At 34.3% G+C, this 107,505-nt stretch overlaps 13 protein-coding genes, 3 long non-coding RNA genes and 1 other non-coding gene across 26 annotated transcripts; 7 read left to right on the top strand and 10 right to left on the bottom strand.

Annotated features, from left to right (window-relative positions):
* Window positions 1-4,228: 4,228 nt before the first annotated feature.
* Window positions 4,229-6,827, top strand: LOC107405130 (ras-related protein RHN1). 3 transcript variants are annotated; one of them, XM_016012151.4, is made up of 7 exons: window positions 4,229-4,499; window positions 4,876-4,953; window positions 5,122-5,289; window positions 5,552-5,663; window positions 5,747-5,820; window positions 6,081-6,174; window positions 6,424-6,827. In XM_016012151.4, exons 2-7 carry the CDS (start codon window positions 4,891-4,893, stop codon window positions 6,519-6,521), a joined length of 609 nt encoding a protein of 202 aa, XP_015867637.1. In that variant the 5' UTR covers window positions 4,229-4,499; window positions 4,876-4,890; the 3' UTR covers window positions 6,522-6,827. The 3 variants fall into 3 exon arrangements, with proteins under 3 accessions (XP_015867637.1, XP_015867629.1, XP_015867643.1); XM_016012143.4 differs by having other exon boundaries at window positions 4,232-4,495; XM_016012157.4 differs by having other exon boundaries at window positions 4,247-4,495; window positions 5,552-5,600.
* A 468-nt stretch (window positions 6,828-7,295) lies between these two features.
* On the bottom strand, window positions 7,296-11,786 carry LOC107405119 (protein ROLLING AND ERECT LEAF 2). Its single transcript, XM_016012134.4, has 4 exons — window positions 10,528-11,786; window positions 9,840-10,018; window positions 9,167-9,390; window positions 7,296-8,365 (listed from the first exon to the last, which is right to left on the bottom strand). Exons 1-4 carry the CDS (start codon window positions 11,579-11,581, stop codon window positions 7,564-7,566), a joined length of 2,259 nt encoding a protein of 752 aa, XP_015867620.2. The 5' UTR covers window positions 11,582-11,786; the 3' UTR covers window positions 7,296-7,563.
* Window positions 11,787-42,104: 30,318 nt separating this feature from the next.
* On the top strand, window positions 42,105-45,009 carry LOC107404686 (F-box/LRR-repeat protein At3g03360). Of its 4 annotated transcripts, none has more exons than XM_048464797.2 (6): window positions 42,105-42,400; window positions 42,500-42,592; window positions 43,100-43,930; window positions 44,032-44,190; window positions 44,431-44,475; window positions 44,607-45,009. In XM_048464797.2, the coding sequence occupies exons 2-6, from the start codon at window positions 42,512-42,514 to the stop codon at window positions 44,919-44,921; spliced, it is 1,431 nt and encodes a 476-aa protein (XP_048320754.2). In that variant the 5' UTR covers window positions 42,105-42,400; window positions 42,500-42,511; the 3' UTR covers window positions 44,922-45,009. The 4 variants fall into 4 exon arrangements, with proteins under 4 accessions (XP_048320754.2, XP_048320759.2, XP_048320749.2 ...); XM_048464802.2 differs by having other exon boundaries at window positions 42,106-42,400; window positions 43,103-43,930; XM_048464792.2 differs by lacking the exon at window positions 42,105-42,400 and having other exon boundaries at window positions 42,407-42,592.
* Window positions 45,010-46,333: 1,324 nt separating this feature from the next.
* LOC107404900 (uncharacterized) lies at window positions 46,334-49,343 on the bottom strand. 2 transcript variants are annotated; one of them, XM_016011903.4, is made up of 9 exons: window positions 49,013-49,343; window positions 48,739-48,837; window positions 48,565-48,653; window positions 48,375-48,477; window positions 48,050-48,100; window positions 47,430-47,583; window positions 47,076-47,250; window positions 46,718-46,823; window positions 46,334-46,630 (listed from the first exon to the last, which is right to left on the bottom strand). In XM_016011903.4, exons 1-9 carry the CDS (start codon window positions 49,152-49,154, stop codon window positions 46,473-46,475), a joined length of 1,077 nt encoding a protein of 358 aa, XP_015867389.3. In that variant the 5' UTR covers window positions 49,155-49,343; the 3' UTR covers window positions 46,334-46,472. The 2 variants fall into 2 exon arrangements, with proteins under 2 accessions (XP_015867389.3, XP_015867394.3); XM_016011908.4 differs by having other exon boundaries at window positions 47,076-47,214; window positions 49,013-49,332.
* A 501-nt stretch (window positions 49,344-49,844) lies between these two features.
* LOC107404676 (uncharacterized) lies at window positions 49,845-52,997 on the bottom strand. Its single transcript, XR_009634637.1, has 5 exons — window positions 52,210-52,997; window positions 51,950-52,082; window positions 51,520-51,623; window positions 51,073-51,217; window positions 49,845-50,959 (listed from the first exon to the last, which is right to left on the bottom strand). It is a non-coding gene; the product is annotated as an uncharacterized LOC107404676 (transcript).
* An 839-nt stretch (window positions 52,998-53,836) lies between these two features.
* On the bottom strand, window positions 53,837-57,383 carry LOC107404861 (uncharacterized). Its single transcript, XM_016011859.4, has 6 exons — window positions 56,630-57,383; window positions 56,369-56,501; window positions 55,515-55,618; window positions 55,236-55,380; window positions 54,970-55,107; window positions 53,837-54,863 (listed from the first exon to the last, which is right to left on the bottom strand). The coding sequence occupies exons 1-6, from the start codon at window positions 56,668-56,670 to the stop codon at window positions 54,039-54,041; spliced, it is 1,386 nt and encodes a 461-aa protein (XP_015867345.2). The 5' UTR covers window positions 56,671-57,383; the 3' UTR covers window positions 53,837-54,038.
* Window positions 57,384-61,517: 4,134 nt separating this feature from the next.
* On the bottom strand, window positions 61,518-62,697 carry LOC107405015 (uncharacterized). The gene is made up of 3 exons (XR_001580483.4): window positions 62,394-62,697; window positions 62,051-62,253; window positions 61,518-61,783 (listed from the first exon to the last, which is right to left on the bottom strand). It is a non-coding gene; the product is annotated as an uncharacterized LOC107405015 (long non-coding RNA).
* A 1,071-nt stretch (window positions 62,698-63,768) lies between these two features.
* Window positions 63,769-67,341, top strand: LOC107404756 (G-type lectin S-receptor-like serine/threonine-protein kinase CES101). 2 transcript variants are annotated; one of them, XM_016011752.4, is made up of 6 exons: window positions 63,769-65,116; window positions 65,615-65,907; window positions 65,961-66,177; window positions 66,285-66,522; window positions 66,642-66,792; window positions 66,898-67,341. In XM_016011752.4, the coding sequence occupies exons 1-6, from the start codon at window positions 63,967-63,969 to the stop codon at window positions 67,204-67,206; spliced, it is 2,358 nt and encodes a 785-aa protein (XP_015867238.3). In that variant the 5' UTR covers window positions 63,769-63,966; the 3' UTR covers window positions 67,207-67,341. The 2 variants fall into 2 exon arrangements, with proteins under 2 accessions (XP_015867238.3, XP_015867246.3); XM_016011760.4 differs by having other exon boundaries at window positions 63,770-65,116; window positions 65,967-66,177.
* Window positions 67,342-68,209: 868 nt separating this feature from the next.
* On the top strand, window positions 68,210-69,779 carry LOC107404778 (uncharacterized). The gene is made up of 4 exons (XR_001580470.4): window positions 68,210-68,349; window positions 68,516-68,571; window positions 69,388-69,429; window positions 69,520-69,779. It is a non-coding gene; the product is annotated as an uncharacterized LOC107404778 (long non-coding RNA).
* On the bottom strand, window positions 69,675-71,345 carry LOC107404782 (uncharacterized). The gene is made up of 2 exons (XR_001580471.4): window positions 70,350-71,345; window positions 69,675-70,226 (listed from the first exon to the last, which is right to left on the bottom strand). It is a non-coding gene; the product is annotated as an uncharacterized LOC107404782 (long non-coding RNA).
* A 374-nt stretch (window positions 71,346-71,719) lies between these two features.
* Window positions 71,720-74,082, top strand: LOC107404833 (mitochondrial arginine transporter BAC2). The gene is made up of 2 exons (XM_016011837.4): window positions 71,720-72,590; window positions 73,321-74,082. Exons 1-2 carry the CDS (start codon window positions 72,357-72,359, stop codon window positions 74,011-74,013), a joined length of 927 nt encoding a protein of 308 aa, XP_015867323.2. The 5' UTR covers window positions 71,720-72,356; the 3' UTR covers window positions 74,014-74,082.
* A 192-nt stretch (window positions 74,083-74,274) lies between these two features.
* On the bottom strand, window positions 74,275-75,723 carry LOC107404983 (pyridoxal 5'-phosphate synthase-like subunit PDX1.2). The gene has a single exon (XM_016011999.4). The coding sequence runs from the start codon at window positions 75,456-75,458 to the stop codon at window positions 74,601-74,603; it is 858 nt and encodes a 285-aa protein (XP_015867485.2). The 5' UTR covers window positions 75,459-75,723; the 3' UTR covers window positions 74,275-74,600.
* Window positions 75,724-77,157: 1,434 nt separating this feature from the next.
* On the top strand, window positions 77,158-83,054 carry LOC107404717 (kinesin-like protein KIN-13B). The gene is made up of 12 exons (XM_016011712.4): window positions 77,158-77,698; window positions 78,011-78,211; window positions 78,753-78,947; window positions 79,175-79,276; window positions 79,544-79,621; window positions 79,721-79,802; window positions 80,296-80,455; window positions 80,534-80,836; window positions 81,395-81,613; window positions 81,714-82,074; window positions 82,332-82,397; window positions 82,647-83,054. Exons 1-12 carry the CDS (start codon window positions 77,522-77,524, stop codon window positions 82,824-82,826), a joined length of 2,124 nt encoding a protein of 707 aa, XP_015867198.3. The 5' UTR covers window positions 77,158-77,521; the 3' UTR covers window positions 82,827-83,054.
* Window positions 82,808-87,155, bottom strand: LOC132805136 (uncharacterized). The gene has a single exon (XM_060820000.1). It carries the CDS (start codon window positions 86,694-86,696, stop codon window positions 86,055-86,057), a length of 642 nt encoding a protein of 213 aa, XP_060675983.1. The 5' UTR covers window positions 86,697-87,155; the 3' UTR covers window positions 82,808-86,054.
* A 1,098-nt stretch (window positions 87,156-88,253) lies between these two features.
* Window positions 88,254-92,984, bottom strand: LOC107404869 (uncharacterized). Its single transcript, XM_060819997.1, has 9 exons — window positions 92,682-92,984; window positions 91,764-92,357; window positions 91,600-91,685; window positions 91,131-91,484; window positions 90,618-90,920; window positions 90,277-90,522; window positions 89,973-90,194; window positions 89,171-89,729; window positions 88,254-88,713 (listed from the first exon to the last, which is right to left on the bottom strand). Exons 1-9 carry the CDS (start codon window positions 92,806-92,808, stop codon window positions 88,493-88,495), a joined length of 2,712 nt encoding a protein of 903 aa, XP_060675980.1. The 5' UTR covers window positions 92,809-92,984; the 3' UTR covers window positions 88,254-88,492.
* Window positions 92,985-93,122: 138 nt separating this feature from the next.
* LOC107405090 (large ribosomal subunit protein eL37x) lies at window positions 93,123-94,160 on the top strand. Its single transcript, XM_016012101.4, has 4 exons — window positions 93,123-93,274; window positions 93,364-93,499; window positions 93,686-93,787; window positions 93,892-94,160. The coding sequence occupies exons 1-4, from the start codon at window positions 93,272-93,274 to the stop codon at window positions 93,936-93,938; spliced, it is 288 nt and encodes a 95-aa protein (XP_015867587.1). The 5' UTR covers window positions 93,123-93,271; the 3' UTR covers window positions 93,939-94,160.
* A 1,298-nt stretch (window positions 94,161-95,458) lies between these two features.
* LOC107405068 (uncharacterized) lies at window positions 95,459-103,092 on the bottom strand. 3 transcript variants are annotated; one of them, XM_060819979.1, is made up of 16 exons: window positions 102,723-103,089; window positions 102,479-102,627; window positions 101,399-101,792; window positions 101,126-101,303; window positions 100,848-100,987; window positions 99,531-100,764; window positions 99,338-99,438; window positions 99,052-99,196; window positions 98,550-98,618; window positions 98,413-98,458; window positions 97,920-98,293; window positions 97,580-97,659; window positions 97,338-97,473; window positions 96,505-96,691; window positions 96,307-96,389; window positions 95,459-95,911 (listed from the first exon to the last, which is right to left on the bottom strand). In XM_060819979.1, the coding sequence occupies exons 2-16, from the start codon at window positions 102,585-102,587 to the stop codon at window positions 95,777-95,779; spliced, it is 3,411 nt and encodes a 1,136-aa protein (XP_060675962.1). In that variant the 5' UTR covers window positions 102,588-102,627; window positions 102,723-103,089; the 3' UTR covers window positions 95,459-95,776. The 3 variants fall into 3 exon arrangements, with proteins under 3 accessions (XP_060675962.1, XP_048323627.2, XP_015867578.3); XM_048467670.2 differs by having other exon boundaries at window positions 102,479-102,618; XM_016012092.4 differs by lacking the exons at window positions 95,459-95,911; window positions 96,307-96,389; window positions 96,505-96,691; window positions 97,338-97,473; window positions 97,580-97,659 and having other exon boundaries at window positions 98,153-98,293; window positions 98,400-98,458; window positions 102,479-103,092.
* Window positions 103,093-107,505: the final 4,413 nt, after the last annotated feature.

The raw sequence follows: 107,505 nt of genomic DNA, 5'->3' as shown, positions 1-107,505 counted from the left end.
CCATTATGCACAAACATCTTACAAGCTCAATTGAAAATTCTAAAAACTTTTCCACTTGTCGAAAAATATTTCCTCTAGGCGGAAAACTTTTCTTCTTGGAGGAAAAATTGTCCTCTAGTCGGAAATTCCATATGGAGATCAATTGAAGCCTCTGGATAAATTTCCGCCAGGCGAAAATTTTTTCCTCCAAGCGGAAATAGTTTTCCTCCTGTTGGAAAAAATTTTCTCTAAGTGGAAATTGTTGAATAATTTTTACTCCTATCAGAAACTAATTTCCTTCACTTGGAAAATCAATTTCTAATAGATTATTTAAGTTAATAGTGGGGTAAAAAAATTGAGAGTGGAGACAAATATTATATAAGATGAAGATGGAATTAACAAAAAATGTATTGACATTTAAAATCAATAACCATTTTAAATAAAAGAAAAAATGATATATGTTTGTTTTTCTTTTCAAAATCATTTGGATATTTCATAAAATGATATGTAAACTAAGGATTTAAAATCAACTCCAGAAAGCCTCTTTTCATTTGGGATTAAATTCAAAAAAAAAAAATTGCTAATAAATATTCCACCGTGGAGTAGAAAATATTATATCCAATATATGAAATAATTATCAAAACATATTGAACCATAACACTAAATTAAAACTTTCTAATTCGAAACATAAGACAATGGATTCGTACATCTATGCCTATAATGTCCAACACTACCGCATCGGCTACATCTACGTCCAATAACATCTTCACCTTCGGATGGTATGCGTTGCATCCTCGGCTTACTGGCTCGCCTATGTGTCCATCTTTGTGGAAGAACAATACGACTTGCCATGTCATCCGGGGCATGCCATTATTTTTCATCTAACAAAGGGTAAATGGACTTAGCATAAGCTGCATGATATGCATCCGAGGTGTAGTAATGAGAACACATGCCATAAGGAGCAATTTTGGGGTCTCTGCGAACGGCAATACAATGATCACAAGGATACTGATCAAGATCGAAGACTTTGCATGAGCATGTTTTTGATTGGAGATTAACTGTACCCCTCAAACTCCCACCTTCCATAAGAAATTCATGCATATTAATGACTTTCACACGTAGTCCGATGGACTCCAAATTTCGTAGTTTGAGTTGCTCTTCCATATGGTCAGTCACAGGCTTCGTCAATTTTGCATCTACAGTATGTCGCTCATAAAACCACTTTTGCAGAAAATACCGTATATGCTCTATTAATACTACTATTGACATCTCTCTAGCATCTAGCAAAATGCCATTCAAGCTTTCTACAATATTGGTGGTCATGATAGTGTACCTTTTACATGGACAAAGAGAATGTGCTCACCTTGTAGGGTCACATGATCTAATATACTCGACAGTCCTATTGTTTTTTGCCTCAATTTGCCCCATATAAAACTCAAAATCTTCAACCAAATATGCATTAGCTGCAAGCATGAAACATTGTATTATTATTTCATCTTTCGCATGTCCATTTGCTTTAATATTTCTGTTTATATGGTACATGCACAACGCATGGTATGCATTGGGAAAAACTTTGCGTAATGCCTTTTCAATAGCGGGGTGTCTATCACTCACAAACACCAAATCCGAAAAATCTCTGATGGCATCCTTGAGGTTTTGGAAAAACCATATATATGCTTGCTCGTTCTCTCCATCTCCAATGCCGAAAGCCAAAGGATATATTTGCTTATTGCCATCCATGCCCGATGCAATATACATGTACCCTTTGTATTTCACTTTCAATGTAGTTGCATCAACAGCCAATACGGGTCTTATGTGGGATTTAAATCCCCTAATACTTGCTCCAATCGCCATAAAGAAATATACAAAATTGTTATTATCGTCTGTTTTAATACGTGTAACAGTCTCAGGATTCTTCGACAATAACTCATAACAGTAGGCAGGTAACTTAGCAAAATTCTCCTCTAGAGATCCCCTAAAAGTGTTAAGTGCATACTCTTTACCTCTCCATGCTTTGTTGTAGCTTATATTCACCCCATATTTCTGCAAAAAATCATGTTGAATTTCTTTGGGTTTGTAAACACGTGCAATACCTTCATATTTAGATTTGATACATTGCCCGATAACCCGGCTACTGGCCTGCTTATGTTCTCGATGCACGATATCTAACGAGCAACTGTGTACATTATCAAAAATTCTCACAACAAATATTTCTCCATTTTTAAATGTGGTTGCACGTAATCACCATTTACAAGTATTTTCCAAGCATACAACCTCATACTGTTGTGTAGTTGACCGTGTCACCTTGAACTTCTTATTTTCTCGTATGCAATAGATACTCAGTTTATTCTGTAAGTCACGTTTGTTGCGAAATAATTGTCCAACTACTATGCTCTCACAGCCAGTGAACTTTAACGAAAATATGGCCATAGAACCACTTCTGTTGCTCAATGATATGTGGTCACTTGTAGCACGATGAACCCTAACATCATCAACTCTTTCATTGTTCATTTCAGGATGCATATCATTATCATTGTCCGGAAACTCATGATCAAAATCTACATCATTATGATCAACATCATCCCCTGCTGCATTGTAATTCTCATCATGATCAATATTATGCAACTGCTCATACTCCTCATCGTTAGGAAACCGTTCAGCATAGTCACCTCCAACATCAACTCCTTCGTGGATGTTAAATGATGTTCAGGCCCCACAAACATCAACTTGATCTCTAAACTGAGTTTCTTGAACCATAATTTCCTGAGATGTAGCCTGAATAGGTTCAGTATTGGAAACTTGTAGTAGACGAACGCCAATTGGAGGACAAGAAAAAGAATGAAGATTACTCCCACTATTCGAAGCAAAGGCTGTTTGATGAACATCTCTACATACATGTTCAACTTTCAAAATCACCTCAACATATAATGGAGGTCGCATCATTGTCATCCCTCCATTTCTCACTTCTTGAAGAAAGCATTTCACATCTCTATCAAAGCGTATTTCTGTAGGATCCAACTTTTTTGCACATCGTCCATATATCTATTTTAGCTTTAGCAAATATTCATTTCGATCTATCTCAATAGAATTGAAAATCTCATCCTCTAACTTTGATTTTGTGCATCTCTTGCCGACGGAAATCATTATATTTTTACCATTTCGATATTTCGAATTACCACCATCATTTTGTACCAATGTTCCATTGTATAAAGCCGCAATTACAATATCATCATCTTCCATTTTACTACAAAATTAAATGAATAACGTTAAACGAAATCAATAAATATATAAAATTTTGAATAATACTAAACAAACATATTAATTGTATTAAAAAAGTTGATTCTATTTTTTTTTTCCACCAAATATAGTTTTTTCATACTGGCGGAAAATTAGCGGAAAACATGCGCAAATTGACAAACTGGACTAAAATGGCGGAAGTTCATCTTTTTCGCCAATTTTTTTCCGTTTTTACTGTTTTTCGCAATTTTTCAGTTTTACACAAATTTTCCCCCATTTTCAAACCATATGCCACTTAAGTATCTTTAAAATCACATATAACACCTCATAAATTAATTTCTTGCATACCCATATTAAATAAAAAGCTTAAAAATTCCAAAACTAACAAAAAATACAAGAAAAAAGAGAAAGAGAAAAAAGAAAAAAAACACATATTTCTTTACTTTCATCTAATAAGAAAAAAGATAAAATTTTTACCTGAGTTTAGTTTCAGATATGAGAAAATACAAAAAAATGAGAGTGAGAGGAGATGAGATACAAAGAGTGGCCTGTTAGAGAAACCCTTACATGAACGGCTGTGTAGACGAAGAAGGAAAGGGTAAAAAAAAAATCTTTTGCGTAATTTTCAATTTTATCAAGGGTATTTTTATCCCAAGTGGCTAGTTTTTAAAAACAAAAAAAATTTACTATTCTTAAAAAATCATGTCACAGGCTATTTTTCAAAATAAACCTAATTATTTCCCCTTGTTAGCAATAAAATTTGGGTGTTTTTCAATCGGGTTGTTAAATGAAGCTAGTATCGGTGAAACTCGTACTACTATTGCAAAGAGCAATAGCCCAATAAAGCACAGTACTAAACGCAGTAGCCCAATAAAACTCACTGTAGATGTTAGGTAGCATTAGATATTCATGCCTGTTAAAGGGAATCTAAATGCCCCACTGAACATAACGATCATATTGGCCTACGACTTTGAGAAAATGGGTCGCTAAAACAATATATTATAGGGGGAGAAGAAAAGAAGCTACCAGATTTTAGTGTCACAGTGTATATGATACATTCGTAACAACCAGTCAACGCAACTACCAGTCTTTGTTGGATCGAGTCGTTTTTCCTCTCGTTTCATCCACTTTTCTATGGAAAATTACACCATAGATTTTCATCGAAGCACATTAACATTTCCTCTCTTCCTCTTTGAAGCTCTTTCCTTCATTGACTTCACCATTTTCATCTTCTAATCTTATGGCGAAGCCTGGAAACAAGATCATACAAGCCAAACTGGTGGGTATGTCTTAACTTTTTTTGATGATCTTGTTTTCCATTTTTCCTTTTACTTCATGTCATATTACCTTCTGTTCCTTCATCTTAAAGATCATAATATTGATTTTTGTGATTAGAAAACTTGCATAACTCCAGCTTTGCAACACTATTATTATTATATCCTTTTTTATCGCTATTGTTATTGTTATCATCAGGTAATTGGTAGATTAGAAGAGTAATCTTTGATGCATATATATATATATATATATATATGTGTGTGTGTGTAAGTTAATTATCTTGGATATATATGTGTGTGTGTAAGTTAATTATCTTGGATTTGAATAAGCAGCATATTTATCAGAAATACAAACAATTTAGGTTTATTATATTATATTGTGCAGGTCCTCGTGGGGGACATGGGAACTGGGAAAACCAGTTTGGTTCTAAGATTTGTCAAAGGCCAGTTCTTTGATCACCAGGTACATACTTATCTCTCTCTGTTTTTTTTTTCTTTTTTTTTTATTTCTTTTATACATATATGTGTGTGTGTGTGTGTGTGTGTGTGTGTGTGTGTTTCCTTATCTATATATGCATTTAAATATGATGCTTCAGGATTAGGAACCTGATATTAATGTATAAATAAATAGGAACCAACAATAGGAGCAGCATTTTTCACTCAGATATTGTCATTAACAGAAGCAACAGTGAAGTTTGATATATGGGACACAGCAGGACAAGAAAGATATCATAGTTTGGCTCCTATGTATTATCGTGGTGCTGCAGCAGCTGTCGTTGTCTATGACATTTCAAGCACGGTATTTATCTATTTAATTACCATGCTTCTTAATTCCTATGCTTATTTTTCATTGTCAATGACACTAAAGATGGATTATTCCACTGAAATTCGTGAATGTACAATTAGACTTTGGATCAACAGAGTATATGACAGTCACTCCCTCAATTATTATTATTATTATTATTATTATTATTATTATTGTTGTTATTTTTTGCCCATCATTTGAAAAGAATAACCATTGTTAGTAGTAGTTTTATAAGTATTTGGTGATTTGGCCTCAGGACACATTTACTCGAGCCAAAAAATGGGTTCAGGAACTGCAAAGACAAGGTGAGGCTGTTGAATTGAAATATTATCATGTATTGGCTACTATCATTGGGCAGAAACATCTTGGTATGAATATTATGTTTTCCTGTTTGGAGATTGATTGCTTATTAGATATTATCCTTGCACTTTATTCGCATTATACTTTTTAGGGAATTCAAATTTGGTGATGGCATTGGTTGCAAACAAGTCTGACTTGGAACCAAAAAGAGAGGTTGAAACAGAGGTATTTGCGACATCTTTCTTTTTCCTTTCCAAGACTAGGAAAAGCAATTGTCTTTTGTTTCTCAAGATTTGAAATTGCTATCATCTAGAAGGTGTTATGCAACAAGTATTAACAGTTTTTTAAAGTCCCATTTTCTCAGTTCCATCTGTGGTTGCATGTGTTCAACAAATTTAAAAGCACGTTCGATTTAGGTCGTTTTTAGAGTTACACCTTATTGCTTGTCTTTCTTTTTTTTTTTAACTTATTGTAAATGATTGCAGGAGGGGGAGCAATATGCTCAAGAGAATGGAATGTTCTTCATTGAAACATCAGCAAAGACAGCAGAAAATATTAACGAGCTCTTCTACGAAATAGGTGAATTTTTAATACTTCATCATAAAGAAACATATTGTTCCACTGTGCAGCAAGACAGATGAGAGATACACCATGACCATTTGAATTTCAAAAACAGGATATTTTGTTCATAAAAATGCACAACACAAGTGCCATAGAGATAAATATACATCATACATTTAGAAATAATTGCAAGCATTTTGGCAAATTCTGCTGTGATTTGGAAACTAATATCTGCAATGTGTGGTTTGTTGTTACTGCCCCGTGCAGCAAAGAGACTCGCAAGAGCTTCTCCACTAAAGCGTACAGGAATAAATCTAAACAACGAAACACAGAGCAGAAGAAAACTATTTTGCTGTTCATCCTGATCTGTGTAGCCTTACCATTTTCAAGTCCTATCAGTAACAATGCTTAACACAGTCCTCTGAGATTTCATGTGTAAATATATGCTTTCTTTCTCATTTTCTTTTTTGCCCAAACCAGCCAGTTCAAGCAGCCTTTCTGTAAACGAATCGGATAATCAATTCCAACGATTCTATTTGAGGTCCTGAGTTTACATTTGGATATTTGTAAAGAAATTGGTCACACAAAATCAAAGATATTCTTGTCAAAGTTCAGAACTGAAGAAGTTGTACAGCTTAATTTGGATATATGATTGTGGAAGTTTATTGCCATGTGTATCATTCATTATATCAATTTCCTCCGTGCTTTAACATTTCCTCCGAATCTGTAATGCCGAAGAGTGCAAATAATAATAATAATAAAAGGAAAACAGCTTTGAGGAATGCTAGTTCCTACTTCCTAATTCATTGATCATGATCATCCATGTACTAAATGTGCCATAATAGTAGAGAATTTTGACCTTTCTATAATATCCTTACAAGTTTACACTAAAACTTGTATCGCAAAATAATCCACTTTCAATTAAATTTTCAGTGTCCTATAGATCCATCAATCCCAGATCATTTCAATGGAAAGGTGATAGCTTTAAGCACTAGGCATCTCCTAAGGGTCTATTGTTAGCCACTAATTATTATACACGTCACATCTATTGGAATGGACGAATTGAATATTTGTTTTCCTCAACCGGCAAGTTTGATCAAATTTGGTGCAATATATGCTAAACGACCAACAAGAAAATCTCGAACAAAAATCTACTAATGACTTATATATAGATCACATTCGAGAATGAAATATGCACAGCGAAGAACTGGAGACAATGTGCCAACTCTGTCAATTGAACATCAATTTTTTTTTTTTTTTTCCCGCTTGATTTAAAGAACACAACTTATATACGATTTTCATGGACTGTCACATTTGATAAATTACATGAGCAAATGGATTTATTATCGGGTAAAAAGAAAAAAACAAAAAAAATTGACAACCAAATTATACATACAAACTCAATTCTCATGCTGAGCCTTCACTTCGATTCTGATGATGTAACCTGGACCGCATGTCCCTATACATTTCTGAACAAGAAGATGCAAAATCGGACAATGCCCTGAAGAGCTCAGGCAGGTGAGTTTTAAGACTAGTTAAAGATTTCTCCCTCACCTGACGGCAATGCTTCTTGTAGGCTTCCTCATCCTCTTCCAACCTCTTCTTTACCATATCCACCAAAAACTGCTTTTCTGCAACGATATCCTTGCTAATGTTGTCTTCTGCCCTATCAGGATCCAATTCATCTGGTATCCTCCGTTGCAGGTATTTGTTATGCCAGTCTCTGAATTGCCTGTCCTTGCGATCAAGCTCCTTCTTTGTGTCCTCACATTTATCCTTCAACCTCATCTCTTCTAGTTGGTGGTGCATTATAGCATCTATTACAGCAGCAAAGTTGTGTATAGCCGTTCTTGCAAGCTCATCTGGAAGTTTCTCCAGATGATCCTGCCATACTTGGAGGAGCATCTTAATAGGAGGAGATTGAGACCTTGCTGGGGAAGAGACTCTCTCCTTCAAGCTGTTCTCGACTGGGATAAGATTAAGTTTTAACCAACTGTTAAGGCTTTTTATATACTCTTTCTGTTTACTAACAAGCTTCTCATACTGTTGATGCCACCCTTGCACAACACTCAATAGCTGAATAGTGCGCTCATGGTGGTGCTCGCTTGTTTCCTTGGGGGATTGAGAGATGTCAATAGATCTAAGGGCTTGCACAATCTTTGATTGACTCTCATGGTGAAATTGCATAGTTTCCCACATAGTGGCCATCCTGCAGTTGAACAATAACAAATGGTTCAACTCTATATAGATCGTGGTTACAGTGTTTTTTTTTTCCTTTCACTTTTCTTTAAATACAATCAGTAAGTACAACATAACTCATTTCAGAATTCCAATACATTAGAAGTCTTCCAACAAGCCAATTAAAAATTCGGGGTCAGAACTACTGTATATGTAGGTTTACTTGAAGGTGTGATTATGCAGGGAACTTCTAATGATCATTGAATGAAAACTATCATTAGAAGTACAACTAAGGAACTAAATTTAGATTAGTGGAATAGCATTATTGGCAATAGAATTGACCAGATAAAATGATGGTTTAACAGACTGAATTGAAAACAAAATGTTCATAAAATGAGAATATGTAGATGTTCATATAGATATATATGAGTACCACCCACCATTTAGTAATGCAGCACTTATATTGTGCATAGACTTGTCCAACATGATGTTGATCAACAATAACAGTAAATCCTTTCCCTTTTAAACTTAATACTATAAATAAAATTTTATGCGGAATTTATGCAACAAAGTTATTATAACTTTCATAAAGAAACATCTTCTCACCATATCAATCTATCTCATCATCAACAGACAAACCACCCACTAAACAATCTGCAGAAACCATAGACTTAATTTTCTTTCTTTTGCTAACAATCCATCATATTTGCAATAGAAAAACACTCATGTTGAATGATAAAAAGAACAATGTAAGTACCATCAATAAAATATGCTGTCATGCAGAAATGTATTACATTTCCCCAAAAAAGAATTTTAACTCTTGCAAACTCACCCATCAACAAGCTGAACTAGTTTTGGGTATAACTGTTCATCTCGTAAACGACTTATCTCTGAAACCGTTGAATCCATGGATTGCATGTCAACAATGTATCTAGTATGCAGATGACTTACAGCTGCTTTTGCTTTCTCCAATGCACCAGAGTTAGGGTCTCGATTCTGTAGCTTCTTCAGCGAGGCAACCTTCCTTTGGTACTCAAATTTCATTAGCTCACCTGCCTATCCAGCAATAGTCAGCCCCAAATGAGTTTTTGTAAATAACAAGTGATATAATAGGCTGCTTTATAGCATAAAAAGAAGTTAACTTTAAGCTGCCTTCATAGTAAAGGAAGCAGAAGGATTAAAGACAAAAAGATTCTACATAACTACTATAAAACATTGAACATGATATCTCCCTTGAGACAAAGTGCAGATTTCAAGACCTCAAGTGGTATAAAAAGCAGAGCCTTGTATGCGGTTTCTCTGCCAAAAACATTCAAGGAAATAGCAAAGCCAGATTTTTGCACCTAGTTTTACAAAAGTATAAATTGTAGATATTTTAATACATAAACCTTTGTTTGTTTTGCGTTATGAATGGAATAGCAATCAGCTTATGAAAAAGGAAGCAAAAAGATGGTAACAAGGATAGATGATGGAAAAAGTAAGCCAAAGAAATCACAGAGCTATACCTTTACTTCATCGTATAACTTCTTTTCCCATGCTAACAATTTATCCAATACCGTAGCATGAGTTTCATGCTCCTCTGAATCAAAGTCATCCTTCCCATCATCATTATTAGTATTCAATCCTCTAAACGACCTATTCCATGTAATAACACGCATCACTCTAGCAGAGTGATCAATATGCCCTGGCGAAGAAGTACAATGATAATTCAGATGCCAGCATCAAGAACAGAAGCACAAGCAAAAGATAACCAGCAATCAAAACAAAACTTTCAGATAAAATTCACAGGTTAATCACCAATAACTTATCCATCTACTTGGCACATAGCTTATGACAATATTTCAAGAGAAACACCACCCGCATCAAAGCTAAGCCCCAAGTTAAGACCCAACTAATTCATACCCACATTTAAAACTCGGACCTTTTTCCATTTTCATACAAGAAATTCTATAGCTTTTTTCAAATGTGTAAGGTTAACCAGCAATAATATATCCATCTACTTGGCACATAGCTTATGACAATACTTCAAGAGAAACGCCACCCAGATCCAAGCCAAGCCCCTAGTTAAGACTCAACTAAATCACACCAATATTTAACCTCTTTTCCAATTTCATACAAGAAAATCCATAGCCATTTACAATTTACCAATGTGTGTGTATATATATATATATATATATATAGCAGGGTAATTACCACGATTATCAGCAAAATTGGAGTGATAGTGCAGCCTCGTGGCCTCAAGCATCTTGGAAACCTCATGGGCACTCTCAGAAGCTTTGAGAAAATGATCATCAAGCTCGACAAAAATTTGCAACAGATTAACATTGGATTTAACCATTCTTTTCCCATCCACCGAACTCCCAGTCCCAACTTGCTTCACCTTCTTCATACTCTTCCCTGCCACAGCAGCCGCCACAGCTTCAGGAGGCGGCGGGGGCTCCATCACCGCTTTCTCCGACATCATTGGCACCGCCTCAGCCTTGGCACTCCTCCGTCCATCGTCTTCATAATCAACACCACCCACTGCTCTCTTAGTCGGAGGCCCATCATCGAAATCCTTGCGGTGAATCTCATCCTTGTTAATGTTAACCTCTTCGACGTCGTCACTCAGAGTGGGACGCGGCACGTTCTCCATCGAGAATATAAAATCGTAGGGAGTATCTCCCTGCCGGGGCGGCGACGGCGGCTGAGTCCTCCTCGGCGACGGCGGCATCGGCGGTGGGCCGTCATCATCGACCACAAGATGATGATGATCCACAACAGCCTCCTTCCTATGCCCACCTCTGCTGCTGCCACCGCTACGTCTTCTTCTTACCAACGATTCTTCATCCTCAATTTCATTCTCGTCCTCTTCTCCTTCTTCAATTATTGGATTAGGCTTTGGCTTCGGATCGCTTGGGGCCACTATCATCTCCGGCATGGTGGCGGCCCGCTGGAGAGGAGCGAGAGTAGGTAAGCTGCCCGGCGGAGGAGGTGGCGGAGGGAAACTCTCGTAACTGGATTGGGCGGCGGCGATGGTGGCGGGTGGGATGTTGGATTGGGGATGATGGGACAGTAAGGGGTTCTCAACTTCGCCTTGGGCATAGTCGCTTAGTGCGGCGCCGGTGTTCTTGAGGTACGTGGCGTAAGCCGAGTGAGCCGCCGCGAAGGCGTTCCGAGCCGATACGGCCTCTTTCATGAATTGCTTGCGCTCTTTGCAGCGAGATACGGCTTCCTCGTTCTCGATTTTGGATTGGGTGCAACCCATCTTGTGGTTCTGCCTCCGACGAACACGACGATGGTGGAGATGGGTCCGGAGGGCAACTGGGCATGTAAGCTGTGATGCGTTTTTTTTGGGAAAGTTGGAAACTTAAAGTCTTTTGATGCTGTCAGAGAGAGAGAGAGAGAGGGAGAGAGGAGAGGGAGAGAGGGGTCTGGTCTGCTCTGTTACTTTCCTTTTACAGTCTAGGGGCGAGAAAATACAGAAAGGAAAAACGGTGAGAAGGAAGTTTTAAGACATCTGAAACGCTGTCGTTTAAAGTTTATTCTTGCTGGACACGGTAAAGGGACAAGAAAATTAAATTGATTATTGGGATTTTTTTTTAAGTTTTTAATATTTTCTGGATAGAAGATTATTGGGATTGAAGATCTGATTTTTTTGGGATGGGCATTGGAAATTATAAAGTAAATCCAAGGTCAAACCTCAATAATAATTTTATTAGATTAACAAATAATTCATTTGTCGTACTTTAATTTTTAATTTCTAAACATTGTTTGGCAGAAAGAACGGTAAAACAGTATGGCCCAGTGTCCTAATCCCATGTAAACCCGTAGCAATCTATTACTTGGAGGCTCTTATTTATTTTATTTTTTTTAAACCAAGAAAAAGAAATATATATATATATATATATATATATTAAAATACAACATGAAAATAGCTAAAATAGTAGGTGGGAAGTGACAATAAAGTTTGATTATTATTATTATTATTTTTATAAAAAAAAAAAGAAAAAGAAACTTTCACTATGTAGATTGTCAAAACTCAAAATGTCCACAATTTTATGATATTAAAACCAAGGAGAAATGCAATTTAAAATATAATAAAATATATTTTAAATTTGTCATTTTTCTTACCTATTAAGGCAGTTTTATTAAAATCTTAAAAAGGTCGTTCAGATGTTGGAGAGGTTGTGTGGGTAATCAAACAGAAAAAGCAAATCCAATGAACCAGTGAGAGCAGTGGTTTAGATTGAATGCATTAAATGATACATCAGATGTTTGAGTCGAGCTACCTAAATTTTTAATTGGCAGAAGAATAAAGCAGTATGAGAATAACGTGTCTCTCTCTTTTTTTCTTTTTTCTTTTTTCTTTTTTTTTTTTTTTGTTTTTTTTTGGCCTTTTTTGGCAGTGTGTATGGGATGTGAATAAAGTGGCTCTGTCACCGACCTTGCCATGCCAACGCCAGTCGTGCCACCTAAGATTCCTTCGTGAATTTTTCCATGGGCTGTTTCTTTGTCACATGTTCTTTACTCTTTAAAAGATGCCTAAAAAAAAAAATAGGCCCATAATTTTGGAGAGTCCTAAGCCCAAAATTACCCTGATATCCACAAAAAATTGTAACCAAGTTAATCCGCTAGCATATGGAAAACTAAGCACTACGTTTGCTACCAACAATTCTGAACATAAATATCATATACTATTGTTCCATCTTTTTCAATTAAGATTTGATTCAGAAGATCAAAATGCAAAGGCCGCGTTGCCAATAATCAGTTGTAATGACAAAGAAATTGCCAAAAGAAATAGGACAACTAACTGGTCTAAAATTGTTTAGATTTGAGTTGTTGTTCATAACATGAAGTGATTTAATGCAATGTCATATCAGATTTAATACATTTAAAGAGTTGTATTTGATCAAGAGCTTTACAAAGTGGGAAATTGAAGGATTAGGAAATTGTCGATGAAGAAATGCTAGGCTTTGTCGAATTAAGGAATTTGTCTCGACTGACCACTTTACGTATACAAATGCCAAATGTCAACGCTCTATCAAGAAAATTGTTCTGTACGGAGAAAAAGGAGATATTAAAATATTAAGAGGAAGATTTCCAAAATTCTCATATGCTACACTTCTTATGTCAAGTTCAAGATCAAGTTCACGGATATTGGGAAGCAGATTACTGGGCATGAAAGAGGCCTAGTGTTTATGGAATATGAAGCAAATTATTACCCTTCCATACGCATTGATATGAAGGCCACTCTTAAGAAGATCTGCAATGTCACTTCTCAAATATGAGATTTTCACTTTATAATGAAAGCTTTAGAAATTGAATAATTAGACAGAGATTTTCTATATTTAGGCAGCAACTCAAACAAAAGCAACAGGCAGAGGCGTAGAGCAGCCAAACTGAACAATCTTTAAAAAAAAAAAAAACAAAAAGAAGAGCATTGATACCAAGAGAATCAGAAAAAAAAAAAATATATATATATATATAGTACTTTTTTCTCAACTAAATAAAAATATAATTATTTAATTATGGATTTAGTTAGGATCACATAATTTAGGGCCTTTCAACTTGTTCGAAGTTTTTATCTGGTCTCTTCATATAAACCATTAGAAAGGCCTTAATCTAGATAATGTGGGATTTTTCATCAAACATCTACATTATAATGTATTTAAGACATTTTCTTGAACAATTGGCTAGAAGATAAACTAGAATTTGCAATATCAAAATATAAACCATATAGGTGTGTACCTTAGCTTCAGTGGAAGGGCAGTACTTACATATGATCTACCCTCAGATGTCCACAACATGTTTACTAGATTATGGAACCTATTTTTCACTAGAACATTCTAAGTATCAATTTATTTATTTATTTATTTATTTTGGTCCCAGAAAATTTCAAGTGTCCTAAAATCATCATACGTTATCTGATAAACTTTACATTTTATAATAGACAATAGGATATGCATTTTCTTTTCGCAATTTAGATATTTCTTTGAGGGAGCTCTCCCCTGCCCTCTAAAGTCTCATCGTCTCTGATGCATTAGCTTCGGCTGCTGCTCAAGGTTGTTTGTCTCATGAAGGTGCATGCTTTTAAGTCAATTCATATTTTTTATTTATTTTTATTGAAGATGTTGGGTTTCCAAATAAATTGTTTTAACACATATTTTATATGGTTGTCAGGGCACTAATTGAATTCCTATTGGCTCTACTTTAGAAATTGGTTAAGAAAATGGATAAGCAAGAACATGAATAGGGCTATCTGGTCAAACCAGAGAAGTCAAATTACTCAATAATCATATGAAGGCTTAGTTCTCCTAAGCTTGAAAGATAAATTTTATTATGGAGTATTATTTTAATTTTTTAATTAGTTACTATTTGAACATTAGTTGGTATTTGATATTGCAGGAGTTGTTCTATTTTTATTTGGACAAGCTTGCACCAGTTTGAATTGTTGTTGAATCTTCCTAGGATCCCATATGAAGTTCATCTACAAAGGTAATTGTGTTGTGAGGACGAGCTTATTAATTCAAGTTCTTTTACTTTGTCTAAAGCTACAATGATGGAGGAAAAAATAAACTCAGAAAATCTGGTTCAGCAAAAAAAATAATAATATATATATATATATATATATATATATATATATATATATATATATATATATATATATATGTATAAATATATATAACTTGAGATCTTAAGCTTATTTAAAATTGATGGTATTCAACTTATGCAAAATTAGATGGAAATTTGAAAGCTTTGTGGAAGTATTGGCAAAAATTCCCCTTTTCTTTTCATTGAGACAATGTCTTTTTCTTCTTTTTATTTTTATTTATTTTTATTTATTTTTTTTTATTTTTTTTTTTATTGTTGAGTGGTACGTGAGACCCTTAAGAAAAAGATGCTTACGGTTGATTCAAGGAAAAACAAAAGAAAAAGAGAGATGATAAAAAAAAAAAAATAGTTTTACATATGAATTGTTTTGATGTATTGCAGATAATAATAATAATAATAATAATAATAAATTGAAGTCATGAATATATGAATAAATTACAATCATTTATTGCCAAACAAACCTTAGTTCGAAGTAAATGAATACTAAAATAAGAAGAAAAGTTAATGAAAACTAAAATAAGAATAATTCAATCTTAACCACAAAATTATTAAAATGACACATGTCATTCAAATAAATATACATAGTATTTACCAGAAAAAGAAAATTCAATATATATACATATATGGTACATAATACAAATTATATACAATTCGATTATTTTGATTTTTCTCGTCTATACAAACTGACCCACGTAGCCCAATCAAGTTGCCAGGCCTGCAGCCCTGGTACACTCTGATTTGGGAATGCCACGCCTATATTTACTTTTCGCCATCATTGCAAGCTTTACTTTTTGACGTTTTACCATCAATTGGAAATTTTGATATTGTGGGGTCATCTATTTTTAAACTAATTTTTTATTTTGTAAAATATATTATTTTTAAAATAAAAAATTATTTGTTTGGTCGTAATTTTTAAAAATAATTTTTTTAAAAAAATAATAATAAAATAATATTTTTATATATTTAAAAATAATAAAATATATATTATATTATTTTATTTTTTTTAATCTGTATTTTTTTATTTTATAAAAAAAATTATAGACAAAAAATATTATTTTAATTTTTTAAAATATTTAAAATATATATATATATATTATGGTTTGATAAATATATACAATTAAAATTATTTATTTTATTTTTTTTATTAATAGAATAATTTAAAAAAATAATAATAATTATTTTTTTTAATTCTCTATAAGTTATATCAATTTTTTTTTCTTTTCCTTTGTTATAAGTCTATTAGTTTTTTTATTTTTTTATTTTATTTCTTCTATTAGTTTTTTTGGTAATATTTCTTATAATAATTATTTATTTTACTATTTTGTTTTTTTTTTATTTTTTTTTCCTTATCAAATATTCTCTCTCTCTTTCTCTCTTCTATTTTGTTTTTTTTCCTAATTTTTTATTTTTCTTTTATTCCATTATTTTATTTTTCTTATTTTCCATTTCTATTAGATATTTTTTAATTTTTTAATTTTTTACTTTTTCTTTTCCATTGTTTTTCTGTTTTTCTATAAGTTATTTTTTTTTCTTTATCTCCATTTTTTATTTTTCCTTATCTCCTATTGTATTTAGAGTAGTTCTAGTTGCACTACCATTTGGACTTTATACAATTTCATTATTGATTTACATTTGTATCTCCATTTAAAATTACTATTAAGGATATTTATTAACTAAATGTATTTAAATAATTTTTTTATAAAGTCTCATTTTTCCTCTTAAACAATACGTTAAATTTATCCATCTAATTTATACTCCAATAAAAATTAGAATTACAGATACAACAATTATTCATAAATTATGGAAGCTCAAAAATATAAAACAGTAAGATGAATTTAGTTTTTTTTTTTGTTTTTTTTTAATATTGTGATGAATGCTTTAGTACGGATTTTTTTTTTCTATGGCTTAACAATGATCAGGTTGGAACAACACTCTTATATTTGGTCCTGATATATTAAAATTTATCTTTTATTTGAAAGTTTAAAATTGAACATTTTTTAATTATTCAAAAGCATGTATCCGAACATTGTTAAGATATTTAGAATTCGTTTTTTACCAAAATTTAAAACTGAACATTTTTTAATTGTTTAGAAGCGTCCATCCAAACATTATTAAGATGTTTAGAATTCGTCTTTTACCTAAGTTTAAAACTAAACATTTTTTAATTGTTCAAGCGTCTATCCGAGCATTATTAAGATGTTTAGAATTCGTTTTTTACCAAAGTTTAAAACTGAATATTTTTTAATTGTTTAGAAGCGTCCATCCAAACATTATTAAGATGTTTAGAATTCATCTTTTACCTAAGTTTAAAACTAAACATTTTTTAATTGTTTAAGCGTCTATCCGAACATTATTAAGATGTTTATAATTCATCTTTTTCGCAAAGTTTAAAATTGAATATTTTTTAATTGTTCAGAAGCATCCATCCGAACATTATTAAGATGTTTAGAATTCATCTTTTACCGAAGTTTAAAAATGAACATTTTTTAATTGTTCAAAAGCGTCCATATGAACATTCTTAAGATATTTAGCTTTTATCTATCGAATATTGTATATATTTACAGATATTAAATATCGTACATTATAAAATATGTCCCTTTTTTTTTAATCATTGATAATTTATATATAATTGAATAGAAAATATGTAGGATGAAAGAAATATAGATACTGGAATTGTCTTGAAAAATGGGATGGAAAATTAATAATAAAACTTTTTGGTCTTGAAAAGAGCAATTATCTTGAAAAATGAGATTGTCATGTCAATCTCAATCTCCAGTATCCTCCGATGTTCATTGGTTTTTTGCTTTCAAATAAATAATTTTTTATGTCATTAAAAAAATAAGAAAAAAATAAATAAAAATCAACCCTAATTCAAAACGAGAAAGAAGGAAGAAGAGAATAAGAATATTTTAGTGAAATTAATTTTTATGGGACTGTATATAGTTATTTTAGAATTGTAAAAATAATTTTTACTTGTAAAAAATATGTAATTTTGAGATGATATGAATTAGGGATATTTCAGCAATAAATAATATTGTATTAAATAGTTTTATATATATATTTTTTTATATTTAAGTAATAGTGTATAAAGAATAAAACTTTAAAGAATCATTTTGGAATTATAAAAAGAATCACTCTTGTATTTATTTTTTTCCTTTTTATTGTTTATTTTTGTTTTTGCCTTTCCAAACATGTTTTCTGTTTTTTAATTTTGAAAATTGTTTTCAAATATTAACAGCCAAACGATCCTTATTCTCATTAACCAGTAAAAAATAGTTTTTTATTCTCTATTTTGAAAACAATATTTCGAAAACAGAAAACAGAAAATATGGTCAAACAGATCCTTTACTTTCTACTTTTGACCTTTTGCTTCGTCCTTTATTGTCTTTAGTCTGTGATCCAATCCAAGCTTCAGCTAGTGAACCAGATTCTTCTCTCTATATCACAACCAGATTTTGGTTATAAGGCAATTGTCCCTGATAATCATGCGATTATATATTGTTTTTGGCCGAATAATGGGAAAGCAAAGGGGTGGTGAAAATATGTCTGCTACACATTTAGTTGGGCACGAGAAAATGCTAAGTCAAAGACTCCCATGGAAAACATGATTTTCATCAATTCTACTTTAGCTTTTAGCCATGAGACTTTATTGAGAATACCCAATTTAGTGGTGTGAACTGTAATGTCCAATGAAACCTGAATTGGGAAATCTAGATTCTTTTGTTTGTAGCCATGTCTTCGAATTATCATCCTAGGAGTTGAGACTTGAGAGTTAATACATATTTGTGCATCAACCTGTGTCAATATTGTTTTTCATCCCAAAAGCTAAATGGATAGAAGTGGACCTAACTATGTATATATATCAAGCCAACACTCATTTAATATTATAAAAATAGTAAAAGGCAATTTGTTGGAAGTTTGTTTCTTATTCAGGTTATTTTCGATGCGTTGCATACTAGGGATATTCGAAAGCTAGCAGGAACGTCTCTACAGGGGCTGCTTAACAATCGACTTGTAGCCAAGGGTTCGAATAGTGTTAGTCGCACAGAATTGAAGGCTCTAAATGCTAAAGAAGGACAGCAGCTCACCAGTTTTCAACAACAGGTAAATATTTGAATAATTATACATCACATGAAGAAACCTTCCCCATACTGTCCCAATACCAAGGCTTCAATGGGACAAACTTGTTTAATCGGAAAAATGCAGTTTTTTAAGTACATGTCATGAATGCCTATCTCATAGAACATATTTACTTCATACTTAATTGGAACATATTCTTTATGGCGTTGAAATTAAATACATAAGTTAATTATCTTATTTTTGTGTGGAACAATTTTTTTGAGAGTGAAATAGAAATATAAGACATGAGAAAAGAAAGCACATATAACTAAGTGTCTATATATATTTTTTTATATGAGAGATTCTCACTTTATAATGCAAGCCTTAGAAATTGAATAATTAGACAGATTTTTTATATTTACTGTGATTTCTAGAGGAGCTAAAGTTTCTAACTTTGAAACTCTTATGCAACATGCAGCTTCAATCAGAGGCATAATTGCTGTGCGCAATGAGATGGGCCTTTCCTTGGCTGATCTGGAGACTGTTACTTCTCTTGATCAGCGCATGCTGCAGATCAAGCTGGACCAGATGATTCGAGAGGGAACAATCCAGAAGACCCAACTGGATCGCTACAAGGTAACTTTTTTCTTTTTTGATTTTGTTTTTGCTGTTTTTTGTTAGAGTTTGGGCCCATGCATATGTGAATGATTTGGACCTCAAAAGGTTTTGGGCTTTTGTTTGTTTCTATTTTGGAAAAACATTATTTTTGAATAAAATAAAAAGATTTTTGAACGTGGAAAGTTGAGAGTTTGAAAGCTTTACAACTCTTTATTGTTTAGAGTTGGTTACTTACATGTTCTTTGATAATGTTTCTACAGTTTTTTTTACAGAAAATAAGAAAAAAAAGGGTTTTTTTTTGGAGTTGAACGAGAGAGAACAAAAAAACCGTGGTAAAGGGAAGGTACTCAGATATTTCAAAGAGAAAAGCTTCAGAGGTGCTGAATCTGAAAGCTTTTGCAGTCGTTGTATCCTGGGAGACGTTCACTACAAAACTCCTGCACCGGTGGGCGTAAAACGTCTTAAGGACACTGTGGTATCACACAAGCCTCGGCCAACCTTTCTAGAAAGTAGATCAATTTCAAGGACCTACAGGTTTTATAATGTTTTAATTATTTTGTATTTAATTTTATTTATTTTGTATTAAATTGTCCACATGTATTTATATATATTCACATATTATGTTTGCAACAATCTTAAGACGTTTTATAAATTTTATATATGTAAATATATATGTCGCAATGAGGTGCAGAAAAATGGCATACCGAGGCGAGGCCACGTGTCAAAAAAGTAATGAGCCACGTGTTGACCAACGGGTGGAACACGTGTCGACCTGATACAGGTGACACATGTCTCCTTCTCGGACGGCCACGTGTCACGCTCTAGACAGTCCACGTGTTGACTTGCTACAGGTGATACGTGTTTGTCTCTAGTAGTGACACGTGTCGGAAATAATGCCAACAGGATCGCCACGTGGCATATCCACGTCAAGAGAGTGATGACGTGGTATGATGCCACATCAGCCCTAACTGCCATGTGGCGTTGCCACGTCAGCCTATGATGCCACGTGGCTAACCTGCCATGTCAGCATAGTGACACGTGGTATGAATAGTATCGATGAACAGTGACTATAAATAGTAATTTTGGGTGTATACAGTAGTTTTGTGGTGTATTCAAAAACCCTAAAAATCACTTTTTAGTGTGTTTTCCTTATGAAAATTGCTTATAATTAGTTTGTTAATATAGAAAATAACAACTAATTGATTTCTGTTGTGTGATGTTACAGAAATGGCAAGTGGAGCCAACAGGATTGTGCCCATTCAGACTTCTGGAATTCAGATGCCTCCTTCTGCTAGTCATGCAGAAAAACCTGAGAAGTTTAATGAAGCAAACTTCAAAAGGTGGCAGCAGAAGATGCTATTTTACTTGACCACCCTGGGACTTGCGCGGTACTTGACTAAAGATGTGCCACCTACTAATGAAGAGAGTGATAAGGAGACTCTCATGACGATGGATGCATGGAATAATTCCGATTACTTATGTCGGAATTATGTCCTGAATGGCCTGTCTGATGCCCTGTATGGTGTATATTGTGGCACGAAATCAACTAAGGAGCTGTGGGAAACACTGGACCGAAAGTACAAAACCGAGAATGTGAGTTCAGGAAAGTTCATTACAGGCCGATTCTTGGACTACATGATGGTGGATGCGAAGCCAATAATGAATCAAGTACATGAGTTGCAAATACTGATTCAGGAAATGCTTGCTGAAGGGATGATAATGAATAAAGCATTACAAGTGGCTTGTATGATTGAGAAGCTACCTCCGAGTTGGAGTGACTTCAGGAATTATATGAAGCACAAGAGAAAGGAGATGGATATGGAAGCTCTTATTAGCAAGCTTCACATAGAAGATGACAACAGGAAGTCTGATAAGAGAACTTCAAAGGCCGTGTTGAAGGCTAATGTTGTGGAGCATGGTCAGGGCTCCAAGAATAAGAAGCAAATTGGAAAAGCTTCTAAGCTGGGGCCACAAGGAGGAATCTCCAAGAAGGCCAAATTTCAAGGCAAGTGCTTCAACTGTGACAAGATGGCTCACAGAGCTACTAAATGTACGCTGCCAAAGAGAAAGAGGAACCAGGCACAGGTGATGGAGGATATCACTAAAGAGGTTGACGATATTGACCTAAGTGCTGTGATATCTAAGGTGAACTTGGTGGGATCTAATCCTAGAGAGTGGTGGATAGATACAATTGCGACCCGCCACGTGTGTTCGAATAGGAGTGTGTTCACTTCCTTCAAACCAAAAAAGAATGGGGAGAAGCTGTTTATGGGTAACTCCGCTATCTCAAAAATCCAAGGTGAGGGCAAAGTAATCCTGAAGATGACCTCGGGAAAAGAGCTGACTCTGAATAATGTATTGTATGTTCCAGACATTCGCAAGAATCTGGTATCTAGATCGCTGTTGAGCAAACATGGTTTTCGCTTAGTGTTTGAGTCAGATAAGGTTATTTTGTCCAAATTTGGGATGTTTGTGGGAAATGGCTATGTAGTCAATGGTTTATTTAAACTGAATGTAATGACTGTAAAGCCTAAAGAAATGAATAAAGCTAGTAGTTCTTCTGTTTACTTGCTTGAGTCTTCCATTTTGTGGCATGGTAGACTAGGACATGTTAATTTTAATTCTCTGCGGAGATTAATTAACTTAAATCATATTCCTACATTTGAAATTGATTCCAATCATAAGTGTGAAACTTATGTGGAAGCAAAATTAACGAGGTCATCATATCAAACAATTGATAAAAATAACGAACCTTTGGATTTAATACATAGTGATATATGTGATTTAAAATTCGCACCGACTAGAGGTGGTAATAAGTATTTTATCATCTTTATTGATGATAGCACGAAATATTGCTATGTATACTTGCTTAAAAGCAAGGATGATGCTATAGAGAAATTTATTCTCTATAAAACGGAAGTTGAGAATCAACTCAACAGGAAAGTTAAAATGATCAGAAGTGATCGGGGTGGAGAGTATGTAACTCCTTTCGGAGAGTATTGTGCTCAACATGGCATAATACATGAAGTTACTCCACCATATTCGCCACAATCAAATGGTGTGGCTGAACGGAAATAGAACCTTGAAAGAAATGATGAATGCAATGTTGATAAGTTCTGGAGTACCTCAGAACTTATGGGGGGAAGTCATTTTGTCGGCAAATGACCTTTTAAATAAGGTACCCCGGTAAGATAAGGTAAAGACATCTTATGAGGTATGGAAGGGAAGATAACCCTCCTACAAATATTTACGAGTGTGGGGGTGTCTAGTTAAAGTAGTAGTACCTACACCTAAGAAGGTGAAGATAGGTCCCAAAACTGTTGATTGCATCTTCATAGGATATGCACAGAATAGTAGTGCATATCGGTTTCTCGTGTATACGTAAGAAATTTCTGATATATACAAGAACACAATAATGGAATCGAGAAATGCATCATTTTTCGAACATATTTTTCCATATAAAGTGGAAGAAGGACCGAGTACGTCTAAACGAACTTATGATACTATTTATGATGATAATCATGATAGTGATCAAGAATAAGAAACTGAAGTTGAGCTTAGACAGAATTGAAAATTCCTACGGTCTGGATTTTCTTACTTATATGCTAGAAAGTGAACCTCAAAGTTTCCAAGAGGCCATAAATTCTCCTGAAGGGAATTTATGAAAAGAAACGGTTAAAAGTGAAATTGATTCCATCCTGCAGAATCACACTTAGGAGTTGGTAGATCTTCTTCCAGGTTGTAAACCTTTGGGTTACAAATGAATTTTTAAAAGGAAGATGAAAGCAGATGGAACAATAGATAAATACAAGGCAAGACTTGTAATTAAGGGATACAAGCAAAAAGAAGGCCTTGATTGTTTTGACACTTACTCTCCAATAACGAGGATAAATTCCATAAGGATGGTACTGGCAATCGCAGTATTGCGGGATCTTGCAGTACGTCAAATGGATGTGAAAACAGCTTTTGTTAATGGAGATCTAGAGGAAGAGATCTACATGTAGCAACCTGAGGGTTTCAGTGCTCCAGGACAAGAAAAGAAAGTCTGTAGATTGGTAAAGTCCTTATATGGACTTAAACAAGCTCCAAAGCAATGGCATCAAAAATTTGATAATGCTATACTAAAAGATGGGTTCAAAATAAATGAATGTGACAAGTGTATATATGTAAAAGATACAGAGAAGGGATATGTTATTCTATGTTTGTATGTAGATGACATACTCATAGTAGGTAGTGACGACAATATGGTCCGAACTACAAAAGCCATGTTAAATTCTAAATTTGACATGAAAGATATGGGGCTTGCAGATGTGATTTTAGGTATGAAAATCACGAGAACTTCGAATTGAATCATTCTTAGTCAAACTCATTATGTAGATAAAATACTGGCTAAGTTTAGTAATGATGATACTAGTATAGCCAGAACACCCATAGATATGAGTATACACTTATCCAAAAATAAAGGAGAAGGTGTATCTCAAGTGGAATATGCTAGGGTGATTGGAAGTTTGATGTACTTGATGAGTTGTACTAGACCAGACTTAATCTACGCAATAAGTAGACTAAGTAGATACACGAGTAATCCAAATGAAGATCATTGGAAATGGATCGTTAGAGTACTAAGATATCTACGATACATCGCGAATACGGAATGCACTATACATGATATCCTGCTGTATTAGAAGGATAAAGTGATGTAAATTGGATATCAGATATAAAGGATTCAAAATCCACTAGTGGCTATGTGTTCACATTAGCAGGTGCAGCTGTGACATGGAAGTCCTCAAAACAAACTGTGATAGCTCGATCCACTATGGAATCCGAGTTTATTGCTTTGGATAAATGTGGTGAAGAGGCAGAATGGCTATGCCAATTTTTAGAGGACATTCCAAGGTGGCCTAAACCTTTGCCAGCAATAAGTTTACATTGTGATAGTCAATTTGCGATTGGCAAGGCACAGAATATTATGTATAATGGAAAGTTTGAATACATTCGTCGTAGACACAATTCCATTAGACAATTAATCTCAACTGGAGTTATCTCAATAGACTATGTGAAGTCAAAAGATAACATTGCGGATCCGTTAACCAACGGGTTAAATAGAGAACTAGTTGAGAAGTCATCAAGGGGAATGGGATTGAAGCCCGTGAATAAAGTCAATACGATGGAAACCCAACCTAGTTGACTGGAGATCCCAAGATCTAGGTTCAATGGGACAACTCAATTATAAAGACTAGTATGGATCACTGTGGAGGGTTAATCCTCTGCCCATTCCTATGATGAAACAATAATAGAAAGAGGTTAAGCATAAAAGTATGTTTTTAATGATTCCTATAAGTGTGTGTTTAGTAATCTATGCATAGGTATGCTGATTATATAAGAAATAGGAATCACCTATGTGAGAGAGAAGAGTGGCCGCTTCAAATGAGAATTGTTTAGGGCACAATTCTTTAGAAACTATCGCAGAACCAGAGAGGTGTTCAGGGCCAAAATGAACACAACAGTGAGAACTGAAGTGTACTAGGAAGGAATCATGTGTGGGCTATGTTGTCATTTACACAAAAGACGAAATGGTTCAAAGATATCACTTCTACCATAAGTCAGTAAAGAAAATGTAGTCTCACAAGGGAAGGTTCAAAGAGTAACATTTACCTATCCTATGCAGGTTCTGACTGTAGAGCTTTACCACCAGAATCATGGTTGTTTTAGAAGTCAAATCATTCATGTGGAGGATTGTTAGAGTTTGGGCCCATGTATATGTGAATGATTTGGGCCTCAAAAGGTTTTGGACTTTTGTTTGTTTCTGTTTTGGAAAAACATTATTTTTGAATAAAATAAAAAGATTTTTGAGCGTGGGAAGTTGAGAGTTTGAAGGCTTTACAACTCTTTGTTGTTTAGAGTTGGTTACTTACACATTTTTTGATAACGTTTCTACAGTTTTTTACAGAAAATAAGAAAAAAAAAAGGTTTTTTTTTGGAGTTGAACGAGAGAAAACAAAAAAACAGTGGTAAAGGGAAGGTACTCAGATAGTTCGAAGAGAAAAGCTTCAGAAATGCTGAATCTGAAAGCTTTTGCAGCCGTTGTATCCTGGGAGACGTTCGCTACAAAACTCCTGCACTGGTGGGCGTAAAACGTCTTAAGGATATTGTGGTATCACACAGGCCTCGGTCAACTTTTCTAGAAAGCAGATCAATTTTAAGGACCTACAGGTTCTATAATGTTTTAATTATTTTGTATTTAATTTTATTTATTTTGTATTAAATTGGCCACATGTATTTACATTTATTCACATATTATGTTTGCAACATTTTTTTCCTTCAAAAATAAATTATTATTATTATTTTATTTATTTTATCCTTTCTTTTGTTCAACGTCACATTTAGGTGGTGGTTGGGAAGATGACAGTTCTTTGGAGAACAAATATCATCAGCACATTGGTCATCTTCTTCACTTAGAGCTTGAAAATACCAGTCATAGATAATAACTTGTTTTTACAACACAACACACTGCACGTGACCATTGATTTGTTAAAATATGTCAAAATTATCAGACTTAAAACAAGGCTATCTAACTTTGATGACGGCTTCAAATTTGACTCTTTTGTCACTGTGCTTAATCAAATCAAAAGACTCACTACTGAGGTAGGTAGCTTACTTTTCTTTTTCTTTTTTCTCTGTTTTTTTGTTTGAATATTATAAAGTTTTTGTTTATGTATGGTGGTCGATACATTCAACATGCATACTGCCCATAACTTTATTAAAGTAAAAACTTAAGATGATACCTTGGCCTGATGAATTCCACCTCCTTCTGCAGTTGAATTTCCATATATTATGCATACATCGTTGTAGTTTGATCCAGCTTTGGTTCTGTATGGTTCTGCATCTGGGTGTCCCTATAGGAACCATATATTAGTCACCATGGATTTTGACATTTTAAGACACAAAAAGAAAAGTAATGCACCTCAATGTAAGCATCCCAAACATCCTCATATGCTGTGACCAAATTGCTGTGTTTCATCCCACCAAAACCCTCTCCAATCAAGAAGACCTTTCATTTCAAGGAATTGCTTCTCTAAACTTTTATAGCAACTCCTCGAAACATCTTTGTCATGTTGTAATCCAAATATTTCCTCAACCAATGCAACCATATCCATCAAGACTTGATTTACAATAGTGTAATCCATCTTGTTCAGTTTATGCACTTGCTCCAGTATGAGGTCAATGAGGCAACAGTCCATTGAAGGAGACCATTCTGTCCTTGAACAATTACCACTGACAAGGCTTTGTACCGATTCACCTTCTAATTATCAGAGAAAATGACAATTAATGCATTGGAACTTATATAGAGGAAACCATTCCAAACCAGTTTACCCAACAAAACTCAAACTTTAATTGATTTGCTCATTTGTTATTAATCATATTTTCTAGCTTGACATGATATATCAGCAATTTGTAGCCTGGTGCACATTTTCTGAAAATTATGATAATGAATTTGCAATTAGAATGATTTAGAGACCAAAATATGAAGAACGATTGTGAACCAATAGTAGCGTGAAACAAAGAGGAGCAGTGAGTAAATTTCTATGATAAATTTCTTACATATTTTTGACACGCTGCAAGTATAAATTTCTTTAATATTTTAGACACTCTGCAAGTTACGCAAAATTTATCCATATCATTATTCACTTAGATAAGAATCATAAGTGACTCAGTTACAAACTTAAACCTAAAAAGAAATTGACATAACAAAACGAAAAATCATTTGAACATTAGATTCGAAAATATTATGAGAAGTTTCCAAAGAGCGGAATTATTGTATAGCAGTCATAAATGAAATAGGATGTAGTAAAACTTGTGCAGTTAGCTAAAGACAAATTTAACCATAATCTTCCTAATCCAAGTTTGGTTAGGTGCCTGCTGATTTTTTATCTTGTCAGTGTCAGAAGTAGTGATTAGACTCTAGGGAGAATCCATCACAAATTACATATATCTTAATCTTCATGGATGGAAGAAGAAATGTACCAGTCACCAAATCTGGGGCTTCGCTGTCAGCATCCTCACTGTGAGCCAGATGACCATTACCTGCAGTAGAATGGCCTTCCCTTTCTTTACCTACAAGAATACCAGTTAATTTTTCAAATAAGTAACATACCAACATGAATAATGGAAATACATTTACAGGCATAATCATCAAACACTTATTAAAGAGTAGCAATGTTGAAACACATAAAATACTAGAAGCACATTAATTACAGTTCTTTGCATTAAAATCATAGGAATTTAGTTTTAGTGTGGAAGTAGGTAGCATATTCCAGCTGGCACCCAGTGTTATTTTAACCCTAGTTTGTCCATCTCCGTGAATATTAATGTTTTACCAAAACTATACCTATACAAATACATATATGTGAAAAACTATGCATACAATTATGCATACAACTTTAGGCCTCAATCAATAAATTTGACAGCATAAAGCTCACTGCTCCATTTATCTCTAACAAGTTTAGGAACACCAAAGTTTCCACGTGTAGATCAATCTAAGAAGTAGCTCATGTTCTAAAAGCTGATAATTTGCACTTAGATGCAGAGAGAGAGACAGACAGAGGGAGAGAGCATTAGCTTATGTTCCTTTAATAACCAGATTAACGAACTGATAGACATGGTTGTGTAAAACTTAAATTAAATTAATGCGCAAACACTCAGCGCAAAATGGGAGAAAAACGTGTAGCATTGCTTCCTTAAAAAATAGAAATGAATAAATGAAGCTCCTCTTCTTTCACATATAGCTGTAAATAAGTAATTGGACGAAAGACCTGTTATTCTATAGTTGAAGAATAAGAACTTAAAAGCATTGTCTACGACAAGAAAGACACTTGTTCATATATTCATTTAGGATATCAAACTACATATTCATCAAAATGAAGACAGGTAAAATGCCTAATGGACAGATGATAAGGGTTTAGAAATAGAGTAAAAAAAAGAAAAGAGTTATTACAGCTTTCTGGGGGAGGAAAGGTCATAAAAATAATAGACAAACTGTTATAACACACTCTTATCGTGTTGAAAGAGATAATTTGGTTTCAGTTCAACTGCTTTGTTGCCATCTTCCTGCAATGCAATGTTTCATCAGTATCTACTAAAAGAAAAGATTGAGACAGGCATTTAAACCACATTGGATGAGTCAAAAACATTTTGCCACAACCATTATTGTCATAAAATATAAATATGCAAAAGAAATGAAAAGATCCCAGTAACAATTAACTAAAAACTATGGAAAAGATAATAATAATAATAATAATAATGATAACAATAATAATAATAGCTAAAAATACGACAAACAGCAATAAAAACCTTCCACATTGAAAATGTAATGACATTTAAAGGCTGCAGAGGGCGTATATGTAGGATGCTATAATGTATAAACTCAAAAACATAATTGGAAAGAAGAAATAATGATATGAACTTACAGGGTGACCAAGACCTTTGAATCCAGCAAGAGCTCCTCTAATATGCTTTCCTTACCTTTTACATAAACCTGCAGATATATATATATACACACATAGAGAGAGAGAGAGAGAGAGAGGAAAAAGTAAGATAAGTCTACAAAATTGGATTAAGTTACATTAAAAATTAAAATGTAGGAACATTGCTTATACAAGATGCTTCAATTTTTTTGTTAATTTTCAAAGCCATTGCTTATTTTCTAATAAAAAAGTAAAAACAGTAAGAAAACGATAACCAACCTTCTTATCCTGGGGAAAAGTTATTGACCTTTAAGTACAGAGGGGCCACAAATGAGGAGGAGAATATCTCATCCTACGAAAATAACCACAGCAACACTGTAAAGTTGGAACTTTTTTGGATTCTGAAAACACAGAAATGAATATGGAAATAAAGAATTTAAAAAAAAAATGCATGAAATGAAAACTCAGTGACAGAAATGCCAGGGGAACGGAACTTTTTGGCGTATTGCCTTCTTGATTCTGCAGAATTGTTTCACTACGCGAAAATTGATATCTAGTGACACTTATTTGGCGACGCTACGAAACAAACACGTCTGAAAAAACAAAACCGCGACTCTAAGGTTAATGCGTCAGTAAAAATTCAATAAATATACAACGTACTATATAGATTGTGCGTCGCCTGTTCTCTCCTCCACTTTTTTTTTTAGTTCTTTTAATTAATCTAATTTTAATTTAACAACAAATAACCCATAAAGATATTAGAGCAACATAACTGAGGTTGGTTTTTTTTTTTTTCTTTTTTGTTATACGTGTAACAGGCGACCCACTAGTAAGATTGTGCGTCGCCTGTTCTCTTTTCACTTAATTTTTTTTAGATCTTTTAATCACTTTAATTTTATTTTAATAATAACAATCAATAAAAATATTAGTGCACCAAAACTGAGGTTTTTATATATATATATAGTTAACAGGCGACGCACAATTGTGCGTCGCCTGTTCTCTCTTCACTATTTTTTTTTTTTGATTTTTTAATAAAATCAAAATAAGACCATAACAAGAATTGAACCCAGACCCTCTTACACTCTCAAGAAATCACCACACCATCAAGTCAAATAACTTGTATGTACAAATGCAACAAAAACTGCTTAATATAATGTTAGGCGACCAATTACATAAAGAATGCGTCGCCAAATAGGTGAACAGGCGACGCATTCTTCAACAAATGCGTCGTCTATTCTTTTTTTTTCAATTTTTTTATTCAAACATTTAAAAATAAATAAAATCAAAATAGGACCATAACAAGAATTGAACCCAGAACCTCCTACATTCTAAAAAAATCACCACACCACTAGGCCAAATGACTTATATGTACTGATACAGCAAAAATTGGTTAATATAGTATTAGCCGACGCATTATTGAAACAATGCGTCGCCAAATACAAGAACAGGTGACCCATTCTTCAAAAAATGCGTCGCCTGTTCTTTTTTTTTTTTTCAATTTTTTTGTTTAAACGTTTAAAAAAAAATATCAAAATAGGACCATAAAAATAATTGAACCCAGGACCTCCTACACTCTCAAGAAATCACCACACCACTAGGCCAAATCACTTATATGTACTAATACAGCAACAATTGGTTAATATAGTGTTAGGCGACGCATTATTGAAATGGACCATAACAAAAATTGAACCCAGAACCTCCTACACTCTCAAGAAATCACCACACCACTAGGCCAAATCACTTATATGTACTAATACAGCAAAAATTGGCTAATATAGTGTTAGACGACGCATTATTGAAACAATGCGTCGCCAAATACAAGAACAGGCGACGCATTCCTCAACAAATGCGTCGCCTGTTCTTTTTTTTTTTTAATTTTTTTGTTTAAACATTTAAAAAAAATAAAATCAAAATAGGACCATAACAAGAATTGAACCCAGGACCTCCTACACTCTCAAGAAATCACCACACCACTAGGCCAAATCACTTATATGTACTAATACAGCAAAAATTGGCTAATATAGTGTTAGGCAACGCATTATTGAAACAATGCGTCGCCAAATACAAGAACAGGCGACCCATTCTTCAAAAAATGCGTCGCCTGTTCTTTTTTTTTTTTTTTTTCAATTTTTTTTGTTTAAACATTTAAAAAAAAATCAAAATAGGACCATAACAAGAATTGAACCCAGGACCTCCTACACTCTCAAGAAATCACCACACCACTAGGCCAAATCACTTATATGTACTAATACAACAAAAATTGGTTAATATAGTGTTAGGCGACGCATTATTGAAACAATGCGTCGCCAAATACAAGAACAGGCGACAAATTCCTCAACAAATGCGTCGCCTGTTCTTTTTTTTTCAATTTGTTTATTTAAACATTTTAAAAAAAAAATCAAAATAGGACCATAACAAGAATTGAACCTAGGACCTCCTACACTCTTAAAAAATCACCACACCACTAGGCCAAATCACTTATATGTACTAATACAGCAAAAATTGGTTAATATAGTGTTAGGCGACGCATTATTGAAACAATGCGTCGCCAAATACAAGAACAGGCGACCCATTCTTCAAAAAATGCGTCGCCTGTTCCTTTTTTTTTTTTCAATTTTTTTGTTTAAACATTTAAAAAAAAATCAAAATAGGACCATAACAATAATTGAACCGAGGACCTCATACACTCTCAAGAAATCACCACACCATTAGGCCAAATCACTTATATGTACTAATACAGCAAAAATTGGCTAATATAGTGTTAGGCGACGCATTATTGAAACAATGCGTCGCCAAATACAAGAATAGGCGATGCATTCCTCAACAAATGCATCGCCTGTTCTTTTTTTTTTTTCAATTTTTTTGTTTAAACATTTAAAAAAAAAATCAAAATAGGACCATAACAAGAATTGAACCTAGGACCTCCTACATTCTAAAAAAATCACCACACCACTAGGCCAAATGACTTATATATACTGATACAGCAAAAATTGGTTAATATAGTAGTAGGCGACGCATTATTGAAACAATGCGTCGCCAAATACAAGAACAGGCGACGTATTCCTCAACAAATGTGTCGCCTGTTCTTTTTTTTTTTTCAATTTTTTTGTTTAAACATTTAAAAAAAAATCAAAATAGGACCATAACAAGAATTGAACCCAGAACCTCTTACACTCTCAAGAAATCACCACACCACTAGGCCAAATCACTTATATGTACTAATACAGCAAAAATTGGTTAATATAGTGTTAGACGACACATTATTGAAACAATGCGTCGCCAAATACAAGAACAAGATCGCCGGAAAATCATTAGAAATTCTTCTACAGGATTTTTCATTTTTCCATAGAAATATATTCGCGACGCATTCCTCAACAAATGCATCGCCTGTTCTTTTTTTTTTTCAATTTTTTTGTTTAAACATTTAAAAAAAATAAAATCAAAATAGGACCATAACAAGAATTGAAACTAGGACCTCCTACACTCTCAAGAAATCACCACACCACTAGGCCAAATCACTTATATGTACTAATATAGCAAAAATTGGCTAATATAGTGTTAGGCGACGCATTATTGAAACAATGCGTCGCCAAATACAAGAACAGGCGACAAATTCCTCAACAAATGCGTCGCCTGTTCTTTTTTTTTTCAATTTTTTTGTTTAAACATTTTATAAAAAAAAATCAAAATAGGACCATAACAAGAATTGAACCTAGGACCTCCTACATTCTAAAAAAATCACCACACCACTAGGCCAAATGACTTATATGTATTGATACAGCAAAAATTGGCTACTATAGTGTTAGGCGACGCATTATTGAAACAATGCGTCGCCAAATACAAGAATAGGCGACGCATTCCTCAACAAATGGGTCGCCTGTTCTTTTTTTTTTTTCAATTTTTTTGTTTAAACATTTAAAAAAAAAATCAAAATAGGACCATAACAAGAATTGAACCTAAGACCTCCTACACTCTTAAGAAATCACCACACCACTAGGCCAAATCACTTATATGTACTAATACAGCAAAAATTGGCTAATATAGTGTTAGGCGACGCATTATTGAAACAATTTGTCGCCAAATACACGACCCATTCTTCAAAAAATGCGTCGCCTGTTCCTTTTTTTTTTTTTTCAATTTTTTTGTTTAAACATTTAAAAAAAAAATCAAAATAAGACCATAACAAGAATTGAACCCAGGACCTCCTATACTCTTAAGAAATCACCACACCATTAAGCCAAATCACTTATATGTACTAATACAGCAAAAATTGGCTAATATAGTGTTAGGCGACGCATTATTGAAACAATGCGTCGCCAAATACAAGAATAGGCGACGCATTCCTCAACAAATGCGTCACCTGTTCTTTTTTTTTTTTCAATTTTTTTGTTTAAACATTTAAAAAAAATAAAATCAAAATAGGACCATAACAAGAATTGAACCCAGGACCTCATACACTCTCTGGAAATCACCACACCACTGGGCCAAATCACTTATATGTCCTAATACAGCAAAAATTGGCTAATATAGTGTTAGGCGACGCATTATTGAAACAATGCGTCGCCAAATTCAAGAACAGGCGTATTCCTCAACAAATGCGTCGCCTGTTCTTTTTTTTTTCAATTTTTTTGTTTAAACATTTAAAAAAAAAAATCAAAATAGGACCATAACAAGAATTGAACCCAGGACCTCATACACTCTCAGGAAATCACCACACCACTAGGCCAAATCACTTATATATGCTAATATAGCAAAAATTGGATAATATAGTGTTAGGCGACGCATTATTGAAATAATGCGTCGCCAAATACAAGAACAGGCGACGCATTCCTCAACAAATGCGTCGCCTGTTCCTTTTTTTTTTCAATTTTTTTGTTTAAACATTTTAAAAAAAAAATCAAAATAGGACCATAACAAGAATTGAACCCAAGACCTCCTACACTCTCAAGAAATCACCACATCACAGGCGATCCTTCTTAAAGAGAATACGTCGCCTATTCTCTCAATTAACAAGAACAAAAATTTTGAAAGACATGCAAATTTTATAAAGAATAAAGGTGTACTTGAAAAACAGAAAAATAAATAGCAATCTTCGATATTTTGCTTCGCATTTTTAAGAAATATTTTCAGTTTTTATTTGTAGTTGAAAAATAAAAATATTAATCAAAGAAAAAAAATGCAATTGGGAGAAAAGGCGCGTTCTTGCCATTTTTTGAAAATTTTTGGCGCGTTTTTAAATTTTTACGCGCTCCTTTAAATCCATTTTTTCTTTTTTAAAACTACATCAAGTACACCACCTAATCGATATTAGATTTGGAAGCAATCTAAGAGAGACTTGAAGAGTGAGATATTCCAGGTTTCATTTTTCATTTGCCTACATTGTCGTCGGCCGAGAAGCTAGATTTCTCTTTGTCGCCCTCGTGATTTTTTGGTTTTCTTCTTTCTTTATCTCCATCGTTTAGGTGAGTTTCTTTTTTCTTGACATGAGGTGCGTTGTTTTTTTTTTTTTCATTTTAACTGCATCTTAGGTTCATTGGGTTTTATTAATCTTGCTTTTTTAGAAATTATGTTTGTGATATTGCTTGACATTATTTTGCTAAGTTCAACAAGTATTTTGTGTTGAAGATTAACTTGAATCAAGATGGTCTATTGTTTTAACTTCACCACAACATCGTACGGTTGTTGAAGAAGATGTTCTTGGAGATACAAAGATGGCTCACAATCCATTTGTCATATAGTTGCCAAGTGTCGATGAAAATGATAATGAGGATGAATGTGAGAGTGACTATGTTTGTAATGACTGTGAGGGGAGAAATGTGATTCGTCAAATCTTAAGAACAATGGTAATATTTTTTAAATTTTCATTTATACTAAATTACAAATTTAATAATATGATTAATATTTTATTTATTTTGCATAAGTGCTAATAACTTTTTTAATGTTTCCATATGCAGTATGAGGATGTAATATCGTCAACAAGAGGTCAACTTCCATCTCAATGAATATGCATTCATGGAAGTTTAATTAATATTAAATTTGTTATGAAAAATACAATAGCTTACAAATTATGTAAAAATATATCAATGAGATGATATTTAATTTATTTGATAATTAATTTGTTATGACAAAATATTTATTTAAAATTTTTGTATTCTATTTATTTTGGATGAAGCTAGTTTTCATTTTTTGTATTTTAATTATTTTTATATTTTTACTATTTTAATCACTTTTCACAAAATTTAAAAAAATTTTAAAAAAAAAGAATGGGCGACGCATTAAGAAATAATGCGTCGCTAAAAGTGTCGATTCGTCGTTAAATAGGCGACTCTATTAATGCGTCTCTAAATAGGCAATTCTACTAATGCTTCGCTAAATAGTCAACTCTATTAATGCGTTGCTAAATAGGCGACTCTATTAATGCGTCGCTAAATAGACGACTCTACGAATGCGTCGCTAAATAGTAAACTCTTTTAATGCGTCGCTAAATAGGCGACACTAATAATGCATCGCTAAATAGTCAACTCTATTAATGCGTCGCTAAATAGTCAACTCTATTAATGCATCGCTAAAAGTAAATATGAGTCGCTAAAAACTCAAAGATAGGCGACTCTTATAATGCGTCGCTTGTTGTCTTATAGATTTAGCAACAAGACGTTAGGCGACACCGTGCGATACGTCGTTATTTATTTTGTGCGACGCATTTATTGCGTCAGTTATCAACGCGATTCTAGTAGTGTTTGTAACGAACACCAGCTTCTGTCCCTCATTGGATTAAGGTGAGCATAACTTTCCAAGCTTGTTTCTTAAACGCATTGTTGATCTTTATTGCCTTTTTTCAGTTGATCCGGCATAATTTTCACAAAATAATTGGTCCATGGCCAGTGTCCAATAAATAGGTTTAAAAATGTCATTATTGAAAACAGAAAATGGTTACAATATTAGTAGCTAAGCAACTAAACAGTACTTAAAACCCAAAGTTACAAACTTAAGACAATTAGTTGATAATTAGTTGGGTTACTTTCGGTTTGTGGAATACATGACAATCAAAAGCTAATGAATAAAAAGTAAGTCCTACTCACAGTTCCAGCATCTTCAGCTTGTGTTTTATCTCATGAAGAAAATTTTTGCAAAAGAAAACACCGGACTTCTTAATAATATAAATTTTCAGTTATCATTGGCTTTATCCAGTAAAACAACTGCTAGCAAACTACTTTTACTTGCCTAGAGAATATACCTGGCAATTCGGGTTGGTGGGTCGTGTTCGTGTCAACCCGTTTAATAATCGTGTCAAAAATGTCTAACCCGAACACGACCCATTTATTAATCGTGTCAGGTACCTAAAACACTAACCCGACCTGTTTATAAACAGGTCAACACAACACGACCCGTTTAACACGATTATTTTAACGGGTCGTGTTGACCTATTAACCCGTTAACCTGAAATTGACCTATTAACCCGAAAACTAACTTATTAACCCATTAACCCGAAAATTAACCTGTTAACCCGAATTTTTTTTTAATTTTTTTTATTTTTATGTTTTTGTTTTATTAAAGATGTATTTTTTGTTTTTAAAAAATTAGTAATAGAAAATTATTTTTATAAAATTTTTAATTTATAATATTTTTTAGTTATTAAATATTATATTAGTGATAAAATATTAATTTTAAATTAAATTTAAATGGGTTGTAATAGGTATATAATCATGTCGGGTTGAAACTGACACGTTTAATAAATGAGTCGTAACGGGTCAATTTCGAGTTAAACAGGTCAACCCGAAAATGACACGATTAATAATCGTGTTAAACGGGTTGACCCGATTATGACCTGAACCCATTTATAATAAACCCAAACCCATTTATTCCGTGTCGTTTTCGAGTCGTGTCGCCGTATCATGATCTAAATTGCCAGATCTACTAGAGAAGCCGAAAATTAACACCTAAAGACGGGTCAAAGTTGACACAAAAAACATTGCAACAATCTAAAAAGGGGCAGTATGACTATTTTCAAAAGCAAATATAAGCACTTGAAAAGCCCAAAAAGGCTGGGAAAAAACAAGGATTTTTTCGATAACTAGCCACTTTACAATTGCATTTTAGAAAAATAGCAAATTTTTTTATTTTTTTAAAAACTAACCAATATTTTACCGTTTGGACTAAAGTACCCTTATCTACAAAAGCTTTCCTTTCTTCTACACAGCCGTTCGTTCGTGGGGGTGGGGTTTATACAAAACTGTTCGTGGGGTTTCTCTAAACTCTTTGCATCTCATCGCCTCTCACTCTCATTTTCCTGTATTTTCTCAGATCTCAAACTAAAATCAGGTAAAAATTTTATCTTTTTTCTTATTAGATGAAAGTAAGGAAATATGTATTTTTTTGTTTTTTCTCTTTCTATTTTTTCTTGTAAGTTTTATTAGTTTAGGGTTTTTTAAGCTTTTTATTTGATATGGGTATGCAAGAAATTGATTTATGAGATGTTCTATGTGATTTTAAAGATACTTTAGGTGGCATATGGTTTGAAAATGGGAGAAATTTTGTGTAAAACTGAAAAATCACGAAAAACAGTAAAAACGGAGGAAATTTGGCGAAAAAGATGAATTTCCGCCAATTTCCTCCAGTTTGTCAGTTTTCGCAAATTTCCGCCAATTTTCCGCCAATTTTCCGCCAGTTTTCCGCCATTTTTCCGCCAGTTTTCCATCAGTTTTCCGCCACTTTTCCGCCAGTTTTCCGCCAGTAGGAAAAAGCTATATTTGGCCCGAAAAAAAAAACAGAATCAACTTTTTTAATACAGTTAATATGTTTGTTTAATATTATTCAAAATTTTATATATTTATTGATTTAGTTTAACGTTATTCATTTAATTTTGTAGTCAAATGGAAGATGATGACATTGTAATTGCGGTTTTATACAATGGAACATTGGTACAAAATGATAGTGGTGATTGGAAATATCGAAATGGTAAAAATGTAATGGTTTCCGTCGGCAAGAGATGCACAAAATCAGAGTTAGAGGACTGTGGCATATTTACACTCAAGACCATCGAATTCTTACATGCTAGATTACCATTGACATTCACACAAGATAACATGGAGTTCTTTAGGAAGAAGTATGCATATGAGGTTTACAACAAAGAACTTAGCATATGAGCTGCGTGGTGATGCTTTTTTCTTTCCTTTTTTCATGTTTATAGATGCATATTATTTATTATATTTGACTTTTAATTGTAAATATAATGGTGGCTTATAATGTTCATTTAACAAAGATAACAATGTGGTATTGATGTAATGATAAGTAATTGACCTTATAGGAAATGTGCCATGTTTATTTATTAGAATTCTGTTATGCACAAACGCCTTAAGAGCTCAATTGCAAATTTTAAAAAATTTTCCGCTTGTCGGAAATATTTCCTATAGGCCGAAAAATTTTCCTACTGGAGGAAAAATGGAGGAAAAACGTTCCTCCAATCGGAAATCCCATATGAAGAAAAATTGAAGCCTCTTGATAAATTTCCGCCAGGTGGAAAAATTTTCCTCCAAGCGGAAATAGTTTTCCTCCTGTTGGAAAACATTTCCTCCAAGCGGAAATCGTTGAATAATTTTTACTCCTATTAGAAACTAATTTCCTCCACTTGGAAAATCAATTTCTAATAGATTATATAAGTTAATAGTAGGGTAAAAAAAATTGGGAGTGGAGACAAATATTATATAAGATGAAGATGGAATTAACAAAAAATGTAGTGACATTTAAAATCAATAACCATTTTAAATAAAAATAAAATTGATATATGTTTGTTTTTATTTTCAAAATCATTTGGACATTTCATAAAATGATATGTAAACTAAAGATTGAAAATCAATTCCAGAAAGCATCTTTTCATTTAGGATTAAATTCAAAAAAAAAAAAAGATATGAAATAATTATCAAAACATATTAAACCATAACACTAAATTAAAACTTTCTAATTCGAAGCATAAGACAATGGATTCGTACATCTCTGCCTATAATGTCCAAGACCACTGCATCGGCTACATCTACGTCCAATAACATCTTCACCTTCGGATGGTATGCGTTGTATCCTTGGTCTACCGGCTCGCCTACGTGTCCATCTTGGTGGAAGAACAATGCGACTTGCCACGTCATCCGGGACATGCCACTGTTTTTCATCTAACAAAGGATAAATGGACTCAGCATAAGCTGCACGATATGCATCCGCGGTGTAGTAATGAGAACACATGCCATAAGGAGCAATTTTTCGGTCTCTGCAAGCGGCAATACAATGATCACAAGGATATTGATCAAGATCGAAGACTTTGCATGAGCATGTTTTTGATTGGAGATTAACTGTACCCCTCAAACTCCCACCTTCCACAAGAAATTCATGCATATTAATGGCTTTCACACGTAGTCCGATGGACTCCAAATTTCGTAGTTTGAGTTGCTCTTCCATATGGTCAGTCACAGGTTTTGTCAATTTTGCACCTGCAGTACGTCGCTCATAAAACCACCTTTGCAGTAAATCCCGTATGTGCTCTATTAATGCTACTATTGGCATCTCTCTAGCATCTAGCAGAATGCCATTCAAGCTTTCTGCAATATTGGTGGTCATGATAGTGTACCTTTTACATGGACAAAGAGAACGTGCCCACCTTGTAGGGTCACATGATCGAATGTACTGGGCAGCTCTACTGTTTTTTGCCTCAATTTGCCCCATATAAAACTCAAAATCTTCAACCAAATATGCACTAGCTGCGAGCATGAAACATTGTATTATTGATTCATCTTTCGCATGTCCATTTGCTTTAATATTTCTGCTTATATGGTACGTGCACAACGCATGGTATGCATTGGGAAAAACTTTGCGTAATGCCCTTTCAATAGCGGGGTGTCTATCACTCACAAACACCAAATCTGGAAAATCTCCGATGGCATCCTTCAGGTTTTGGAAAAACCATGTATATGCTTGCTCGTTCTCTCCATCTCCAATGCCGAAAGCCAAAGGATATATTCTGTAGGTCACGTTTGTTGCGAAATAATTGTCCAACTACTATGTTCTCACAGCCAGTGAACTTTGATGAAAATATGGCCATAGAACCATTTCTGTTGCTCGATGATATGTGGTCACTTGTAGCACGATGAACCCTAACATCATCAACTCCTTCATTGTTCATTTCAGGATGCATATCATTATCATTATCTGGCAACTCATGATCAAAATCTACATCATTATGACCAACATCATCCCCTGCTGCATTGTAATTCTCATCATGAACAATATGATGCAACTGCTCATACTCCTCGTCGTTAGGAAACCGTTCAGCATAGTCACCTCCAACATCAACTCCTTCGTGAATGTTAAATGATGTCCAGGCCCCCCCACAAACATCAAATTGATCTCTAAACTGAGTTTCTTAAACCATAATTTCCTGAGATGTAGCCTGAATTGGTTCAGTACCGGAAGCTTGTGGTAGACGACCGCCAATTGGAGGACAAGAAAAAGAATGAAGATTACTCCCACTATCCGAAGCAAATGCTGTTTGATGAACATTTCTACATACATGTTCAACTTTTGAAATCACCTCAACATACAATGGAGGCCGCATCATTGTCATCCCTCCATTCCTCACTTCTTGAAGAAAGCATTTCACATCCCTATCACATCGTATTTCTGTAGGATCCAACTTTTCTGCACATCGTCCATATATCCATTTTAGCTTTAGCAAATATTCATTTCGATCTATCTCAATAGAATTGAAAATCTCATCCTCTAACTCTGATTTTGTGCATCTCTTGCCGACGGAAACCATTACATTTTTACCATTTCGATATTCCCAATCACCACTATCATTTTGTACCAATGTTCCATTATATAAAACCGCAATTACAATGTCATCATCTTCCATTTGACTACAAAATTAAATGAATAACGTTAAACTAAATCAATAAATATATAAAATTTTGAATAATATTAAACAAACATATTAACTGTATTAAAAAAGTTGATTCTGTTTTTTTTTTCGGGCCAAATATAGCTTTTTCCTACTGGCGGAAAACTGGCGGAAATTTGGCGGAAAACTGGCGGAAAACTGACGGAAAACTGGCGGAAAAATGGCGGAAAACTGGCGGAAAATTGGCGGAAAATTGGCGGAAATTTGCGAAAACTGACAAACTGGAGGAAATTGGCGGAAATTCATCTTTTTCGCCAAATTTCCTCCGTTTTTACTGTTTTTCGCGATTTTTCAGTTTTACACAAAATTTCTCCCATTTTCAAACCATATGCCACCTAAAGTATCTTTAAAATCACATAGAACATCTCATAAATCAATTTCTTGCATACCCATATCAAATAAAAAGCTTAAAAAACCCTAAACTAATAAAACTTACAAGAAAAAATAGAAAGAGAAAAAACAAAAAAAATACATATTTCCTTACTTTCATCTAATAAGAAAAAAGATAAAATTTTTACCTGATTTTAGTTTGAGATCTGAGAAAATACAAAAAAATGAAAGTGAGAGGCGATGAGATGCAAAGAGTTTAGAGAAACCCCACGAACAGTTTTGTATAAACTCCACCCCCACGAACGAACGGCTGTGTAGAAGAAAGGAAAGCTTTTGTGTAATTTTCAATTTTATCAAGGGTATTTTTGTCCCAAGGTGGCTAGTTTTTTAAAAAAAAAAAAAATTTGCTATTTTTTTAAAATGGAGTTGTAAGGTGGTTATTTATGGGAAAAACCCAAAAAACAATGTCGAAGAAAATCCAATAAAGGCCCATTTGAGTTCAATTTGTTAGGCTTGGCCCGGACTGGGCAGACCTGAGCGTGGAGGTTAAGTTTTTTTTTCTTTTATTTATTTATTTTTTGTTTTGGGGAAATAAATAGCGTGGAGGTTTAGTTGAATTAGGAGAATACGGTTTTTTTTTTTTTAAACAAATTACTTAATTATAAACTATCCAAAATATTTCCGCTTCTTCATATCCCATATAATTCGAATCTGTATTTTTAAAAACACACATAAAAATACTTAACCATTCAAACTAACCCATTCCATCAAAATACGGTTTAGTTGAATTAGGAGAATATGTGTCGATCATGAGGGTCATTCCCAACTATATCTCTGGTCTATCTAACACATGTATGACCTATGTCAACTAAACTAGATCGGACCAAATCCTACTGTTCAGAACTGTCAGAAGCAGAGGAGGAGAGTAGTTAAGCATCCCTACCTATACATGCTTCGAGTAATGGATAATAATTTGTAATTTTCAAAAAAAATAAAAAATAAAAAATAAAAAGGTGCAGCCGGAAGCGCAAAAGAGTTGCGAAAAGGAAAGAGAAGAGGAGAGGTAATAACCAAAAAAATAAATAAATAAATAAATAAAGAAAAAGAAAAACAAAAGAAAGGAGAGGTGTATAAAATAACTTCTCTCTATTTCTGTCTCCAGCCAAGTAAGTACATGGCGTTGAAGATCCACCCAAATAAACACATATTGTTGAAAAGGCTGATGCTGAAGAAAGGGAAGACGATGCAGAATAAGGTAACCAACCGTTTAATATATATATATATATATATATTTTTAAATATGTTCATAGTTTAATTTTCTATTTGAAGGGACAAATTTTATCTGTGTTATGTTTTATTTGAATTTTTTCTTTCTTTTTTTATAAAAAAGAACTTTCTTTAAAGGGACGAATTTTCTCCGTACAGCCAGGTCTGACTTGTTATGTTGTTTTTTTTATTATTATTATTTTTTTTTTTTTGTTCATAATTTTCTCCTGGAAGAGGCTAGAAAAAGATGGCTGCTTTGTTTTGAAAGTTTAGGTTTTTTTTTTTTTTAATTGCTTTGTGATGACAGTTTAACCGTTCATAAGGGTGAAAAAAAAAAAAAATTGAATTGAAACGTGAATTAAAAGGAACATGTTTTAGATGAATCTGTACAAAAAAGAGGATGAAGGCTGTTTTATTTTTGCTTTCAAAGTATGTGTTTTTTTTTTTTCTTTTTTTAAATCTTCTTTGTAATGGTAGTTTAACTGAAAAAATTTAGCAGGAGGAGATAGACAAGGAAGATATAATAAGTAAATTACCGGCTGAAATTCTGGTATCAATTATGTGTATGTTGAGGACAGAAGAAGCAGCAAAGATGAGTGTGGTTTCTCGGCTATGGCGTAGGATTTGGATTACTACCATTCGGGTTACACCTAGGTTGACAATTTTTTTGGAAAGAGAGTCTGTTGCGGATATAGCGCCATGTGATTTAAGCAAAAAGATACGTGATATAAATAAGAAGATGAGCAGGAAGATAATTGAGGTGTACAGAGTATTGAAGTTGCATAAGGCACCTACTCTGTATGAGTTTTCATTAATGGCTGACTTGACATATAAAGACTGTCATCATATCGACGCATGGTTGGATTTCGCTGCAAAAAAACATGTCCAAAAGCTCGTGCTGGATATTCCTTCTGTTATGGTTTACGATGCTATGTTTGTAGCTAATAATTTCCATTCCCTCAGGGATTTGACTATGGAGGGAATAAGTGTCACTGAAAACTTTATTGACCGTTTGTTCTCCAACTCTCCCTTTCTTGAACGTTTTGTTCTTCTAGCTTCTAATAAACTTGACAGGTTGAGCATTGCTTTTGCTCCCAATCTTAAGTACTTGCAAATAGAAAGTTCCGAACGCCTGCAACACCTCCAAATCTCCTCCGCTGAAAATCTTAATACAATAATAATTAAATTCATCGATGAGGTTAATTTCGAAAGCGTCAACATATCTGCCCCAAATCTCTCCCACATAAGTTTTGCCATCTTTGATGACGGCTTCAAATTTGACTCTTTTGTCACTGTGCTTAATCAAATAAAAAGACTTGCTATTGAGGTAGGTAGCTTACTCTTTTTTTTTTTTTTTTTCCTCTGTTTTTCTGTTTGAATATTATAAAGTTTATGTTTGTGTGTTTTTGTTTTAATTTGGTTAATTAGGTCTACACGGATGCTATTTCGGCTCAGTTACCTCAAATTCTTAAGTTGAGCAAGCTTGAGCATTTGGAATTAACGTTGGGTCATTGCTCCATAATACCATTTCACTGTTTGCTGGATATTCTAAAGGCGGCTCCTTTCTCGATTACTTTCTCATCCCAGGTGCACACCAATGCCCTGCCAATCTACAAATATTTATTTATTTTTTTATTTAATCTAAAATCCCAGAATACAGGCCTGCTAAACCACCAAGTAGTATTTATTTATAAGTTTAAAATCTTTGAAGCCTTTTTAGCAAGATATATTGCAACATTCCTCATTTTTGTTTTTTGTTCAGGTGAATTTAAATTGTACTATATGATGAGAAAAATTATGACTGAATTTGTTATGTTCATATGGCAGGACCAAGCAGTCTTAGCACATCCTGCTAAAGACAATGCCTTAAAGGTATTAATTATGTATTTTTAAATAATGATATATATATATATATATATATATTTATAGGAAAATGTGTAAGTGATATTTATTTGAATATTTTTTATGAACGATATTTATTTGAATATGGTGGTTTTTGACAGTGGTTGGATATGCATATACCTAAGGAAGTAGAGGTGAATCAGAACCATTCATGTCAATGCCTTAAGGTGGTGAAGTGGGGTGTCTTTGCTGGGTGCCAATCTGAAGTTGAGTTTTTGTTGCATTTACTCGAGTATGCTGTGTCAGTGGAGAAAATATTTATTGAGCTTATGGATTTAAGTTATTGGAGAGACAGAGAACATTGGCGGGGGTGTAACTATGATGATCAATATGAAGAACTCTGTGTCGAGTGTGCCCGGTTACTGAGAACGAAGATACTGCAAATGCATCCTCGTGCAGAGGTCATCATAACTTAATTTAATTGTAAGAATTTGATTATGGACAAATTATGTTTTATAATTATTATTTATGACTAACATTGATATAGATGCACCTTCTCTTTTCGTAATCGTATTAAGAAACATAAGTATTTTCTAAGAAGCATAAGTTAAAGCATAAGTCATACTTTTAACTGACTTACGAAATGAAACACAGTTTATATGCTTTTTGTTGTTATTAATACATAACTTGTGTATGAAAACGCATATATATATATATATATATAATGCTGATATTCCCGTCGTGCTAGAATGTAGAAATAATTTAATGATGTATGTTCATGCCCATTAGTAATCTTACAAATAGATTTTACATACGGTGGACTCTCATGGAACATATGTACCATGTCATATGTACTATGTCATATGCAAATTTTAGGATTTTTTTTTTTTTTAATTGCCTTCTTTTGTCCTTGACAATTGTAGAAATGATAATTTGGCCTAATACATTGTACCCTAAAAAAAAAAAAAAAAAAAAGGCAAAAAGCTAAAAAACAAAACAAAAAAAAAAAAATTTCTTTCTAAGCTAGAATCAGGGAGTCACAACAGCTGCTGCAAGATGAAAATACTTGCTATACGGCAATTAATTTATTTGAGTTGTAGTTGAAATCGAGGAGCGATATTTAAATCTGCTACAATATGTTATTATAAATTATAATTATATTACAATGCTTTCTCCCTTTCAAATTAATTATATGGTGGTCGACAAGCTTAAACATCACATTTTGTCTACTAACTGATTAATTAGTTCCAAAATCTTAGTTCCAAAATCTTCTCCAAGATGTTTTATCTATTTCCCTCATTGATTAATGATGTTTATATTTTCATTTAAATTAAAGTTATAATAAAGAACGAGGCTCTATTTTATTTTATTTTTTTCAAGGAAAGGAAATATATACTTAACATGAAAATAACTAAAATAGTTGGCAGCTGAGTGAATAAAGTTTGATCCAAAAAAACATTTCACTAGTATAGCTACCATTGTCAAAACTCAAAATTTCCACAATTTCAAGAGACCAAAACCAAGTAGAAATGCAATTTAAGTATTAAAATATATTTTAAATTGGTCTCTTTTTTGTTTTTTTTTTGTTTTTACCTGTTAGTTCAATGTTATTAGAATCTGAAAAAGATAGTTCAGAAATTGTAAAAGTTATGCCGTTAATTGAACAGCAAAGCAAATGCATTGACCCAGTAAGAGCAACGGTTTCCTAATACCGATATTTAGAACTTGCATTTGCTACCAACAATTTTGAACATAAATATCATATACTATTGTTTGATATTTTCAATTGAGATTTGATTCATTTTATCGAAAAAAATTGAGATTTGATTCAGAAAATAAAAAATGCAAAGGTTGTGATGCCAATAATAAGTTTTGATGACAGAGGGTTGCCTTTGTGAAAACCAAACTTACCCACCCACAATCAGTCTACTATTTGAAAAAGCTATATTTGTGGGCAAAATCATAAACTTTATAAAAGCTGAACATCTAAATAACTTCACAGCTTCGTTGCACAATAGGATTACAAATTAGAAATTTCTTTTCTGGCACTTTATCTGCCAAATCTCTACATCAGTTCCTCTGTCATATTCTTTAATGTATTGTGGAATTTGCGTAATGTCAATGCACTTGCCCACAAACCTTGCCGTTGAACGAAACTCCAGATCTTCACGCTGTGCAACACCATCTATCCAAAGTCGAATTAAAGCCAAAGGGTAAATAATAAAATGTAAAATGAAAGCCAATGGATGCAACAGGTGATGTATATGCTTACCTCCTTCAACCTGCAGATAACTTTTGAAATGTGAGTAACCATTTGCGACAACGTCAAGATCATCAAGGCTGAAGTTGTACCGCTTTTCCAGTGCCAGGTATAAAACCTAAGAAACAAAGTGATTGCCATTAAAATGGTTCTTTATAAATGGACTAGAGGCTGTCAGCAACAACATGAGAAGGTGTATTTCAGTTGTGATACATCCTTGATCAATCTCTTTTAGAAACACCAATTTTATGATTGATCAGTCTTAACATTTCTGAGTTTCTAGCCAGTAAAACACAAAATCTCAAAATGCTTTCAAGACATAAAATACTTGCCATTCCCATCGCTTTCCATTTTAACGTGTCATTTGTACCTTTTCTGGACATGTGCACATTAGTCTCTCTAAAATACTGAAAAATGCATCTGTGAGTTCATCGCTGTAAATTACGTCTGCAGCTACAAGCATAGAAGCTTTTTGGGCTTCTTCAACATCTGAGGATGTCCAGAGATACCTATGCGACACCATTACATGTATCAAATTGTGTTTCCTAAATATTATGATGTATAAGCTGCATTAGAACAACATTTTCCATAGTTCCAAAATAACAGGGATATATTAGCATAATAAAAGACATTATTAGAAAAAGGTTTCATTCTAATTATAAGAAATCATACAAAAAATATAACTCCTACTTGGTACATACTATTCACTGAGTCTGAATGTCACCTATTACACTGGGGGGATTCTTCAAGACTTATTTCAGGAGGCCAGGAATGCATCCAATTAAGTTCACGTACATGAATGGCAGCTTGAGGATTGAATAGTTCAGAATTAAGCTTAATATTCTTGGCACAGTTTTCCAGGATCTCATTACCATGGTCTGTCAACAATGCAGAAGGTTGCATTGCGTAATAAAAAACCTAAATTAGGTAAAGTCAGAGACAAAGATGAAGCAAAGAACTTCCAACATAAAATATTATTTATGGTCTCAATTATAAAAAGCCACAAATTCAGAACCTAATAATCTATATTGTCTTCTCAGTTCTACGATTGTACAAACTCTTCTAGGAAATTTTTGGTGTAATTATATAATAAGCACCAAAAATAAATAAATTACTTAATTAATAAGAAGAGGATAACAAATTATATCCTAATTATCTGGGCTTCACTACTTTTTACATCACTTATCACTACAACTAGTTCAAATCTTGTAAATTCTTGAATTAGTTAGTTAATAGGCGAGAGAGCTCACAGCCAAGATAAAATATAAAAATACTAAGAAGTTAAAAATACAAAAGTTAATTGTACTGATTAAAGAACGTTAATAAGAAGTGAGAAGGTAATACCTGTTAAAAACACTGTTTTAGCAATGCGTGAAAGTAATATACCCACCAACCCTGGTTAACATAGTGCAATGGAATCACTTTGTTTCTGGTCATCAATAATTTCATTCAGAGCTAATATAATTTAAAACATACAATTTGATTAATTCAATGGTCAGTGGCAATGTAAAGGCTAGATATCAACAAATAAGCTAACCTAATTATTCAAAATGGTTTGCCTACTTGAAATGGTTTAAGTCATTTGAGCAAATGTCAATCTTGTTCATAAGGTTTTTGCAACATACATATAATGACATAATATCAAAACAAGTAATAATGGCCACCATACCTGTGCCAGCACCAAGTTCTAATGAAATGATTCCATCAAATTCAGATGATGTAAACATCTTATGCAACACAAAATCAGATAATGCTAGTTCCGCTCTCCACACCTGTAAGGAAGGAAGGAAGGAAAGGGAGAAATGTGAAAATAGAACAGTAAAACACAAAAAAGGGGAAGAAACCAAAACTTTATTTACCTGCAAACCAACACTCGGAATAGACGATGTGATGTTATGCTGGATTCTCACTCTATAACTCTGTGTAGATAAGCCAGCAAAACGCGTAGCTATATATACATAATAAAATTGATAAATATAAGCAACAGCTATATGATAAGAAACTTGGTGGAAGTAGATGAGATGGGAACTCACTGTTGCGTCTAGGAAGAACAAGATCACCATCCTCATCCAGCTTCATCACCGAAGCTGCTTCCATTTCAGAAGTTTCATTGCTTCTTCTTGGTTCAGTTTCTAATTAATTGAACAAGTATTTAAGAAATAATTATTAAAAGATAAAAAGAAAAAAAAAAAAAAAAAGGTTAATTTTGGAAGTGAATTTTGATGGCACAGAGAAAGGGACAGAGGCAGAGAACATGAAAGGGTTGCAAAAAACAGTAATAAATAAGATTGAATTCAAAGGGAGTACCAGAGGGAATGGAGAAAGTGAAGTATGAAATGTGGGACCCAGAAAGACCAGGTGGACAACCCAAGTGTACCTCGCTCATCACGTGGTCCGACGACTCCGACGACGACGACGACGACTCTGAATATTCAACTCTTTCTTCCATTGACAAACACACAAAACCCAAAATCTTACACTTCAATTTTCCACCGTGCTTTCGCCGATTTGAATTCTCTACGACAAAACGCTGCGTTATTGCTGTTCCTGCTGAGGAGGAGGTTGGAAAGCTTTTATACGATATTTGCTGTAATTACCCCTTTTGCCCCCAAGTTTTATCTTTTCGAAGGATTAATTAGTGCCATATGATATCATGATAAGTGGCAGAAATTTTTTTTTTTTTTTTTTTTGAATAATAGGAGAAATTAAAATTAGTGATTTAAAATTTTTTTCCCATAACGTTCCAAAACCATATAAATTTATTAGTGATATTGTGTGCCTTTATTTACCAAGGAAAAAAAAAGTGCACTTGATTTTGCATGAAGATCCAGACCGTGACATCGATATCAATGAATCTCAAAGTGATAAGAGACATAACGATTAATGGATTAAACATGAAGAACTAGACTCCAAGTTCATTCATACATATAATGTTAAATAAACTTTTACATACAAACCAGACAACATAAAATTTTGATATTTATAATTTAATATTTTTTAATTGTTTTACTCTCTATGAATATTAAAAATATATATATTAATTAAAATATTATTAAAAAACTGCCATACAATCATATTTATAATTTGATATTTTTTAATTGATTATTTTCCATAAATATATAAAAGTATCAATTAAATTACTATTAAAAAATTATCATATAATTTATTATCAAAATTTTGATTGTCTGGCAATATAATAGTTTTCAGGTTACAAATTTTTTTCTTTAAAAAAAAAAAAAGGGCTTTCAAATTTGGAACCGCAGTGCTGCCAAACAATAACTCAACCTATTTTTGACATGTAATTAGAGTTCCTAAGAGAATGTTTTTTTCCCTCAATGCTTAACTTTTTTAATGCTTCTATGTTCCTCTGAGAGAAGCAATTCGAGCTACCAGATCATCATATTCCGGTAGCTTAGGATGAACATGACTGGCCATTCTCAGCATTACCGGCTGAAGAGAAATCGCTCGGGCATACCCATCATGTTTTGCTTCATATGGAGCCGTTGGCTCTATTGGCATGGATGATGCTCTAGCTGGAGGAAGAGGATCAATGGCTAATTCAGCCGTTCTGCTTCTCTGCCTTGTTGTTGTAGTTGTTTTTGCAACACCATCAATCTCAGTCTCAGTCCCATGCCTCTCGACAATGTCACCACGCGGTGTCCGTTTCAAGTTTCTCCTCCTAAACGATCTAGGATTTGGCTTATTATATACCACTAAATCATAATTTTGGTCAGTTGTTTCCTTCTCAACTTCAGTACCACTCTGTTTTGTTGGACTTGGTTCCTCTAAAATGTTGTCCGTTGTTTCAGTTCTTGGTTTGAGGTAAGGGAAAGGTATAGATCTGTGATAGAAGGGCCTCATTGTATCCTCTTCATCCTCGGAAGCACTTCCCATCAAACTCAAAGATCTATTCGGAGCATCTCGGTAAAGGTCTATGGTTGTTTCATCTTCACTACTACTGCTCTGCTGCTTGTAGATATCAAAAGGAACATCCTTGCTTCCATAAGATGTAATGTCACTTTCACTTCCTTCTGATTCATTATAATCCTCCTCCTTTGTGTTGCTATTTTTGTTCCCATGATCATCTTGAGTTTTTCTTATTGAAAAAGCATCTTTCTTGCTTTCGTATGTTATTTTAAGATCATTATCAGTGTCTGTTATACAGCATTCAATTGAGAATTCTTTTGCTATTTCCTGCATTAACTGAAGCACCATCTCGTTGGTAGTCTGTTTTGGCCTCAACATCTCCATAAACTAAAACATAAGATATTAAATGGTCAAATACTAATAAAAGATCTACAATTGGTATTGTCCTTCTTCTTTTTAAACTAAATATTTGAATTTCTGAAGTGAAATAGAAATTGTACCTCTTCATTTGTCCAACGATCGAGGGAATTTCCATATTTCTCAGCAAATAAATTTCTGAGGTTTCGTAGTTCAGGCAGATCAACAAATCATGCTGCAGCATATATCAAAGATGGCACAGCTTCCCTGCATTCTTTTGGGCATTCCCTGAAAAGATAAGAATCAAGAAAAAGCTTTTAATACACAATTGGAAATCACGTTTTTAAGGTTCTATTTCGATCAATAGGGTTATTATTATTCTTATAGCCTCTGTTTGTATCTTTTGTATAGTTTGTTGTAATGTTATATTTGTTACACCATTGCATGTAAATTCACATATAGATTCTCAACAGCTAAATGAACGACTTATTAGAGAGAGTTCGGTAGTTGTTATAACAGCTAAATTAAGGATGGTCAAATAAGCCTTTTAACAGCTACAAATGGTAGTTGTTAGAGAGAGTTCGGCATACCTCTGCTTTAGCATGGACTTGAGATTATTTGAGATAGTTTCACAAAAATTCTCAATTAATTCGTAACAGGAGGACCTATGTTGCTCAACCAGAAGTCCCTCGGCCTGCGTCACCAATTACAAAGAGTTACGGACGTTCAAATCGTGCATTTTTCTTTGCTTTAAAAATTACTTATTTTCAATCTTCCCTAAAACCCAACACAGAAACATACAGCTTTTGCATATATTACTAAGAAAATCATGCATACATACACCCAAAATGTGTTTTAAAAAAAAAAAAAAAAAAAAAAAAAAAAAAAAAAAAGAGAAGGCCAGAGTGAACTTACATCTCTGGTTACTTCACATCTTAATGCATGCATGGTCATGATCATCATGCATGTGATGAAGAACGAGACCAAGAAATTTATGCAATATATGAAGAAAATTATTACCCTTCCATACGCAATGATAATAAAGCCATTCCCAAGAAGATGTGCAATATCACTTCTCAAATGTTTCTCAACTGCATTCCTCTTCGTCTTTATCGCATCCAGTCTCATTTTCGTTGTCTCAATATGTTGTTTGCTAAACCAAAAAGTCCAAAAATTAAAAACAAAAAAAAAAAAAACAAAAAATTGTATAAAAGGAATACTGACAACCAAAATCTGAAACTAAATATAAAAATTGAATTTGGGGTTTGTTTGTGCTGAACCATTTGACGTAGAATTTAGGCTTAAAAAACCCGTCAATCATCTTTGATCTCCGAGACCTCCGAAGATTTACCAGGAATAGCAAAGAATGTGAAAAGCTGGATTTTTTCATAGAGTAAGAGAAGATTGTTTAAATGGGTTTTTTTAAACTGCAACAATAAGGTCAAGCCAAGAACCAGGAATTGAGGAACCCAGATGAAAAGAAAAACGCTGTTCTGCTTCAGAAAAGAAATAAGCAGAAGATAAAACTAGAAAAGGAGTGAAAGTGGAGCAGTTTAAGAGATGGAGAGGAAAAGAAAATTCAGAAACTTGGTCTAATGAAAATGGCAAAAAAAAAAAAAAAAAAAAAAAGGGAGTAGATTTAGAGAGGTAAAACAAAAAGAACGTAAAAAGAGAGGCAGAGAGGAAGAGAGATGATTGTTCAGCAAAACAACCAGAAAAACAGAGTCTCTAAATTGGTTTTAGTTTTGGAGGAGAAATGAAGGAGTTCCAGGGAGACAGACAAGTACTTAAAAAAAAATCAATTCCTTTCTCGCCGTTGATTTAGTGGGAGTGAAGAATGGTCAATGAATTCGACACTGTGAATTGGCAGCTAGTAGAAGCTCTGCCTTTCGTCTCTCACAGAGGGGAAAGAAAGATCGACCCCAGGCAGAGTTATTAGCGAAAGAAAATATATGCCACGCTGGACTCTCTGTCTCTCAAAAATAGTCACCCTCCCGCTTAGATCCATTTTGTGCCTGCTTTTCTACCAAACTAGGAGGAAACAAAAATAAAAAAAATAATTTACATCTCACTTTCTTTTTCTTTTTTGGTCGGTAGGAATCATCAGTCCAATTACTACTGATCAGTGTATCATTGGCCTATTGGGAGTTCCATAGATAAGAACGAATTAGATCCACTCGACTGAGTAGATGGAATGGGTAAAAGTCATTGTTTATTATTATTTCTTTGTTTTCTTATACTATTTTGGAGACTTCCAAGCTCAAAGTCATCCGTTTCTTCCCTCCGTTATTATTTGACCCTTTCAATTGCCATTTCATTTTAGAAGATTCAAAACTCTAGAAAACCTGTGTTGACAATAGTCAATCTTTAAGTTTTTAAATATGACATTTCTAGTCATTCTTTTAAATATTTAAACATTACAGTTGTGACCAAACTAGTATGACTTCACAAAGCAGAAGACCCGAGTAACTTCTTTGTCTTTTAGGTTTGGATTCTAGCCAGTGGAATTTCATTTTGTTGCCAATTTCAAACCTTAATATGAAATCGTGGAATTTGTGTAAAGCGAGTGAATGTACTTGACCACAAACCTTGGCTTTGAACAAACCTGACGTCAAGTTAATATACAGCCTACAGAAAGAAGAAGATTTCACTAAATTCTGCCGTAAGGAAAAAGCTCAAGATCAGACAAAATACTCATGTATCACAAAAAAACTACACTCCTCATTCCCTGAACGTGAACAAGACGGTCTCTTTTATAAAGGGCTCCTTAGGGAACCAAAAACGCTGCGTATCAAGCAACTGATTCTGGCAACAGCTAACAAAACTATCTAAAGAAATCAATAAAACGACAGCGTTTAAGCAAAACAAAACGACAAGACTCATAAAATAAATGAAGGGTTTAAGAAATGAATCTCATGTTGTAGAAACTTAAAATATAATGAATGATTTTTCAGTATACAAATTTGGAAACGAGGTGCTACCAAATAATGTAATAACTAACCTATATTTATGGACATGATGTTAATTAAAGAATTTTCCTAAGATAAATCTTTTTTTCCTAATGCTTATGATTTCCTTTTTTTTTTTTTCTTTTTTCTTTTTTTCCCTACTATGCTCCTCTAAGAGCAGCAATTCGAGCTGCCAAATCCTCATATTCAGGTAGCTTAGGATGAACATGACCGGCGGTGCTCAGCATTTCCGGCTGGAGAGAAGTTGCTCGGACATGTCCACGTTTTGCCTCAGATGCAGAAGTTGTCTCTGGTGGCATAGAAGATGCTCTGGCTGGAGGAATACCCAACTTCACATGTTCATCATCATTTTGCTCCATACAGGATTTTGGATTGGACTTGGGCTTCCCGGATTCATAAGGTGACCGTTTCTTACTGTAATGCATCAAAAGCCCATCCAAAACCCTATTTTCATCATCACTGTCGTTGGCCTCTATGCTGCTCAAGCCCCTCCTTGGTTTTCCACTCGAATTTGTCTTCACAACCCCATCAGTTTCCATCTCATTACTTCCGACAACCTCACGACCCGATGGCGGTTTCAAGTTTCTCCTCCTAACTGATCTTGGCTTTGGCTTATCCTCCACCGCTAAATCATGGTCTAAACTCTTGTCCTTTCTCTCAGTTTTTGGTTTGAGGTAAGGTGGAGGAATAAATCTGAGATAGAAGGGCTTCTTACTGTCTACTTCATCCTCGGAAACACTCCCTATGGAACTTGAAGATTTCTGTGGGGCGTCAAGGGAAATATCTGTAGTAGTTTCATCTTCACTACTACTGCTCTGCAGCTTGTAGCTATCAACATTTTCACTTCCTTTGGATGCATTATAATCATCTTTAGTTTTTCCTCTCGAAAGAGCATCTTCATTGCTATTGTATGCCTTTTCAAGATCATTATCAGTTTCTTTCATTGACCCATACTTAGGCTGCTCCTGTAAATAAAGAGAAACATTAGTTGATAAGAAGCCTTAAAAAAAAAAAAAAAAAAAAAAAAAAGCAATTTGCTATTGAGTTTCCTGTTTTAAATTAAAGCCTTACTTGCATGGGAGATGGCGTAAAAAGTTTCTGTTCCAAAGCCTTAGATTCCCATTCAATTGATGATTCTTTTGCTATGTCTTGCATCAACTGAAGCTTCATTTCCTTGGAAGGATGTTTTGGCCTTAACATCTCCACGAACTATAAGCACAACGTTTTAAATGGTTAAATACTGAAACAGACGCACAATTGGTTCTTTTTTTTCTTTTTTTTTTTTCCTTCTTAAAATAAGATCTTTGAATTTCTAATGTGGGATATGAATTAGCTACCTCTTTATTTATATAACATTCGAGGGAATTTCCATATTTCTCAGTAAATAAATTTCTGAGGTCTCGAAGTTCTGGCAAATCAGCAAACCTTGCGGCAGCATACATCAAAGATGGAACAGCTTCTCTACATTCTTCAGGGCATTCCCTGAAAAGAGATGAGAATCAAAATCAAAATAAAAAACTTTTAAAAGTGAAAAAATGTTTTTAAGATCAAAGAAACATTCAAACATCTTTGTACTGTTCTTCTGAGAAAGAGATAAAGTAGGAAGGAGCATTTACTTCTGCTTTAGCATAAGAGAGAGATTATTTGAGATAATCCCACAAAAATTCTCGATTAATTCGTAACAGGAGGACCTAATTTGCTCAACCAGAAGCCCCTCAGCCTGCATCACCAATTATGTTATGAAGGGTCAAGTTGGCGTTATGGGTAAGTGACATCCATAAGCATACATATAAACATCCAAATCATGAAATTTTCTTTGCTTAAAAAAATGAATTTTCCAATCTCCCGAAAATCCAATACAGAAACATTCAGCATTGCATATATTACTAATAACATCACACCAAACAAAACATTCCGGTCAGGAAGTTTCCGGTTGTTTTCAGTTGAAAAAAAGAAAATGCTAAAAAATAAGAAAAAAAAAAAAAAAGGTATAGCGAGTGCAAGTCATGATCCGATCACATTCACCAGATATGGATATAACACACATGCACGATTATCATGAAAGCAAGGGATTGACTCATGCATTGATCAAGATGTGAAAGTTTATGATAGCAATGGACATGTGGGGGTCCCACATATGAATATAAGCCGGTTGATATACCTCCATTCATGATGTCAATCAATGCTTCGCATAGGAAGAGCGGTGATCATATTTTAAGTAAATAATGAAACGGCGTCATAAATAAATTGAAAAATAAATAAATAAATAAATAAAATAATTAATATTGACACTAAAAAAATAAAAAAAATAAATAAAAAATAAAAAAAGCTGCAAAGAACAAAAACAAAACAAAAAAGAACAAATCACTAAGGCCAACAAAGATGTAAAGAAGACAATAGGAAAGGCACAAATCATAGAACAGGGCATGAAAGAGGCCAAGTCTTTATGGAATATGAAGCAAATTATTACCCTTCCATACGCATTGATATCAAGGCCACTCCTAAGAAGATCTGCAATGTCACTTCTCAAATATTTCTGAACTGCATTCCTCTTCTTCTTTATCGCATCCAGTCGAGTTTTCGTGGTCTTAATACATTGTTTGCTAAAACACCAAAAGAAAGTTCCAATGTCAGAAACCAAAAGCTAAAAAAAGAAACCAGAGAATCAAATTCTGAAAGAATAAATATAAAAGCTAAATATGGGTTTTTTAAATATGGGTTTTTGCCTAACCATTTGTTGTAGAACTTAGGCTTCAATAACGTGTCAAACATTTTGGATCTCTGAGACTGTACAGAAGAATTTAAGGGGGGATGGTAGAGAAAAGTGAAAAAGATGGGGTTTTTTATAGAGTAAAGAAGAAGATCGTTGAAATGGGTTTGTTGAACTTGCAACGATAAGGCAAAGAATGATTGAATGCAAGATTGAAAATTTCGAGATCAGGTCACGCCAAGAATCAGCATTCGAGAAAACCCAGAAGGAAAGAAAATACTGCTCTGAAATAAAACAGAACGAAAAAAAAAAAAATAGCAAAACGAAGTGAAAGTGGTGGAGCAGTTTTAGAGAGAAAGAGTGAAAAAAAAAAGGAAAAAAAGAAAAAAAAAAAGAAATTCAGAAACTTGACGTAACGAAAATGGAAAAAATGGGAAGTAGATTTTTAAAGAGGGAAAACAAAAAGATTGTGGAAAGAGAGGCACGGAAGAGGGGGAAAAAAAATGAGCGGAAAAACAGAGTAGTTTGAAGAAGAAGCAGAAGAAACGGAGGAGTTCTGGGGAGACAAACAGATACTTGGAGAGAAATTAATTCCTTTCTCTCCGTTGTTTCAGCGAGAGAGAAAGAGAGAGAGACGAATGGTCAATGAATTCGAGAATCTGTAAATTTGGCAGCTACAAGAAGAAGCTCTCTGTCTCTCTGAGAGGAAATAAAGATTGATACTAGGTAGAGTTTTAGAGAGAGAAACTCATTGCCACGCTGGACTCTCTCTCTCTATACCAATCAATAACTTTCACTCCCGCTAAAATCCGTTTTGCGCCGGCTTTTCTACCAAATTTTTCCCCAAAAAAACAAATTACATCTCACATTTTGATTTATTTAAATTTTGGGTTATTATTTACTTACTTATTTTGCATGAAATTCGTTGAACCCAAATGAGTAAACAGCAAGAAATTCTTTTTTAGAGTAAATCTTGGTTATTTTTTCAGTATTCAGGTTCGAAGAATTTTAGAATGATTCAAAGTACTAATTAAAATAGTAATTTTTTTTTTTTTGAAAAGAATAAAAAGAGAAAGTAGTTTCTTTTTTTTTTCCTTTTTTTTTTTTCCTTTTTGTTTTGTCCAATTAATGTTGAAAAAAAAAAAGGGGTAAAAAGGGTATCGAAAGAAGACAATTGTAAAAAGATGAAGACCTTTCAGGGCAAATTAGGGCCAGAGAGTCCTTAATTTTTGCAATAAGAAAGACAAAACATGTAGCAATCCGTTATTAGCTGCCTCTAGTTTAACGGGCCTGCTGCGTGGAACTTTTCCAATATGACAGTAATATCCCTACAAAATGCAATTAGAATAAACCCAAGTAACATTTATGGATGGAGTGCCAAATGGATTGTTTTTATTTTTTAACCGTCCTAACAAAATAAGTTAGATGTTAAAAAGATCATTCATCAATTGAGAATTTTGTGTTACTTTCCATTACAATAAAGTAACATGAACCAACGGTTTGGATTTCACTGCTTTTATTTATACAGATTGAATACATTTGTGAATAATTAATATGTAGACACTTTGTGTAGCCTTATATTAGGGGGAAAGACCATAAAGTTTAGGGGACAATGAATCTTAACCTAATTCCAATTCTTGAATCCCTTTTTCAATGCAATCATGTACCTAAATCATAGAGTAAATTATCAAAGGGCATTACACAATTCAATCCCAAATTGAATAATTTATGGATATCATTTTAAATATAAGTTTCTTTTTATTTTCCTCTTAATACAAGGCTCAGTATCGTCAAACTAACAATTGTTTATGTTCCCAAAAAAGGGAAAAACAGAACAATCACAATGGTTGTTGATAGTGTTGAGGGTAAATTGGTAATTGTAGACATGGGGTGGCATTTTGCCAGCTGGGCATTGGCGTATGACTTAGGCTTTATAAGGAGGAAAAAGATGCATCCAATCGAAACAAGAATCTACGGTTGCGTGACAATGGCGAAAGCGAGTCAATCAAGCTTTGTGACCAGGTGGAAAAAGTTGCTTACTAAAAAACAGCTGTGTCCAACAGGTGGCAGACCCCCAGATGGTCATTTCTCCTTATTTTTCATTTCCATAATATGAAAACCAAACAGTGGTGTTATGGTGGTACTGGCTTGTTTACTTGTAATTTGCAAAATTTGCTGGAATTTGTTAGCGCAATAGATGTTCCTTAGCTGCCAAGGAATGTTTTTTACCTTTTTGCAATTTGGTTCTCTTTTCTAACTTCTTTTTTTTCTTCTTTTTTAGCTAACAAAAAAGAAGCTGTTTTTTTTCTTTTCTTTTATGCCTGTGTTATATTAAAACGAAAAACAAAAGTAAAACTTTTAGGTTTTACTTTTTAAAGGTGTAACTGTAAGGCTGGGTTGGTTGGGACAAAATAATGCATGTCACAGGAAAGAGGCATGGAGTTAGCCTTATCATTCGGAGGAATTTAAGGGAACAAAAAGCTGATGCCACAATAATGTTTCATCATTTCTCAGTTTTCAAAAGGAAAAACAAAAACTCATTTATTGTATCCTAATAACTAATTAAAGCAGTATAACATTTGCAAAATTTGGATAAATTGCATATTTTACAATTTTCCTTATGTTGTGTGCTATAATCGTTCGGTTGGGGAAAGGGATATGCTGCAGCATTTAGGAAGGTCTATATATTTATTAATGGTAGTCGTTGCCTAAACTGTATGCTTGGACTTTAGCCAGAGCAGAGAGGCATTGCTATCCATAGTAGTTTTATAGCAATTTAAGAACTAAGCAGAAACCTAACTTAATTAGGTGTCTCATTTATCTTTTTTTTTTTTTTCTTTTTAATTAACAAGTTTGCCATTTCAACCACTCAAAAATTCCTCGAGTTGCGCCATTTATTTCCTTATCTGATTTCTCCCTGTGTCCTTCAAAGGGCAAGGCTTTGATTAGTATCAATTAGTCAAAAGCCTAAAATCCAGTGGCAGAAACATGATTACAATTGAATCCGATAACAATGTCATACCAACTTAAGAAAAAAAATGTAATTAGGTTAATAGGGAAATTTTTGAAAAGGTTGGTGGTCAACTCCAAAATCTAATTATGAAAGATGAAGTTTGCCAGGGAGAGAAAATAAAAGCAAACAACCATGTCAATGTACAAGTATAAGAGAAGCTACACAAGTCAGAAAAGCTATACAAGTCAGAAATAAAACAATGTATATGACATAAAACCCACATTCGAACATGGAATTTTATTTCCTTAGTGTAATCGTTGAAAAGGGTTTGACCTGCAGTTTGTGGGGTCGCTGGTGTCAGTTTTATATTTTTCCACTTCATCTTTCGAAATTCGTGGACTTCCATTTTTTTTTTTTTAATTTTTAATTTATTATTCGAATGTTTGTTTCTAACTTTCTATATGTCAATTGCAGTGACTTTCGTAGGAGCGCCATCCTTTGCATCAACCTAAACATAAATCCTCAAATTTAGAAAAATAAAAAGAGAGATGAGCAGGGAATTTAGGTCAAGCAATTATTAATATCCGATTCCTCCTAAGCCAAATATGCCAACTTGTGATGAAAGATTTTGCAAAGAGAGTAAACAAAGCTGGATTTGATGAAGTGGAGAAAGTAACTTCTAAGTTTAGGTAATTTATACCAACTAGGAATAAGAGAAAGAGAAAATGGTACCACTAATTAGGTAATTGAAAGATTTATCTTTTTTGCGTAGAGATTTGATATGAAAATTAATAATTAGGGACCGCCCAAGATAACAGCTGGATTTGAGTTGGGTTTGTGAAATTAAACGCATGAAATATCGTTATCAAAGCAGCTGGACAAGGAGTAGATTTGGTCCTACTACTACCACGTATATAATCTATGCACTTGGTTTGTAGCTTGGGAATGAAGTTGTTGGGTTCTGTTGAGCGGACAAAAAAAAAAAGTTGTTGGGTTCTGTCTAATATATTGACCCACAAAAAATTAGTCAATGCCACTTCCTTGTTGACAAGACTAGCGCCATGCCGTTTCAATCCCACATTGTTTCATTAAAAAATTCCTCTCTCTCTCTGTCTCTTCTTTTTTCTTTTTCTTTTTTTTTTCTTTTTTTTTTTCTGTTTTCTTGTTTATGATCTTAGAATGTTGTTTTCTATGCTAATTTAAAAACCGTATTCATTTCTTTTTCCTACATGATCAGTTAAAAATAAACCCTTTTTGGTTAATTGAACAATTTGGTTGGTTATGGGACTTGTATCAGAGTCAATTCTGACTATTAAAGAGTACTTTTGAAATTCTATAATTTGATATATGCAATTTTAATATATATTCAAGGATAATGATGGTTTTAATTAGGAAACGAATATAGGAAGCAGATGGGGCATGGCGTGACTTTCAGTTTTAATGATTTTAACAGGCTGCATATATATATATATATATATATATATATATATGTATGTATGGGATGCAAATGCTAGTTAATGCTTGTGGTTGACTATTCATATGAGTTTTCTGCTTGGGTTGAAAAGTATTCTTTACACCATTTTTTCTAGGTACCCATAAGAGCAAAAATTTGCCCCCAAAAAAAAAAAGTTAATAAAAAACAAACATTGATGGTTCAACAGATTGAGTGATTGACGTGGGATCTTGGGTTGATGGATATAGAGATTGGATTGATATAGTTAGGGCCCATGTAAGGATGAATATGGACCATCCCAAAATAAGCTTATGTTGACCCAGTTTCATATTCACAGGGCCCAATTAAGATCCATACAATATATAGTCCATTCCTAGTTCATGCGATCTGCATTCTAGTTTGACTTTTACGACCTGGTCCTTGCCGTCTCACTAAGCCTAGTTAATTTTAAGAATGGATCATGCCCCTCTTACCCAAAAATACAAAAACCAACAACAAAAACGAAAGCAAAATGAATGGATGATGCTCCTATTTTCGCATCTCAGAAAGTCAGAATATAGATGTACAGAACCAGTTTAGTTATTTAACTTACAAACCCAAGAGTTTATGATTACTGGACTAGGTAGATTTCAGTGAGTCACTGACACAAATAACGTATGCATACAATCTAGCTGAATATGTATATATATACTAAATATTACCTTAACCGTAAGAGCTAGCCTGCTTTCTTCTTAAATTTTCCACAAATAGCAGATTTCCATTTCATACTCTGAAACAAAATGTCATTTCAATACATTACTACTGCTACTGTATTTTTGGTTCCTTGGAAAGTCGGAAAAAAAAAAAAAACAAAAAACAATAATGCTTCACAAATTAATGCTAAATAAAAAAGACTATTATCTGAGACAGAGATGGTTTCTCTGTTTCTTTCAATTTTTTCTCCAAATCCAATTAAAAAAAAAAAAGGATAAAAGATATATGATACAAGGGAATTAATGGTATTAGGTGGTGGAAAATGATAATGATAGCTAGCTACCAGAAACATCTGAGGACATTGATGAGGAAATGGAACAAATAGTTATCGGGGTCCAAATGTTCATGTCGAACCAAACGCTCTAAGTTAAGATTTCTAGGGAGGAGATCACTGTAGTAAAGCAAGGTTGTGAAAGTAGAAGCTGGTTGACCCACCAGTGCCCTCACCATCCTCAACACTGACCTAACCATCAATGGCATTACAGACTGCAACCACAACATATATACATACACACATACATACATATATATTAGCTCATCAAGCTCTTTTCATATAATATTATGTTCAGAAAACGTGTTTTTTTTAATGATGGATTAAGAAAGAGAGAGAAAGAAAGAGAGCATACCATGATTGACAGAGAAGAAGAGGAGGGATCATGTTGGAAAAGAAAGAGGCTTAGCATTGAGAAGGTGGAAAGATACTCAAAATAGAGATAGAGAGAGGAGGTATTACTGCTGTAATTAATAAATAGTAGTTGGATGTGTTTTACAAGAAAGACTGAAAATGTATTGTAACTGCCGATCTATGGCAGATGCTCAGACCTAACCTTCAATGTGTCGAGTGTTTGCTGCAAAAAGTTGGACTGAGAAACCCAAGACACTAAATATTCATATGGGCTTTTTCGCTTTCCTCCTCCACAACATTGGGCCTATCGATCGACACCTCACTCCTCGCAATGCCACTTATATAATATACACATGTCTGTGTCATTCTTCACCATGAAGTTACTGTCTTTATTTGGCTTTACAACTACCGCCCACTTGTCTTTCTTGCACTTGATTGTTGATTTGCTCATTGGTTTTGGGATTTTGCTAATTAAATAGAATTTGATGAACTATGATTTTACTAACTGCCCCAGAGATGCAAACATATTATAGTACGACTTAATTAAACTTTTATTAAATGACGAGGGATTTTTTGTTCATTACTGTGTTCCACAATATAATGTAACAGCGTCCATTGTTTTCAGAAACCAGCTACAGTTTCCTAAAAAGAAGAAAAAGGTTTTTATTTATTTATTTAATTTTTTTTTTTTTTTTTCAAGAAAGACCAGAATCTATTGATCTAAGTTAGTATAAGTAAACAAATAAAAAGTTAACACAAAACCCAAAGGTAACTTTTCAAGCAGAAACCACTTTGCCGCTGGTTCCAAAAGCCATTGGCCGCAGATAGATTTGCATTTTTAGTAGGTAAGGGAGGTTGGATTATATAACCTCCTAATATACTTTCACTGCTTGTATATATATCACATTCTTCTTGATAATAAAGAAGATAATAAAGATTGTGGTTAATAATTTCTTCTGATGAACATTCTTTACCGTTTAAAATGTTAATCACTATCCCAAATTAGAGTTTTGGACTTATTCATCTGAAAGCAATGCCCAAGCTATAGTTAAAATAATTTATTCTGACAAGATATATATATATATATATATAATACGCTGGGAAAACCAACAAATATATGTATCTATATTTCTTTGAAATATGGGGTCTGTTTTTGGTCAATTATTTGGATACGTAGAGGAATTAATAGTGGTTCGTGAAATTTACAAATGGGTATTGTGAACATTCAATAAATCTGATGCGAAAGCGCAAAGAAGATGCTTGTTTCTACACTTCTCGAAGCAGATTACGACCTTTTATTTTCATTTTTTGGTAGGATTATTACAAATAACTAATGAATGATGACGACAGCGTTTTGGCCATTCTAAAATGTCTCAAGAGAAAACACGAACACGAAGATATTTTTTCTAAAATGTCAGTAACAGCCTTGCAAGTCAAACATGTCATACGGAATACAAGTCAAAGAATCAGGAACCCTTGGACATCAGGATTAGCTTAGCTTGCCTTGTTGCACCATTTTCCCTTTGACATTTAACAATGAAATTACAGACTTCAGGCCCCTAAACTTGTCATTAATGGCGAGCATAAAAGGAAACCTACTTCTTCTCTGTTTTTCCTTCTGCGTACTCTTTGTGGATCCTTCTTACTGCCAAACAGACACATTAGCACAAGGCCAAGAGCTCAAACATGGGAGGCAATTGTTCTCCGCTTCTGGGATATTCAGGTTAGGATTTTTCCAGCTTGACGCTGCAAATAATTCTTATTTAGGAGTATCTTATAATAGAGCTAATGAGAAGCCAGTATGGGTTGCCAACCGGAACAACCCAATTCTTGGAAATTCAGGAATTCTCACAATTGATCGTTTTGGTAACTTTAAGATCATTTCCCGCAAGTTGGGAGATTGTGTATTACTGTATACGGTTCAAACAGCCATCAATGCAAGTGCTGTTCTACTTGATAGCGGTAATTTTGTACTACATGAATTGAATCCTGATGGGTCTGTGAAGAGGGACTTGTGGCAAAGCTTTGACTATCCTACTGATACACTTTTGCCCAAAATGAAACTGGGGTTTGACAGAAAAACTGGGCTTAATCGGACTCTAACATCTTGGAGGACTGATGGGTTTCCAGCATCAGGATCATTTACTCTTGGTATGGACCCCAGTGGTATAAACCAAATGGTTATTTGGTGGCAAGGAAGCACATATTGGACAAGTGGTGTTTGGCAAAACGGGTGTTTCAACATGTCACATGAGTTTTGTTATTATTACAAGTACAACTTTAGCTACACATCAAATGAGAAAGAAGCATACTTTGATTATTCCGTTGATAAAGAAATCACCATTTTCCCAAGGCTCACTGTAAATGCAGAGGGCCAGCTCAAGGGTTTTGGTATGGATTCCCTCTTTACAGAAGTTTCATGCTTTGATTCTTCCTCTTCTTCCTTGAGAGTTGGTTGTGTTGAGCAAAAGCTTCCGGATTGCAGGAGTTATCATGATAAATTTGTGTTGAAAATGGGAGTAATGTCTCGGGATGGATTTAGGTTTCATAATGACAATCTTTCCATCACTGATTGTTGGGAAAGATGCTTGAAAAATTGTTCTTGTGTTGCTTATGCTTCTGCAAATGACAATGGCACTGGCTGTGAGATTTGGACCAAAGACTCAAGCTTTACAGAGAGTAATTTGAGCACTTTAAAAGAGATATACATCCTTGAATCCTCAGGTAATGTATGAGTTGAAATCATTAAAGCAAACAAATAAATAATTAATGCATGGCAACTGTAGTTTAAGGCAGTGAATGTATGAATTTGATTTGTAAAACTTTCATTTCTCCAAATCTTGCTTGAAACCCTGCACCAGTTAATTCATTGGTAAATTATGGCATTCCAAAAGAGCATAAAGATGAAACTGAATGTTTTTTAGGTTTTTTCTTCTTCTTCAAACAGTTTACCAGCATTGAATATCATGTAATATTACCTTAGACATGGGCATGTGACAAGCTAGTGTATTGAATAACGAAGTTTTAATGCCTCTGATTGATTTTATTGGCAGAAGCAGTCAAAACAATGACTGATACCAAATGAATAAGAAGGAAAATAATAGTCATAATCTGAATGAAAACAATATTGTTAGATTAGCATTTTTCCGCAAAAATTTAAGTTGTTAGAGGTCATGGATCAGCTCTATAAATAATGAAAATGGAAGTTATTTGTTAATGCAGTGCAAATGTGGTGGATATGGCTCATGATTTTGGTAGGAGGAACCGCAATTATTCCCTTGTTGCTCTCATCATGCTATGTTCTATGGAAAAAATGTAAGGCAAAAAGTAAGCGCTTACAGAGAGTTGAAGAAAACATGCTACTACATGAACTTGGCCAAGTGAGCAAAAGCCAGAAGGATGGGAAGATGAGCAATGAATTGCGTATATTTAGTTTTGAAAGCCTTGTTGCTGCTACAAACATTTTCTCAACAGAAAATAAGCTGGGAGAAGGCGGATTTGGAGCAGTTTATAAGGTAGACCTTGACATTACAAATTATGTGTATAACAATGGCTAATCAGAAACTAGTTTCAGGGAAAATTACGAGATGGGCAAGAAGTAGCAATAAAGAGGCTTTCAAGAAGTTCAGGACAAGGGCTAGTGGAGTTCAAGAATGAAGCTTTACTGATTGGAAAACTCCAGCACACTAATCTTGTGAGGCTTTTGGGGTTTTGCATTCAAGGGGAAGAAAAAATATTGATCTATGAGTACATGCCTAATAAAAGCTTAGATTCCTTACTCTTCAGTATGTCCACTATATTAGCAGCGAATTCGCATGTTGCTTCACTTTACTCCTTTTGTTAGTACTGATCAATTCCTTGCTAAGTTGCTTGAACTTTTATTTTGACCCAGATTCTTATGAAAAGAGTGTGCTTCACTGGAAGAAACGCTACAGCATTATTGAAGGTGTTACTCAAGGACTAGTTTATCTACATAAATATTCAAGATTGAAAGTGATTCATCGGGATTTAAAAACAAGCAACATTTTACTTGATGAGGAGATGAATCCAAAAATATCTGATTTTGGCATGGCTCGGATGTTTGCATTGAATGAATGTGAAGAAAATACACAGAGAGTTGTTGGAACTTAGTAAGTATCTTATTTACATCTACAAGCAAATAATAATAGACAATTCTGTTCTAACTGGTAGCATGCTTATGTGTCTCTGACTTTTCAAATGCTTATATCCCTTGCAAATTCTGTTTCAGTGGTTATATGCCTCCTGAGTATGCAATGAGAGGAATTGTATCAATAAAAACTGATGTATTCAGCTTTGGAGTCATAGTACTAGAGATCATAAGTGGGAAGAAGAATAACAGCCATTATGATTCAGAAGATCCTCTCAACCTTATTGGATATGTAAGTTTGTTAATTCCTTGACAATCACCAAATCCTTCAATTTTTATGTACAAATTAATCAAACTTCAACGGTTGACAATGAATATGCAACCGGGATTTTTCCAGGCGTGGAAGCTGTGGAATGAAGGCAGAGTTTTTGAGCTAGTAGACCCCAAAATGATTGAACCATGGGCTGCTAGTGAAGTGCTCAGATGCATCCATGTTGGGCTATTGTGCGTACAAGACCGAGCAACAGAAAGGCCAACCATGACTGATGTTGTTTCCATGCTTTCAAATGATACTCTTCTACTTCCTGCACCAAAACAACCAGCATATTTCATAGATACAGTTAGGAAAGAAGTAGAAGTATCTGCAAAAAAATCAGATAATTGCTCCATGAATGATGTTACAATATCAGTTATGGATGCAAGGTAGATATTGTTGTCAAGGACTCAAGAATGCATGAAAATGCAGTGATTTTTTGTGTACTTTTTGAACCAGTTTGTTTATTATTATATTTACTTGTAAATTCAACACGATTATAAATGATAGACTGAAAGCTTTTGTAATGATAGACTGAAAGCTTTTGTAATAAATCTAACATGTACTAAATTTAGGGACAGTTGGAGTGAGATTTACCGGAAAACATGTCCGGAAAAATCACTTTATTTAAAGCAAAAATGCAAGGTAGTACATTTTTTAGAGAAGATGAAAAGACATGTTTGGATGGAAAGAGAAGATGAAAAGACTTCAAACTAAACATTGCCACTATTATGCAGGATTGGGCAGTCTGCGTTATAAGAATTGTATAAAACTACGAAATTTTTTTTTTTTAAATGAAGTTTTTCTTTTTTTGGACTGAATTGAAGAATTCAAGATGCTATGAGAGTTGCGTTAGTAGCAAGCAAGAAAGTTCCCCATATTCGAATAATTCTTCAAGGGGAATATTATTATTATTATTATAATTATTATTTCCTATCACTTTTTTATATTTCATTTTGTAATTTATTAGATGATTATTATAAAATTAAATTATTGTTTTATGATTTTTCATATTAATTTAATTTTGTTGCGAGTTGGCACCTTGCCATAAATTATTAATTCCATGTTTATTTGCATTTAAGATGCCAATTTATCATAAAAAAAATAATATAGTTGTTTGATTTTGGAAAGATAGTACTTGAATTGAATTGTGTTTTTATAGAGCAGAAAAATGAAACTTCCAAATTCTGTCAGTTCTGCAAAAATATAAAAAGTTTATATAGATATATATTTATTTTTTTAACAAGTATATAACCTTTATATATGTATATATATATATATATATATATATATTTTTTTTTTGGTGTAATAAAAAGGATAATCACGTGAGTAGCACATGGAAGTAGGCGAATCTTCATTTTTCTTTACTTTATATAGTCCTTTGACCTGCAAGCGACCAATTGGAAAGATTGTTTGTTTATTGCGTTGCGTGTTAGGGTTGGGTTTCTTGGGGAATTTTTCGTTTCGTTCTGCGATTCGGAGCAGGACCAAGCCCTAGCCCTCAATCCCAACTTAGAGCCATGTCGTCCAAGCAAGGTACAATCTTTTTGTCCATCAACCTTAGATTTTCATGTATCTGTTGTCAATTTCTATTATTTGTTAGTCTGAAAGAAGAAATTGTAAGCCCTAGCTACCTTCTTAATATCTGTTGAGGTTTTGGAAAATTTAAATCGGAATTTTCATTAAAATTTCGATCTTGCAGGTGGAAAGGCAAAGCCTCTCAAGCAACCAAAGGCTGACAAGAAAGAATACGACGAGGTATTTTATTGATCTCTAATTTTAGCGTATGTTGAATTCTTTTTTCTTTTTTAAGTTATTTATATATGTGGTTTTTAATCGTATGGATTTTACTAGTGATGAGATAAAGAACATAGTTTGGGAGTAATTTTATTATCTGGGTTGATACTGAATTAGTTCTGGGATTCTTTTGAAGTTCTATTTTCTTGTACTTTCTGTTATATTAGTGAAAACGGGGAATGAAGAAGACGATCAGGATCTATTTAGTAGTAGGGGTTTTTTTTTTTTTTTTTTTTTTCACTTTGACAAAGGTGTATTTTTAGGTTTTGCCCTTTTGATTATTACCGGGGCAAATGTATGCTTGCTAACTCAACTGGGTTGGTCATGCAGAATCCTGTCTTGCTAACTCAACTGGGTTGGTCATGCAGAATCCTGCCTCTTTGTTGCTTAATCACTGCTTGGAACTTGTTTATTGAGTTGAGACTTGTTTTTTCAGCTCTTGATTATTAGCTTGAAACATGGTTAAAGTTTTAGGCAATAAATGAAACATCTTTATTGTTTTAGGTGCCACCTTCTGAAACCTAATTCTTTTAGGCTATTCGCTGTTTTTCTTTTGGAATTTCTGAATGATTGCAACACAAATGTTTTATAAGTTGCTAAAAAGCCCAGTCGTTCTAAGGTTTTCTAATTTCCAGCGATTGATTTGTCAGTTTGTTGTTTTGTTGCTTATGCTGAAGCATATTTTAGTCATAACGTTGCTCTTTCGTAAGGCTGGTTGACCTATCCATTTGAAGCGATTTGAACATATTTTTAATTGGATCCACTTTCTGTACACAGGTTGATATGGCTAACATTCAGAAGAAGAAGGAAGAAGAGAAGGTGAGACATGTTCTGTTCCTCTCTATATGTAGTTTTTCCTTATGAGTGTTCGAGAACCAGTAATTTGATCGTGATTGTTGTGATGAGCAGGCACTGAAGGAGCTTAAAGCCAAGGCACAACAGAAGGGATCCTTTGGAGGTTCTGGGCTTAAGAAGAGTGGAAAGAAATGAGGGGTTTTCAAAGCTTAATCCGAATGCAAAAATATGATTGTTGAGCTGTACCTATCAAAACATTACTTATGAGATCCTCTATTGTGATGCTTCTGTTTGTGAGCAAATTTGCTGTTTGCTTTTTTAAGTCGATGTTAGTGTGTAAGACTTAATAAACGAAGTTGGATGTTTTGTTTTCACCCATTCTATACAACCCTTTCGTTGTGCGTTCATAAATGTGTTTCCTAAAATATTAATGTTCCACCTCATGAAATATAACTTGATTGTTAAGTTTTCAAAAATTTCTACTTCAACAGAAATAAACAAAACAAATTTAAATTAGGAGACAGGAGATACGAACAAGAAGGAAGTTTATGGTATATAACTCTTTATAGGAAGATATTTATTTCTGACAATCATGGGAAAGGAGAGTAGAGATGAGATATATGATATTGCTTCAATAATTGTAATGTATCGTGTGGTAGACTAGTGAGACAGGGCAACCAGCACAGCCGATTCACAAGTGTCTCGTCGTTCGTGAATCATAACTCTCTTCTTCGTCTCCTTCTAGGGGCAGTTAAAACCTTTTGGGAATTCAGGAGGGCATTCTTTTGGTGGCTTTCTTTGATGTTTCAAATATTTGGGATCTATCAAATAAAACATAACAAGAACATTAAATAAATTTCAATGATTATATATAAGTTAAAATATAAATGTATAGTATATTTGTATTCTTAGGAAGTGAAAGTTGCGTATGAAAGTAAACGTACCAGCTTTGCATTTGCGGGTTCTCCAAGTGCAGCGCTTCATGCAGTCAGTAAGGCAGAGTAGCTGTTGAATCGCTCCTTCCACCAGATAACATTCCCATGCACACTCAAAATACGATATCCACTGAGCATTACATTCACGCACCCCGTTATCCATCATCCCCACCATTACCATTATTATTACCAACCACCAACACATTACCTTCCTTATTTTAATCTGACTTCCCATCACTTTTTGCCTTTGCCTTTTCTGTCCTTCTTCACTAAATCTCTCTGCCATTTCTCTCTGTTTTTATAACATATTTAATTCAACAATGCCTTGCTTTTACTAGGGGATGAGTAACTCTCTAGTAGGATTAATTAGGGGATTTTATGAGTTAATTGACGTTTCCAACGATTTAAAAATTAACCCTTTAACAAATGTTACATTTTAGAATGTCAATTAATGCTCCAACTTTGATTAGAAACCAAAAATAAATAAATAAAGAAATCCCCCCACCTTGCAAATCGTTGTAACTTCTAAGGCTACTCGGAGCTTGTCTTTTGATTACGAGGGAAACAGGACTCCTCTCCTTGATAAGTAATATGCTCTTTTTTGGGATGGATTTGTACAAAGAGAACAACTTGCACAAAAAGCTCAAGAAAAAGAGTTATCTCTTCTTTTTTAATAGGGCTTTGGTATAAGTTTATTTTTTGCTAATTGATATGAGATGCCATTGCCGAATATGATACCTCATGAACCACATATGAAAATTCTAGCTGCCCAAATAAAGTGCCATTTGAGCAGTACTTGATATCTTGTTTAAAATTTAAAATCATAAATTACATCATGAATTTAATCCTTGCAAACAAAGATATTTGTTTTTAAGCCCATCAAAATACAATTGATCCGATTAAACTATATCTCTTGCGTGTCAAAGAGTTATCTACAACTTACCAAAAAGGACAACATACAAAATTTCAAAAAAATTGATTAAAGTTGTGTACGTAATGTCTTACACATTATTATTATATGAAGACAAAAAGAGCACAATTTACTTAGTAGAAAAAACTTTGGCAAAAGTAAAGTTGCCGATATAACCTTTTTTTTTTTTTTTTTTTTTTTTAAATTCCAGAATTGTGTTAATATGTTCCCAATGGACGGAGAGGTGAGGTGGATCTACCAAACAGACGTGTACTTTGCAAATTCCAACACCAAAATCCAACCCACCATCGCCACGTCAAGACACAAACAGCACAGCCAAGTTGTTCAGAGTTTCACATGTTATTGCCGAAAAGGCCCAAAAAAAAAAAAAAAAAAAAAAAAAGAAAGAAATTAAAAAAACCCATCTCAATTATTTTTTTTAAGCCTATAAAGAAAGTTGGTTTACACTAGGATTAGAGCACTCTAGACTTTTTGGGAGGTTTTGATTGGTCCACGTGGCACTTTTAATTCCACTTAGGAAGGGGACGTTGGCCGTTTCCTTACAAAATAGTAACCGGTGGCTTTTGTTTCGGTCCTCTGTTTGAAAGAAACATTGTTGTCCGTTAATTTAGGATTTGGGATCCCTCTGTTTTGTGTCTCTCTGCACTCATGTGTGTTTCTGCTTTTTACTTTTCCAACCAAAAACCGATCAAAATATTGGACGGAGAGTGACCGAAGGAGGAAACAAACGTTTTGTATGGTGGTGTTAGTTTTTGGAAAATCCGGATAGACTAGTTTGTAGCACTTTGTTTTCTTGATTAGAAATAAACTTGTTTTCTTGTTTGGTTTTAGAGATTTGGAGGGGAGAAAAAAAAAAAACAACAACAGAGACACCCCAAAAGGAAAATTTGAAGGTATTTATAAAGTAGATATATGATCAATCCTATACTCACTTGGAATACGTCCTAATGAATTAAGCAAAAAGGATTATATATTAGCTGTACTTTCTATTATATATATATATATATACTACATAATATTCATCAAAAGAAAGAAAGTTAGGCGAGAAATCTGAGTTGAATTTGGGGAATGGGACAAGGAGGATAATGGATTTCTGGCCAGAGTTTCTTGCGAGCAGTTGGGGAAGAGAATTCGTAGCTGGTGGGTTTGGAGGCATAGCTGGTATCATCTCTGGTTATCCACTCGATACCCTTCGTATCCGCCAACAGCACTCCAAAACTGGTTCTGCTTTCACCATCCTTCGTAATGTCATCTCTGCTGAAGGACCTTCTGCTCTCTACAGAGGCATGACTGCTCCTTTGGCATCTGTCACTTTTCAGGTCTTTTTTCATTCTTTCTTTCATTCTATCATTTTTTCCTTTTTCACTTATTTTAACTAGTAGGTAGGATTAATAATTGATTGAAATTCTGTATTATTCATTTAGTTTGTTTGTATGCTTGGTTGATCAATGATCATAAGGTAGGTACAATCTTTAATGCCTTTGGTTTAATAGTAATAGTATCTATTAGAGTAGCAGGGTTGTAAGGTGGCATTTAAGGGTTTTCAATGAAGGGTCATTCTCAGTTTCGTATGAAAGAGGTTGAAAATCTTATCAACATTTAACCAATAGAAAGTCTTCCCAATCGAGCTGAACCTATCATCAACCTTCTTTGGTCCTGAAAGTGTTTATTTTTCCTAACCAGTTGTACCATAGAAATCTAGACCTGAAGCTCAGATTGGAATTGGGTTCGTAAAATATCACACAATTAATTTCAGGATCTTTACACTCCACCAAAAAAAAATTAAAAATGATCAAACTTTCATTTTTCAGTAAATAGCTTATTAGATAATCAGTCTTTTAGGTGCAAAACTTGAAATCGACATGGTCTAGCTTGCATATTAGCTCCGCCTAAGAATTGAAGAGATTGTAACCCAGATATCAATCATGCAATTCATTTATGATATTATAATGTTTTCCAATAGTTTCAACATTTTAGAATTTCAGTTTTCGAATTGGAACTTAGTTTTTTTCATAGGCCATGCTAACAAATTTATTTTTCACATTACAGAACGCTATGGTATTCCAGATATATGCCGTTCTCTCTCGAGCATTTGACACATCCGTTCCACTAAGTGACCCTCCTTCCTATAAAGGTGTTGCTTTAGGAGGATTTGGTACAGGTGCTATACAGAGTCTAATCCTCAGTCCCGTAGAGCTTGTTAAAATTCGACTTCAATTGAAGAATACCAATCCAAAACTTCATCAAACTGATTCTCATAAAGGCCCTGTAAGTGTTGCCAAGAGCATATTCAAAGCCGAAGGTTTGAGAGGAATATACCGAGGTCTAACCATAACCACGATGAGAGATGCACCGTGTCATGGATTCTACTTTTGGACATATGAGTACGTGAGAGAGCAGCTTCATCCAGGGTGCAGAAAGAGTGGGCAAGAGAGCCTCCAGACAATGTTGCTAGCAGGAGGGCTGGCAGGTGTTGCCAGTTGGGTTTGTTGCTATCCATTGGATGTTGTAAAAACCAGGTTACAAGCTCAATCTCCAAATGGTCCTCTGAAATACAAAGGGATTGCTGATTGTTTTAGGAAGAGCGTCGAGGAGGAAGGATATAATGTGCTGTGGAGAGGATTAGGAACTGCTGTTACAAGAGCATTTGTGGTAAATGGGGCTATTTTTGCAGCTTATGAGATTGCTCTTAGGTGCCTATTCACCAATGGAAACACTCAAACAGAAAGTTCAATCACGTAAAAATATGTTTTTCTGCAATAGTTGCAAAGTGTTGATGCAGCTTAATAAATTTGATGAGTTGGTATAAAATTGGCTAAAAAGAGTTCAAATTTTATACAGAAGATAATTTTTTCAAAACTGCATGATTTTTACTTTTTCTGAGAGAACCAACAATGATTAATTAAGATATACCAGATAATTTTTACTACCTATAATAATGTACCAAAAATGTATTGGCCTTTGACATTTTGTGAATGATCTAATCAATCTTAGGTTGATAACAACCGTATCTTCTATCATAATCTTTCCTTTTTTGTTTTGTTTTTGTTTTTCTTTTTAACAACAACATAAAAAGAAAACACTGGTTCAAAGTTTCTTTTCATTTTTAAGGTTCTACTTAGAAAGGTGAATGCCTTTATTCAAAGTATGTCTTGGTCGTCAGTAAGTCAACAAACACTAACAAAACGACAAACATTGACTGGACCCAACCCAAAAACTGTACGTGGATCGAACCCTTTTAATATTGGGCTTTAACAAATGTTGTTCTAGCCTTTTAAGCTTTTGCGTTCAAAGAAATAAGAAAAATACCGAATCGAAAACATTAAACGTTAAAATCTAGAGCTCGATTCGACCAGCACAAATGGATCTTTGTATTGCTTAACAGCCTGAACGATGCCGCAGAGACGTTTTTCCCACTTCCTCCTATCCGAAGACTGAAAAATCTCCGAGCCCACAAAGACTCCGTCGCAGCCCATTTGCATCAGCAGCGATGCATCGGCCGGGGTCACAATCCCACCGGCGGCGAATTGCACGACGTGAAGCCTACCCATTTTCTTCGTTAGCAGAGCCTCTTCGAAGATTTCGAAAGAACCCACCAATTTCTTCGAAAAACCGATCACTTCGTTGTCATCCAAAGTTCTTTTCAGATTCCCGATGGCCTTCGTTAACGATCTCACATTCTTCACCGTATCGGAAATGTCACCGGAGCTCAGTAAATCACCCTGAATCCTGATCATTGAAGCGCCTTTCCTTATATTCATCAATGCCTCTCCAAGACTTCGACTCCCGCAGATAAAAGGGGTTTGAAAATTTTGCTTGTCGATGGGGTTTTCTTTGTCCACCACTGTCAGAGATTCGCTCTCGTCGATGAAATCGACTCCGATGGCTTCGAGTATCTGGGCTTCCGCCACGTGTCCGATTCTGCACCTTGCCATGACTGGAATCGTTACGGCCTTCTTGATATCTTTGATGAGGAAAGGATTTGGCATGCGTAAAATGCCGGGTCTATCTTGAGCCGGCGGCTCCGATACCATGACGGCGCAAGCACCGGCGGCTTCGGCGAGATTGGCTTGTTCAGGTGTGCTGACTTCGATGATAGTCCCGCCGATCAGCTTTTGAGCTTGTTCGAGTTTCATTTCCATCTTCTTGGCATCTGAGATTTCCGCGACGCTGCTAATTTCAGCCATCCTGATCGGCTTTAAACAGAGATTAAGGAGCAGAGAGATTAGAAGTGAAATCCAATGTTTATATATATATATATATATATTGATTAACTGAAAACAAAGTAGATTAGAATCTGTTAAAACAGAAGTAAATTTGGTTGTTGAATAGAGATAGAGGAATGTAGTATGGGTTAGTTATGTAATATTTGGCGGTTTTTCAAGATTTTGTTTAGTCTATCTTAAAATTTTATTGATCACCTTGATGAATTAATTATCCACGAATTAAATTACATGAGTCTACGGATAGGATTAAATTATTTACGGACTTTCCAATGCCAACCGTCAGATCTTCTTGATGACTCAGATTAAAATTATCATTAGGGTCTTGTATTATAGAACTTCTAGTCTCAACCAACAAAAAGATCTGACGGTTGGCACTGCACTGCAAGACCATTGTATGTGCGTGCATATCCAATTCCTAGCTTTGAATTTTGAAGTATGTGGTGGATTATGATTTCTTTGAGAACTTCGCTTAATTATCTATAAAACTTCAATTATCCCCTAAATAAGGTTAATAATCCCTTGATAGTTGGTCCGGATCGATCAATTACAACTAAATTTTGCTCTAGATATCTACTGATCAACTAATAAGAGGATAAAGGCAAGAACCAATAGGAAGACTCAAAGAAAAATAATTATACGTATTTCTAATGAAAATTCCAAGCAGCTAGAGCCCATATATTATAAAAGGTAAATGCCCTCTACTAGTTCATCCATAGTCATACACAAATTGCTATATGATATTATTCAAAGAAATATTTAGCTTACATAGGTGACTATTATTATTATTATTATTATTTTTTTTTTATTGCAAACTGCTTTATTTACTTTTTCATATACAATCACAATTCAACATTTCAATATTCAAACACCGATAATAAGAAAAGAAATGGTTTGAGTTAATACACCAATTTGGAGTCCTACTAGCCAGAAGAAAGTATTTTTACTCTCAAACTCAGTTAGATTTACAAACAAACTAAAATATTTTCTATTAAAAAAAATAAACTAAAATTACAACTCTATGTTCTTTTTTTTTTTTTTTTAATTTTTGTATTTAAAAAAAAAAAAAAAACTATGTTTTGGTCTTCGATGAGTCAACCTTAGCAATACTGGACCGCGGACTCGACCCAAACTCCAAGTCCAATGGCCTTATATTGGGCCAGATCCGTTAGATATCCAAGACTAAAACGAAGATGTCACACAGCCACCATTACCACCACCACAAAAATTGAGAAAAGGTCAGTGCGCCGTCTAGAACGAGATGGCCCCGCCCTACAACCTACTTTCCAACAACGCCGCTAGGATTGCCGTACATTTCAAACTCCACCGTTGGATCTCCATTGAGCGGCTCCCACATTTCCACGTTCTCACATCGCGACACGTTGCCGCTGAGAATTTTGAATACCAAGTCCAAGCGCGCAACCCATGAAAATAAATTAGAAATAAAAACCCAAGGGACCCCACCACGTGGTACCGTGGGGGATTGATAGGCCTAGTTCAAAATGCAGGTGGGACCCAAAAACACTCTTCGTCGTCGTTTACTTCCTCAATTTTAATCTTACACCCCCGCACTCGCACGTGATTAAGATCCCTTCACACGTGTCGAAAACTTTTTTTTTTGGCCCTTTTAAAATTCAAAGCATCACTCTATCCTCCTGTATCTTTGGGTTTACTCAAGCCAACAAACAACAACTACTGCAGTCCTCCCTTACACAGTTTCTGGCTCTCTCTTTCTCTCTCTCTCTCTCAGCTTTTGTGTTCAAAAAAAGAAAAAAGCCACATTTAAAAAAATTTTAAATATTAAATTTTTTTTTTTTTTAAAAAATAATAGAAAAAGTCTGAGACAAGCTTCAGTGTGTGAGAGAGAGCTTTCTTTGCATTAATATCTGATAGAGAGAGAGAGAGAGAGAGAGAGAGAGAGAGAAAGAGAGCTTGAAGAGAAAGACAGAGAGTGAAGCTCGATCCAAGCTTTTTCTGGGAGGTTGTGATTGAGATTTTCAATTGGAGTTTCTTTGGAGAAGGAGACGATGAACGGGTTGGGCAGGCATGGCCAGAGATCTGGTGCGACTGGGGTGGTTCACCACCAGCGCCAATACTCCGACAATTTCTTGGAGGCTTCCTCCAATGGAAAATGGTTGCAGTCGGCTGGTCTTCAGCATCTTCATTCCTCCAACGCTTCTGGTCCTCCACCTCCTTCTCTTCAGGTTTTCGTCTTTCCCATTTTGTCCTTTTTACTGTCCCATTGAATGCCCAGTTAACCGATGACACTGAAATGGGAAAGTAAAAAATAAAAATAAAAAGAATTAGGTACATTGTATTGTAATGCGGTTTTGTTTTCGTCATCTGTTTCCATTAAAATTTTTTTTTTCAAATGATTTTGGTGATTCCCATTACTCATGGACCCAGATGATTTTTTTTACTACAATGCTTGTTGTTCTGATCTCTGTAGATCTGATGTCATAATTTCGCATTTTAGTTGTTTGACTCTTCTACTTTGATGGTTGAATTGAAAGCAGGATTTTGGTTTCTATGGTGGCGGCGGTGGAGGGCAGGGGTCTAGAATGTATCGGACTGCGCAGAGGGGCTACAATGAGTTTTACGTGGAGCCCTCTACGCCTCCAAGCAATTCAAGAAGGAAGAACGGCGACGACTCACCCAGTGAGTTCAGTCCTGGGCTTTTGGATCTGCATTCTTTCGACACTGAGCTTCTTCCTGAGGTGGGTCTTTGGCCATTTCAAGAATAAGGCAAAATTAACATCTTGCCGTTTGGGTTTTGGTATGTATGACATGTATGTTTGGATGGATGCCCATTGTTGGTAGCTTTTGATTTTGATGAACTTCGGTTGTAATTCTGCTTGTGGAAATCTTGATGTTTTGAACTTATTGGATGATTGGATCAGTACCTTTTGTTGTCTGAGATAGATTTCTGCCATATTGGTCCTTGAAACCTTGATATTTAAAGGCACTCCGTTGTTAAATTACATTAAGTGCAAAAATGTTTTTCTTTCTTCTTCTTCGCTTTAACTGTCCAAGTCCAGAAAAGTATGATGACCGCAAGATATTTATCTTCAATTACCAATTGGCTTAGCTATATAGTAGAAAGTAGGCAAGCATAGATTGATGTGCTTTCAAGTTGTTAACTATGTGAAATTGGAAATTAGTAAGAGATGGTCTGAATTTTATTTTCTTAAGTTCTTAAAATAAGTAATTATTTTGGATAGCATAATTAAGCTGCTGAGTTGTCTGCCTTGTGGACAGATGCCAGTCTCGAGCCTCTATGATGGTACTTCTCTTTACCAACCTGTTCGAGGAAGAAGCTTTGATGATTCTGAGCCATACATTTCTAACAACAAACAAACAGGCAGAGCCCGTGGTTTGCCAGAAAACAACCTCCTTAAGAGTTTCGCTACTGACAAAGAGAAAGCCAGTTCTGTAGCTAAGATCAAAGTTGTGGTATGTTCTTTCTGTTTCTTTGCAGTGCCTTCTTGGCACTTACCTAGTGATTTTGTACCTAAGTGAATTGCAATGCTGCTAATGAGTGGCAGTTGCTAATTTGTAGCTTGTAAATTTTGTATATTCTGGTGCCTTGACTTGGATGAGAAAAATTATGTTTGCAGTCAATGCAATAGACCTCTATTGACTTTTGATTTTAATATCAAATATTGATGGTTTGAGTGCAGGTACGCAAGAGACCACTTAACAAAAAGGAGTTAGCTAAGAATGAGGAAGATATCATAGAAACTCTTTCCAATACTCTAACGGTTCATGAGACTAAGCTGAAGGTAAATATGATGCATGCAGGACGTTCTCAATACTTCAGCGAGACCACTTTTAAAACATCTTCTTCTTCATAGGATGATTAAAATAGCACTCAAAAATCAGCATTGTTTATGCTGATTCTTGTGATATCTTTTCAAATTTAGTTTTATGTGATTGTCTTATTATTGGTTTAATTGGTCTATGATTTTATATGATTTTCTTTTGTTATCTTACCTTGTTTTGTTTATTTAGGTGTTTTATGTATCTAATCTTATCTCAATGTGCTGCAGGTTGACCTAACAGAATATATAGAAAAACATGAATTTGTTTTTGATGCAGTGCTGAACGAGGAGGTCTCAAATGATGAGGTATATCCTGCATTTAGATGAATAGCAGAAAATATAGCTCATATTCTTATATGCATTTGATTATAGTTCCGATCGTTTTATATTTTCTTCTTAATTTAGGTATATCGTGAGACTGTGGAGCCCATAGTTCCAATAATTTTTCAACGCACAAAAGCAACTTGTTTTGCATATGGACAAACAGGTAAATCCTTTGATCATTATGTACATGTGTGTTTCAGTCAGATTTTTGTTTTCCGAACAGACAATGAATTGTTCGTGAATAGCTTACCCTGATTTACATGTTCTGAGACATTTATTTCTATCTCAATTTACTGACAATTTATTATCTTTCAACTACTCTAAATATAATATCTTTTAGTCAATCAATGCACATAACTAATTTGAAGAAGCTCCTTTTCCTTTTACTAACATGAACATGTATCACCAGAAAAAAATTGTGTGAATTTGTATCTTCTTGGTAATTGTGATTTTCTTGTTCTTTATGTGATACTTCACTATTTTGTGTCAAAATGGACCTCTGAAATTACTAATATCTAAAGAAAAGTTGACAGCACATTTTACTGGGCATTGGTTTACGATCCCTCTCAGGCTTCCTAGAGACAATAGATCATTGCTATATCAACTTTATGGGATCAGAAGCTTTATGTTGTACTTACCTTTGTTTGTCCATTCAGGAAGTGGAAAAACTTATACTATGAAACCGTTGCCATTGAAAGCATCTCGAGACATATTGAGGTTGATGCACCACACCTACCGCAACCAGGGATTTCAGTTGTTTGTGAGCTTCTTTGAGATATATGGTGGGAAGCTTTTTGATCTTCTCAATGATCGAAAGTAAGTTATTCTCGTAAGCCTCATCTGGTGTTTGCAGCATTAAGATTCCCTAAGAGTTTGAAATCTCTACCTCTGCAGAAAACTTTGCATGAGAGAGGATGGAAGGCAGCAAGTTTGCATTGTGGGTTTGCAAGAATACAGAGTATCTGACGTAGAGACAATTAAGGATCTAATTGAGAAGGGTAGTGCCACTAGAAGTACGGGCACTACTGGTGCAAATGAAGAATCCTCCCGCTCACATGCCATACTTCAGCTTGCTATAAAGAGGTCAGCTGATGGCAGTGAATCAAAGCCTCCCCGAGTTGTTGGCAAACTCTCCTTCATCGATCTTGCTGGAAGTGAACGAGGTGCTGATACAACAGATAATGATAAACAGACAAGGTACGTATCCCTCATATCTACTCTATATTTTAACAATTGACAACATTTCTAAGCAGTAGGATGTTATTTATCATAGGTATACTGTTTGTACATCACCTGGAGTCACTATTCATCATGGTTTACATTGGATATCTTCATTTTGTTCCACTATCTTTCCAATAAGTTGAGATGGCTGATTTTACTTTTCGGAGACATCATTGATGATTGATGAGATAATTGTGAAATAAAAAGGAATTTACTGTGTTTGATGTTGGAACTGAAGGTTGGTGTTGTAGAACACTATCTAAGAGTTCAGAGCACATAGACTAGTATCCAAATAACAGTGAAGCTTGTAGCCTTTGAATTTTTTCTTTTATTTTTATTTATTTTTGCCTGTAACTTGATAAACCAAAACAAGGTGCCTAAGGAGATTCAAGTGCTGAGGTTTATGTTTCAATTAGCTAAATATCGGTTATAGTTTAATGTACTTTTCCTTTCTATGTATTTAACATCTTTTCTTTTATTCCTTTTTTTTTTTTTTTTTTTTAAAGCTAATCTGTTTTGAAAATAAAAATGCAGAATGGAAGGTGCCGAAATCAATAAGAGTTTACTTGCATTAAAGGAATGCATAAGAGCTCTTGACAATGACCAAGGACATATTCCATTCAGAGGCAGTAAGTTAACTGAAGTTCTTAGGGATTCATTTGTTGGTGACTCACGCACTGTTATGATATCGTGCATATCACCAAGCTCTGGATCATGTGAACATACTCTCAACACCTTGAGATACGCAGACAGGTGAAAAGCATTACTATACTAGCAAAATTTTGTGATATTAGTTTTGTTTACCTTTCATCTCACTCTTTCTGGATGTGTTACTATGAAAATTAAAATACAGAGTGAAGAGTCTCTCAAAAGGAAACAACCTTAAGAAGGATATATTACCTCCAACCTTAAACCTTAAGGAATCAACAACTGTACCCTTATCATCAGTTTTACCAACCGGCTCCACCTTTGAGGATGACATAACTGATACATGGCCTGAACAAGTTGAACGAGAAGACTTTGATGCATCAGAAGAGCCCTATGAGCAGCAGGCAAAACCATTATGGAAGAAGAATGGGAAGCAAGACCCATATAATATATCGATGGCCGAGGGCAAATTTCGGAGACCCAATGGACAGACAAATTGGAAGGATCTGCCAAAAGTTGATTCTAGAAATTCACATTCAGATGATGATTTAAATGCCCTTTTGCAGGTAAATACATGTAGAGAATGTTTATTTTTAATTTGGAAGACTAACAAAATTCACTTGGCACAATGGTGTGTCAATTACTTAATAAGATGCAATGCATTGTGGGGCCATGACAGATATAATTACATTAGGATAATTTAGCAGTGTCAATAATTTGTTTCCAAGTTGCCCGATCAATTAATACTATAAACTATGTAGGATATTTTGTAAAAATAACTGGTATATATTATCCATGTAATGCTTGCATTGTATGTCTCCAGGAAGAGGAGGATCTTGTAAATGCTCATCGGAAACAAGTGGAAGACACAATGAATATTGTTAGGGAGGTAAGTAATTACAACTTTTTAAACTAGCTTCCAAATGGCATAACCCTGTTCACTATATTGTTTGCATTGGCATGGAAGAGGCTGTTATATGATGGGATTCCTTAGATTCTACGTGTCAAATTGAACCATTTTCCAAAACACTGCACAACCTGATTTAAACCCTCTCTCTTCTCTTTCTTGGAGAAAAAAGAAAGAAGTCGATGCATACATATATGACATTTTTTGCTTGTGCTGTAATTTTCTTTACAGGAGATGAATCTATTGGTTGAAGCAGACCAACCAGGGAATCAGCTTGATAACTATGTTACTAGATTGAATGCCATTCTATCCCAGAAGGCTGCAGGCATCCTGCAACTTCAAAATCGTTTGGCTCATTTTCAGAAGCGTTTAAAGGAACACAATGTTCTTGTATCCTCTTCTGGATATTGATACAGTTTGAAATTTGGCCATTTTTTTTTTATTTTTACATATTAATTATATGGGATTCACAAGCCACTGGCATGCTTTTGTATAGATATTAATTTTGTAATTTGATTATGAAAGAGCAGTGGGACTGGATGTGCTTGTTTTCCAGGGGAATTGGTCATTTTATTGTCATAATGTACTTGTATTCTTTAGCAGCATATACAGATTAAAGTTTCTTGGATATCTCTTTTATTCTGCGTGTTTGTTTTCTTGGATATCTTTTTTAATCTACATGTTTGTTTATTTTGTAAAATCATGTTAATATTGTAATTTATGTCGTCAAAGTTAATTCTAAGAATATAATTTAACAATAAATAACAAATTGTGATATGCTATAACACCTAACAGAATGGGAATTACATAGCAGAATTTAAAAAAAAAAAAAAAAAATGTCTTCTCCTTGCCAAATGCAGGTCGCTTACACTGCTTCAAGTTTGAAAATTGTCTTGTCTTCGGCTGGGGCTAGTAAGTTGGGCTCAGCTTTTAAAAACCCGGGCCTATACCACGGGCTTGCCCGTCGGACTCATCGTTTTCAGTTTAAGCTACTACCAATTATAGACTCCTACTGACAAGGGCATTTCCGTTATTTAACTCATCGTTTCCCGCCAGCTTCCCTGTTCAGAAAGAAACTCAGTAAAGTAGAATAGATAGAACAGAGAGAGAGTCGACATTTTGCAAAATCTTTGAAATGGATTTTTTGAGAACATGGAAGCCTCTGATCACCATTCTTTACATTTTCAATTTCTTGAAGAACAAATGCTTTACAACCAACAATGAGTTAAGCACCACTTCTGGGTTTGAGATGAAGTTTTTCAATTTCTTGAAGAACAAGTACTTTACAACCAAGAGTTAAGCAAAACTTCTGGGTTTAAGTTGGAGTTGATCATGAGCGATCCATCGCTCTGTTTTCTTCTCCATGAAGTACCAGATGCTCTATTATACGAATTTTATCCACTTAAAATTCGATTTCTACCATTCCCAAAAGCCAAGGTAATTTTCTCCACCAACTTTTCTTCAGCTCTCGTCCAACTTTTCTCCATGGTCGTCTTTCTTGTTATTTCTTGGTTTTGAAAATGATTCCTAAGTGAGTTTGTTGGATTTCATATTGGTTTTATCTGGGTTATTTATCTCTCTCAAATATTTATTTTGTGTTGCTTATGAAGGGATGTGATGCCTCTGTTCTATTGGATTTCCTTTAAAGGAATCAATTCTGAGAAAAAGTCTCTTGTGCAGATAATGTTGTTCTGGCGGCGAGAGATAGTGTTGCACTGGTAATAAACAAACCCCATTCCCTTTTACATAGATAGTTCTATTGCATATATAAACACATGAAAATGAAGTTTTTCTGGGTCTATGAATTTCAGGCTGGTGGTGGCCTTTCTAGTTATATACTGGTAGAAGACAGTATAATTGCTTTCACCGACCTTGCAACAGAGGAGTTTCCTCCTCCTTATGATAATTTGTCCAAGATCCTTGCCTCCTTTGCTTCAAGGGGATTCAATAAGGAGACATAACCCATCTCACGTGTATGTTATCTTGTAACAACCCCGTGTTTAGTCGTTCGTTGTATCTGGTTTGTATGTACTTATATCTTGTAACCACTTTGTGTATATGTACTGGTGTGCTAATGAAATCGTTAAGCTTTTTCCGAACTCTTTGATAATCATATATTCAATGCAAGAGAAACCGTCAGTCTCTTTGGTTCGTTTACTATACCTCATACTAGTGTATAAAATGAATGATGAACATATCTGATGATTGTGAGTGTTGTATTAAGTAGATTCGTTCTGTTGATAGAATGCTGTGTTTGTGGATCAATCACTCTGTCTGAGTTTTAAGCTCCTTCTAGAGAAACAAAAATATATACTCGATTTTCTTCTTTTGCACCGTGTTTTCTTTGTGAATTGTGAATCATCAGAGGGGTTTAAGGGTTTTTAACTATATCTTCTTGGTTTCCCGAGAATTCGATATGATTCCTTTTCTGTTAAATACCATAGAGAAACTCAGTTTAGTTGTATCTGGGATTTTGTAAAATTCTATTCAGCAATATGTGAGTTTGATGCTCATTTTCGGTTCAATTTTTTGCTTAGAACTGTCTTTCTTCAATTATAGGAATTCATTTTCTTGTGCTTCTTGTTAGATTTAGAGTAATATTTGCTGCTATTAGACATAAATTTTCTTCTGGTTTTCCTTTAGACGTGTGCATCACCTTCCTACATTAATGGGCCACAATGAAGAGCCAGAAATGGCTATGAGCTATGACAGACCTGGTTCAAATTTTGGCACCTTTTATTTCGGCGTCCTTCTGCAACGTAAAGGGATCCTCCATGCTGATCAGCAGCTGATGGCAGTAGCAAAAACTGGGATGTGGGTTAGAGCACATGCTTCGGATGCCTACTTATTCCAATGAGACTTTCCCTTCGCAATGATGAAGCTAGCAAACCTCCAAGTATTGACAGCTCCTATGGGTCAAATGCTTCAGATCCTCCTTATTCCGACGAGACTATTCCTTGGCAATGATGAAGCTAGCAAACCTCCAAGCAATGACAGCTCCTATAGATCAGATAGGCTTAATTGTTCAAAAGTGGTATAAGGGAGAGGAGGATGGGGGTTGAAGGGATTTAACAAAACTGTAGCCTCTAAAGTAGCGGAAAATGATGTTTACTAGAATTGGTTTTTGCTGTAATATCATAGCTTTAAAGCATCTAGAAAACGAGTACTTTAATTGATACTTGTTCAACAAGACATTAAAAAATGGTATTGATGTTCATATAATTTGATCATTTGATTAACCTGAGTTCATAATTATTATGCTGACAGTGTGAAAAAGCTTGGATTGAAATAGAAGAATTTATTTTTGTTTCAGCCTATGGCAAATGTATGCTGCATTCAAGTATCTTCATAAAAAGGATACATATATACATAAATAAACAAAAAAGAGAAAAAGACCATCTTATGGACCGAAACATGGCCTCTGGCAGAAAGATGGCTGTAATCCAATTTTTGATGTGAATAAGACAAAAAAAAAAAAAAAAAAAAAAAGAGCATAAAACAATCAAGATGAGAAGAAAGAAGACTGACAAACCAGGAATTTGGAAACGATAATGCAGGCAAACATTAACAAAGAAGGTGAAGAAATAGAGACATGGAACAGATCCATATGCAAAGAACTTGCTAAGCTGCTAGTGCTGTCTACAATCTAAATGAGCCAAATCTCCGTTTCGAATGGTTGATGTTGACAGGTGCTGCAGGAATGGTGGATTCTGAATACATATCCATGAAGAACTTATCAACAATGTCAACATAGACAGGGCTTTTAAGGCGAGAATAGTAGTGGAGTGCCTCTTCTATATCCAAAACTTGTTCCACATCCCCTGCATCCATTATCTCCAATTCCTTCATCTTTTGCGCTAAAGCATAACCCCCTGAATTCATCTTCTGTGCATTTGATTCTTTTACTTTTCCCAGATTGGAACCTCCTATCTTCTTCTTTTCCTTCAATCCACCTTCTTGCTTGGTCTTGACCGGACTCGGTTCTGGAAATATGATGTTTCCACCACTTGTATTCTCTTCCTTCATTACATCTTTTGATGCTGTAGTATCATTGCCATCTCTCTTACTCAGTTTGTCTAGATGTGACTCCCATTCGTCATAGAAATCAGTGTAGTAGTGATCTCCTTTGTAATTTTTCAGTTTTCCACTTGCACAAGAAAAGGGGTTAAAAGAAAGAGATTTGGGTAGCTTTTGGTAACCTCCAAGGAAGAAGGATTTGAGGTTTTGAAGGGTTTTATGGAAGAAGTTTTTTCTTTTGTTGATGGTTTCTTTTATCAGCATTTGTGGCGTCTTTCTCTCTCGCAGTGAGTCTTCAAGAATGAACTCACCCCCAAATCTGTTCAGCTTCTTCTTTTCTTTACCTTGTGTTGCTTCCAATATGCAGAAAAAGAAAGACGGAGACAGTTCAAGTTCCTTGAGATTACCAGTAGACAAAGGTAATGAATGACTTTGTTCTGATTTAGCCTTCACTTCCTCTCTTTTTTGTACGCTACCCCGTATATCCTTTTCTCTCCCTCGCTCTCTCTCTCTCTCTCTCTCTCTCTCTCTATCAAAGCAGAGGGCTGGTGAGGGTGGTAGATTACAAATTTACAGGATAGCAGAGGACAAACTCTGGCTTTTATGGTTTTGAGAAATCGAAGCTATTGCAGAAATATGGTGAAAGTATATAAGGTACTAAAAGATATATTCTATTTGTCCAAAAGACATTTAAGAAAAGCCTACTGCGAGCTAAGATATGGGAATCCAATGATGACTGATGTTTTTTCAGTTTTTGACTAGTTGCTCTATAAAGTGCATGGGTATTGATTAAGATGCAAAGCGAAAGGTAAATATGATTAGTAAACTATAATATTTTTTCAAAAGTGGTTGTAGGTTGGTGAAAGCATATTGTAATTACCCTTTTTTGTTCAAACAAAATTTAAATATTGTTACCCAATTTCCGAACCAATGGGACCCAAAAGTTTGAGTGGTCCTGATCCATCGTTAAAGAGGTCTGACCTACAGAGACAAGTAACACTTCGATACCAGAAAATTTTGTAAGTAATAATAGGAGGCTACCGTATGTCACTTTGTTTCATTATTTTAGATTGAATGCTATTGGAGGCATATTAATTGGTTTTGCATATTTACATTTTATCTATGCCCATCCTACAGGTATTTCACGTGAAAGATATATTTTAACCTGAATTTTCAGATTCTGATACAACTAATTTGGTGGTTATTCCCAAGAATTATTGATAATTTACCTGAATTGTTGGAGGTAAGGGATTGTTGCTAATGTACCACGAAAACCCTGTTACAAAAGAAATGAAAAATCTTATTGCATTTATAAGAATGAGCTGCATGGTCCCCAATAGCAACATGCAAAAGAGTTATCAGGATAAGGTGCATTTAGATTTGTGCACATTGAAGTCACTTTCTCACAGTTGCTATGTTAAAAGCTTGCCAACAACCTTATACTATTTACTATTAGATCAAACACATTGATGCTTTTGGCAAATGTTGTTTGCCTTTCTTAAATAATGTAAAACGACGACAGGATTTACTTTAATTTCCCATGTTAACTTAGCTCACTTCTCAAACCTAATCATATGGCTGAAAGCAGATTTAAATCCCTAAAGCGTGTTCATTTAAAGCTTAATTGCTCCCCAACGACATCAACTGTCAGACCCATTTCTAACCCTTTTTCTTTTTCTCTTTTTCTCTTTTTCTTTTTGTTAGAAGCCCAACTTCTAACTTTAGACAAACGGCCACACATACAGATCTTATCAAGCTTAGTAATTTCTTTGAAATGAAAGTTCATTTTTAAACCACCCAATATAATAGGGATTGAAAAACAAAAACAAGAAAAGCACATGATACAGACTTATTCCACGAGATCTTTCTTTACATTCTTACAGCTTTGTTTGTCACTTCTTTTTTGTATCCCTGCTACTCCTTAGCAGCTACATCACCCACTAGAACAATATGAATTCCTATATAAAAACAATGCACAGCGTCTCTATGTATATACAATCAACTGAATGCAAATATTTATGTTTTCTATTCTCAATATCACCAACTTCCTCAAACTCTTTCTACTGAGTTCCTCTTTTGTTGTTAAGTTTAAAGAACTGATGCAGCATTCTATGCACTTCACCATAATTACAAGTTGAAGAAACAAAACGATCCCTTATCCATTGCGGTAGCTTGTTAGTAGGGTGTGGAAAGCTTCTCTTCAGGCAATCAGACGAATTTGCATACCGTGCGTCAACTAACAAAATTGCTGCATAGTCATTTATGTGCCGAATAGCTCTACCTATAACAACCAAGGAAAAATAATTTTCAAAACAATGCAATGTGAAACTAGTTATCACATATTTAAACACCATGACACAGTATATTTAAATGCATATGAGCCCACCAACATGTGTGGCATGCAAAAGAGGTTTGGCCTGCATTCAGAAAACCTGACCAAAGAGATTGCGTTACCCTGAACTGACCAATTAACTTTGTCAGATGGTCTTAGACATTGAGTATGGCAGCAGTACTTTGAAGAACCGAATAGCTATCTTTTGCTAATACTAAAATTTGACACTAGGGGAAATATAATCTATAGTAGATTTTTGAAAGATCTAAGTTGCCAAGTCTGCAAACATGAGTGATGAACACAGCATTCCAAGTTTAATCTCATTACATATTGCATGGAATAGTCCTGGAAAACAATCCCAATCTCATAGTCGCTAGTAGATAAGATAAAAGGGGTTAGCACGCACCAATGGACTGATTTACAGCTTTCATGCAAAGATTCTCATAATATTCTTTTCCTCTGTGCCGGCAACTTCTAAGGATGTCAAACCCAGCCTGTACATCTCCATTGACTGATGGATTGGAAGTTCTCATGAAATCAGAGTTTTGTAATCCTTCAATGTACTTCACCCTCTCCATCAACTCTAAGTCAGATGGGCTAGGGTAGGGTAATCCAACCATGACTATACATCGACCCATCCCATCACTTAAGTTGATACCTTCTGATATCTTCCCACCTACAACAGCAAGAAGTATTGCCCCACTTTGAGGAGAAGGGTTTCTTTTCACATCCCCAGTTGACAATGCATCCATTGTTTCCTTATATTGCTTGAGAACTGATTCAACATCTGTATTTTTTCTTGGCTCTCTAAATATGCGCTTCTTCTTCATGATCCTTTCAAGTATTCCTGAAGCCTTCCAAGAATCATAGACCATTCCTTCATAATCAAATGAAGAAAAGAAGACAACAATTCCTTCAGGAATTACTGTTGTCAAATTGCAAAGCAGAAGTCCCAGCTCCTGTATCTAAGTCCATTAACAAAGAATAGTCAGTCATAATCTTCTAAGCTTTCCAAGAAAGCATTAGAAGACATAATGTTATTGCAATTACCAAAAGTAACTTTCTAGTGACAAAAAGTCCAAAAATAAAAAATAAGAAAATAATCAATGGAAAATAGTTTTCTGTAAATTCCTACAAGTCAACAGAAAATAATCAAGAAGACAATTTTTCGTACAAGATTATCTCATATAAAACTGCAATACACTTACCATGATTGATAAGCTTCTGGAGCTATAGCTAAAATCAAAAGATTGACCAGAAGGGCCACGAGAAACTGCAATTGGCAAAATGCTCTCAGGAGGGACAATGTGACTACATGAAAAGAAATGCAACTTGTCTGGTGATAGCCATGGGAACAATCGCTCCCTAGTTTCTTCTATGGGTTGCAGTGTTCCCCCAGCTAGGACAACAGCATGTGCTTGATTTATAATCTACATAAAGTTCAGAGTTGATACATCACAATTGAGAGCCAAACATTAGATGTTAAATTCTAGGTAAGCAATTTAAGCAAACCTCAGAAAAAATCCTTTCCCCAGTCAACATAACATATTTTATGTATCCTTCTGGTTGTCCAGAGCATTTTGCTCTAGTCCTTGAGATGATAATCCTTCCATCGCCATCCTTATTTGTCAGAGAAAGCAGCATATTAGCTAATGCTCGGAAGCTGGATAAGATGCTTCCATCTTTACCACATTCCACAACACCATTGAGTGTCGCTCCTTTCTGTAGGCTAGCCACTTTATCTCCATAACTGCTGACCTGGAAAACATTTATAACCTCAAAAACCAGTAAAGAACAGGAAGAAGAATTATGCAGAACTAGGTTACAAGAGTATATTGATAATAAAGAATCACCTTGTCCATGATGTTGCTTTCTTTTATATACTGATGCAATCTGATCAAGTTGATATTGTCAATGTTTAGAGAAAATAAAAAATCATTAATGGCCACAGAGGAATCAGAAGCACCATTTTCTCCAGATTCCTTTTCAGTACATTGGAAAGAGTTCATATAATTTGCATCCTTCTCGTTGTATAAAATTTGGAGGAAAGCCCGAGCGAGGACCAGCAAAGTTTGGATGTATCTTCGATTACCAGGTCCCAAGAGATTACGAAACCTTTCAAAGTACTTCTGCACGTGGTAATTCACATCCTCCAGCTGTCAAGAAGTTAGGCAAACTGTTCAAATATCCAATTAAGTCAGCTCTATCTAAATAAAAACTATCAGAATCAAAAGCTGAAACTTCGCTGGTGCAATGTTGAAAAATCTAAGTACACTACATCAAATAACTAAAAGCACTCCGATATATTAAGGAAGCCATTTACCCAATTACATCAAATTATATGCTGCTGCCTTCGATTTGTTTACCTGTGAGAGAGTAATTTTTGAATCATACATGCTGATGAGGGAGTCAGCTAAATTGTGAGCCTCATCTATAATGACAATATTGTTCTTCAAATTCAGGCCAAGTGATTCCCGTGATGATTTTGACAGAAGGGATTGATAGGGCAGTACTACAAGATCCGCAGAAGGAACCATGCTTCGAGAGCCATAATATGGACAAGTATTCATATTTTTTCCAAGGTGAACAAGATCTTCAATATCCAAAGCACCTTGTTGAGAAATCTCATTCCTGAATTGCTTTTGTAGTTTATATTTTTGAAGCATTGGGCATCCGGAAGAAGCCTTGGTCCTCCGTATTCTTCCTCCTGCATCTAGGTGCTGCAAATCAGCGTTGCCATCAGTGGTAATAACAAAAACTATATGCTATGCTGCTCCAGACAATGAGCTGAGTATGCTAGCAATCAAATGGTGCTTGGTGACCACTAAACTGTACCTTGATCTTGGAAACTTCATTCTTCTTCTTTTGAAGCTCCAAGCATCTTTCATTGATGCGAGTGGAATCTCCAAGCTTAAGCACCTCTAAGAAACAAATTTACAAACATTTTAATGATACATAAACTGAGAATTCTTCAGCTAATCAATGATTAACAGCTATACCTTCATTAATGCAGAAGTTCTTCCTAGAGCCCAGAGATACAACCTTCATCTCATTAGCAAAGACTGTCTTTCTCAACTCCTTTATGAACTGTGATAGCTGTGAATGTGTCCGACTGCAAAAATAAACCTGCAACTTCTCCTTCTCTTCCTCATCATCCTCCTCATCAGACCCATCTTCTTCCTCATCACTTGATAAACCAAGACAAAACCCAGCGGCCTTCCTCTTCGACTTCCCATCACCAACGGCTCCTTCCTCTTCACTTTCATATTCTTCCAACAAAAACTCCTCATCACTTAACTCCACTGCATCCTTTGTCACCAGTACAGTTTTTTCTTCTTTCTTTATACAACTTCCACGGTTCTTTCTTTGATCAGCTTTTCCAAATCCCACCTGAAATTTTTCCTTCTTTTTAATCTTCTTCTCCGGAGCTCGATTGTCTTTGTTCACGGTAAAGTTTCTCATCCAGTCAGGTTCATCATCAGAGCCAAAGCCACCATCTTTACCACTGTTATTCTCATCAGATTTCTGTTGTTCCCTCCTGTCAACTACCCATTGCAATGCGCTACAAATCATACTCAAAGTTTTCCCAGTCCCTTTCCAAACAAAATGATTTCAGATTAATTCCAACATAAAAACATAAATAATATGACAAAAGAGAAACGAATTCCCGAAAGCTCAAAATTATCAGAAAAATATACCCTAAATTCAGAAATGCCGTAAAAATTTATATATATAACAAAAAAAAAAAAAAGAAATTGAAAATTTTTATTCCAGTTATAAACGACAAGGCTTGAGCAAGCTCGTTACACTTGAGATGCTCAACCAAATTATTACTCTCGGATTTCACATTAATTTAGGAGAATGAATTAGCTGACAGAAACTAGAGGGAGTGAGGGTGTGGTATTTATAGTGTTTACCGGTGGGGCTTTCGAGCATGGAAACGCCGCCAATATTAAGAGAGTGGTAGAGGGCGTTCATGAAATCGATCTGGATGGAATACGGCTTGTATGGAAATCCTCGAAACTTGTGTCCCTCTTCTTCCATTGCTACTGCTTTTCTTCTTCTTCTTCTTCTTCTTCTTCTTCTTCTTCTTCTTCCTCCTCTTCTTTCTTCTTCTCAGGGTCTCGTCAGGGAAAATGTCGTCGTTTTATCTATTTTTGGGTCGTTTGGAGTATGCCGTATTTGAGAGAGTGGCTTTTGCGCGCGCTCTCAAGTTTCAACCTCGCTCATAGCGGGAAAGGCAAGCGGATAATAGTTTCAAGCCCAGCCAACTACCTTTAAAGCCAGCCCAAACGAGGCCCAACTAAAACAACAAGGAGCCCACAAATGGATTACAACCCAAATAATTTTGACCCGATCCAACTTGTTTCATCTCCAAACGACAACCCTAAAAACTAAAACCCTCGCTCTTATAAAGCTTGTCATCTCCGCCGCTCAGTGTTGTTTAGGCAAAAAAAACACCTCCTCCTCCAAAGCATCTAGGGTTTCTGCATCTGTATCTGCTTCAATGGTACCTTTGTCCTTCTCTTCTTCTTGTATATGTTTCTTTGAGATCTGTAAGTGGTATAATAACTGGGTAATTGGTACAAAAAATGACAGGGAAAAGGAACAGGCAGTTTCGGTAAGAGGAGGAACAAGACCCACACCCTCTGTGTGAGGTGTGGACGCCGCAGCTTCCATCTCCAGAAGAGTCGCTGCGCCGCCTGTGGCTTCCCTGCTGCCCGCAAGAGGACATGTAAGCTCCTACCACACTTTCTATTTACCCTTCTTCTTTTTCTTTTTTACATCCTGAAATTGAAAATTGCATCTTTTATTGTCAGTTTGCAAAAATGAAAGGTTTTTTTTTTCTTTTTTTTTTTGGCTCTTTTTTGGTTTACTTATTTATTTGTTATTGTTTTTTTTTAAAAAAAATAAAAAATAGACAACTGGAGTGTGAAGGCAATTCGAAGGAAGACGACTGGTACTGGAAGGATGAGGTATCTGCGCCATGTCCCTCGCAGATTCAAGAGCGGTTTCAGAGAAGGTATGAGATCCTTTGTAATTTCAGTGCTTTGTGTTACTAATCTTGATGGGTTTTCATTATTGTGTATTGTGCTAATGTTTGTTTAATTGGGTTATGTTGAGCAGGTACTCAAGCAGCACCTAGGAAGAAGGGAGCAGCTGCTTCTGCTTAAGTGGGTTAGAGGATCATTTGAGCGAAATTTGGGTACCCAATTTATAGCTTAAGAGGGTGTTTTTATGTGTCGAGCAAAGTTTGAAAAAAATACATTGATTAATGGTTGTTTTGACAACTCTATTCCTTTGAGTAATTTTGATTTCCTTTAGTATGTAGTTTTCTCTAAATTTTGGATAATGATGATTGAGACCAATGTTATTTACGTTTTTGATTTACTTTATGTTTATGTTGTTTACGATATTTTTGTTGTTAATATTGCTCCACCTTGCAGTAACTGCTTCATGCTTTCCTAGTAGCAGAGTTTATTATGGATGTAGACATCTATTTTCCAATAGTTGTTTTGAGGGATCACAGCAATATTATTCCATCTTAGTACCCTCGTTAATATTTTTAGGTGTTATTAGCTTATTCCTTTGCCATCATTCTAATTCGAACTTAATGAGTTCAACTGGGGAGGAATCAGTTTGATGTGTAATAGTGTGATAATAAGCGTTTTATTGCTTTTATTTCCTCTACCACAACTTTTAGATTCTAGGTTGGGTGAGAAGTTGCACAATCATTCTCCAAGACTCGGGCCATGGGTTTTGTAAGGTTGTTATTAAGTGGATAACTCGGATTATCAATTCCTGCTTTTGATGATTGTTGCCTTGCCTCTAATGTGTGGCATTTGATAATCTTATTTTTCAAGAATGCTTTAAATTTAGTTGAGTCTTAGAGTGGATATTGAAAATGTTAAATCCACAGGAATTGTTCATTTGTAAATTTTTTTTTGCACTATTGGAATAATTTAGAGCTTGGTTGTGGGATTTTTTTTTTTTTTTTTTTTTTTTATGTTTGCAGTGCAGATTTTTACGATGAATAATAGTAGGGAAAAAGAATAAAAGAAAACAGAATTGCAGTTTTAAGAAAAGAAAGATTTTACATGCAAATAATAATAAATTTTATTTTATTGTTTAGTTTTCTTGAAATTTTAAAGATTTCAAAGTCTTTCTTGTTAGTCGATTTGTGTGGTCAACATATCGCCATTCTGCATCTGCGATGGTACTGTGGATTAAATGGCATTTGATGCCATTTGTGTCAAAAAATTAAAAGGCATATTTTACCAAAGACAGCCAATATCATTTGATGCGTCAATCTGGTGTCCGTGTATACACATATATATATATATATATATATATATTGTTTTCTGTAATTCAAGAATTTTCAACCTGAAATATTAATGAAGCTAAAGCTTGGTTGGAAAATCGATTATATTGAGGGAACTATTCTTGATCCAGTATATAAGATTCATGTTGGAGATTAGCGGAATTCAAAAAAAATGTTTGTCTAGCCTAAATCCAACACAAAAAAGAAAGGGATAAGAAAGGTAAATTAACGTTTCCTTGCCAGCAGTATTGGGTTTTTTGTTCCTGTACGAATACTGACGAATTAAAAATGTAGAAATATATTCTGGTAGCTTAGATTAACAAACACCTATAAACGTTATATTAAAAAAAAAAAAAAAAAAAGAGAGAGAGAGAAGAAACAAGCATCATATATATATTTGAAAAAATCTCCCTATTTTACGTACATTTTTCTCAAGCTGTGAAGCTATAGTGTAATTACAAATCGCTCAGATCGATGAATGAAATGATTCATCTTTGACACCGGTGCATGCATGCCAAAAACAATGATTTTTCAGTTGCAAAAACCCAATCTAACAAAAGAATTCACTTCTCAGGCTATGCACCTGAACAACAGAAAAACCAAAGAGAACCAGAAAAAATTCCCCCAAAAAAAAAAATTATATTTATGATCATCGCTTGATGTTGAAAATTGTATCTATAAACATTCGCATTAATGTGCTTTAAACTCTCCAAATTTATGCTTCTCTTCATGGAATTGCTTAAATATATAATCCAGCTCTGGAAATGCAGACAGGAGTAGCAGCTCAAGAAGATCAAAGGCGAGTTGCTTCAAACAGACAGATGACTGCACGAGAAAGGAGGGTCAATACACCTCTATAGAAAAAAAAAATATATATATATATATATATATATATATATATAATAATCAGAATAAAAATGCAAATCTTGCAAGAGTAAGATATAAACTTAAAAATTAATATCCATTCTCTTTTTTGATGGTTAGGGGGGCTTAGATCAGAGGGAGAGAGTGGAAAGAAAATAAACTTTCCCAAGCTAGTACCATTTTGACAGGAACGAATCGCTCGCATATTCGACAAGTGTCTTAAAGGACTAACACAGTTATTAAATGTCCAACATGAACACTTCTTGTACAACAAATGTTAATTTATGCTGTCGTAAAATACAACTTTTTGCTACGAGCACGTTGAAAAAAATAAAAGAGAAATTTTGCATGATTACCTGAAGAAAGAAATATAGATCCTTCGCACATTGTTGATACTCTTTATGACCGACAAGACTGACTATAGCAGCTGGTGCATTTTCTGCGTTAAAAATTATAATAATAATAATAATAATCCATTATATTTTCAAAGCAGGAATTCTTATAAAGCGGGAATATACAGGGAAAAATAGTATCTTGCAGGAAAAATATGTTACCTATCATTAGATCATATACAAACTTTGCCCGTCGCCGTGCTTCTTGTTCCTGCTGCTCATTTGTCATTCTAGGAGAAAATGCTTCTGTACGCTGCTGACCTTTAGGTGAAAGGGGGGATGGGTTTGTAGATGCTTGTGTTTGTCGTTTTGGATGCTTGGTTAGGAATATCCCATCAGGCCAGAGTATCTATTCAGTAACAAAGCAATCCATATCATACCAGTGTCTAAATCTTCTATCATTAATTCTTATACGAGAAAAAAAGTCTAGATGACGCTGCGCATTTATAATGATCTAAGAAATAGCAAAACAAGCTCAGGTTGTTTTGCTTCTCTTATTGATGCACTTTCAAAACCAGGGAAAATTTTGACAATCAATAGAATGTTTATGGTTAGTATAAGACTACAAGTAAATTATAGAACGCTAAACCATAATTTAACCAACTTCAGCACATTATTACAACCAAAAAAGAAAAAGAAAAAAAAATAAAAATAAAAATAAAAAAAACAACAACAACAACAACAATCAGCATACTGTACATGACAAGAAACAAATAAGTGCTCATTTGGGAGTGATTTTGAAAAGGCTAAAATCACTTCTGAACTGATAAAAACGCTGCACATAATGTTTCGTTGAAAAGTGTAAAATCACTTTCTAGTGATTTTGTTATTGGAAAATCACCTATGTGAGGATTGTAGAAGAAGAACCAATTAGTTGATTCTTGAAAAATTAGTTGAAGTGATTCTTAGGAATCACTCCCAAATGGACCCTAAATAATTTACTGAAAAGAAAAGCTAGCATCTAATAATAGAAACCTCGTGGCATGAAAGTGTACCTGCTCAACCCGCTTGATCCCTGAAGCAATCACTGGTCCCTTGCGCAGAAGCTGGATTTTCTCTATTAACCAATCATCAAAGGCATCACCCATTCCTAGTTGTAGGATTTGTTTGGCCACCCAGAAAGCCTGCCGCCTATATGGCACACCACATAATTGTTCAGAAAATGTTATATTATAAAACTCAGAAACAAAAATTATTCTCAGTATAAGCCTTATTCATACAATCAAACATGGAATACCTGATCCATCCACCATCTTGGAGCTGAAAAATGACATCCACCAAATCCAATATGGGAACGCTTAAATTTGGAGGCACCCACTGAATGGAAGCAATGTACATTAAAATGAGAAATACAAGCCAAATGAGTACAGATAAAGTTCTAAAATTCCAGTACATAAAGATATTATTAGAGAAAGTACGGCGCATCATGTTACAAGCATGACACAGATATCACAAAATTACATTTTCATATGAGTTTCCAAGACTAACTGAAAAAGCATCAGGAGGAGGAGGAAATAAAAAATAAAAAAATAAAAAATAAAAAGAGGAAGAACAAAAACAAAAAACTAGGAATTTACCTCTGTAGGAAGGGTTGGGTCATTAGCAGCATCTAGAACGAACTCTGATGCGTCACCCAAACCATTGTACTTTCTCTCCTTCACCGTAGTGGTGCCCAAGTTTCTGCATGATGATGCACCTGTTTGTGCTCTAGCTTCTGAATCACTGCCAGATTTGTCAAATGACTTCTTATATTCTTTACCCACAGGAGAACTAGAAACACCTTTTGCATTCAACCTAAATCCATCTGTCGAAACATTATTCTGCATCTGTAATGGAGGCTCCCTACTTTCCACGCTTGGATGATCTCTCTTCGAGGAGGCATGACCAGTCACAAGCCCACCATAGTTTGAAACCCTCCTACTCTTCTCAGATGGCTTGTCTTCTAGATCAACTATAAAGTTCCAAACAAACATATAAACTTTAATAAAAAAAATAAAAAATACTCAGAACCATTCAGATGAGGCAAAAGAGAGATTACAAAGTTTAACATTCTGTACATGTAGAAATCACCTGACAAGGTTTCAACGATGGAAAAGGAATTTGAGAAAATATATGTCTGCATTAAATTATATTAAAAAAAAAAAGTAAGAAATCCTCTTATTGAAAATTCATAAAATACATTAAAATAATTGAAAAAGATTATTTACCTGAGAGTCAACACTTAAAAAGTCCCAAACTTCAATTGATCCTGAAATTGTTGGAAGCTCCATGAGCTTCTGAAGAACACAAACAAATAGAGTTATTGAAAGATAATGCAAACAAGAAACAAAATCATTACTTATGACAAACAGAACCAAATTTCTAAATAAGCAAGAGTTCTTCCTCATGTGTTAGCTGCATCCCACATTTAGAGGTTACATTCCAAAATTAGGTGCAAACAAGCATTTGCGGGTTGCCAAAAAGATGGAAGATAATCCTGCCTCTAAATAAGCATATGGTTCTACTGATGTATGAAGATCAAGTGGTTAGAGACCAAGAGCTGCTGCCAAATTACTAAGTGTTGACATCATGAAAAGAAAACAATATCACATAACAATCCTAACCATAATAAGGTTGTAACTAAAAAATATCTCGCATAGATGCCAATTCCACCTCATGCAATTGATAACTAATTAACGATGCAAGAAAAGTGCGTTTTGAGTGTTTAACCTTCAAGTAATCATCAAGCAATTTACAACGTTCTTGAATGACAGGCACATCCGAACCAGTTGACAGAAAGTGCTTAGGGGGCAAATGAAGATTATATTCTGAAAACTCCTTGAGACGCCGATGTAGCTCCTCAAAATGACGAAACCTACAGGAAGAAATTATGAATTTCAGCTTCAGAAGACGAGAGGATAACGAAACATTGTAGGTGCAGTTACTTTGACATGTTAGAAGGCCGAAATTATCTTCAAAGCAAAAAAATTAGAAGTTTATAGCACAATTATAACACCTTCTTTTGATTGACCAACTATTATTATTTACATCAGTAACAGATATGGAATATACGGCAAATGTTTTTGAGCCACTCTTCACAATATTTGCACCCAATACCTGCAAAAGCAAATGTGTTCACATTTATTACATAATCTATGTCAGTAATAAGAACTACAAACCCTATCAATAATCAAGTTCCAGGGCAGTACCTCACATCTCAACTTATAAAATGAATCCACAGCCAACGAATTTTTCAGTGAATTAACCCCCAGACCATGACTTTCTGAAATAGAAATAGAGGATGCAGATGAGGAAGCAGCTGCCCCACTGTAAATTCTACCTAAACTTTCGGTCTCAGAATCATCACTAGAATCCCTATCATTTGCATGTCTTTTTAAAGGATTAAGTATATCCTGTCCATCCCCAGACAAGAAGCTTGTTCTCTCAACTTCCTGCCAAACGTGCACCTTCTGATTGTTTGGTCTAGATCTCTTGTGGCCAGACTGGGTTTTAGATACTCTTTGATAGTGAACATGCCCTTTGCCAGTTTTTTTGCGCATATGGCCTTCATAATTTTCAAGTGGATGGTGAATGTGAGAAATAGTCATATTTCTATTACTTTTACCATCCCAAACCTTAGTTACCGGAGAATCAAGACCTGTTACACTGCCATTTTCTTCATCTTCAGACGTATATGAGGTGCTGCTTCCTGAGTCAACCTCCTCCAAATGCATCATGTTTTTCTGATCATCTTCTTGATATAAATTAACCTGAGAATGGCTAGGTATGTTTTGAACTACATGGCTGGATATATTTTCCTCCTTAAATTGATCAGCATATCCATATTGTATGGGAGTGCTCCCAGAAGGATTTAAGTTTGTGACAAATTCCTTTTGTTTGGGCTTGGATATTGCCTTAACATTGTTCTCTGGGACTAACTTCCCACTTGTCTGTGGGACATGTTCAACAAACCGATTTTCACCAACCTTGTTTCTGTAGTTTCTCCCCTTTGTCCACATGTTCTCAAAATGTTCAGGGGCAAGAGCTTGAGTTTTTCTACGAGAAATCAAATCGAGCATGTCACCCCATTCTCCACCTTTGCAGTGTGGTTGAATATTTCCATCATCACTTGTTTCAGAGTTCACAGGCAATGAACTCCATGATCGGTTAGATCGAGCATCAACTGAAAGCAGGGGATCTTTTGCAAGATTTCCATTTACATTATTGGCAGCAGGTGTAACTGCAGTACTTCTTGACTGATTACTTTTTAACTGCACAAGTTCAACACCAGTTCCAGTAGGATCTAAGAACCTAGAAAAATGATCAGATGATATTTTTGGAGGCCCATCTGGTTTGGGCTGAGCAGTCTCATTCACAGTGGTAACTGCTTTATTCGACTTGGCCCTATTGATGACTAAAGATTCAATTCTTTCATTAATAAACCTGTCATCAAATAAATTGTAGAGAAATTATAATGGCATCAACAATTAAAAACATAGATAAAACTATCCATAAGGAATTAATACCTTGGATTGGCCAAGTTTAGGACAGGTCGCACTGCTGCACAAGCTAGAAGCTCCCTGGCAACATAACGGAAGAAAGAACACTGCAGATCTTCAGGCTTGAATGTGAAAGAGATAAGACCATCCACAATATGCTGCAATACCTGCAAGTACAGAGAGTACAATCATCAGTATTAGAAAGCTAGATATATTAAAGGTATAATAACTACAGATCTTCCAAGTGACATTTATCATAGAGTAACTCATGGAGCATAAATTCATTATTCAGAACAGTAAACAACCTTGTGCTCAGCTTCAGCAGAAAACAAAGCAGGATGCAATTTGTTCTCAGCAGCCAAGACGTGTCTTAGTTCAATATCTCGGTGTTCAATTGTTAGCAGTCCTGATTGTTGCTTTTCAATCTTTGCTTGAGTTGCACGAAAAAGCTCCAAGTGAGTACAAATGAGAGTTACAAGATCCCTGTACCATTCAAGAAGCTTTAGTTTCCCAATAATCATCCTATAGACAAATCCAAAGTTAGAGGAAATTGCTTTAAGGCATTGTGTAACTAAAACCTTGTGAGGAGATGAATTAGATTTATGTTCCTCATGCGTGCTGAGATTTCCCCAAGAACACCATTAAGGATACGCACAAGTTCCTCTGGACCTTCTTTATCAGGTGTCAACCGTGAGTACCAGAGATCTGTCACCCACTCGGAAACTAAATGTCTAATTAAGTGATCTATTGCATCCTCAACAACAGGGGAATTCACTTTCTTTCTCCACTCGGACTTTTCAACAAGTTTAGGCCTTTCAAGAGGTTTTTTCTGCGAAAGAGTATTGGCTGAGGATGATTTGTTATTGTATGCTGCAGCTTTTCTCCGCATATCAAGATCCAGAGATAGATAGCGAAGGATGACAATTAAAGAGGCAGCCGCAGGCAAGTTGACCCAGACAGACGAGCTTGTCACTGGAATAAGAATAAGTAGAATAAGGTGCTAGTCATTCTAAGTAGAATAAGGTGCTAGTCGTTCTCAAGCCAAAAAAAGTAGACATGTGATGTTTTTTCAAACCAACATTCTCCGTGACTACCAGGCAATTTAGAGCTCTATAACCGTTGTAAACATTATATATTTTAATAGCTCTACCAAGACCATTATTAGCAGCTTAGCACCTTGATGAAAAAATAAATTAAATCCCATTTAAAATTTAGATCCATAAGACAATGCAAAAGACAGTTGACTAAGAAAATCAAGCCAAGCATGTTATCACGGTTAAATATGCAATGAAAGGAATTTCGTGGCAGATTAAAAAGAAAAGTAACTGACACTTTGAAAGGCCCATTACAACAATCAAAGACAGTGAAAGACTAAGCTAAATTTATCTAGATGGACCAAATAAGATAATGGTCAATATGCATACGAATAAATTATAATACCGACATTGCCTATAAATTAAAACCATTCATATCAAAACAGAACCATCACAGTCTACACTAAGCAACCATAGACAATAATGCATGTTAAATATAATTTCACACATGATAAGGAACAAAATTAATCCAAATTTGAACATAAACCAAACTAAATTCAAAACACTTCACAATTCGAATGAATTCAAAACAAAAATTTTAATCAAAAAAATAAGTGAACTCACAAGACATGAGGTATGACAAACCAACAACGCATATCACCAGCATGACAATCCGCTTCTTGGCTTCCTCAACGAGGTCACGAACCGTGACCTGCTGCTTTTGCGTGCTCATTTTTTAATCAAAATCCAAACTTCCTCTCAAGCTGTCAAGCCTATAAATTCCAACGGCAGAAGCCAAAAGAAAAAAAAAAAAAAAAATTTCAAAATCTAAGCCCTCAATCCAATCACTTTCGGTCTTGGATCATACCGAGGATCGAGTACAAAGCCTGTAACAAATCGAATCGAGAGCATTCCAGAGGACACCGCGATCTGATTGCGAAGTCTGGTGTTTGGAAAGAAGGAAAATGAGAAAGAAAAAAGGGCAATAACAGTGATTGGAATTTGGAATGGTTAAGAGTTCAACGCCGAGACCGTTAGGTTTTGATGTGTTGGCTGTGCTTGCGTATGTTTTTTGTGTATGTGTGTGTGTGTATGTGCGTGTGGCTGTATTTCACACCTTCTGTCACTTTGTTCTCATTTTTTTTTTCCTTTTTTCTTTCTCTTTCCCTTCTGCTCTGTTTGGATTTTTGGGGGTCGTGGAGAACTGGTTCTCTTCTCTGGAATTTCAACCGCCAAGTCATTGATTCTGCTGTTTTTATAATTTTTTAATTTTTTTTTTTGGTAACTTTTTTGCCGTCTAAGTTCTGCATCCCCAAAATTAACGTGTTTCTAAATTTTCTACTCTCTTATTATTTTATAATTTTTTTTATCTGAAAACAAAAAATTCAATTAGTATAATTCATAAAATATAATAAACTGACATATATATCTATATATATATATATGTGCATTTTATAACTACTAACTGTAAATGGGTCATTCAAACATTATTTTATTTTATTATTATTATTTTTTTTTGCTGAGACATTCAAATATTAATTTAAATATAATTTTGATTGATATTTAATTAATGACCAATCTATGTGACATTTAATAAGGATTCAAAGAAGTTAAAAAGTATGTTGGATTAACTTAATAAATAATATTAGTTTTTGGGTGATAATTTAAGAAGTAATCGAATTAAGAGAAAAGGCTGAATTTTACCAAAATAATAATAATAATAATAAAAAGGGTTGAAAAGCAGTACACTATTTAGAGTGACACATCCATATTCGTTTCTTTAAATTTTTATAATTAATATAAATAACCAAATATTTTGGAGCAACAAAAAAGAGGGGTGAAATGCCATTTGAACAAATTCATTTAAGAAAACTACCAGTGGGGCAAGGAAGAAATTGTTCAATCAATATTAATAATATTAAGCCTTGTCATTTTTTGGATATACATTAAACATTGTAATTTAATAGTGGGACAGCGAAGACATTGTTCGAATTAATATTAATAATATTAAACATTACCAATTTATTTTGGATAAAATAAATATAGTAATTTAAAAGTGTATATTTGTATTTGATTAAATTAGGCATTGTCGTACCAAAAAATAAATTAAAATGAAAAAGGCACTGGAGCTACAACGTAATGATATATCAAGAGTAGAGCTATTTTACAACATGAATTATAGAGAATTTTAACACTAAATATGATTGAAAAATCTGGAGTTATAGTCAATAATTATCGTCAATTAAATCGTCACAATAGTAAAGTCTTTGATAAGTATCCCAATAGCAAAGATTTGTTTTTTTTGCCTTTTTGGTAATGATCCCAACAGCAAAGTCTTTTTTTTTTTTTTTTTTTTTCCTGAAAACAGCAAAGTTTGTACTAGGAGTATAAAAGATATTTATATTTAGTCCAGCTTCAAATAACAATCTCATGGTTTGAATTTCAAATTTAGAATTTAGTAAAATACTTCATGAAAATTAGTCAAAAAATTAATATTCATATCGATATATATGTAGATATATAATTGTTTTATTAAGTCATTATAGCCCCTAAATTGATTCAAAGATGATTTGAAATACTAAAGCTTTTCATAAATTCAAACAAATTATTAATACGTTTTTGAATTTTAAAATAATATAAGTAAAAATGGGAACCTATATATATAAATATAAGCATGTGTGGAGAGAGGAATAAAGAAATGATAAATTCAGTTTTGGGCATTCGTTGCCATACATATAATTGGAAACCATGGAATTTTAAGCATTGTAGTGTAGGAGAGATGGGATACGGTATTTGGAATTTTGGTATTGTCTTACTGAGCATACACGTGCCTCTGGATATGCACACGTGTACTGCAGTTAGGTACCCATCCTATTCGGTGGCTTAAAATTCAGATGTCCACCCCGTATTTATTTAGCTTTTCAGTGAAACAACATATTCTATATAAATAAATAAATAAAAAAGTGGAAAAAAAACTCTTATAAATACACTTATTTAATAAGTAAAATGTCACCACACACATATATATATATATATATATATATATATATATAGCTTGACTATGAAAGATCAAAATAAAATAAATAGAAAGCTACCATACCAATATTTTGTATCTTTTAATTAGCTTATGGTGCATTCCTTATTATTGTATATTGATTTCTAAAACACACAACAATATCCTTTAAAAAAAATATATCAATAAATAAATAAAAATAGACTTAAAAAGAAACTATTAATTAAAGTAATTTGGGAATTAGAAAATTAAATAGGTGCATGCATAACGTGATTAGTACTTGGTTGAATTATAGAGAATTGAGAGAGAGAGAGAGAGAGTTGGAAGGGGTCTCATTGGCCATGTTAGCATTGAGATGTCACAACAATAATTAGTATCACTAGTCAATGTCCAACACTTATTAGTTGGATTTCATAAAAATTAAAAAAGACACTTGCTTAGCTGGAGATTTGCTTGGCAAGTTGGTGAAGTACTATTTGGGTGTTTTACAATAATACCACGTGTCGACTTAACTCTGGGCTACTCGTTCCTATTTTTGCTGAAAATAAAATTAATTAAACGCAAAAGCATTATATACTTTTAAGCCTCCATTCCTTACCATAATTCAAAATTGAAGAAGAAACAACCTGTACCTTTTATGAAAATGAATATAATATTTTAGAGAAAGGGGCTACGTTTCTCAAGAAACTCTTTAAGACATGGCAGCCCCAAAAAAAAAAAAAAAAAAAAAATAAATAAATAAATAAAGGAAAACCTTTAAGACATCATTGTATGGTCTTTTATATTTTTAAAATTCACAGTGGGCCAGCAAAAAAAAAATTATATCATAATAACTTTACTACCACATACATATTTTTATCAAAATATTTTGTAGTTTTTATCAAAATATAAATGTATTTTTTTTTCTTATGAATTTCTTTAAAATATATTTATGTTGTTTTGGTAAAATTAGATGGTCCATGCAATAATTACACTCATTTGAAATGTAACCATTTAAATTTATAATAATTAGTTTTTTTTTCTTTTTTGATAAATTCAGTTTAGAAACTTATATTATACTTATTTTTTCAAAATATAATATTTAAATTACTTCAAAAAGAAAAGAGAGATATATATGAGCATTACATATTATTTAATTAAGGCTGTAAACCAAGGCATGCAATCAAAATCAACATAACTATTCTTCAAGTTCATGTTTTAGGGAAAAAAAAGAAAAAGAAACTGTTTTTCAAGTTTTTTAATTAGTCTTGAATGGTTTATTTGAAATAATATGAGAATTAAAGGAATGATTTGGGGCAACAATCAAATTCTCTCAATCTAGCTATCTGAGTGTCTTATTAATTGGCTGATCATTCTCAAATCCCTGCTATAAATTAATTAATTAAAGCCATTAATTTATAAACATGAACAGATGATGAGTCTATATATGTATCATAAAAATGTAGAATTTCCTGATCGAAATGAACTGGAAGTAAACAACTAAAATGTACAGTTGAATTTGGAAAGACTCCTCAGTTACATGCAACAGTTTATTTATTTATTTAAAGGTGCCTAATTTGGTGTAATTTTCTTGATGGGATTCAGCTACATGCTAATTAATTAATAATCGGGAATTTCCCAACATGAGCAAAAAGCTTTCACCTATAATTTACAGGTTTAGCTGGTTGTTGCAACTACATTAATCCCACCAAAAATCATTGAGAAAATCAAGAAAAAAGCAGAGTAAAGACAGAGAGGCAATGAAAGGTGGAAACAGAATGAGAGTTATGATTGTGGTGAGCAATATGTTTTTGTTTGCGAGTGCAGTGGATGTTAATGTAGCTGAGATTTCACCCTCTGCTTCTGCTTCTGTGGTCCATCCCAATAAAAGTTGTCGTTTCAAAATGATTCAAGAAAAGCATGTTCGGTCCTTCTCAATTCTTTCTTTGCTAAAAATTCTAGCAAGCATGAATCTAAGGATCATTCTGCTGGTGAAGTTGTCTATGACTGTTCTCATGGTTGTTCACTCTCTATTCTATCGGCTGAATCCCAAACTACAGGTAAGCATATATAAATATCCATCGGAATGCCTCATCATCTTCTTCAGTTATTTTGAATTTTACCTTTTGTTTGTAAAATGGTACTTAATTTTTATGTACGTTGTTTTGTTGTAAATTGCAGATGTTTATAAAGCAATGAATACCGTGGATTCTTGCTATGACATTGACCAACTGTTTCAACATCACCAATGTCTAGGCCTTGCTCTGCTGCATCACCTTTATTATTGTTAATATTAATAAGTCATGTCTTTAAGATGATGTAAAGTAATGTACGTTGCTCAATTAAATAATGGATTGGATTCATCCCTTTTTCAAGTAATTTATGTTTGAAATTATGAGATATATCAGTGCAGTGAAACTTTCTTTTTTTAACTGGCATGGAAATTTTGATGATGGTAGGAAGAAAGATAATATATATACATAACCCAATTTGAAAATTCAATTGCACCGTTTTGCTTGTTTTGGAAGTCTCAAAAACACTAAAAAAAAAAAAAATAAATAAATAAATAAAAAATCAACCATCCATATACGCATATATATCTACGTACCAGGTAATAATTTCTTTTATATATATATATAGAGAGAGGTTTTACCAGGTA

Source organism: Ziziphus jujuba, chromosome 1 (assembly GCF_031755915.1).
Source record: "Ziziphus jujuba cultivar Dongzao chromosome 1, ASM3175591v1".
In the NCBI taxonomy this organism is placed as follows: domain Eukaryota; kingdom Viridiplantae; phylum Streptophyta; class Magnoliopsida; order Rosales; family Rhamnaceae; genus Ziziphus; species Ziziphus jujuba.
The sequence above is the reverse complement of the archived record's forward strand: the minus strand, read 5'-3'. Positions and strand labels throughout refer to the sequence as shown.

Coding starts and splice junctions, on each gene's coding strand:
- LOC107404833 (XM_016011837.4), top strand. CDS start 72,357: ATGGATTTCTGGCCAGAGTTTCTTGCGAGCAGTTGGGGAAGAGAATTC. Junction 72,591..73,320: donor TGGCATCTGTCACTTTTCAG/GTCTTTTTTCAT, acceptor TTCACATTACAG/AACGCTATGGTATTCCAGAT.
- LOC107404983 (XM_016011999.4), bottom strand. CDS start 75,458: ATGGCTGAAATTAGCAGCGTCGCGGAAATCTCAGATGCCAAGAAGATG.
- LOC132805136 (XM_060820000.1), bottom strand. CDS start 86,696: ATGCTGATAAAAGAAACCATCAACAAAAGAAAAAACTTCTTCCATAAA.
- LOC107404686 (XM_048464797.2), top strand. CDS start 42,512: ATGGCGTTGAAGATCCACCCAAATAAACACATATTGTTGAAAAGGCTG. Junction 42,593..43,099: donor GGAAGACGATGCAGAATAAG/GTAACCAACCGT, acceptor GAAAAAATTTAG/CAGGAGGAGATAGACAAGGA. Junction 44,476..44,606: donor CTAAAGACAATGCCTTAAAG/GTATTAATTATG, acceptor GGTTTTTGACAG/TGGTTGGATATGCATATACC.
- LOC107405068 (XM_060819979.1), bottom strand. CDS start 102,587: ATGAGCACGCAAAAGCAGCAGGTCACGGTTCGTGACCTCGTTGAGGAA. Junction 100,988..101,125: donor CTGCTGAAGCTGAGCACAAG/GTTGTTTACTGT, acceptor CTGTACTTGCAG/GTATTGCAGCATATTGTGGA. Junction 97,660..97,919: donor ACCCAACCCTTCCTACAGAG/GTAAATTCCTAG, acceptor GCTTCCATTCAG/TGGGTGCCTCCAAATTTAAG.
- LOC107405090 (XM_016012101.4), top strand. Junction 93,500..93,685: donor TGCTGCCCGCAAGAGGACAT/GTAAGCTCCTAC, acceptor AATAAAAAATAG/ACAACTGGAGTGTGAAGGCA. Junction 93,788..93,891: donor CAAGAGCGGTTTCAGAGAAG/GTATGAGATCCT, acceptor TATGTTGAGCAG/GTACTCAAGCAGCACCTAGG.
- LOC107405119 (XM_016012134.4), bottom strand. CDS start 11,581: ATGGGTTGCACCCAATCCAAAATCGAGAACGAGGAAGCCGTATCTCGC. Junction 9,391..9,839: donor AGTTATACGATGAAGTAAAG/GTATAGCTCTGT, acceptor ATTGCTGGATAG/GCAGGTGAGCTAATGAAATT. Junction 8,366..9,166: donor CTAGTTCAGCTTGTTGATGG/GTGAGTTTGCAA, acceptor GTTCAACTGCAG/GATGGCCACTATGTGGGAAA.
- LOC107404756 (XM_016011752.4), top strand. CDS start 63,967: ATGGCGAGCATAAAAGGAAACCTACTTCTTCTCTGTTTTTCCTTCTGC. Junction 66,178..66,284: donor CTTAGATTCCTTACTCTTCA/GTATGTCCACTA, acceptor ATTTTGACCCAG/ATTCTTATGAAAAGAGTGTG. Junction 66,523..66,641: donor CAGAGAGTTGTTGGAACTTA/GTAAGTATCTTA, acceptor ATTCTGTTTCAG/TGGTTATATGCCTCCTGAGT.
- LOC107405130 (XM_016012143.4), top strand. CDS start 4,457: ATGGCGAAGCCTGGAAACAAGATCATACAAGCCAAACTG. Junction 4,496..4,875: donor AGATCATACAAGCCAAACTG/GTGGGTATGTCT, acceptor TATATTGTGCAG/GTCCTCGTGGGGGACATGGG. Junction 4,954..5,121: donor GCCAGTTCTTTGATCACCAG/GTACATACTTAT, acceptor ATAAATAAATAG/GAACCAACAATAGGAGCAGC.
- LOC107404900 (XM_016011903.4), bottom strand. CDS start 49,154: ATGGAAGAAAGAGTTGAATATTCAGAGTCGTCGTCGTCGTCGTCGGAG. Junction 48,478..48,564: donor TTCCGAGTGTTGGTTTGCAG/GTAAATAAAGTT, acceptor CCTTCCTTACAG/GTGTGGAGAGCGGAACTAGC. Junction 46,824..47,075: donor TGTGCACATGTCCAGAAAAG/GTACAAATGACA, acceptor TTTGTTTCTTAG/GTTTTATACCTGGCACTGGA.
- LOC107404869 (XM_060819997.1), bottom strand. CDS start 92,808: ATGGAAGAAGAGGGACACAAGTTTCGAGGATTTCCATACAAGCCGTAT. Junction 92,358..92,681: donor CATGCTCGAAAGCCCCACCG/GTAAACACTATA, acceptor TTGTTTGGAAAG/GGACTGGGAAAACTTTGAGT. Junction 91,686..91,763: donor GAACTTCTGCATTAATGAAG/GTATAGCTGTTA, acceptor TTTGTTTCTTAG/AGGTGCTTAAGCTTGGAGAT.
- LOC107404861 (XM_016011859.4), bottom strand. CDS start 56,670: ATGTTTGACACGTTATTGAAGCCTAAGTTCTACAACAAATG. Junction 55,381..55,514: donor TCTCTTATGCTAAAGCAGAA/GTAAATGCTCCT, acceptor ATCTCTTTTCAG/GGAATGCCCTGAAGAATGTA. Junction 55,108..55,235: donor AATGTTATATAAATAAAGAG/GTAGCTAATTCA, acceptor TTGTGCTTATAG/TTCGTGGAGATGTTAAGGCC.
- LOC107404717 (XM_016011712.4), top strand. CDS start 77,522: ATGAACGGGTTGGGCAGGCATGGCCAGAGATCTGGTGCGACTGGGGTG. Junction 79,622..79,720: donor AGGAGGTCTCAAATGATGAG/GTATATCCTGCA, acceptor TTCTTAATTTAG/GTATATCGTGAGACTGTGGA. Junction 79,803..80,295: donor TTTTGCATATGGACAAACAG/GTAAATCCTTTG, acceptor TTGTCCATTCAG/GAAGTGGAAAAACTTATACT.